General features: G+C 33.7%; 3 protein-coding genes and 1 non-coding gene across 7 annotated transcripts; 2 read left to right on the top strand and 2 right to left on the bottom strand.

The window, feature by feature from the left end:
* Positions 1–26,329: 26,329 nt before the first annotated feature.
* On the top strand, positions 26,330–75,737 carry LOC107887181 (uncharacterized). The gene is made up of 42 exons (XR_005920350.1): positions 26,330–26,531; positions 27,702–27,777; positions 28,913–28,993; positions 29,084–29,164; positions 29,746–29,822; positions 30,071–30,125; positions 30,248–30,296; positions 30,518–30,655; positions 38,057–38,135; positions 38,540–38,618; positions 38,714–38,757; positions 38,906–39,100; positions 40,278–40,353; positions 46,175–46,255; positions 46,321–46,401; positions 46,721–46,797; positions 46,896–46,950; positions 47,039–47,086; positions 47,191–47,328; positions 49,085–49,166; positions 49,268–49,346; positions 56,257–56,303; positions 61,749–61,960; positions 62,852–62,939; positions 63,090–63,209; positions 64,883–65,001; positions 65,155–65,227; positions 65,320–65,439; positions 65,896–65,964; positions 66,076–66,246; positions 66,848–66,895; positions 67,053–67,194; positions 67,389–67,486; positions 68,428–68,572; positions 68,663–68,751; positions 68,838–68,948; positions 72,917–72,991; positions 73,554–73,619; positions 73,750–73,938; positions 74,023–74,133; positions 75,081–75,161; positions 75,280–75,737. It is a non-coding gene; the product is annotated as an uncharacterized protein (transcript).
* Positions 57,144–57,632, top strand: LOC107887183 (uncharacterized). The gene has a single exon (XM_016811348.2). It carries the CDS (start codon positions 57,144–57,146, stop codon positions 57,630–57,632), a length of 489 nt encoding a protein of 162 aa, XP_016666837.1.
* On the bottom strand, positions 75,612–76,559 carry LOC107942438 (60S ribosomal protein L19-1). Its single transcript, XM_016876107.1, has 2 exons — positions 76,432–76,559; positions 75,612–76,240 (listed from the first exon to the last, which is right to left on the bottom strand). The coding sequence occupies exons 1-2, from the start codon at positions 76,541–76,543 to the stop codon at positions 75,759–75,761; spliced, it is 594 nt and encodes a 197-aa protein (XP_016731596.1). The 5' UTR covers positions 76,544–76,559; the 3' UTR covers positions 75,612–75,758.
* A 29,961-nt stretch (positions 76,560–106,520) lies between these two features.
* Positions 106,521–109,820, bottom strand: LOC107887180 (uncharacterized). 4 transcript variants are annotated; one of them, XM_016811344.2, is made up of 5 exons: positions 109,509–109,775; positions 109,200–109,312; positions 107,680–108,134; positions 107,378–107,603; positions 106,521–107,181 (listed from the first exon to the last, which is right to left on the bottom strand). In XM_016811344.2, exons 3-5 carry the CDS (start codon positions 108,118–108,120, stop codon positions 106,673–106,675), a joined length of 1,176 nt encoding a protein of 391 aa, XP_016666833.1. In that variant the 5' UTR covers positions 108,121–108,134; positions 109,200–109,312; positions 109,509–109,775; the 3' UTR covers positions 106,521–106,672. The 4 variants fall into 4 exon arrangements, with proteins under 4 accessions (XP_016666833.1, XP_016666831.1, XP_040952306.1 ...); XM_016811342.2 differs by lacking the exon at positions 109,200–109,312 and having other exon boundaries at positions 109,509–109,820; XM_041096372.1 differs by lacking the exons at positions 109,200–109,312; positions 109,509–109,775 and adding an exon at positions 108,214–109,157.
* Between the last annotated feature and the right edge of the window lie 34,359 nt (positions 109,821–144,179).

Raw genomic sequence — 144,179 nt, 5'->3', positions numbered from 1 at the left:
TGATGCATTGATGATATATTTTGATGATATAAATGTGGTACCAATGAGGGTACATTGGTTAGGCACCTAGGATGATTGTTTTGACATGTTTTGAATGTGTTTGATCGTGTTTTGAATAGGTTAAAGGAATGGTATTTGAGTTGTTTAATGCCCAAGCTTGTAGGAAATGAGAAATTTGTTATTTAAGGCACATTTTAGGTCCACGCAACCAGATACACGGGCGTGTGACTTGGTCGTGTAAGATACACGACTAGCACATGGACATGCGAGGCCATTTTGAAGGGTACACGGCCTGGCACACAAGCGTGTGGCTTGGCCATGTGACCCAAGCCAGTGAGTTACATGGGCATAGACACGGACTGGGACACGACCATGTGTCTCTATTTTGAATGCCAACATAGTCAGACACACGGGTGTGTGACTTGGCCGTGTGAACCCTGCAGTTAAAATTTTTCTAACTTTTTCCTAAAATTTTTAAATGTTCCTGATTTAGTCTCAAATCGTTTCTAAAGTGTTTTCAAGCTCTCAAAGGCTTAATAAGGGACTCTATGCATGTTAATGATGAATCATTTTATGATTTTTGAAATGTTTGAAATGAATGATTAGATTACGATTACTTGGTAAGGCTCTGAAACCCTATTCCGACGACAGATGTGAGTTAGAGGTGTTACACACATAGTATGACTTTGCATCTGCATTTGAGGTGGGATATGGTTACGTGATGGAGGAACTCTATTTCTGGCAGTTTATCTGAGCTATATAATTATGGCGACATATTTGCAATATACTTCTGGCAGCATAGCTGCATATTATCTAAGTGGCATACGACCACATTTTGGTGTGATGGATGGATGGGTTCTAGTAGCCCTATTTGGAATGATTGGTGGTTGGAGCTGGTGTGTAGCGAATGGGGGTAAGATTATTCTGTGTAATTTTTCCATGTTGAGCATGTTATAATTTCTGATATGTCTGTTTCTAACATGTGAATTTATGCATGACTTTGTTTTGTGATTTTGCTTGTGGGCCAAGGCACACACTAAGCTTTATAGCTCACCCTGTTTGCTTATTTTTTTAGGTAAACTACAGGCTTAGGATTTGGCAGGGCTCGGGAGCTTGGATTGATTCTTTCGCATAAAACTAATTAGAAATTCTTAATTTTATGGACTTTTGGATTATTGGACTATTTTGCAGACTTTAATTATAGTTTTGGGATTTACTAAGTTTTTAGTTAGTTATTTTAAAAATTCAGCATGATTTATGATAATCAAATTTAAAAGCTTAATTTTCAAAGTTAAACAAGTCAAATGATTTCTCCGCTACAAAATAAAATAAGAAATTGAGTTTTTTTGTAAAATAAACAAGTTAATAATACATCTTTTACTTTTCTTCATTTAGAACAAATGTTTAATGAAACCCCTATTGCATAACAATATGTTTTTGCAATTAATAAGCGAAAACAAGTTATTTTTTTTAGAATGTGCTTTTACAGAAAAATAGGCAGTAGTTTTTCAAAATCTAACAATCAAATTTTTCAAGAAAGTTAATCTAACCCTCAAGATCTGGTCTTAACATCTAAACTAAGTTTGGGGTATTACAAAATTGATTGGTCATTGTGGATCCGTTAAATGTAGAAAATTAAATATATTTTCTCATAGATTCTTTTATAATAAACTTGTCATGATTTGAATAGAATAAGAATAGGCCTGAGAAAATTATTTAATTGGGAAACTAATTTATTTATTTAAATTAATTTATGATGTTTATTTTGGAAAATATAAAAACATGTATTGCATTAGATTGAATTATAACGTGTTAGGTTAAAATTTCAAAAACACGTTTAATTAGGTTAAAATTTCAAAAAAACACGTTTAATTAGACCCAATACAGGAGAGGCTTGAATCCTTATCATAATACATATGAGAGGAAGCACACCCTATTAGCCCATTTCTCTTTTAGTTCAACTAGGAGATTTTTTTTCTATTAAATAGACTTCTATTAGTTCAACAAAGATTTCACTTCTTCTCCCTATAAACGAATGCAACCGATAAGGCTAAAAAACACAATAAGTTATACACAACTTTTTGTGATATTGTTATTCTGTCCAAAAATAGTTAAAAAAAATTCTAAGAATAAATTCTATTTTTGAATAATAACAATTCTATCGGTTTTTATAAGGGAGAGAGATATTTACTTTCCTACTAAAAGTAAAGAAAATAATTTATGGTTGTTTGTTTGATTTGGAATTGTTCGGGCCCACACTAAAAGTAGCTCATGATATGATCATAGCGAAGAAGGTTGTTCAGTTGAAAGCTAGGAACGTCTAGGATCCGTCTATCCCAAATACAAGTACTATTTTGGGGAAAAATATTACCATAAATATCACAAATTAACTTAATTTTCAAATTTTTTTATATTTCCACTGTGCAAAAAAACCGTTTTTGAATAGGATTTTTTCCAACATGGTCCCCTTATATCCCACTTGTTTTTTGCATATGATCTTATATTGTCCATGGAAGCGTCCATGAAGCAATTAAATGTGATTAAGTTGGTATTAGAGGATTTTTGTATGGCGTAAGGTAGAGTTGTGCATGGGCCAGGCGGCTCAGCCCGGCCCGAAGGCCCGCCCGAAAAATAGAAGGATTTGGGGAAAAATATAGGCCCGAAAAATGGGCTTGGACAAAAAAAGGCCCGTTTAGAAAACGGGCCGGGCCCCTGGTAAGATTTTTTGGCCCGGGCCAGCCCAATTTTAATATTAAATTATTTTTAAATTTTTTATTTTTAATTTTAAGTAACTTTAGTACTTTGACTTTACCCTTTTTGTTGTTTTTAATGTTATTTTGATATTGTAAAACTTTTGTTATTAATATAATTTGGTTCTTAAGTTAGTTCTAATTTGTTTCAATTTTTCAATTTTAATATAATTACTTTTTATTATATTTTTAATTTATGTATTATTTTAAGAATTATTTTAGTCTCATTTTTTATTTGTTTTTTGTTTTAATATTTGTTTTTATGTTTTTAAATGTATTTGATTTATTATATTTTAAATTTTTTTATTTAATAAAAAAAGTAAAAAAAAATTAATATGGCCGGGCCGGGCCGGGTTGGGCTCAGGCCTACCATTTTTTCCCAGGCCGGGCTTGGACAAATTTCTAAGCCCATATTTCGGGCCGGGTGGGGCCTGGGCCTTGAAAATGGGCAGAAATTTTTTTATGGGCCCGGCCCATGCACACCTCTAGCGTAAGGGCATTGCATTAATATTCAAAAGATAGAAATATTTTTCTCTAATAATATGTCGTCTCAAACTCGGCATAACATAAGTGTCGAATTTGGGATTAAATTGGTAGACGACTTTGGTAAATTTTAGGTGTTCCCCTCCTTCATAAGAGAGTGAAAAAGGCCACATTTGGTTAGGAAACTCTCAAGTATAGTTCTAGGGGAAGGAATTGAACCACCTATTTCGACCGGAGAGAACAGGCTATTCAACAGGGAGATTCTAAGTGACAAAATGAAGTAAAGATTATTGAGATGAAAAGCTAAGACCCTATCTTTAGTAGGTCGCATTACTTTTGCCAAGTTGGCGACCATTTCAATTTATGCCATGCAATTAAATTTCATTCCTAAATGGGTGTATCTTTAAATGGGAAAATTTATCTACAACTTTACATGAGGCAATAGATCTGAAAAGAATGCGATAAGTCTTATTCAATTGGATTGAGAAATATGAACATGCAAAATCACTTTTTTATGAAAATTAGGTTTAATTTAATCCTTAAAAAAGATCAGATTTGGATTCTGAGTTCTATGATCAAAATATAAGTGAAAGGGTGCTATCGATTTCTCTCAAGACCTTAAGATGCACTTGACTACCGAAGGGGATTTTTTTTGTTTGGAGTTCGGTCAAATCAGGAATATTTTGGAACTTGGATAATGGTAATATTGTAGACTTTTTGAGGAATTATTTGATACCTAAATGTGGGCCTTTTATAAACCATTGCCAGGCTCATGTACTTTCTGGTGAATTATATAGTTATGCTATTGGAAAAATCCGTTTAGAAAACAATTATTTAGTTATAGAAAAATTTTAATTTTTTTAAATAGAGTCATTGTGATATTTATAATAATAGATCTAAATAAGAATTAACATGTGCTTTAAATATGGATGGGGCTTTTAAAAATGATACGGAAAAGGTGTCGAGTGAAGGACTACTTCAGGATCAAAATAGCACATGGCTAACAGGATTTATAAGAAACATTTGTATTACCACCAGAACCTGAATTTTGGGGCTTCTATGATGACCTAAATATGGCATGGTCAATGGGATATCATTGACTGTTGTGGAGGTGGATAATTTATGTGAAGTCCAAATGCTTAGGGGAAATCTCGAGGCACCACCCACCAATTCGTTGGCTCGAGCAATTCTTGGTTTGCTTAAGTGAGAGTGGAAAAAGTTTTTTGTATCTAATGGGAGGGGAATATGGTAGCGGAAAGGTTGGCTAAAATGACCATGGAGCAAGACATTGGTTTGCAAATACTTCAACAACCACTAGTGGAGCTATTACTTGACAGTAAAAGGATAAAAAGGGTCTAGTCACATTTCCAACATGTATACAATAATTTAAATGTTTCAATTTTCACTTTATTACAAAAAGAAAAACATATCACATCAGCTTGTCACTACAATATTAATGACAATTAGCAATTTAATACCATAACATTATAAATCGATAACATTAATAATCATATAATAATTTTTTTAAATTTCAATGACCAATGCATAATTTAAACCATACATGAAAGACTAAACTTATATTTTGTCCAAAAACTGTTGGGTGATCTAATATTTCTCCTTAAAATTCCAAAATTTTTCCTAATAATGAGATTTCAATACAAAATTTTGAAAGCCTCCTTACTTAAAAATAAACCCCTTCCATGAAATCCTTTATTTTTCCATTTTTAATTTGAGATTTTTCCTAATAATGAGAATTCAATACAAAATTTTGAAAGCCTCTTTACTAAAAAAAAAAAAACCCGTCCATGAAATCCTTTATTTTTCCATTTTTAATTTGCAGGTGAGAACCTTCCTACTTTGTCTTAATTTGATCTTCGTTTCTTTCTCCCATGAATGAAATTTCCAAGTTTGCTTTCTTTTGATGTCAGAGGATCAATTTCAATTGAATTAATTATTATGTCTTAAAGAAGGCCAAAAGGAAAACAAAAAATAAGAAAGAATTAACATGTAAGAAAAAAACATCTAATAACAGTGGAAAATCTTCGTGGTGGAGATTTCTTGAAACTAGCTGTCCTTTTTACTCATATTTTCACATTTTATTGCTATGGCAACCATCTCCAATATGCCCGCACTACATGTTTGGATTAGTTAGGAATTTATTTTTTACTCTCTTTTTTTTCAAAGAAACACACATGATGTACCTACGACAAATGGTTTAGCTTCACAGTTGAAACTTAGAGCATGTTTGGTTGGGTGTATTGGCATAGCCAATACACCCTTAATCAGTGGGCCCCACTTAAGCCTCATTTATTCCCTTGTTTGGTTCATGGTAATGCTATTACGGGTGTAATACATTCCTGACCTAATCGGTGAAATTCACCGATTTGTAATACATCCCCAAAGCTCAATTTAGGTGCTGCTTCGTTTACCCTCCCTGTTATACCCTCCTGATTGGCTTTCCTATTGCGTCTCCTCTTCCTTCCTTCTGCCTTCTGTCGATTTGCTCAACCGATTTGCTCCCTCTGTCTCTCAACCTTTTCTTTTGTTTTACTTTACAACCATTGCTGGAGTTCTTGCAAGAGCGACAACTATACCCAGATGAACAGATCTTGAAAGCAAAGATCGAGCTTTTGAACAAGACAAATATTCCATAAGAGCCTGTACCGCACCGATGATGTCCCTCAGGACATGGTCGATAGGAGAGTCGAGGTTGTTGCTCGTCTCAAAGCTTTGGAAGATGCCGCCTGTAACACCCCTATCCCGTAACCGTCGCCGGAATAGGTAAGGGGCATTACCGGACTTGTAACTCATGTCAGAACAGTAAAATTTTGAATTTTTTTCTTGAAATAAAAATCATTCATTTAAATAAGTACTAAGCACAGCCAGAGATAAAATTTAAACTTCTCTAAGTAAACATTCAAAAGATGCCATTTTCGCATGGCTTATATACATTAACCAAAAATATTCTTCCGCCACTAGTCTATTCTATACATGCCATAAGATAATCCAAAACGTAGCAGTACCAAACAGTGGATAGTGATAGTGTGACTAGTTGCTGATGATCCCCGAGCCTGTAGCTTCCAAATGAGATCTATAAAACAGAGGAAACAGAGTAAACGGAGTAAGCATTACAATGCTTAGTAAGTTTTAAGCAGTGTCAACAGATAACAATCAAATTATAACATAGTTGTTCGTATTTTTATTTCACTCTTCCTTTGGGCATACCATCCCTTTACCGAATATGCACATCTCATCATATACAATAGGCAGATAAACTTTCACATAAAAGTGAGCTCATGTGACATAGATATATCGTATGATTTCACATAACCTCTCACACTGATCCGATGTCAAATAATCATAGGAATAGTCTCATAGATTGCTCTCGTATGCATCACATAACTACCTTATGATTTAGTGCAAATCAAGCTCACATATAAACTTGGAGTACATACCTGTTTAACCTTTCGCATTGAATATATTTATAAGCAATTCTTATTACGAAGTCTTACCCGGACATAATCTCCACACGAAGTTATCGGGTCTTACCCGGACAAAATCCCCACACGTAGTCATCGGGTCTTTAGAGCTCGGATATAGTACGAGCACGAAGCTTACGGACATTAATCAGTGATAATATTCTCACATAAAGCCTGCGGGGTTTTAACCCGGATATAGTACTGACACAAATGCCCTTCGGGACTTATCACATTTATACACTTTCACATCCATCACATCGGCCATTAGGCCTTATCACATATATACACTTTCACATTCATCACATCGGCCATTAGGCCTTATCACATATATACACTTTCACATTCATCACATCGGCCATTAGGCCTTATCACATATATATACACTTTCACATTCATCACATCGGCCATTAGGCCTTATCACATATATATACACTTTCACATTCATCACATCGGCCATTAGGTCTTATCACATATATATACATTCACATCACAATTATCCAAATATACTTCACATATCACATATACTATCATGTATACACTTTGTCTTGGCCGAATCTACATTAATCATTTCCCAATGAATAATTCAATTTCACGCCATACTATCATTTCATATTCGAATACTCATAAACTTACAATTTCACAAATTTTAATATCAAAGATCCATCTAACACTCATGTATCGTTTTACAATATCACGATTTAGAATTCACGTATGGGTTTAATCAATAGCTTATGAGTAACTAAAACAAGTTTTATCCATGTTTACAACAAAATCACATACTCACTACGAGCTGTTTTCCTGAGCAGTAGTCACTAAATTATTTATAACTGGAGCTACAAAACTCCAAATCACTTGCTGTTAATTTTCCCTGAATATAGACTCGTATATCTTCCATCCATAAAATTTTCAGAATTTTAGGTTTGGCCAATCAATACCAGATTTTTCTTAAAGTTTCCCCTGTTTCACTATTTGACTAATCTGACCACTCTTCACTACGAATCAAATTTCTCATTTTACAGAATTCAAAATGTGTTGTATTTGATTTCATTTGAAACTAGAATCATTAAGGAGTCTAAGCATATAAATTTTATCTTATAACCATTTTTGTACAATTTATAATGATTTTCTAAAAACAGAACAGAGGATTACAGTGTCATTCTGCGCTGTCTCACACAACTTTAAGTATCTCATTATCGGAAATTCCTTTGCTTACACGGTTTCTTTTATAAGAAACTAGACTCATTAAGCTTTAATTTCATGTCTCATTCAGCCTCTAATTCAAATCCATAAATTTATGGTGATTTTCTAAATCACGTTACTGCTGCTGTCCTAAGCAGACTATTTCAAATTACCCTTAAATTCCCAAGCTCAAACACTTAAGAACTTACCATTTGAGCTTAGAACATATCATGGCCACATCATATCTTATTAAATCAACTCATTATGTCCTATTATGATTGAATTTACTCAACGTTTAATCACTTAAAACTTACCTCGGATGTTGTTGAACGATTCCGATGGCTATTCGACCACTTTTTCCTTCCCTTTATCGGATTTAGTTCCCCTTTGCTCTTGAGCTTAATTTAACAAATAAATTGATTTAATCATTTGAGCATCGAAAAGAGGAACTCAAGATACTTAGCCCATATATATATACATTAGACATTAAAGTCACATACATATGAAATCATGAATCAACTCAACATATTAACCCACACTTCCTTTTAGCCGATTGTCTAAGCCAAGATAAAAGCATCAATATGCTTGCCTCTAACCGAATACATGCAACACCAATCTTCTTCCTATGGCCGAATATGCATGTCTATGTTGAGGCCGATTATATGCTTAATACTTCCTACAAGTATGGTTACTTGTATTGATTATATATCATCTTGTTTCAAGTTCAAAACTCGGCTAATACGCATATATACACTAGTAATCAAATACTAACATTTTGCACTTCACCTTACTACCATTTCACATCTATTTTATACCATGGCCGAATGCATCAAGACACCATACCATTCAATTTTGGTCATGGGTTACACAAAGAACTTAATGTCTAACTCAAAAATGCCAAAATGAAAATCCAAGAGTCATCAATCACCATCACATGTATCATTACAAAGCTTTACACTTAGCATGCAAATGACATCAACACAAATCCACCTTAGCCGAAACTTAACTCATCTTCATGCCTCATCACCACAACATCAAACATCAACCAAGAAGACAACACCCATGGCCGAATATCATCTCCATCTCATAGCAAAGATTTAAACCATGGGCTAGGTAGAACTCAAACTAACAACTAAAAACATGCATGAATCTCAAGGACAACATCAAACATACCTTAGTCTAGCAAACCACCATAGCCGATTTTCTCAAGCTCTTCCCCTTCCTTTCTTTCCTCTATTCGGCCAAAGATGTTCAAGAATGAACACTTTTTTTTTCTTTCTTCAATTCACGGCAATGGGGGGGGAAACATGGATGAGACAATTTTTTTTTCATCATCATTTACCTTTCCATTATTATTTTATTACCCATACTCCTTATTTTATTTTATTGTTTCCTCCCATGATGCACCAACACAACATGTCTATGACATGTTTTGCCCATCACCCTTTGTCCATCCTAATGTCATGGCCGGCCACTACTAGATGGGGGGAAAATTGACATGCAAGTCCTCCCTTTTGATTACATGCACTATTAGGTCCTTGTAGATTAGCCTATCACATTTCAAAAATGTCACCCATAAGTCCTTTTGACTAAATTCACATGCAAATTTACTAAATCGAAGCCTAAAACTTTCACACCTTCATAATCACATATTTTAGACCATAAATATCACATTCAAATAATTTGGTGACTCGGTTTAGCGGTCCTGAAACCGCTTTTCGACTAGGGTCACTTTAGGGGTGTCACACCGCCGCTCCTCTCGTTACTTTCTTGCAAAACGCTAACGCTGTTCAGGAACTGCGTGCTGATAAACAGTATAATCTCCAGATGCTTAATGACCGCTACCAGGTCTGTTCCCCCCTTTTTCATGAATTTAAGGTTATTTTTATGTTATTTTAACCCCTTCTTGATTTTTAGTGAATAACCCATTCAAGTGTGAAATTGTATTAGTCATAACATTATGTGATTTTTAAGGAAAATATAAAGAATAACCAAATAGATGCATATGCTTTCTTGTGCTAAAATTCTAGCATGCTCTTTGTTGTTACAGTTTTGATTTTGCCTGGGTTTGAATTAATTGAAGTTTTTTTTTTAATTTAACGGTGGATAAAATTATTTTTTTAACAGATTGGTCTAGATCAAATAGAGGCATTATATCAGTATGCAAAATTCCAATTTGAGTGTGGCAACTACTCTGGTGCTGCTGACTATCTGTATCAGTATCGGGCTTTATGTACTAACAGCGAAAGGAGCTTGAGTGCATTGTGGGGGAAGCTTGCTACCGAGATACTGATGCAAAACTGGGATATTGCTCTTGAAGAACTTAATCGTTTGAAAGAAATAATCGATTCCAAGGTTTTGGTTATATCCCCATTGATTATTCGGTTTTTATTTTGACAATTTGCTTTCCGATTATTCGTTGACTCATTTATTGGTCTTTTTGCTGCAGAGCTTCTCATCACCTTTGAACCAAGTTCAGAGTAGAATATGGCTTATGCATTGGAGCCTCTTCATCTTTTTCAACCATGACAATGGAAGAACACAGATCATTGACCTATTTAATCAAGACAAGTATGTCACTTTAACAACTAAACTTAAGGTTTCCATGTTTTGTTACTGATGTTGTTAGTTGCATCATTTGTGTAGTAGTCACATCTGTGCTTATTTGTTCTTTGTGCATTTTCCTGTCTTTTTATGCCATGACTTACTTCTGTTTCAAGATCCTGATATGTTCACATGCTTCGGTTTTGATTGTGTTGGAATGGAACATGTTTAGAAACTTTGTGGATTTCTTTTATCATTTGCATGGTTTTTTTAATATGAAAAGTTAATGCACTGCCTGCCATGTAATTTGCAAAATGTTTGTTCAAAGATTTGAGGCTAAAGTAGGTGATATCTTCGCATTAACAAAGAAAGTATGTGTCCCATAAAGAACTGCAATCAAACCAAAAACAAAGAAAGTAGTGTTAAACCACTAATGAACATGTCTAGAAGTGTGTATATGGTATATGCCCCATGTTTTGAAGTCTTTACTCTTTAGCATGTCTAAGAGAATGTGTATAGTATTTGCATGTTGAATTTTATATAAGCAAATTAAGTGATCAGTTTACTAATGCAGGGAAGAAGTAGATGAGTTGTGCCGAACATTGGAAGAGAAAGAGGACAGTTCATGTACTGCCTCAGATCAGTTTTCTTGTATCACAATATAATGAACTTTGCTAAACAAGTTATGCGTGCAATTTAGTTGGAGAGGTTTTTGTTAGGTCATGTAAGACTTTTGTTGGTTAAACTATTAGAAATTCAAGAGCAAATTGGGTCCTCTAATATAAAAATGAGCAATTTAGTCCTTATATAATTCGTTTTGAAGCAAACAAGTAACTTTTGAATAGTTTTAATATTTTTCTTATCTAAATGCTCGTGGAAAAAATTGAAAATAAACATGTCTAAAAGTTTAATCATAAAAAATCCATCTTTCTACAGAAAATATAACAAAAAAAAGTTAAAATAAACGAAGAAAACAACATTAAAGACCAAAATTGCTGCAAGTCAAATGTAGAAACAAAAATGAAATTGAATACATAATTCATTATTGGGAAACAGAATACATAATTGGGAATATGAAGAAAAACCCTAATTCATTATGTTGTTAAGTAAATTTAATTTGGGTTGCTGATGGTAAAGTAACAATCATAAAATCATTATTCAAAGTCAAGTTCAAATATTTTAATATTTGATAGAAGAAATTGATGAAGTTTGTTGATACAATCATAAGAATATTTAATTTTATTAAATTATATATTTTTGTTAAATTATATTTAATAATAATTATTTTATAGTATTATATATTATGATTTTAGTAAATTCATATAAGAATATTTAATACTAAGAATTTTATTAAATTATATATTTTTGTTAAATTATATTTAATAATAATTATTTTAAATTATATTTTATAATATTATATATTATAATTTTAATAAATTCATATATTTTATCAAATTATATATTACAAAAAAATATATTTAATAATAATTATGTTAAAATATGATTAAATTATTTATTATTTATATTAATAATCTTATTAAAATTTAATAACAATAACAATAATCAGTTACCTAAACAAATTTATGCTAAGGGTATTCTAGTCATTTTAGTTTTTTCCATTATGCTATTACACCTCTATTCCATTCAACCAAACACAAGATTACTATTACGCCTCTATTCCATTACATTCAACCAAACAGTTGATTTGCTATTACACCTCTAATTCAATACACCTCTATTCCATTACACCTCTAATCCAATACACCTCTAATCCAATACAGCGAACCAAACGTGCCCTTAGTTTTTCTTTTCTTATAAACAAAATATGATTCTAATTTTATTCTCAAACTTTAAAATATTATATTTATATTTTTAAATTATTGAAATTATATTAATAAGGTCCTGTCATTATTAAAATAGTTAATTTATCAATTAAATGAGAAGTTAAATCTTATACGTTATAATTTAAAATAAAATATTTATAGAAGAGTAAATATTATAAAACTAGATATTATAAAAATATTGATTTTAAGGTTTTTGAAGTTTTTACTGAAACTTTATTGTTCACATTTTTTTTTCGATTTTACTTTATTTTTAGTTTTAAAATAAATTTTTTTATTTTTTTATTTTTCTTAAAAATTTAAAAAGGAGATAATTTAAAATTATATTGTCTTAAAAATAATATATTATCATTTTCAAATATTAAATATTCAGAATTCTTTTACTTTTGTGCTTTTTTGCATTATTGAGAAAATACCGATTCTAAAAGTAATTTGTAAATTTTATTTTAAAAACGACAATATATTTTTTCACAAGTACAACTTTTCTATATTACCGGCCAAAAAAACAACTTATATATATATATACAAGTAAACGTAAAAAATTTCATATTTTAAAAATATTTTATTTTTTCCTGACTCTCTTTTAGATCAACATTTTTACACGTATGGTTTTTTGCCCTAATCCAATTTTTTTGTTCAAATATTGACAAGAATAGGGTAATATCTTGAATTTTATTGATAGACGTCAATAGTATATATATACAGTAGCATTTACGTAGGAATCTGATTGTCAAAAGATAACATCTCATAATAATATCCTATAATATCTCATTAGGAATCAAATTGCCAAGAGATAATATCTTATAATAATATCCTAACACCTCCTTCGAGTTGGACCATGCAAATCATAAATGTCCAACTTGCTGAGAAGATATTCAAATTGCAATTTACTGAGCGTCTTTGTAAAAATGTTAGCCAACTAAATCGAGACCGAAACATAAGAAGGTGCAATAAACCCATCCTGGATTACATCCCTAATGAAGTAATAATCCACTTCAATATGTTTAGTACGCTTGTGAAATATGGAATTCTCACCCATATGCAGCGCAAATTGACTATCATAAAATAAAGGAATTGCTTTAAGATTATGAACACCTAAGCTCAAAAACAAGGCCTTTAGCCATCTTTAGCCACTTGAGCTCACAAGTGACAGAAGCCATAGATCTATAATCAGCCTCAACAGAAGAACAAGAAACAGTATGTTGTTTCTTAGTTTTCCAAGAAATAGGAGATTGTAGCAAAAAGACAAGTCAAATAGTAAGCGAACACTGAGTTAACGGACAAGCAGCCTAATCCGAATCACATAACCCTTTCAAGTACAAATCATTATCAGGTCACAAAAGAATCCCTTGGCTAGGAGAGCTTTTGAAGTATCAGACAACACATAGAGCCACGTCCTAATGCTCTTGCCTTGGCTCATGCATAAACTAAGATAAGACATGAACTGAGCATGCCAAATCAAGTCTGGTCGTTGCCAAATAAATCAAACAACCCATTAACTGTTTGTACTACTCAGGATCAAACAAAACTTTTCCTGTAGCATGCATTGATTTATTATTTTGCTCTATTGGTGATCATGCGGGTTTTGCTCCCAAAAGACTCACCTCCGAAATAATATCAAGTGCATATTTCCTTTAAAAAAGAAATAACCCCAAAGAAATACAAGCTACCTTTATCCCCAAAAAATATTTCAAAACACCAAGATCCTTTATATGGAAGCAAGAACTAAAACACCCTTTAAAATTTTTCAAAACAGTTGAATCGTTCCCAAAAATAAGTAAATTATCAATATAAACCAGCACATTAATGCGTACAAATCCTTTAGTGTATGTAAAAAGAAAATAATCAGAATATGATTGAAGAAATCCAAACCCTTTCAGTACAGTAACAAGCTTCACAAACCAACACCGAGGAGCCTGTTTCAACCCATACAAAGACTTGCACAAATGGCAAACCATTCCAGGCCTATCAAGAGCAAAACCTAGAGGAAGCTTTATGTAATCATCAAGATCACCATGCAGGAAGGAATTATAGACATCAATCTAATGTAACTCCTAATTTTTGAAGCTGTAATAGCTAAAAAGCCCCAAGCAAACACCTTTCGCCACAAGTGCGAAAGTTTCATTATAATCAATGCCTTCTTCTTGGTGATTACCAAAAACAACAAGACGAGCTTTAAGTCTCTTAATACTTCCATTAGAGTTATATTTAATCTTGTATGCACACTTACTATTCAGTGCTTTCTTTCTAGGAGGAAGTGTTTCCATAAACCAAGTGTCATTATCCTCTAGAGCACAAATCTCTTTTTGCATGCTATCATTCATCCTTCACAGCTTCTTTAAAAGACTGTGGCTCGACCCTTGCAGTAATAGCTGCAAGAAAATTTTGGTGTTTCATAGTAAATTTATCACAATTAACATAATGCGCTATAGGAAATAGAATACCTGAGAAAGGCTCTGAAGCAGGTGAGGTGAGAGATAGACTTTTCTTTATGACGGTATGAGTGACAAAATCCTAAAGCTTCACACAAGGAAATTTCTCCCTATGTCATTGTCCTACTTCATACTCATCATTACCAAAAGCCCCTTATGCCACTATGTCATTGGAAGAAGAAGAAGATATTACAGGTGTTGGAGAACTAGCAAGTGGGGAACTCACAGGCTATGGAGTAGCAAGTGGAGGAACTATCGCAGGTTGTAACACCTCTGATTCACCAAAATATGTATCAAAAATTGTGTCTGCACATCCATATGGAAGAACAACATTGGCAAGCTCAAAGGTTGCAGCATTTCAATCCAAATATGGGAAAATATCCTCAAAAAATTTCACATCACGGGACACAAAGAACTTCTTAAAATCCAGATCATATGAATACTAACCCTTTTTCTAAAAGGGTACCCAACAAAAACACACTTTCAACTTCGACTAACAAACTTATCACTCTTAGAACATTGATTATGAGCAAAACATAAGCAACTAAACACATAAAGATCATCAAACAAATGAATGCTACCAGTCAACATTTCATAGTGTGTTTTATTGTGAATAATAAGTGAATGAGTTTGATTAATGAGATGAGAAGCAACCAACACACTCTCCTAAAAAAGATATAGGTAGATTTCTCTAGAAACGCAAAGCATAAGCTACATTTAAAATGTGTTGATGTTTCCTCTCCACTCTCTGATTTTGTTAAGGATTACCAAAACAAGATGTTTGAAAAATAATGCCATTTGTAAGAAAATAATCCTGAAGAAAATTAAATTTTGTCCTATTATCATTTCTAACACACTTTATTTGTTGGGAAAATTGACGACAACCATAGCAATGAATGACATGAAAACTTTGAAAACCTCAATTTTATTTGCCAATAAATATACTCAAACAGTACAAGAGAAATAATCAACCAATTGTCAAAAAATAATGAGATTCATAAGATGGAGTGTCCTAAAACCACCATAAATCACAATAAACTAACTCAAAAATACAAGTGGCTTTCTGTTCACTAATTGAAAAGTTGTTTCTAGTTTGCTTAGCATGATGAAATATTTCACATGCTTTATTCAGATGATCTCTAGAGTTATTAACATAAGGAAGTAAATTTACTACTTTCTCAAAAGAGTGACCAAATATTCTATGCCAAAGTTCCAAAAAGGACGAGGCTTTAACCCAAACTACTTTAACTGTTGAAACCTGTCAGAAGTGGTAAAGTCTATCTTGTCTCTCACTCGCTCCAATCAACTCCTTCTAATAAAGGTCTTGAAATAGCACATATGTCAATAGAAATTTAGACAAACCAGTTCATATCATCATTCAACTAGGAAAACAAATTAAATTGCAGTTAAATTTAGGAACGTAAAAAATGTATTTTAGGTGAATTTAGTCCGTCAAGTTAACCATTCTTTTTTTGGTAGCCACTATTGTTTGGTCATCAGGGATTATTATGGAACATGCTACAACATCTCTCATATTCGTCAAACACATAAGATCACTTGTAACATGATTTGGACACCATGTATTAATAATCCAATTATTCTTGGACTTACCATTCAATCGAGTAGAAATTGAATGTTTATTACTGAACATTGCCAAAAGACACTGTCATTTTTTAGTACTAAAATAGGAAGTGTCGCCCCTGGTAATGGTGAACAAAGAGAAGACTTGTCGCCAGCCATTTAGAATGATGAAAGAAAAAAAATGTGTATGCCATGATAAGAATAGGGCAATCTCTTGAATTTTATTGATAGACTTCAAAGGTATATATATCTATACAGTAGCAGTTACGTAGGAATCAAATTTCCAAAAGATAATATCCCATAGTAATATCCTATAATATCCCATTAGGAATCAAATTGCTAAAAGATAATATCCTATAATAATATCCTAATAAATATTCTTATAATAGCAAATAAAAAATACTTTTAAAATATGAAAAGTTTAAAGTTAAAATATGTTATAAGTTCTTGTGCTATTTATAAATTTGGAATTTTGTCCCCATATTTTTAATTTTATAAATTTAGTCCCTCCACTTTTCATATTTCATAATTTAGGTCCAATTGTTAACACCATTATTTTTTTTGTTACATTTGCTAGTGTGACATTTTGAAATAAAAAAAATACTCACTTGGTGACCATGTAACTAAAAGAATGACACTATAATGAGCATGAGTTTAACAAAAGAATTTTAACAGTGTTAACAATTGAGCTTGTATTTTTAACTCCGAAAAGTAAAGGGACTAAAATCCTTGAAATAGAAGTTGGGGGATTAAATGCTAAAAGTACGAAGAGTATAGGGACTTAAAGCATATTTTAACAAAAATTTAAATATACTTTAAAAAGTAATACTTTTCAATAATTAAAAAAACTGCAAAACTAATACAATTTCTAAATTTTTAATATTTTAAAAATATAATTTAAAACAATCTCATTTTTAAAATTTTAAGAAAACTAAAAATAAAATATTGTAATTTAATATTTTGCTTTCCTTAATTTTAAATATAAATTTGAAATAAATGGGTCATATCGAGAAAATAAATAAATTTCATTATCCTTTTTTAATTGTTAGTTCAATATTGAATGTGGAGCTAAAAACAAGTCTAGTTTGAAGCATTTTTTTGCTTTGATATACTGATTTATGCTTATCAACCAATCAACAATGTGTTGACATTAGTTGGAGTTCAAATTTAACTATCTCCTTCCCTTTATCTTTGATGAAACAAAATTGATTGTTAGATTCTTCTTCTTCTTCTTCTTTTAGCATAAAAGGCCTAGAAAGCCATTAAATTTATTTAATCAAACACCATCATCAATAAGAAAGCAGTGGTTCTCACAAGTAATCCACATCAAAAGTAAAATTGTATAAGCTATCAAGCTCTAATCAACTTAAGCAATCGGCACTTCTATTATCTAAACATGCTAAATAATGAAAATTCAAAGACAAAAATAAATGTTTAAACTATCGTGCTTCATTTAGGTAGAAGCCTAAAAGAGAAATATCATCCAAATTAGAATAGAGATTAGAAATAAATAGAGCATAATTAGATTTCACAATAATGCAATTCGCTCTACTTACTTAGAATTTTAATAAGACTTTTAATAAGGAAGTTAATTTAAGAAGTCTGAGTCGAAGAACACTCCTAAGACTAAGACTAAAAGTGATATTGTTAAAGAGAAGATTGATATAGAGAAGAAGAAGAGGGACATCCAGTGTCATGAATGCCTTGGCTATGGTCATATTCAAGATGAAAGTTTTAACACTCTTAAGAAGAAAAAGAAGTGTTTATGTGTTATGTGGAGTGATGAAGACACCTCTAGCAATTTTAAATATGAAGATGACCAGGTGAAAAATTATGTTACATTTGCTTCAAGTGTCGTATGTGGCTCAAAGGTTGAAACAGATGATGATCCAAATGGTGATGAAGAGGAAGAATTTCTAAAGACCTACAAAACTATGCTGAGAAAATAGAAATAAGTATATAACTTTAATTCAAAATTGGCTCAAGAGAATTTGCAACTAGAGGAAGAAAACAAAAACTTGATTAAGCAAGTTGAGGCTAAGGAGGCTTTGTTAACCAAAGAGTTGGACAATTTTGTTAACACCAAAAACGAGTTGGCAAAAAAAATTGATGCTTGATAAATTCAATACATGTAGCAAAAAATTAGATGAAATTCTTGCTTCTAGTAGAAGAGATCCAAGAAAGAGTGGACTTGGATTTGTTGATAAAGGAAAAATAATAATGAAGAGTCCTACTGTGTCTGTTAAAGGATCAAGTCAAAGTGAAACAAGAGAATGCTCAACCAAGGTCATTATGATTAAGATAAACAAAAAGGTACACATTCATTCAAGAATAATTTGTTATTATTGTGGTACAACGGAGCACACCAGACCAAGATGTTTTAAAATACTACACATCAAACCATGCTCTCAAGAAAAAGGCTACTTATACCTTGGTTGATGGTTTGAATCCTCACGTGCGCATTTTTCATGATAAATATTCTACTATTCCTACAGGTACATACTTCCTCCACAAATTGAGGCACTATCACTTCACGAACCCATAGGGCTTTTCATGGAATCGAGAGACAAAACCCCAACACAAGACAATACCTTTGATTGTTAAGGGCAGCATCAACTACCCGACAGACGATCTTTGAAAATTCTTCCAATGAAGTAGATACCCCTTAATAAAAACTTGACACATGGCACTATATATTTATATGATATTTTTTTCCACAAGTTTTTAACGACTAAATTGGACTTATTTGAATCATATTAAAAATATAATGACTAAATTGGCTACTTTTAAAGTATAGTGACTAATTTACATTAATCCTTATAATATAGGGAACTTTAAGTACTTCAACCATTTTTCATCAAGTAGGCAACCTTGCAACAACCTCTGTTGTATGATCATTATTGTAGATGCTTTTTGTCCCATGATTGTACGATAAAGTCTATTTCCTTTTCCATTCAAAGTAAATGAAATTTTATATATATTTTTCATTATTTCAATTTCATCTATTCTAAGGTGTTAGCAATAAACAACTAAAGATATTAGTAGGCCCTTTAGTTTTCGATTGGTGCAAATTAAAGGTCCTTTGAATAGCTAGAAAAATAAAGTTGTAAGGATTGTTGAAAATTGATAGGCTGAGTAGGGTTTTGGGCAGGAAAATATTGAAATGGTTGTTGGGGGTCCAAGCATGAGATTGAAAACTCTAGCCGAAGTTATTAAGACAAGCACGGTATTGGTTTCAAGACTCATGGAAATGACACGCCTACTAAAGCCTTCAGATGATAAAAATTTGAGACTGAAAGATCCTTTGGTGGATATGTCACTTGCGATGCAAGGGATTCTACATGGAATATATCAACATTCAGTCACTGTACCTAGGGACGGTGAGGATTCGATGATAGTGGAAGGTTTTGACATTGTGAGAAGCCTTGGTGATGACGGGTCATAGTAATCGAGTATGGCTTTACTGTTTTTTAATCTATTTTTATATGGATACAGAATTATTATTTTGCAATTGATAGGGGACAGGTCATCCTTGTTTTCACAACTTTGTGAAGGAGTATAAAAGACAATTCTCTCATGATTTAATGGTCAGTTTGAGACTCGTATCAGTAGCTCGAGAGCTGATGCTATTATCGAGAAATTAGGTTTTCACAACTCTTTCATAAATGAAGCAGTGGGCTTTGCTAAGGCGATTTTGATTTTATGGAACGAAAATATTGAAGTTGATATTTTAGATATACACCCTCAACTGGTTCATATAAGGATCCATAGTAAATAGGGACATTCAAGTTTCTTATGCTCAGCTACTTATGCCAGTCCGCAACCAGCTAAAAGACACTCCTTTTGGAGTTTTCTGGAGTCACTTGTAGGGTTTATTTTTTAACCTTAGATTCTAGCGGGTAATTTCAATTCAATTTTGGATAATTCAGAACGAGCTGCTAGATTGGGTAATACTAAAGCCGAGTGCGATCTCTTCAAATCATTTATGTTCAAGCATGGGATAACTTTGCTCCAAACAATTGCGTTCGTCACCTACACAGATTGAAGTCAGATCACAGGCCGCTTCTGGTGTCTTTGACGCCTAATATTCAAAATTCCCCTAACAATGCATGATAGCCTTTCTTTTTCTTAGTAAGATGGTTACTACACCCAGAATTTGGAGATCTAATTCGTAATCACTGGAATCAAGGCATTGATATTGTTTTGAATCAGGAAAAACTCCAATCAGTAGTTCAAGATTGGAACAAGAGAGTTTATGGTAACATTTTTGCTCGAAAGAAAGAGTTAACTAAGGAATTCAAATGTGTTTTGAGGATCCTAAAATTGCATGTTGGGAAAAGTATGGTTTGAAAACAGTTTTCTTGCACAGCGAAAAATTAAAATATTGAAAATCGACCTGATTTTTTATATTTATTAAAAAAACCTTAACCAAATTCATACTTGTTTTTTCTACTTAGTAGAAATTTGTTGTTGTTGGCTTTCAACCAAACAATCTTCTCCGCTATTCTCGTACAACGAACTGTTTCGAGTGTGGGTTCGAACCAATTGAATTGAAACACAGAATTAGAAAAAGATCTCTCCTTTAGGGATGAAAACAAAATTCTCTCTTCTTAATAGAAACAGATAGAATTGTTATTCTGAAAAAATATATGTAATAGTTGAGAATAAATTCTCTCTATTTTTCGACAGGATAATAATCTCTTAAATTTATGTTAATAGTTCTACCGGTGTTATCTATTTATAGGAAGAGAAGGTAGAATTCTTATTGAGTTGTAGTGGTTTATTTTAAATGGAAAAACAAAATCCTACTTAAAATAGGATTATGGTAGACGACACTCCCTAGTAATACTAGGGTTGTCGTCTCCTTCATGTCCATAAGGAGTTTTTGGGCCTATCTCATATCATGTCCAATTACGAGTACTTCTAAGCCTTTTTAACCTAGTACTCTGTAATATGATCCAACCCAATTCAGTTTTTCTATTTCTTAAAATAAACTTTAATATATACATATTAAATAATTTTCTCACTCCAATTTTACCTGAATAAAATTTTGACCATTTTACCCTCTATTAAAATTTTGATGATTTTACCCGGTAAAAATTCGAGAAAATCAATTCAATATGTCACAACTCAACAAGTCCACTATGACTGAATGATTTATTTTCATTTTCAGGCTTCAAAACTGTCCAAAAATATAAACTCATTCTTCTATCATTTTTTAAATAATCCTATATAGGATTGCAAATTTTCATTTTTATTTGCATTTTTGGAAACCTACATTCGTTTCCAAATGATTCCATTTCTCTGTTTTGGAGAAAACTATAATCATTCCTAAATGTTTCCCATTTCTTTTTTTTCTATTCATTCTGTTTATTTTTATTCAAACATGCAATTCATTTCTAGTTTCAACAAGCTAGCGGAGGGACTGATTAGACATATGAAGTTGAGGCTCAAATGGTTTATAATTAAATTTTGCTTTTCGCCTATTAATTATAAACTCATTTAGTCACGAAGTCATTCCACTATAGTATTATGACTGAGCTTTCCCCAACGACATACCACTACGAAAGCAATTACTTAGTACTCGTCCAATTACCTTATTAATAGTGTGTTGCCCTCATAGGATATCTTTGATATCTTTGGGATAATATCAGTTCTCCCAATATGATCCCATTTTATCTTATGATAACTATTACATATCCCTTCATGAAAAGTCAATCACTATCAATTAGTGATCAAGTCATCTATCACAAAGACAAATGACTCGTGCCCACAGTTACTTTTCATCAACCATGTAATTCCAATGAGAGGATATCATTTAACCATTTTTTGGGTTATGAATTCCACTATTATGAATGACGCTACATACTAAAGAAGTCGTACACCTAACGCACCAACTCTTGGTTCCTTATTTATTTGAACTTAAGCTTTTACTTACATCAAAGTGTATGAATCACACATACATAGTCCGCTATCCACTTAGGATTTAGGTATGGCACACTATGAACATCATAAGTGAATAAATCCAAAAACAGATTTAGGAAATATTCTGCTTAGGTCCTGTCCAATGTACTGCTAGTGCACTCAGTCACATTTATATCTCTATCTTCTGGAATTCATTCACTCTGATGCCCAAGACAAAGTATCTCCCCAATTGGACTTAATAGACTCCATATTAGTCTTTCAATCAGTTTACTCATTCTTTATTAGACTAAGGACATGTTTCGGTTCGTTTACTAATACAAGTTGTCCTTTTGTACTACGATCCGACCTCGTAATACCGCTTAATATTAGTTAAACAATAGACAAGCAATGAGAAACATTTGCTTCTATTTTGCTTTGCGTGCAAAATCCATTTAAGGACTAATACAAATTATATTAATTTGATTCATGAATAATTTTATTAATCAATCTGTTTGAAAAAATTACAAGTGTACTTAGATGAAAATACTACACTTAGGGTACTAGATCCAACATTTCAATAGAGTCATGTCAAATAGTGCCTTCTTAATTTCCTCATCAATAATCGCCTTGCCCAGAAACTCAATATTACAGGAGTTAAGACGTGGAAAGGAGCTAGGAAGTAGGTCCATCATAGGTTTCAAGATATCACCATATAACTTTTGAAAAAAAATTAATCGCGTCAGATTGAAAGATATTCACATCATAGATCCAAACACTTTCATTATTTCATAGAGTAGTGATTCAGTTATATTTCCTCCTCTGTAAAGTACGACTATAAAAAAACTTAGTGTTCCTGTCCTCCAAGCTAAGCCAGTGACATCTAGCTTTTTGCTTCTATGGAATTTCTTCATGATGTAAAACACTTTCTAACTCCTCCCTCACCTTTATTCTAACTAAAACAAATGATTAGAGTCAAAATGTTCCATCGCCCTTTGAATGCCAGATAGTTGATTTAACAAATGTCTTTTACAAAAATTGTTATAGCCATAAACAAATTTATTCCATTCCTTAATGCCAGAGGTAAATTCAAAAAGTGAAGATATCATACGTCTTTTAAACTACCACTTTTTAAACTACCACTTTTCTTTGAAAAAAATCAGAGAATTTTGTATGTTCAGTTCACCCAACCAAAAAAACCAAAAGGGTGCCCCTTATTTGAACTAATCACCGGCCTTGAGGAAAGGAGAAGAGGCTTATGATCAGAATTAATCTTCAGAAGGTAAGTAACCATGCTATTGGGAAAGGCCTTCACCCAGGGATCATTACTGAGAGCTCGATCAAGCCGTTCAAATATTCCACCTCTATGCCAAGTAAAGTAGGGACCTCTGAAAACCAAATCTTATAGTTTAGCGAAATAAACAAAATCACCAAAGAAATGACATCTCTTCCTACAACATTGTCTATATTTCTTTTCACTTAGGGAATGGATAACATTAAAATAAAAAATAACAAGCTAAGGAACTGGCTCCGAAGGAATAGAGGATTTGAAATCCTCCCATAAAACCTTTTGTTTTTGCCTATCCAAACTTTCATAAACAAATGTGACAAAAATAGACTGAAAAGGTATGTTGTTGAGAACCTAAATAAAAATAAATTAAAGATAGTCTTGGATTACCTCAACCTATAGTTTTGGATTACCTCAACCTGGACCAAGTCCTTCTAACCAACCTAAATGCCTCCAGAAAAACCAATATTTTTCAATCGATAAGAATGCTAGAACCCCAACTTAGCAATAATTTTATCTACTTTAGAACCACTAACCCTTATCTCTAGTAAGCTAACTATATTTGGCTTGTGCTCCATGGTATACTCTCAGAGAATACGAAGAAACTTGTCATTAGCACAGCCCTAACAATTCCAAGAAAAAATGGAAAAATCCATATTCATAATTAAATAAAGAAAATCGAACCTTATTGGCTTGATACCACCATATCTTCCAACTGCTCTTTAGAAACATCATTCGGATCATCTTCTTTAGTTTCTAGTTCCAATTGGGAGTTTATAAGCTCTACCATAGAGTCCATCGTGTCAGATAGTGACTCGTTTACTCCAGTTGCCTTAAAATGACTACTATGGCCCCGTAGTGCCCTATTTAACTTACTTCCTTTTTTGACATAAGTTGCTTTCACACTAGAACCTCACCCCTGAGAGCCAAACTCGCCATTTTTCAAAACTACTGAGGGGCCTTCATTAGTAGAGCACAAGTTATTTGGTTCCAAATTCTCTTTAAAAGAGATAGCCGAATGTATTTCGAGGTCAAGAATGCCTACATGCATTGAACTTACAACTGTACTGGTCCTTCAAAAGTTGGGGTAAAATGTGATATAGTAGTAGAATGAATTCCAACAGAATTATTTATTTCAACTACAGAGCTAAACTTAGCAAAGGAGTAATTGGGTATAGCTTTAAAAATATTGGTTGGTTTGACTTGTTTGAAGCTTGCTTGGGCCACAATAGCCTTGTTCGAAATATTTGAGCCTACCATAGCATTATTGGTAATGATCCAATTTGGAAAGTTGCTGACGTCACTGTATTCCCTTGGTTCATGTTACCCTCTTGCATTGGTTGCCTACATAGGCCTTTAAGGATTTCCCACATCCCCTAAGCCCATACTGTTATTATTGGTAGGTGAGCTAGTTCTTATACCAACTGACTCGACTTGTCTCCCTTGATCCATGCTCCTGCATTGACCAACTTCCTTCCTTAGTGGACTAGTGTCCTACGTTGCTTGCCAGTAGAATCTTCTAGATTCACGACCTCCATAATATCCTTTCTTTTAATACTGATCTCGAAATCTTCTTAATTTTCGAATCAATCTCACCAACCTTTCTATCCAAGGGGACCAAAGCATTAAAACGTGATATCATATTTTCCTCCTCTAGATTTTTAGCTCATTGCTTTTGGGAATCTCTTGTTTTTTGCCTTGATCTTCTCTCAACTAGTATCCAAGGTCTGTATGCCTCCTCCCCTTTTACTGTGCTGGATTTTGTCAACGATGTACCAGATGTTGTTGTTTTTTTCTAGCATGGGACATGACCATGACGGCGTTTGGACACAATTCCTTCACATAGCAGTATAATCCACAAAAATTCATACTCAATAAGTTGGGTTGTGCCATTAATAAAAACTTGATAGGTCAAAGGTTTGTCCAAATTAACATACACCGCCATATGAGCAAATCGACCCTTTGTTCTACTATTAGTGTTATAATCCAATTTAACAACCTTCCCCACCATGTCTTCAATTTCCTCAATTATCCTTCGCTTGTACATGTATCCCGAAAGACTCGATAGTCGAATCCAAGTAATCACAATACTTGGATAAAGTTGCAATGAACTGAAATCTATGGTCCAGGGTTGCATTGTCAAGTATTGCCCATACATGACCCAAGGTCCATGGGATAACACCTTCTCGTAATCCTCTTTGTTTTGAAACTTCGCCAAGAAATAGCCATTCTCGATATCCATCAGTTAAAATGACATGGAAGGCCGCCAGAGGCTATATGTCTTATTTTGGAAAGCAGCATACCTGATGTTCCGCCCCAACAGTTTAAGAACCATCATAGTATCCATATTTTTGACCAGGAGTTGATACACCCTATCCGAAAACTCAATCGAGGGGATCAGTCGACCTCGTGACATCCCCTTCCAAAATTTTGAAATAATCATTATCCTCAAGTCTAGCGGTTCTAGCCGACCTACTTGATCCAATAAGGCCTTTCCCATTAACTTATCTTTCCAAAATAGCATCGGTTCATGTGGCAATTCCACAACCATATCCATGTTAGCTTTTGCATTATTATCCTTAAATCGCACTTTTTTAATGTTTCGATTTTCAATAGAACGTGACTCATTGCCATCAGTGTCATAGAGAGAATTTGCCATTGAAGTTTAGCCTTTTGGCCAAAATGGATTTTTCATTGTAATATTTTAATCTAATAATTATATCATTAAAATATTAATTATATAAAATTATTTTAAATTTACCCGGATATATTAACATTATTAAGATTTAGAACGTGGAATACTCCAAAATAGTAATTTAATAGTTGCTGGGCCCATTTTGATTGCTAGCCAGCTGGTCTAGACTTTCAGGTTTCATGTCAAGTGGTTTTTATTAATTAATGAACAATCACCGAAGCCGAGCAAAGCAAAGCAAAGCGGAGAAAAAGTGTGTTCTGCAATGGCGGGCGTTATAGGATTCGTGGGGTTGGACCAGTTGAGCTTGGACATGGCTGCTTCGCTTCTTCGCGCTGGCTACAAAGTCCAAGCTTTTGAGGTTCCAAATCTTTCACTTTTTCCTTTTCAAGATATTGCCAGTTGACTATTGCTAAACTTAATTGATTTTTTAAATCTCAGTTTGGTTCTTGGTGAAAGCCTATTTGTAATCCAAATCGGAATATTTAGTTAATTCAGTTGCAGTGGCAGCTGTTCCTTAAGACTTCACATTTAAGAACTGGAATGATGTTTTGTTATTTAATCCATTTTGGAATTTTGATACAGATGGGTACTTGAAAATTTTATTGCATATTCAAGTGCTTAAATTCATGCTATACTAATAGTTTCAATAGGCAGAGCTGAAATTTGGCTAACATAAAGCTGCAATGTCAAAATTTTGTATCTTTGACATTCAATTCTAAGCTTCTCGGTACTTTGGGTGAATGTCGTATACGGAAATGCAACGCCACGGGAATATTCAATTTTTTCTAAGTTTCTTAATATGTATGGAGGGTTAGTCGTCCTAACCATCTAATTTAAAGTGTTAGATACCTATACTTCAAGAAAAGTGAAGACTTGGAGCAATAGAATTTGAGTTATTTTGTTTTTTTGCCTTACCGATTATCAAGTCAACTTTTGAGATTCCAAATATCATTGTTCATCTGGACAGTTAAGTTTATTTGACTTTAGTGTGTAGTCCTGTGTGGCTTTCTTTTGATGGTGAAGATTCGATTATTCCTCGATCATGGCTGACAATTCCTTTCATGCTCTTCTATTGTAGTTGTAGGATGATGATACTGAATTGTGAAAAACTACATCTACGAGTTTGCATTTGTAACCCAACCAGCTATATTATAAGCCGGATTTCATGAACTGAAAGTTTCTACTTTCTAGAAATAAGTTATCTACACTTCATCATATTAGCTTCAATGTTGTTAAATATACATGAGGAACCAATTGCAATATTATATTTCTATGAAACATTGCTCAAGGTCAATTGTGGAAGAATTTTACCCAACTTTTAACTGTAACATTTCAGCAATTAGCTACTACTTAAAGATATGCCTTCTTTATCATGAGTTTTGCAAGTACAGTATCTTCCTTTTCATAATTCTCTGCAGTTCATACATTTTTTACATTTTTTATTGCTCAACATCAGAACAACCTTGCGATTTGAAATTGATTTTGAGAGCTTTAATTTCTGTTGCGCTGCAACATTCTATATCTGCAGGTCCAAAATCTTTTGATGAACGAGTTTTTGAAGCTAGGGGGCACTGAATGCTTCAGCCTTAGGGAGGCAGGGAAAGGTAATATAATATTAAGCATTTCTTTTTGCTGTTATTGTTATTATTATGATTATTATTAAGGGTTTGGGGGGGGGATCATACGCAGCTTTTTGTACAAGGAGCTACTTGCATCTACATTTGAGCCAAACTTACAACTTTACAATAATGTTTGTGTTCAACTGTTTCAACCTGCATTTACAACTTTACAGTAAGTTAGTTTTCATTTTTCAATGAGGGAATTTCATGAGCCAAGTAATTGATCTTGATATATTTGAGGTGTAAAAAGAACAAAAATGTGCTTTCTTTTTGAAGAATGATAGACAAATGTATGTTCTCAACTAATTGGGAAATGAAATAATATAAAAAAAAATAATATTGTTTCCTTTGTAATGACTAAAAACTGAGGGTCTTGGGTAAGTAAAAATAATATATAAAATTAATGTTGGAAAGTAATGGCTAACAAGTGAGGGTCTTGGGTGGTGTGCTACTATAGAAGATGAGTTGTTTTATCTCAGAAAATTCTAATACCCAGACAATTCATTTCATAGCGGGTTGGCAATCTTCTAGTGCTAAGATAAGATGATGGCCATTGCCATTTAATTTCTGAGTAGAAAGAGGCCTCTGAATTGTTTATAAATGCTGTGTATTTCTGGCTGATATTCAGCAACAAAATGAAGGGTAAAACTGAAAATTGTACAATTATTATCAGCAAACCCATAGATGGGAGGTTTATAGTCGCATTGTGTCTTACATGCAAGACAGGAACCTTGATTACCATGTGAGGTTGCAATAATTTGTTTACTGACCTTTGCCAACTAAGGCGGTGCCATATCTGTTTCCGGAAATGTTAGAGACTAGAGATCCCAAAACAGTTTTCAGGGAAGACTGCTTGGACCTCTTGATCAGAATGAGCCCCGCCTTGGAGCTTGCTCTGATGTGACTGATACAGGGTGATATCCACTTATTTAGGAGGCATATGCAATTACACAAGGATATTTTGAAAAGACGTATTAGTTTGTGTGTTCCTGTTTTCAATTATTATCAATTTTCTTAAATCTTAAGAAAAAGTAAATAATCCCTCCAATTTTATTTAAACACTATATAATAAGTTGGTGGTCAACCCTCTGATCCTTTTTTCTTTCTTGATCTTATGCAGGTGTTGCTGCTTTAATTGTCTTAATATCTCACGTGGATCAAATAAACGATATAATTTTTGGTCATGATAGTGCTTTGAAAGGTCTTTATGTAGCTTCTTTGTTTTTATGTCAAAAATATTTTTTGCTCACACAGTTATTAGGTAGATTTTACATCTTTATGAATTTTTCAGGATTACAGAAAGATACAGTCATTATTCTTCATTCGACCGTATTGCCATCACACATCCAGAATTTGGAGAAGAATCTCAGAGGTAGTTGTGGTTTTAATATTTGTGGATTGATGTGATAACACATTCATAGGGAATAATATTTTCTGTTCTGCATTTGTTTCTCAAAAACACATGGTTGCCGATACCAGTATGCTGCTTCTTTGCTGTGCTTGATCAGAAACCAATGGAAGTATTCCAACATACATGTTCTAATAACAATGAATCTATGACCTCCAAATGTCTTCTTTTTTTTCCCTTCAATTGTAAAACAATTCCTAGTTATTTCAAGAGGCATAGGTCACCATTAGCTTGTTTTTATTTAGACTAAAATGGCTTGTTTGATCTCTAATTCCTTGAAGGAGAATCACATGATTTAATTTTGATGAAGCCCTTTCTTTCTCTGACATCATCTACTCTTAGAGTTTAAAGGTACTATGGTATGAGGACATTTTAGGATGTTTCACAATCAATTTGGTTTTTAGTTTCTTGTTTATTCAGCCTGAAGTAGTTGATCATCGATTTTAAATATTTCTCTGGTTTTCTCTTAATCTTACTTATTGGTCTATTTTCCCTTCTATCCTAGCTAATAAGCAGTTCTTTTCTTGGCCTTTCATTTCTGATAGAGGATGGACTGACAACTTCAGTAGTAGATGCATATGTCTTTAAGGCAACATCAGAGCTCTTAAATGGAAAAATTATGGTAATATTATATATAAGCCTTTATTTTCTTTCCCTTTTCTGGCTTAGCTCTAAAATTATTGGGCCAATGTCCGGGTTATATTTTGTTTACTTAGTTATCATTTTCTTTTCCCGTGTATCTTTTGGGAATTTGGAAGAAGGATATAGGAAAGGGTATACATCAATCTAGCCTTGGGATCCTATCACATGGGGAATTTTATTCTTGTTCTCTGCTGAAGTTCTAAATAATTTCTTTTAAAATGTTTTTAGGTTATCTCCTCAGGAAGGTCTGATGCCATTTCTAAGGCTTACCCTTTTCTCTCTGGTATTGTTCATTTTGCAAAGTAATTAGCTATAAATGAGTTCTATACCTGTATATTTATGCTCTTAAAATATGTTGATTATACATGTCTCTGAGCTTTTTTTCCTTTTTCTTTTTTATTGCAGCAATGTCTGAAAAGCTTTACACTTTTGAAGGCGAAACTGGAGCTGGAAGGTATTCTTTCATCTTGACCTGCTGTCCAAAGTTCTGCAAATTTTTCTATAAGATCAATGACATCAGTGACATGCTAATTAAGTTCCACAATATTTGACTGTTTCATCAATCTGTCACTTAAAAATGAAATTACTTTTAGAAACAGTAAATACTTTCTGTTGGTCTTCAAATTCCTAAATGTGCCTTTGGCTCCTAAGTTTCTTAGTTCCTGACTGTTTCAGCAAAACTAAATTGGTCACTGAGCTGCTTGAGGGCATTCATCTTATTGCTGCTGTAGAAGCTATATCACTTGGTGTTAAAGCTGGGATCCATCCATGGATAATCTATGACATCATTTCAAATGCTGCTGGAAATTCTTGGTGATTTATGCCTCTATTTACTCTTTATAAATGTTCTAGAATAGTTGATGGCTTATTATGTTTGCTTTGGGTTCTTGATGACTGCTTTCAGATTGAAAAAAGTTAAACCCCATATGGTGCATACCCTATACTAGCATATATCATACATAATATTAGAAATGAAAGATTTCTTATACTTGATTAATTGAGCTAAAATGGTTCCCTTGTTATGCTTAGAGGATATGTAGTAGGTAGGAAACTTTAAGGCTTGCATATAAGGCTTGGAAATGGTTATTGGAGCTATTTGTTTTTGTTGCTGGCTTAGTCTTTCCAGTGGCATGTAATTTACTCTTTTCTATAACTTAGTTGTACTAGAGCTGAAAGATCCTAAGGGAATCGTGACTTGTTCTATGATCTTTATTGTTGAGATAAGTATAGATTTAGGGTGTGCTTGGTGGGGTGAGAAAGTGAAATGATGGATAGAGGGTGTTAAGGTGGAAAGAAAATGGATTTTGAGAATGATTGGTAGGAAAGATTATCATTTTCCGAACCTATTAACAAAAACTGATCACTCCAAATTGGAGAGAAAGATGAAAGAAAATGAGCATTGTGTGGGTCAAGTATGTATAGTTACAAGATTATCCATAATTTTCTTAACTTTTATTTTATAAAAATCTTAACAATAAATGTGTTTTTTTTTCTTTCTAAATTTCCCCTTCATTTCATTTTTCAATCATACCTAGCAATTGGTGGAAAGAAACTTATTTTTTCCTTCCGATTTTCCATCTTTCCTACTAAAAACAGTATATAAGGAAAAATATGTATCTTCCTTTACATTTTTCTACCTTTCTATTATTCTATCCAGTCAACCAAGCAAAGCCTTATTTTTGGTTAGTCTAGTATAATAGAATATGAAGTGATTGCTTTAAGTTTTATATATTAGAGATGAATACTCTAATGTATTGAGGAAAAACTCTCTCAAAGTATGTATTTCTTAGAAATACATACAACTATGTATTTCTTAGAAATACATACAACTATATATACATGAAAATTGAATAAATTTAAGGAGAGAATATCTCTTAATTAGAATATCTAAAAATCAGTTGTAATCTCTAAAAATAATAATTAATGCTATCAAATAATCAAAAAATTCTCAACACTCCCTCTCAAATTGGTGCATAAATGTCTCGCATGCTTAGCTTGCAAAGAAGATTATGATAAGTCTTACAGTTGAGCCATTTAGTAATAATATCTGCCAACTGTTTTTCAGATGCTAGATAAGATAGACTTAAGGCACCATTGGCTACTTTTACCTTGATAAAATGACAATCTATTTCAATGTGCTTGGTTCTATCGTGTTGTACTGCATTTTGAGCTATGCTAATGGCCGTCTTGTTGTCATAGTATAGGTTGATCCATTTTCTTTCAACAACTTTAGGTTTTCCAATACCTTTTGCAGCCATAAAAGCTCGCAAACACCTTAAGCCATGGTCCTATATTCAGCCTCTGCACTTGGTTGAGCTTGTTTCTTACTCCTTCAAGTGACTAAGTTTCCTCCCATAAGAGTACAATAATTGTTGTAGACCTTTTGTCATCAAGAGAGCCAGCCCAATCTGTATCTGTAAATACTTCTCTTGATATGACTATTTTTTGAGAAAATAATATGTTTGCCCGGTGCAGGCTTCAAATAGCACAAAATTCGCAATACAGCTTGGTGAGAATCATGCATAAATTGGCTTATTAAACTAATCACATAGGCTATATCAGGTCGAGTATGAGCGAGATAAATCAAACGCCTGACGAGTCTTGGATATCTCCTTTTATCCACCGTTACGCCGATCCCTGCTTGTAACTTGTGGTTACTCTCAATAGGCGATTCGGCTGGTTAGCAACCTAACATGCCAGTCTCTGTCAGAAGATATAAGACATACTTTCTTTGGGAAATAAAAATTCCCTCTTTCGATCTGGCCACTTCTATTCCGAGGAAATATTGTAATTTCTCCAAGTCTTTGATTTCGAATTCTTGAGCCAATTGTTTCTTAAGTCGGACTATTTTTTCTTGTCATCTCTTGTCATAATTATGTCATCGACATAAACTATAAGGAGAGTAGTCTTACCCTTGTGATGCTTTATAAAGAGGGTATGATCAGCATTACTTTGTCAATAGCCAAACGACATCGTGACCTTACTAAATCTGTCAAACTAAGCTCTGGGAGATTGCTTTAGTCCATATAGGGCCTTTTTTAGTCTACATACCGTTCCTTGAGTATTTTTATCCTCGAATCTTGGAGGAATTTTCATATACACTTCTTCTTCCACGTTTCCATGTGAAAAAGGCATTCTTTACATCAAACTGTTGTAAGTCTCAGTTGAGACTTGCTGTACACGATAAAAGGATCTTAATCGTGTTCAATTTAGCAACTGGAGCAAATGTTTCTTGATAATCCACTCAATATGTCTAAGTCCTTGCGCTACTAATCTGGCTCTGAGTCTTTCAATTGAACCATAAGCCTTATAGTTGATAGTAAACACCCATTTGCAGCCAACCATTTTTTGCCCCTTAGGAGGATTAACCAGTTCCCACGTCTCATTTTTTGCTAAAGCTCTCATTTCCTCAATTATAGCCTTCTTCCATCTTGGACTGGTGATGACTTCTCTCCAATCTTGTGGAACAAACATAGAGAACAAAGATAAAGCAAAAGCTATATAGGATATGGATAAGGAATCATAAGAGACAAAGTCAGAGATAGGATGTAAGTGCAAGTTCTAATACTTTTTTGTTGGGCTATTAATAATTTCAAATCAGTAACAATCGGAGGTAAAGAAGACTCACCTGACAATGAAGAGTCAGGGTATAAAGTAGATTGTATGATGGCATCTTCTTTCTTGCCTTTTCTAGTGTATGTCCTTAAATCAGATCTATCCAACAATCGTCCACTAGTCTTCTCTTGAACCAAAGTCTTTGCTGGAACTAAATTCTCTCTCGAAAGAGTAACAGAATAAGGTACCATCTCTTTATTTTCAATAACATCCCATTGAAGAGAATGGTGTGATGAAGAAAAGTAGGGTTCATCCTCACAAAATGTTACATCCATACTTACATAATACTTTTTAGATGGCGGATGATAACATTTGTAACCCTTCTATGTAGGAGAGTATCCAACAAAAACATATTTGACTGCTTGAGGATCCAGTTTGCTTCCATGTCAAAGATGAATGAAGCAAATACAATCAAAGACCTTCGGTGAAACTGGGTAATTCGTCTTGCCCTGTAAGGTTTCTACGAGACTTTTAAAATTAAGGACCCGAAGAGGCATTCGATTAGCAAGATTCATCGCCTTAATAAGGCTTTGGGAGATTAATAGTGATCATAAGTGATCTAGCCACCTCCAAAAGATGTCAATTTTTTCTTTTGGCAACACCATTCTGAGCACTTGTACTTGAACAACTGGTCTGATGTAAAATCTCATATGATTCCAAATAATCATTAAAGTTATACTCGGTTTTATTATCAGTTCGCAAAATCTTAACCTTAGCATCAAACTAAGTAGTAATCAATTTATGAAAAGAATGAAAACACGAGAAAACATCACTTTTGGACTTTAATAAAAATACCCACGTCATCCGAGTGCAACCGTCAATAAAAGTAGCAAACCAACGATTTCTAGATAAAAAAGTAAGGCAAGTAGGGCCCCAAACATCCTAATGAATAATCTCAAAAGGAACAATACTTCTATTATTACGTAAAGTATAATTGTTTCTTGTATGCTTAGCAAACTTAGGCATCACAAACTAAAGAGTCTAATTGAGTTCTTGAAAATAAATTAGGAAACATCTTGGCTAGAACAATAAATGATAGATGTCCTAACCATTTATGCCACTGAATAATCTCCCGGTTGACATCTTTATTGTCTCCAAATAATGCTTGAGACATATTAGACGATCGGTTTAGAAGATATAAGCCATCACACAATCTACCACTGCCAATCGTAAGGTTAGCTGGGAATTTAGGGACATAGAGGACAGAGGATAAAGTGATATTTGGAGTACAAACAACAAAACCTGTTCTAGAGATGGAGGTAAGAGAGTTATCGTTTAGTCGCACACTATTTTTATATGGACAAGTAGTATAGTTAAATAAGCTTTTGTTTGACCTTTTTCATATGTTTATTCGCATCAAAAGCAATAATCCAAGAAGTAGATGGAGTATTTAAAACAGCACCTAAGTTCGCATGATTAGACTTGGCAATCGAGGTAGAGTCCAATTGAGACAAGATGCGTAGGAAGCACGAACCTTTAGTGTGCCGAGGCTTTCTACAGTACTCACACATCAAGTGATCCTTGACAGACTTACCAGTCGATGGACCATCCTGGTTAGCAATGAGGTCAACTTTCTCTAAAAGTGGATTATAGAGCATACCAACACGATGACTCTCCTCTTGTTGTACATAGGAGTATGTCACATGGAGAGAAGGGAACAGAGTCTTGCCAAGAACTTGAACTTATTGATCATCTCAGTATTCAACCCAGCCAAGAAAAAAAAACTCTTTTTCCACTATCTTCTGAAATTTTTTGGCATCCTTGGCACAATTCGCTTGTAAATGTTGATAATAATCAAGTTCCTGCCACAACCCACTTAATTTAGCAAAATATTGAGAAATCGTTAGCTCCCCTTGTTTTGTACCACGGACCTTATTATGAATCTATAAAATTTGCACATCATTCCCAACACAGGAGTAGGTGAGAGCAGTAGCATTTCAAATCTTTTTCGCAGTATCAAGTAACAAATAGGTTTTGAAAATATGAGGTTGCATAGTATGCCATAACAAGAGAATTCGTTGAATGCCACTGACTTAAAGGTTGAATCAGTTTAGGTTTCGACGATTTGTCGGTGATGTATCCCTGCAAGCCATGAGCCTTGACAAACAACAAGCAAGACCTTGACCAAATAAGGTAATTATGTTTATCAAGCTTCATAGGGCTAATTTGCAACGAGGGATTATCAGTTGGAATCACGAGCTTCTCGTTTATAGATATAATGCTAGAAAAAACAATTAAACCCCAAAAAATTTGCTTGCACAATTAGAATAACAAATCAAAAAAAAAAAACCAAATAGATCCCACAAAAAAAAAAACTTAGCCAAAACACACCACTACTTAGAGTAGAATGACTGAAAGAGAGCAGAGAGCACAGCGACGGCGTTGAAAAAAACATGGTGGCAATAGGTGGAGTCCAAGCACGGGTCTTTTAGTCACCGGGGTCCAGGGTTTTGACGGCGAGTGGATGTCGACTCCAATGGTAAAGGCAGTGAGAGAAAAAAATAGGGCTAGGGTGGAAAGTAACAAATTTGGGTTTCTAGGGTTTTTGGAAAAAAATTAAAATTAGAAAAAGATCCCAAAAAGTCGGATAAGAAATCTGATACCATGATGAAATTAGAGATGAATACTCTAATGTATTGAGGAAAAACTCTCTCAAAATATGTATTTCTTAGAAATATGTATAGTTATATATACATGAAAATTGAATAAATCTAAGGAAAGAATATCTCTTAATTAGAATCTCTAAAAATCACTTGTAATATCTAAAGATACTAATTAATGCTATCAAATAATCAAAAGATTCTCAACAATATATATTTCATAACAAGGTCACAATATCTAATGAAAGTTTAAATTACATTTGCTAGACATTTGTAACTTGACCTCATGCATCCTCAAGAGGAAATATACTCCTTTAATTAATGAATGTATGAATGTTAAGTACAAAATGAAAATTCATGCTTCTTATGTACTAGTAAAACTGCTAGGTTCTCCCAATCATTCTAGCCATTCTCTTTGAACTATGAAAGAAAAACTATTCCAGTTTATTAGGGTTTGATTAATAATTGTAGCATCACATGCACAAAGCCAAGAAGTTACTTTTTGTTTTCTTTGATTAGGGTTGCTTATCATGCTCAGTTGTCCTACTTTAGTTGGAGTAGATGCTTTTATGAAAACAAACGGTCTTTGTAAGAAAAGTAAACCACATGATTGTCCTTTCCTCATGTTACTAGTTCGGTTCCCTTTTCCTTTCTCATTAGTTTTCAAAAAACTAGAGCCAGTGCAGCAATGCCATTCATGATGATTCTTTAAATAATGAACTTGGACGGATTGCTGGAAATATCTTTTGGGATATTTTGCTTTAGTTTTAGTTGAATTTCATGCTTAGACTGAATAAATTATCACGAGTTGGAAAATGACGTTCAAAAAGCTAGACAGGTTTTAAGTTAATGTGTCGGACATGTGGAGTGCACTAAGGTGACGGAACATGTTCGACTACTCCAGATATTTTTCTGATGAAAATTACTCCAATTGCCAAGTGCTGCTGGCTGATAAAGTAGAAGTTATTTAATTTGAATATTGTAATGAAACCCCAAAAGCACCTTAGATGCACAATGAATACAGTGGGATACACGTCCCATTTCTTCTGTCAAATGTCACTATACAGCAGAAATTCACTTTCAAGGATGTTTCATTTATAATTATTACATTGAAATGAAATTAGATTTTCTTTTATATTTTGTTTTATTCTTTTGGGCTCATTCAAGTAGGAATATATTGATGAAAATTCTTAAATAGAGCCAGCAAAGAAATCAACAAGGTTGGACCTACATAACCAAGAATAAATCTGATTAACTCCGCCTAGAGTAAACAAACATAAAGCCTCATACAAATTCACTTAAAAGAATTTATGGTTTTGATGATAGTTATAACCCATATTATTTAGAGTATCTTTTAAAAAAATATTTTTTAACTTCAGAAAGGCACTTGTAGAAAAAGGGATCAACATTTTTTTAGCCACTATTTAGCCTATATTAGGTTGTAATATGGTTCTACTTAAAAGAGGAAAAAAAAATTAGATTTATCTTCAGCACTTCATGTTATATTATTCGTAGCTTTTATGTTCTCGTGTGGTGCATTTGAAACTGTTTCCAAAGGTCTGTTTCCCTGACTACCATCCTCAGCTTGTATTTTATTTTTCACTACCTATTTCCTTGAGTTTAAGTGAATCTATCAATTATCATGCCCCTTTAATATGGGGACAAAAACTCCACATCAAGTCAGTGTATGCTGGCTAGGACATGGTTTTGTACTTAGGATTTACTTATTTTCTTTTGGTAGTATATGTAACTTGAAAATGCTAGGTTTACCATACAAGTTTCTAGAACAATGACGAAATGGATGGTAATTTCTTGGAGCCTTGTCTTAGGTGGTTTATTAGCATACATCTTTTTTATGCTTTCCCTGATGAACGAATTCAAATAAACCATATGCTTGGAAGGTTTAATTGAGTTTTAATCTAACTTTGTTTCCTATTCCCCATTCCCCACCTTGTTTTTTTCCCTGGGGGTGGGTGGGATGTTGTTACCATGTATGCAGGGTTTTCAAGAATTATATCCCACAGCTTCTGAGTGGCAATGTCAAATATAATTTCTTGAATCCTTTTAATCATAAATTGGTAAGTTTAACTACAATGACAAGTATTTCCTTTTTATTGTTTCGTTGAGCTGGCTTATGAAGACTGTACTGCCTTGACTTTTTCGAAGTATTTTCTGCAGACTTATATTTTTTTGCTAATTTTTTAGAATTTAAACTATAGCCTTAAGGTAATACTTCCTACTTAGAAGTAACTAAAATTTGTAACTGTTAGCTATCTGGAAGATGCTACTTTTGTGTGCATCATAATTATAATGGTTAATAACAAGTACCATAATAATCTTTGCTCTGTGTTAGTAAATGTTTAATTTGTAAACTAATATGTCTACTAATATGTTTCTGGATAGGCATATTCCTCTATAGTACATTAGCTTGTTCATGTTTCATTCCAATCTTATTAATCTCTTTTTCCCTCCTAAATTCAAGGGTATTGTTTTGGATATGGCCAAATTGCTTACTTTTCCTCTTCCACTTTTGGCAAGTGCTCATCAACAATTGGCTCTTGGTACTAATCTACTAGATTCTTTTCAATCTAAGTCCATTGGTTTTGGTTCAGAGCAACTTTTATTTCTTAGCTACCTAATATATTTCCTTTTTCAGGGTCTTCACTTGGTCATGGAGATGATAATACCCCATTGGGTCAGGTTGATACTTGTAATTTTATTAATGGAACTTTCAGGCACATAGAACCCAACTTTAAATTAAACATTAAGATTCCTTTGCTTGAAGGGGGAAAGATGGAGATGTTTCTCTAATCTAAAACTTACTTTTCTCTATATGATTGATCAACAGGTTTGGGACCAAGTATTTGGAGTGAATACTGCTGATGCTGCCAATGCTGAACGCTACAACCCAGAGGAACTTGCAACTCAAATCACAGTCAAATCAAAAACTGTGAACCGAGTTGGTTTTATTGGTCTTGGTGCAATGGGATTTGGAATGGCAACTTACCTTGTGAAGTCAAATTTCTGTGTTGTTGGTTATGATGTAAGTGCTAACCACTGCTTGTTTGACAATGTGTTCTTTACTTGATGCCTTGGGTTATTTTCCCGCCTTGTCTTCTTAAGCATCCGACCTGAAACCAGTTGGCAATGGGTTAAGGTGTCCAACGAATATAAAACCACAAGAAACCAAACTTGATAACAACATTTAACATGTCTCAATGTGTTAATTTCTGCGTTGAGCACTTTACATGAAATATGAGTTACAACCATGCTTGATTAGTGAACACCAATATTTGGATGTATTCTAGTTGACAATAAGGAACTTTACAAGTTGAACGAGTGGGGGACGTAAGTCAAATTAGATTTCACTTTCTTTTGTAGAATAAAGTAGTTTTACACTGAGCCTCAGTTGAAGTTTTACATATCATTAGTTGAATGTGTTATTCCACATTGGTTAAGTATTAGATCCTGTGGGTTTATATTAAAGTTGGGCCCCTCTTCCTATTACTAGTTGGTTTTAGGTTTGATGCTATGATGGTAATAAAGCCTAGGGTTTGTTATGTTGGTATTCTTGCCTAATCCCATATGAGGTTGACAACTCCTAGTGAGGTTGTCCATGTGTAGGCCTTGTGAACTACAGTGTGGGGGAGTGTTAAGTGGTGTTATCCCACATATGTTAAGTATTAGGTATTCTATGGTTTATATAAAAGTTGCACCCATCTACCTATTACCATTTGGTTTTAGGTTGGATGCTTAACAAAGTGCAATTTTAAATTCCTAAAGATAAATGGCTCCAACTGAACTTTTACCTTAAATACCTTTTTATGGCTTTCTTGATGGAGTGAGAGGGTCATAACCATCTAGAGTCAATATAAAATGTTTTTATTAACTTAGGAGAATGAAGTTCAAATTATAGGATGTTTTGTTTGTCTTCTAAGCTGCACAGATTTTTGGAAAACTTCATTAGATTTGTTGGTAATTTCATGATTTTACTAGTTGGAAAAGTGATATTCTTCTCATACTGTCTTCTACATTGCCTGAAAATCTGCATGTCACATGCTCACTTTCTGTTTTATGCCTACATATTAAATAAATCCATGGTATCCTTCTTGGAATTTTAGTTAGATGTTATTTGTGATCAAGAGATTAAGTTTAAAGTTTAACTATGAGAAATTAAGTTTAAAGTTTAACTATGTTCCTGAATTTCAATTGGATGGTAGGTGTACAAACCTACACTAACTCGATTTGAAAGAGCTGGCGGCCTGATTGGAAGCTCTCCGGAAGATGTATCTAAAGGTAATTTCTGAACTGTTCAATGACCTGCCAGTCCAAGTTAGTTAAGAAATAACAAACTTTTGAAGCTTTTTATATGATTGAAATTTATTTCATGGTTTTGAGAGAAATTAGCAGTTTACATTTTTGTGGTCCTCTTAAGATTAGACACTTGGAAACATTGGGGAGTCTAACACATGAGCTTACACAAGCTTGTTTCTTAATAGTGCAAGACATAAAGTTCTCATATGCCTTTTGTCTTCCATGACATTCACATTAGTTTTGAAATCAAATCTTTCTTTTCATTATTTTAAAAAAAAATAGGGCATATTATTTAAATTCATCTTTGATTGTTTTTATTCATTACTCTTTTAACTAACTTGTTTGTTGACCAATGGGAATATAATTCTACTAAAGATTGTTGAATAATGAACTATTTTCGAATACACTACAAAATAATTGAACAACTTTGCACCCTTTTATGAAAAAGGATATAAGGACATCGTCAAATGCCTACCTCCGAAGGTGCTCTAGTATTGTAGATGGCTTACTTGCAAGCTAAAATTACCAATTCCATTATAATCTTGATTTGAGCTGTTCAGATTTAACAATTAATGATATCTATCAGAATAGAAGGCTGAAATTTTGTTTCTATAGCTCTCTAGATTTGCTATAGATGGTCATGTAACTTAAAACAGAAGTAACACTTTGTACAAGCAATGCCGTCGGGAAATTGAATTTAGCATGACACTCAAACAAGGATCTCTTTTTTCTAACCTGGAAATTCTTTTACTAAAATAGGAAGCAAGCCATTTGTAAATACTTATGTGTGCTCTGTTATGGTCTTTTTGTGGATGGTAACACTCAAACTCTTTCAAGTTGGAAGAGTATGCCAACATTTGGATATAAAGGAATCAAGGTAGCAAAAATAAGTCTTTTGGAGGCTTAAGTGACTAACTGGCAATAACATGATCCTTGGAGTGCTTATTAACAAGGTGCTGAAATATAATGCAATACAGGGTTATCTTGAAGGGAAACGAAGACTTGAGCCTTTGAAGAAGTGTTGTAGATATTTCAGGTCTAGTACACCATTATGAAAGTTTTCAAGAGAACATTTAATAAAACTGTTCTATTATTATTAACTAAAGAACTGAACTTAAATAAAGAAAAGAGTCCTAATCCAAATTGGGAAAGTAATTCCCTTATTCTAATAAACTACTAAAAGATAACATAAAATATTTCTAGAATATGAATAAAACTTATCTACCTAAATAAATTTAAAAACATACATATTTCAACACCCTCCCTCAAGTTGGTGCATATATATCAATTATGTCCAACTTGCTTACAAGAAAATCAAAATTTGTCTTAGAGAGCCTTTTGGTGAGTATGTCAGCAATTTGTTGTTTTGAAGGAACAACCGGCATGCACACTTGGTCTTCTTCAATCTTCTCCTTGATAAAGTGTCTATCAATCTCAACATGTTTAGTTCTGTCATGCTGGACTGGATTGTGAGCAATACTAATGATAGCTTTGCTATCACAGTACAACTTCATTAGCTAAGTTATTGGTTTCTTCAACTCTTTCATGATTCTTTTTAATCACATTATTTCACAAATTCCTTGAGCCATTGATCTAAACTCAGCCTCTGCACTACTTCTTGCTACAATACTTTGTTTTTTGCTTCGCCAAGTCACAAGGTTTTCCCAAACAAATGTACAGTATCCTGATGTAGATTTTCTATCTGTTATTGAGCCTGCCCAATCTGCATCTGTATAAAGCTTCAATCCCTCTTTGTTTGGATCTATTCAAGAATAAGCCCTTTTCAGGTGAACTCTTCAAGTATCTTAGAATTCAAAACACTGCTTCTTCATGTCCCTCCATTGGAGAGTGCTTAAATTGACTCACTAAGCTCACTGCAAAAGCTATGTCTAGCCTTATATGTGATAAGTAAATTAACTTACCAACTAATCTTTGGTACTGCCCTTTATCAACTAATCGATCTTTTTTATTTCCGAATTTTACATTTGGATCAATTGGTGTGTTAGCTGGGCGGCAATCATTCATCCCAGCCTCTTTTAAAAGATCAATCACTTATTTTTTCTGAGAGACCACAATACCCTTCTTTGATCGAGCAACTTCCATTCCGAGAAAGTATTTCAAAGGACCCAAGTCTTTGATCTCAAACTCCAATGTTAGATGCTCTTTGAGACGCCTTATTTCATCCACGTCATCTCCTGTAAGAATGATATCATCGACATTAACTATAATAATTGCTATTCTACCTCTTTGTGAGTGTGGATAGAACATTGTGTGATTAGCTTACCCTTGCGAATAACCTTATTTTTTTAACAACTTGAGTGAACCGTTCAAACCAAACTCGAGGAGACTGCTTTAGACCATACAAAGATTTCCTAAATTTATGTACTCGAGTTCCAAATTTTTCTTCAAAACCTGGAGGAAGATTCATGTAAACTTCTTCTTCAAGTTTCCCATTTAGGAAAACATTCTTCACATCTAGCTGCTGTAAGGACCAATCAAGATTAACAGTAATTGATAAAAGAACTCTAATAGAATTTAATTTGGCTACTAGAGCAAATGTTTCAAGATAATCTATCCCGTATGTTTAAGTGTACCCTTTAGCCACTAGTCGGGCTTTGTATCTATCTAAAGATCCATCTGATTTGAATTTGGTTGTGAACACCCATTTACAACCCACAGTTTTTTTCCTTACAGGTAATTCCACTATTTCCCATGTACCTATTTTTTTAAAAGCGCACATCTCCTCTAAAATAGCCTCTTTCCACTCAGGAACTTGTAGAGCATCTTTCACATTTTTGAGTATTTTCACAGTATCGAGACACGAAACAAAGGTTGAGAATGTCGAAAAAAAGGCTTTATAGGACACAAAGTTAGACATGGGATATTTGACAACATGTCTAACACCTTTTCTTTTAGTAATTGGAATATCTAAATCAGAAAAATTCATTGGTTGGATTATGAGCTTTACCTGAACTTTTGACAAGATCTTGCGGGTCGGATTCTTGGTGATAAATCTGGTGGATTCCACTTTCTTGATTTCGACTTCTTCTTGAGTAAACAATTAACTCCTTTGTTTGTTCTTTATTCTCATGATTAGACTTTACACCTTCATACTCCTTTTCATTAACAACATTACCATAATTAATTTCTATGTTAATTATAAATTCACTTTCCCCATTATTAGAATCCCTAAGTTGTATATTCCTAGTGTATTCTTGATCAATTATAGAATCTTCCTTACTATAATTCCCTCCTTGAAGATTAGAATCAAAGTAAGATTGTGTTTCAACAAATGTGACATCTATGGTAATAATAATCTTCCTATTAATTGGATCGTAACATTTATAACCCTTTTTATTAGAAACATAGTCAAAAAAGACGTATTTTTTTTGCTCTAGGATCTAGTTTATCTTGGATGTGAAGATGAACAAAAACATTACACTAAAAAACTCGGAGGGATAAATTTTTAATCAATTCAGAGTTAGGAAAATTATCTTTAAAGAGACTGAAAGGAGTTTTATAGTTTAGAGTTTTACTAGGTATTCTATTAATAAAATATTTAGCTGTTAACAAGGCTTCGCCCTAAAGATAATGTGGTACCTGACTAGTGAATATCAAGGCTCTAGTTACTTGCAAAAGATGTTAGTTTTTTCATTCTATAACCCTATTTTGTTGTGGTGTATTTGTACAAGAGCTTTGGTGGACTATATCATGTTTGGTTAAGAAAACACCTAATTGGTCACTAAAAAATTCCCTACCATTGTCACTCCGAAATATTTCTATTCTCACACCAAATTGTGTTTTCACCATAACATAAAAAGACTGAAACACATTTTTAATTTCAAACTTATCTTTTAATAGAAACACCTAACAGATACGAGTATGATCATCAATAAATGTGACAAACCAACATTTTCCTGAAAAACTTCGTGTGGGGCTAATAGTTTTCATTTCCCGTCTCGTGGAAAACCCTTTTCGCTCCGCTTAGCCCTATCTCCCTCTAGGGGTATTTTAGTGACTCTTGAAGGTCCCCAAACATCACTATGAATTAACGAAAAAGGTTTGGAAGCTTTATAATTTTGAGGTGGGAAGAATGACCGATGATGTTTAGCCAATTCACAAAAGTCACAGTGATATGAAGAAGAACTTTTATTTTTAAATAGATCAGGTAACAAATATCTTAAATAGTAAAAATTAGAATATCCAAGCCTATAATGCCAAATCATAACCTTATAAAAACTAGAAATAGAATTTAAATATGAAGTAGTTGTTGGTTGAGTTAGATGGTCGTCATCAAGAAAGTAAATTCCACTAGATTCTTTAGTATTGCCAATCCTCCCTGAGATTATGTCCTGAAATTTACACATAGAGGAGTCAAATACAACATGACAATTCGAGGACTGGGATAATTTACTGACCGATATGAGATTACAAGCTAGATTTGGCACATGTAAAACATCATGTAAAACCAAGGAAGGTGAAATTTTAACAGTGCCTTTCCCTGCTATTGCCTAGAACGACCCATCTGCTACTTTGATTTTTTTGTTTCCTGCACAAGGTGTGTAAGTTAATAAAAGAAAATGACTACTAGTCGTGTGATCACTAGCTCCGGAATCAACGATCCACGTGTTTATTTTATAAGGTCTGGCACTGAAAAAAACAGAAAAATCAATACCTGATTGGGCAAAGGAGGAAGAAGGATTATTGGATGAGTTAGGAAGATAAGAATTCATCCGAAATTATGGTGATTGAAATAGCTTGTGTAGATGCTCTAGTTGTTCCTCAGTGAATGGAGACCCTTTTAGAGAACTTTGGCCCTCATAATTTTCATTAGTTGTTTCAATAGTAAAACTTTCTTCCTCTGTTTGGTTGCTGAATCTCTTATCTCCAATGAAGGTTGTTTTCAAGAGAGCATTTAATAAAATTGTTCTATTATTAATAACTAAAGAACTGAACTTAAATAGAGAAAAGAGTCCTAATCCTAATTGGGAAAATAATTTCTTTATTCTTAATAAACTATTAAAACATAAGGGGAAAATAGTTCCCTTATTCTAATAAACTACTAAAAGATAACATAAAATATTCCTAGAATATGAATAAAATTTATCTACCTAAATAAATTTAAAATATATACATATTTCAACACATTAGTTGTATGAATTAATACAAAAACTTATGGTGTCAGAAAATGAAGTAAGATTATATTCAAGGATGTAAAGAGTAATAAGAGACTAAGAGTAGCAATATTTAGAATTACTTTTTTTGTATTTACACAGTGAGATGAATAGCAAATACCCATATTCGTACACAGAGTAATCAAAGTGGGGAGGTCTGATGCCTTATGATTTAAGCAGGGAGGTTAAGTCCAGATTGCTTTAAAAATATGGGCCTTCAAGTTGTTGAGAATATTATACTGTCTTTGCATTGATGTGCTTGCATTGTTTTAGTCTAGCATGGGGGGCAGATATTTGATCAAGCAATAAATTTGTTCAAGTCATATTTTTTGATAAATTACTATTTTAAAATCTTCCTTAGTCTGATCTACTGTGCTTCCAGACTTCACCTGATTTTTGCTGGTTTCTTATACTTGGGTGATATTAAAAGCATGACTGTATGCAAGGTCAAACTGCTTCTTCTGTGCGCTCCAGTGTTGAATCTCAGTTCTTTTGTGTAAACTGTCAGCTTTAAATCTTTAATGAAACACAAATGTTCCAGAATTGGAGATTGCCAAATGTTATTTTAAAATTCTCATGATTCATTCACTGCCAAGAACATGTTTGTTCTGACATGTCATCTCTAGCAGGTGTTGATGTGCTTGTAGTCATGGTCACAAATGAAGCTCAAGCTGAGAGTGTTTTATTTGGGGATCTGGCTGCAGTTTCAGGTATATTTCTACTTTGATATCTGCAATTTATGAGCTGGGCTGATTTCACTCTCTATATTTTGTAGCCCTTCCATCTGGAGCATCTATAATTCTTTCTTCCACAGTCTCCCCTGCATATGTGATCCAACTTGAACGGCGTTTACAGAGTATGTATTTATTTCATTCAGTTATCTATTTGCAGTAACACAAAGCAAAATTTCTCGATTGTTTTATTATTCAAATTTCAGCTTTCCTCCCATTGTTTGTTTTTCTCCATCTCACTCACTCCAACCCCCTCTCGCTTGTGATTTATCCTCCTCGAGTGCACTTCATGGTTAGGTACTGAGCTTCAGCTCATTGCTCCTGAGCACGGGCTGAGCTTACATGAATCGAATCACTTTGTTCAAAATGTTAAAAGTGCACATCTTTTTCATTTATACTTCTTGTCATGGTTATTCCTATAGTAATTTATTTGTGCATGTGCAGATGAAGGCAAAGATTTGAAATTGGTTGATGCTCCTGTTTCTGGTGGTGTTAAAAGAGCTTCTATGGGAGAACTTACAGTATGCAAACGAGAATTTAACATAAAATTTCGTTTGGAAAGCTCTTGATTTGTCCTTCTGACGTTTGTTCATTTTCTTTTTTCTGTTTCTATTTCTAGATAATGGCTGCAGGTTCAGATGATGCTCTCAAAAGTGCAGGTCTTATCCTCTCAGGTAATTTGCATGTAGTAAAGTTTTAGTTCTCAGGTGAAGGAATACCTGAGCTATGTTGTGACTGATCTTGGTTGTTGACACTGAGCAGCATTAAGTGAGAAGCTCTATGTTATCAAAGGGGTTGTGGAGCAGGAAGGTACTTCTGAGCAATTATTTGTCATGGCATAAAGCATCAGTTTCCCATTTAGTTGTCAAGGAAGCAACTTTTTTATTATTTTTATTTCCTTTCTCAATTTCTAGTGGTGTAAAGATGGTTAATCAATTACTTGCTGGAGTTCATATAGCAGCATCAGCTGAGGCAATGGCTTTTGGGGCCCGATTATGTCTTAGCACAAGAATATTGTTCGATATCATCAGCAATAGTGGGGCAACATCCTGGTAGGTTCATATAACTGAAGTGGAAGTACTTTGTTTTCTTAATTGCTTTGTTTTAAACTTTGCTTGAAATCTGACTACAGGCCTGAGTTTGATTTCTTCTTAATATTCATTTTTATGAGTTCTTAAACTTAGATGTTGCCTACACCATTTGGTCTTCTTCTGTAGAAGTCTGTAGTCCCCTAAAGAAAGCAGAATAACTATTAGAAGCTCGTAGCTGTTCCTGAAGGACTATCATATCAATACATGCTGCAGAGTCTTTAGCACTTATGTTTCCATTTTAAGTTGGTGAAACAGTCACTGAATTGTATATCAAGGTTATTTATATGCTTTATCCAGCCCTAAACTTCATATCAAGGTGACAACCATGAATTGGAATGCTAATGGTTACAAGACTACATTGTCTTGAACAATTAACTAATTTCCCAGCTCTACAACTACTAAAACAGCAACAGCAGACAAATGTCATCCTTTTTGTTGGAGTCATATTTCTTACTCATGCTCCTGTTATGACCATTTCTTGAGAAAGATCATCAAGAGAGAGATCCGCTTAGAGTTTGTTCCAGTCTCTTTACTTTTTTCCTGCCCTCTTTTGACATGAGCATTTTCAATTAAAAGTTATCTACAAACAGTTTTATTTGGAGCTCTTCATCTTACATTTCCATATTTCCTTGCATGGCTTCCCTTATTTTGTCCTAAATTGACATGATCACTGCCACTCTATATCTTTTTCTTTTTTTAAAAAAATTTAATGGAAGAGTTCAAATACTTTTTATTAAGCAGCAATAGAAATAACATCGTTCAGAATAACTTCATGCAAAACATCTGGAGAATTAAAATTGAAAAACAAAGGATCAAAAGTAGCTAAACCCAAACTAGCTAAATTATGAGCTACTAAATTATGATCACTTCCACTTATTGTTGAATGTAGGGTATGTGGCTAAATATGACTTATAACTTAACTGATATGTTTTTGGGAATTATCCATTGATGTGTTGTATTGTATGCTCAAATTTTCTTTCAAGTTGATTGTTGGAATTGATGATCCTAACAAACATACTTTTGGGAAGTATCCTTGCAGTTCAGGTTCATGCTACTCTTTTACTATAATCTAGTTCTGCTCATTCTCATGCTTTATTTCAAAAAATTGTAATGTGAAATTTGTTCTTTTCATAAGCTCTATTTGATTTTACATAATAATGAATAGTGATTGCTACTCACTTGAGGAGAAAAAAAAGGGCAGTTGCCTCTCTCTGGCACTCTTATAGTCTTATGTTCTGCCGTAATAGAATATGGCCTTCATTTTTTTACGTTCATCCTGGAAGTGTAGGTGCAGGTGCTCATCTATTCTTCTCAAGTTTGTCACTTCCCTTCGCATTATCACAAAAGTTTAGTATATCTTTAGTTCTTCTAGGATAAAGAAACATCAATTCTAATTAGATAAGTGTTTAGTATATGGAAAGGTCATGACCCACACTTCTATAGCTGTGTCTTGTGCCTAAATAATTCACGTTGCAAGATTTAGGCCATGGTCATGTTCAAACAAATTGATCCTAGATCCACAGGTTACATGGTTTAGTGTAACATAATCTATGGAAAACTTAATATCTTAGTTCTAGAATTGGAAACTGCATCACTATGAAAAACCTTCGTCTTTAGAGGAACCTTTGCATTACCTTTATCTTAAAATAACTGGTCTCAAGCTTGAGGATATTTTTCATTTTTGATGAGTTCTGATTAGATTATGATTGTATTGCAGGATGTTTGAGAATCGGGTTCCACACATGTTAGACAATGACTATACCCCTTACTCTGCACTTGACATCTTTGTGAAGGATTTGGTCAGATAATTAGTTGTTCTTTTATCTTTTCAATGGAAACAAATATAGCCATACTTATGGTTTTTTTACTTAGCTGTAAGACAAAGTTTAATTGCCTACAGGGTATTGTTGCTCGTGAATGCTCAGCACATAAAATTCCACTCCATATTTCAACTATTGCACTCCAACTCTTTATTGCAGGTGAAGCATAACCTCTCTTATTCTGTGTAGAAATTGTGACTTATTTTTGTCTTTCTCTTTTTACATTTCTGACCCGAGGTGACTTGTTGCATAAATTATACTACCTTTTTATTGCCTGTTCATTTAAAGTTACCTAGTTTACCTGAAGAAAAAGGGGAGACACATCTACTCATGGAAGATAGGGAGTTCCATTTGCATTGATCTTTCTCTTCATGTTCCTTTTTTATTACCCCTGTAATTTGACCAGGATTTGTCTTGCGGCTTGAACTGGGTCAATGTCTCATATCTAACTTAAGTTGAAATGGTAGCAGCTAAAATTTTTACCATCCAAGGATCTTAGTTTTGAATAAGGAGTTGTATACTAGGTATTATGCATTGAGTGAAATTTCAGAAAAATATTGAGGGATAAACAAAGAAATTTGAAAAAGTTCTAACAGAATAAGAAAAAATTAAAGTTGAAGGTATCATGTAAAGATAAGTGTAAAATCTGCAAAATCTTATATGGACAGTATTGAAATTTTTTGAAAATCCATGGGACTCATGGTCCACCTTTCATGGTGAAACTACCTTTCATCTTTTGAGAAAACGGTGTCTATATGTATATACTGAAAGTTTTCAAGAGAGCATTTAATAAAACTGTTGTCTTTTATTAACTAAACAACTGAATTTAAATAGAGAAAAGAGTCATAACCTAATTGATAAAATATTCTAGAATATCTCAAATAATTTATTCTAAGATTTATCTACCTAAATAACTTTAAAATATATCCCAAAATATATGGGTTTCACATATTTCAACATATACCACTAGACCAACTGCACCATTTGCTGCCTATGACAGTTGCATGAGGTAAGAGCTATTCCACTACCTCAGATTATTGAAACACAAGATTTAAAGACTCAGAGGGGGTGAGAAATGGATGCTTCTTGGCTAGGTCAGCATTCACTTCATTCAAAAAAGTATGGAGGAACTATGATGGAAGACCATAGATGGATTTAGAGATTTGAATGTCTAGAATCTAGTCTTTTCTTTGTTTGGCTTTTTTTTAAATGAATTCAAGTGAAATTCAGATAAAGAAGAAGATGACATTGGGCGGCTCTTGTGGGTGCTACCTTTTAGAGTTAGAGATGGGTTTGCATGCATTTTGGGACTATTTTTTTATTCGTGAGGTTGCTTCTTGTGAATCAATGAATGAGACACTTAGAGATGAACTTCTTACCCTCTCTTTGAAGAATTGGTTATTTATTAAATGTCTTAGAATCGCCATGGGTGTGGAGAAGTTGACTGGAAGTTGCATTTTATTAAGACTCTTTGGGGTTTATGGAAGAGTAGGAACAAATGACTTTCAAATGAAATATGATACTGCTGCAAATTTATGTTCAATGGCGAAGAAGTTCGCTAAGTAGGTTATGGATGAAGAAACTTAGAAAAAAATTATTATTCATTCTGCTAATTAGTTTACACCTATAAAGAGAGGAATTCACACAAACAAGGAAAACAATCCCTAAAAAATAGTAACTTCCTAAGAATTAGTGACTGAGATTAGTTTCTATTTACAAGGGAACTCTTAGTAATAAGCTAAGTTTTCTGTCCTTAATCTTAGGAATTCCAACACTCCCCCTCAAGCTGGAGTGTAGATGTTTGTCAAACCCAGCTTGCCAATAAGTTCTTCAAACATGTTTCTGTTCAAACTTTTAGTTAATACGTTTGCAACTTGTTGTCTAGTAGGTAGGTAGGTGATGCACACTTCTCCTGAGTGTATTTTTCTTTTATAAAGTGGCGATCTATTTCCACGTGTTTGGTGCGATCATGATGCACAGGATTATGTGCTATGTTGACAGCTGCCTAGTCGTCACAGTACATCTTCATAGGCCTGGTGTAAGGCACTTTTAGTTCCCCCATAAGTCTTTGTATCCAAACTCCTTCACATATACCATGAGATAGTGCTCGATACTCTGCCTCTGCACTGCTGCGTGCTACAACAGACTGTTTTTTGCTTCTCCACGTCACGAGGTTACCCCAAACATAACTACAATAACCACTTGTAGAGCGTTTATCGTTAACAGAACCTGCCCAGTCTGCATCAGTGTAGACTTCCACATTCTGGTTGGCAGTTTTCTTGAAATGCAGGGCTTTACCAGGAGTCCCTTTTAGATACCTTAATATTCTATATGCAGCTTCCAGGTGCTTCTCCCTCGGGGCATGCATGTACTGATTGATAACACTTACATTGAAGGCTATGTCTGGACGGGTGTGAGATAGGTAGATGAGTCTTTCTACTAGTCGTTGATATCTCCCCCTGTCGATTTCTTCTCCATCCTCATCAGTTTCCAATTTAAGGTTAAATTCCATAGGAGTTTCGGCTGGTTTTGCAGCCCATCAAACCAACTTCTGACAGTAGATCAAGAACATATTTCCTTTGGGAGATGGAAATACCTGTTTGGGACCTTGCTACCTCCATACCAAGAATGTATTTAAGATTCCCCAAGTCTTTAAGCTCGAACTCTGTACCAAGGAATTCTTTCAACCTCACAATTTTGCTTGAGTCATCTCCTGTTAATATTATATCGTCCACATAAACGATGAGGATGCAGCATTTTCCCTTTTCTGAGTGCTTGTAGAACATGGTGTGGTCTGCTTGCCCTTGAATGTAATTTTTGCTGGTCATAGCTTTTGCAAATCGGTTGAACCACGCCCGTGGAGATTGTTTCAGCCCATACAAAGACTTCTTCAACTTACACACTTGGCCCTTACTTTCTTCAAACCCGGGTGGAAAATCCATGTACACTTTCTCACTTAATTCTCCGTTGAGGAAAGCATTTTTTACATCCAATTGAGTCAAGTGCCAATCAAGGTTGGCAGCAAGAGATAGGAGGACTCGAATGGTGTTTAGCTTGGCAACCGGTGCAAACGTCTCGTCGTAGTCAAAACCATAAGTTTGAGTGATGCCCTTAGCCACAAGTCGAGCCTTGTATCGGTCAATACGACCATCGGGTTTAAATTTCATAGTGAAGATCCATTTGCATCCTACTGTTTTTTTTCCCTTAGGTAGATCCGAGACTTCCCATGTTTCATTGTTTTTGAGGGCCTTCATTTCTTCCATCACAGCTTGTCTCCACTCAGTTGATTCAAGAGCCTCTTTTATATTTTTTGGAGTTTTTACAGAATCAACATTAGTTACAAAAGCTTTGTAAGACTTAGATAAATTTTCATAGGATACAAACCGAGAAATAGGGTGTTGAGTGCAGCTCCTTGTGCCCTTTCGAACTGCAATTGGAAGATAGATGGATGGTGACGGAGGTGAGACTTCTGTTCAGAATAGTCCTCGGTTGAGGATGCAATTGGCACTGCTGTATCAATTTCAGAACGATTCCGTCCAGAGTAAACTTGTATTTTGAGAACCTGTTTTTGTTGTTTTCCTTGATCAAGGGGCTGTTGTACTTCGGTGGTGGTATTGTTATTGGGAAGGATCGGGCTAATTTCTTGCTGCACAGGGGAAACAGTCTCTAAATCTGGGATTACCATAGCACCTTGGTTGTTAGGCTTGTTTGTGATAGTAGTTGTAGGATCATGAGGTATAATGAGGAGAGTATGAAGGGTCTCATCTTCATTGTAAGTCTCCCCTAAAGATGAGATGCTGCAAAGTATGGTTCATTTTCAAAGAAGGTAACATCCCGAGAGACAAACATTCGGCGCAAGGTTGGTGAGTAACACTTATAGCCTTTTTGTGTGGGGGAATATCCAATGAAGATGCAGGTGTGGGCTCGAGGATCAAGTTTGGATTGATTTGGTTGATGGTTATGGACAAAAACTTTGCAACCGAATATTTTGGCTGGAAGATTAGGAACACGAAATAGAGGAAAGGACTTTAGAAGGGTATTTAGAGGTGTTTGGAAATTGAGGACCTTTGATGGCATTCGGTTTATGAGATAGCAGGCAGTGAGGACAGCCTCTCTCCACAAGTATTTTGGAACATTCATGGTGAACATTATGGCTCGAGCTACAGCAAGGAGATGTTGATTTTTTCTCTCGGAGATCTTGTTTTGTTGAGGAGTGTCAGGACAAGAGCTTTGGTGTATGATGCCTTGGTCAGAAAGGTATGGGCTTAGGACAGAGTTAAAGTATTCTCTCCCATTGTCAGTGTGGAGAGTATGTATGGTAGAGTTGAACTGGGTTCGAACCATTGAGTGAAAATTTTGGAATACTTTGGGTGTTTCAGATTTTTCTTTGAGGAGATAGACCCAACATACCCTAGTGTGATCATCAATGAATGTTATAAACCATCTAGCCCTTGTAATATTTTTCACTCGGCTGGCTCCCCATAGGTCACTGTGGATTAATGAAAATGGTTGGGCCTGGATATATGGTTTTAATGGGTATGGAACACGGGTATGTTGGGATAATTGGCAAATTTCACACTTCAAGGAATTAATACTTCTATTTCGAAATAACAGCGGAAGATGTTTCTTCAAATACAAAAAGTTTGGATGCCCTAACCTACGGTGCCATAACATAATCGTGTCCTCTTTTGAAGTGGATAGAGCCAATTCTCCTTGTGTGCTGTTTTTATTCCAAACATATAGTCCATCATCAACATTAGCAGTGCCAATCATCCTCCCCGATTTCTGTTCCTGTATCACACAACCAATTGCAGAAAATTCAGCAAGAAGTTTTTCATCCTTAGTAAGTTTACTGATTGAAAGTAAATTGCAGGACAAGTTTGGGACATGTAGGATTTTATCGAGAGAAAAATTCTTTGTTATTTGTACTTCTCCTACTCCAGCCATAGGTGAGTAAGAACCATCAGTTATGCGGATTCGGGACTTGTCATGACAAGGGGTGTAGGTGTGAAACAAAGTGAAGTTACCTGTCATGTGATCGGAGGCACTTGAATCGAGTATCCGAGAGGATTGATTATTTGATTCAAAGGCAATATTGAGGGCAGTACCTTGGGTGGCTAGAGATCCATGAGCAGTGGAAGTACCAAGTATCTTATGGAGAGTCTCAAGTTGGGTTTTGGTTAGGTGAACATCGAGAACATCATCTGCAGCAGTGGAGGATTATCCTTCTGTTTTTTTTAGGATAGCCATGGAGTTTGAAGCACTTTTCCTTTGTATGATCAACACGGTTGCAGTGGTTACACCATGGCCTGGTTGATCTAGAATCATTTCCAGCACGTGGTTTTTGTGGCTGTGGACCTCTGGAGATGAGGTCAGAGGTCTCAGTAGACCGATTGCCAAGAGTTGTCACATGTTTAGGTTCCTCTGAGTCTCCCATCATGACAAGACGGCGCTTTTCTTCTCTTCTAACTTCTGCAAATGCTTCACCAATGGTTGGTAGAGGTGATCTGTCCAGAATTTGGCCACGGACCTCATCTAACTCACGGTTCAGTCCTACTAGAAACTCATAAAGACGTTCATTGTTGAGGTGAGTTATAAACTTGGTGTGTTCCAAGCCTTCACCCCAATCTGCCTCATAGTACATATCCAGTTCCTGCCACAAAATTTTCAAATTGTTGTAGTAGTGAGTTACTTCGAGTGTCCCTTGTTGGATATCCTTTAACTTAAGCTTGATCTCAAATACTTGGGAGGTGTTTCCAAGATCCGAGTAGTTTTCTTTGACTGCATCCCACATATCTTTTGCAGTTTTGAAAAAGAGATAGGTGCGGCTTATATGGCCTTCCATCGAATTAATTAGCCAAGCCATTACAATCGAGTTGTTGAGTTCCTAAGTGGCATAAGTCGGGTCAGCTATGGTTGGTTGTGGAATTTCTCCATTGATGTATCCTAATTTGCCACGACCACGAATCACCATAAGGACCGATTAAGACCATTGGAAGAAGTTCTTCCCATCTAGCCAATGATTGGTGATTATAAGGGAGGAATTAAGTTCACCTTGAGTGATTCCCTGATTGACATTCTGAGTTATTTGTGAAGTCTCAGTTTCAGACAGAGTTTCATTGAAGTCACCCATGGGAGGACTAAACTGGAGGGATTTTTAGGAAGGGAGATTAGAGATGAATGAGCAGGATCGAATGAATCCTAAAGCTCTTGATACCATGAAGAAACTTAGAAAAAGATTATTATTCATTCTGCTAATTAGTTTACACCTATAAAGAGAGGAATTCACACAAACAAGGAAAACAATCCCTAAAAAACATTAACTTCCTAAGAATCAGTGACTGAAATTAGTAATAAGGTAAGTTTTTTGTCCTTAATCTTAGGAATTCCAACAATGGAGGTGGCAGGAGCTGGGATTAATAGTGTGAGAAGAATGCCAAAATGGATCAAGTGGAAACTATTAGAGCAAGGTATGTAATGCTTAATACAGAGAGCGCGATGAAGAGTATTTTCGGTTTAGCTTTGGTGGGGGCTTTGCTATGTGATTGGGAAGGGAATTGGGTTAGGGGTTTTATCTTAATATCGGAATGCCAAACGGCCTATTTGTGGGGACCGAGAAGATTTGATGCTGCTCGAGTTTTGAATATCCAATCTCTTATAGTTGTATCAAATGCTGCTGTGGTGGTTCAAGTCTTTAAGGTTGTCATCTTTGTTTCGTATTAGTACAAGATTGTATGCAAATCATGTAGGCAGGGTGGATTTAAGAAATTCTAAATATCCTACAATAATGTAATAGGTGTGCAAATGAATTAGCTAATTTGGCTTTGAAATTTAATCCGAGAACTCATATTTTAGATAAACCTCCAATTGAAATATGAAAGTTGTTGGAAGAGTGTGTTTGGTGTAGCAACGCTTGGTTAACTTGTTAATTAGATCTTATCTACCAAATATATATTTTATATTGTGATGCAATTTTCCATGTTTGTCTTTGTATGTTGCTCTTTCATTTTAATTCTCTTTTAGAGTTGTCTTCCATACAATTAACACTTATAATGTTACTAATGAGAAGGATCTGCTGCTGGCTGGGGTCGACAAGATGATGCTGGTGTGGTAAAGGTATGCACGTCTAGTATCATTCCATTATTCTCAATTGATAGAAAGCACTATTCAAAGATTACTGTCAGATTTCAGAATATTTGAGTATATCAAATATGATTAAAAATATTCTATCCCTAACTTTAAGGCTGTACAGTATCCCTGCAATTATTCTGTTTTCCTAACATGAAGTTACCTTAGTTAGGCTAACTATGTGTATAAATATGTATGTAATCTCTTGTGGAAAATATAATGGAAAATATCCTGTTTTTTCACATGGTATCAGAGCTTGTTATTTAGCCCGATTTCTGAGATTTTTTAGCCGGTTTCTTTAGCCTGTTTTTTTTTCTGATTCCCAACCAGTCCTCAAGTGTATAGAACTTGTTCAGACACAACATGACTGAAACTGTCAAGACCAGTAACACTGGGGAGGGCTCAGAAATTTCTGTAAACAACTTAAACCCAATGAGTGAGTTTCAGAATATCCAAGTAGCCTACAGGCTAAATGGAAAAAATTATCTGAAATGGTCCCAACTGGTTCGTACCTTCTTGAAAGGAAGAGGAAAGCTGAGTCACTTACTCGGAACTGGACCTAAAGAAGGGGACCCTAAGTTTGATGCTTGGGATGAACAAGACTCTATGGTAATGTCTTGGTTATGGAGCTCTATGATGCCAGAAATCAGTGATACATGCATGCTTCTTAGCACATCCAAAGAAATATGGGAAGCTGTGAAGCAGACTTATTCTAAAGTTTGAGATGCTGCTCAAATCTATGAAATCAAGACTAAGATTTCATCCACCAAGCAAGGAAGTCGATCAATCACGGAGTATTCCAATCTGTTGCAAAGTTTGTGGCAAGAGATGGATCATTACCAGTGCATTCAGATGAAGTGCAGTGAAGATGCAGCACTCCTGAAAAGGTTTGTTGAAAAGGATCGAATTTATGATTTTCTTGCTGGACTGAATGTTGAGTTTGATGCAGTAAGAGTTCAAATACTTGGAAAAGAGGAACTACCATCACTGAATGAAACAATTGTAATTGTTCGTGCTGAGGAAGGAAGAAGAGGAGTTATGGTGGAGAACAATCAAGTGGATAGTTCAGCCTTGGTTACTAATGCAGTAAATGAGAGGAGATTTGGCCTGGAGCAGCCAACTAGTGAAGATAATAGACAGATAGAATGTACAAAGTCTTTTAACAAGGATTCCGTATGGTGCACCTACTGCAAAAAGACTCGTCACACTAAAGACAGATGCTGGAAACTCCATGGGAAGCCACAGACAACAAACAAAAATTTTTCAGAAAAAGGTGGACAATCAAAGGGACAAGGACGAGCAAATACAGCTAGATAGCTAGATGAAAAAAACAATTCTCAAGAATTACCTATTGAATTCAATAAAGAAGAAATTGAGAAGTTAAAAAAATTTGCTGGGATCATTGGAAAAAACTTCTTCAACAGGTACTTGTAGTTTAGCCTTTTCAGGTATATCCTCTCCTCAAAGTTCTAAAGTCTCAAATACAGATACTAAAATTTCAGGACCCACTCCTCACAAAAATTTATTTCATATACACCTTGTTCTAGTAGTAGAAAAATAACAGTAGCTGATGGTTCTGTGATCACAGTGCCCGGTCAAGGTGATATTGTTATAAACAAAAACCTTACTCTTAAAAATGTCCTTCATGTTCCAAAATTATTTACCAATCTTTTATCCATTAAAAAAATTACCAAAGACTCTAACTGTAAAGTGGTTTTCTATCACAATCGGTGTCTTTTTCAGGAACAGAATACGAGGAGGATGATTGGACATGTTAAGGAAATAAATGGCCTATACTATCTTGAAGAATCTAGTGAAGAAGTTAGTGTTCTGAATTCCTCACCTTTATCTCTCATATCCGAGTCTATTAAAACCAATAAAGACCAAATTTGGCTCTATCACCTTTTCCTTGGTCACCCATCATTTAGAGTCCTTAAAATTATGTTTCCTTCACTATTCAAAGGATTAACTGTTGAAAAATTTCATTGTGATATCTGTGAACTTGCAAAACATAAACGTACCTCTTTTCCAGTAAGCAATAAAAGAACATCCACTCCTTTTACTCTTGTTCATAGTGATGTTTGGGGGCCATCCAATATTTCAAATATTTCTGGAGCTCGGTGGTTTGTATCCTTTATTGATGATTGTACTCGTGTGTCTTGGATTTTTCTTTTAAAACAAAAATCTGATGTTAGGTCTGTCTTTCCAATTTTTTACAACATGATCAAAACACAATTTGGGGTCGAAATAAAAAGGTTTAGGTCAGACAATGCTAAGGATTATTTCAATCAATTCCTCTCAACATATTTTTAAGAAAGAGGCATTATACATGAGTCATCTTGTGTTAGTACACCCCAACAAAATGGTGTAGCCGAAAGAAAGAATGGTCACATTTTAGCCATGACAAGAGCCCTATTGTTCCAAAAAAACGTCCCTAAACAATACTGGGGGGAGGCTGTTCTAACTGCTACTTATTTGTTAAATAGATTGCCTACAAAGGTCCTTGAATCTCAAAGTACTATGCAAGTTCTAGCAAAATTTTTTCCTGATTTCAATACCTCCAGTAATCTTATTCCCAAAGTATTTGGCTGTGTCGCCTTTTTCCATGTTCATTCTCAAAATAGAGGGAAATTTGATCCACGGGCTGTCAAGTGTGTCTTTCTTGGATATTCTTCCACTTAAAAGGGGTACAAGTGCTATCATCCAGCCACAAAATTTTTTTTGTAACAGTTGATGCTACTTTTGCTGAACAAGAAAATTTCTTCACTCGTCCTTATCTTCAGGGAGAGATCTTATTCACAGAAGATAAGGACAAAGAATTCTTTCTTCTTGACATTCCAGCTCTTGTCCAGCAACCAAACACTCTCATTCCAGCTCCTGTCCAGCAATCAAACACTCTCACTCAGACCTTGCCTGCTACCCAACCTGCCCAACTTGAAACAATGACCCCTATACAACCTGAAACTAAGCCTAGTACACCCAAATCACCAAGAGGAATTCAAGACACTACTCGTCCGTTACTGGTTTACTCAAGGAAGAAGGCACCAGTGCAAGTTCAATCATCTTCTTCTCCTATACGACCTGAGGTAACTGCTGAACCTACTTTGAATTCTAATACTACAAATTTAGATGATTTTCCCATTGCTATTAGAAAGGGGACTAGAGCTTGTACAAAACATCCCTTGCACCTATTCATGTCTTACAAAAACTTGTCCCATAACCACAAAGCCTTTCTTACTAGCCTAAATTCTATTTCCATTCCTAAAATTGTATTTGAGGCATTAGAAGATGAGAATTGGAGAAATGCCATGAAGGTTGAAATGGAAGCTTTTGAAAAAAATAAGACATGGGACTTAGTGAAATTACCAGAAGGAAAGAAACCGGTGGGATGTCGCTGGGTGTACACAGTGAAATATAAGTCAGATGGTTCTTTGGAGAGGTACAAAGCAAGGTTGGTTGCTAAAGGGTACACTCAAATGTATGGGATAGACTATCTTGAGACATTTGCCCCTGTTGCAAAGATGAACACTGTAAGAGTGTTGCTGTCACTAGCTGCTAACCGAGGCTGGAAATTACAGCAATTTGACATCAAAAATGCCTTTTTACACGGTGACCTTGAGGAGGAAGTCTATATGGATGTTCCTCCAGGATTCGGTCCAGATACAGGACAGACAGTTTGCAGACTAAAAAAGACTTTATATGGACTAAAACAGTCCCCGAGGGCTTGGTTTGGAAGATTTACCAAAGTGATGCTCAAGTTGGGGTATAAACAGAGTCAAGGAGATCATACTCTATTCGTAAAACATTCATCTTCAGGGGGAGTGACTGCTTTAATAGTCTATGTTGATGATATTATTGTGACTGGTGATGATCTAGAAGGAATGGAGAAGTTAAAAAAATGCCTAGTAAAAGAATTCGAAGTCAAAGAGCTAGGTAAGTTAAAATATCTCCTTGGTATTGAAGTGGCACACTCTCGGGAAGGAATATTCATATCTCAGCAAAAATACATAGTTGATTTGTTGACAGAAACAGGCAAGTTGGGCTGTAAACCAGCAGAGACACCCATAGAGGTGAACCACAGACTCGGAGATGTATTAGAAGATACAGCAGTTGATAGAAGGTCATATCAAAAACTTGTGGGGAAGCTTATTTACTTGTCCCATACCAGACCAGATATTGCCTATGCAGTAGGTGTTGTAAGTCAGTTTATGCACAATCCTAAGGAATCACATCTTAGTGCTGTATATCAGATTCTACAGTACTTAAAAGGTACGCCAGGCAAAGGAATCTTATTTAAAAAAGGAGAAAATTTAACCCTTGAAGCCTATACTGATGCAGATTATGCAGGATCTATGGTTGATAGAAGATCAACCTCTGGTTACTGCACTTTCCTAGGAGGCAACCTTGTGACTTGGAGGAGTAAAAAACAAAACGTTGTGGCTAGATCTAGTGCAGAAGCTGAATTTAGGGCAATGGCTCTTGGAGTTTGTGAGTTGTTATGGCTAAAGATTATATTGGAAGACTTGAAGATCAAGTGGGAAGGTCCAATGAAGTTGTATTGCGATAATAAGTCTGCTATCAATATCGCACATAATCCAGTTCAACATGATCGAACAAAGCACGTTGAGGTGGACAGACATTTCATAAAGGAAAAACTGGACAGTGGCTTAATTTGCACTCCATTTGTGTCCACCGATGAACAACTAGCAGATATACTTACCAAAGGATTGTCTGGGAAGTTGTTTCAGAAATTAGTAAGCAAGCTGAGAATGGATGATATCCACTTCCCAGCTTGAGGGGGAGTGTCAGATTTCAGAATATTTGAGTATATCAAATATGATTCTAAAAATATTCTATCCCTAACTTTAAGGCTGTACAGTATCCCTGCAATTATTCTGTTTTCCTAACATAAAGTTACCTTAGTTAGGCTAACTATGTGTATAAATATGTATGTAATCTCTTGTGGAAAATATAATGGAAAATATCCTGTTTTTTCACAATTACTTAATTCAAAGATATAGTTAATATCTAAAGAATATTGAATGTCTAAAGTTCTTTTTACTTGCTCAAATAAGTTGAACTTGGAAGAATGATCTATCAAGAAGAAATACTGACTGCTTTGTATATAACCATCAAGCTTAGTCATGTGTCACTAATTTCTTCTTATTATTTTTGTGAATGGTAAATTACATATATGTCCCCTATAATTTCATGTTCTCGTACATAGCAACTTGTGATTTTTTTTTTTGATAGGTACCTTGTGATTACGTCCTATTGTAGAGGTAGTTTCACACACTATTACAAGTTATACACAACCTATATAATATTTATAGCTTAATTGAATATGAATTATGGTGTTTAAAGTTATCATGTTCACAAATATAATCTGGTTACTTAATTAGCACATTGTAGGTGTAACAACTTTTTCTGTAGGTATATGAAACCCTCACAGGTGTTAAAGTTGAAGGAAAACTTCCAGCTCTTAAGAAAGAAGTTGTCTTGCAAAGTCTTCCACCTGAGTGGCCAGTGGATCCTATAAATGATACACACAAGCTAAACCAGAAAAATTCAAGAACACTGGTTGTTCTTGATGATGATCCAACTGGAACACAAACTGTTCATGATGTTGAGGTATTAACTGAATGGTAAGTGTCATTATTTTAATTGTCTTACTGCTTAGCTATGAAGTATGGATATGCCTCGACCCCTGGTGTATCTGTGTCATGTCTCTTTTGGACATATGCATGCATCTAACATGCTGAGATACTTGTGTAACAGTAAACAAACAGAAGTTTCATTATTTTATTTAGCTGCGGCTGGATACGGATTAGCTTCTGGATTCTAAATAAAACAGGCAGAAAGGGGATAACATTTCTGGTGGCGGCCCCACCTTGGACATATGGCTATGAGAAAATTTGAGTTTAAAAAAAAAGAAATATAAGAAAAGAAAGAGAGACAAGCCTGACCTGAACATTACAATGGCCTTGCTTTTATGGGCACAAAATTTAACTGAGCCATTAGAGCAATAAAATGGAGGCTAGGGGTGGTGGCAGGGGACTGACTGTTTGGTCTATGGTTTGGGAAAGGAGGTACTCGGGTAATGAGTAGCGATAAATCTAACTTATGGATTGTGGGGCATAGAATATATGGGTTGCATTGACTTTTAACCTTGTGGTCCATCACATTTGATCATAACATGTTTAAATCCCAAAAAAGTCAACGTTATGCAGCCAATTTATAAAAATATTTTCCCGGTAGTAATTGAATCATCTTAGTCTGTTGTTATAACATAAAGTCTTTTATACTGATTTTAGTTATATATTCATTTCAAGAGTTTTTATTGTCTACTTGGTTAATATTAATTAACATTTACACACATAAATATTCAACCTGTATACTGTTATTTTTTTGTTTTTTTACCTCTATACTATTATTGATATATTACAGTTATATATATCTATCTTGTCAGCTGTATTATATAACAGTTTTGCCATCTAGAAGGAATTCCTTACTTCACTTATGTTTGCCATCTGCAGGAGTATAGAATCACTTGTTGAACAGTTTAGGAAAAAACCTATATGCTTCTATATTTTGACTAACTCTAGAGCACTAAGCTCTGAGAAGGTAAAGAATTTTTCGTCAAATGTCAAGTTATTTTATCCCTAGATCTCATTTTGCATTACCATGGAAATATTTTTAGTGAAAATTTATTTCAACCAAATCAAATTTCTCTTTACTTTTCTCTTGACCGACTAAAGATTTAACATTTTGCAGGCTACTGTGCTGATCAAAGATATATGCAACAATCTTTGTTCTGCAGCAAAATCAGTTCAGCATATTGATTATACAGTAGTTTTGAGAGGTGATTCAACTCTACGAGGTCATTTTCCAGAGGCAAGTACAATAAATATGAGAATATATTATGAAGAAAAAAATATGTTGCACTAACATGTCTTGCCATATAATGACCCATGGATTAAACAAGCAGTATTGTAGCAGTGTTGTGGTCACTATTTCACAGTAGTGGCAGTGTCTGCTGCCACTAAACACTTAAATAACAGTGAAAAAAATCTAGTAAAAAACGGCCTCTTGTGGTGCTGAAAAAGGCAAAATGGAGAATAATGGTGATAACGAGCTGCTATTTCCACTATCCTGTTTCTTATTCAGTATTCAATCAGATTTTGATGTTCACAAAAACTCACAACTCAACTAATCAAGTAACAGACTCACACAGTTTCTCAGGTAAAAATCAAAGATAAAAATCATCAAATGTAATCAAATAACTTTTTAAATAACCTGCATTTTTTAATTTATGGCTAGTGTTTGTTACTCTCTTCTATGTTTTATAGAAGAAAAAGAGAATCTAAAAGTAATTTGGTTTGGTTGGGCATATCGGATTGGAAGTGAAATTGGGGATTTTTGGGTTGGTGAGCTGAGGGAATTAGGAAGGATTGGTGCTAGGAGGGTTTTGAGGCTGGGTTGGGTCCGTTTTAGTCCTGAATCCTCTTTTTAAATATTATTACTTCATTGGTTCAGTGAAAATTATTTGAGATGAAAATTTTTTATCTGTGAAATTTTATAGATTTTAATAAAGGTGAGTTTATCTGAAAATGTAATTAAATTAAATAGGGATAAATCTCAAAATTATAGATGAACTTTGATTTATTGTGCAATTGTATATATGAACTTTATTTGGTGTAGTTATACATGTGAACTCTGATTGTGGTTCAAATGTGTACTTGAAACTTTAATTTTGATTTAATCATACACATTTAAAGAAATAAATACATCAGTCTATTTTTATATTGGATAAATATAATTATTTACATACGTAATATATAAACATAAAATGATGATATATCAATAATTGTGTTAATAATTTACGAGAATTGAATCAAATCAAAATTTCATGTATAAAATTGCACAAAATCAAAGTTCATGTATACAATTGCACATTAAACCAAAGTTCATGTATAGTTTTCGGATTTATGCCATTTAAATATATATATTGATTTGATTATGTATTAATTTATATTTTATATTTGAATTTAGAAAATATTTGTTTATATGATTATTTTTTGGATAAAGGTCACAAAAATGGGTCATTGTGGTTTTCAAAGTGAATTGGATGGATTTGTTTCTCCTCATTTATCTACCATGTGGCAAAAATTGGAGTATGCATCAATATTTATAGTGGATGAAATTTTAAATTATTTTATTTTTAAGTTTGTAATGTACTAAACATGTATGTTTGAATTTAACATGTTCTTAATTTGTTAATTATTTATTTTCCTAGAAATTTATAGATAAGGATGAAAGCATTTTTAGTATGGAAATATTACTATAATGGAAAAAAAAAGTGAAATTTTTTAATAAAAGCTCATACAACCTCGTACATGACTTGAAAAATCTTTGGCAAATTTGGAAAAAAAATTCACAACTGCGTAATAGCATATGTTTTGTTTGCAACCATGATAAATGCAACACGAAAAAAATGCGAACACAACCGCAATTGAAACCCTTGGTAATGACTTTAGCTGTCTAACATTTCTATCCATGTATTGTAGGAACCAGATGCAGCTGTCTCAATACTAGGTCAGGTGGATGCTTGGATTCTTTGCCCTTTCTTTCTCCAAGGAGGGCGTTATACCATTGATGATATACACTACGTTGCAGATTCTGATCGGTATCGGCTTTAACCCGAATTCAAATTGGTTTCTCTTATTGCTTCCTCCCATCCACTCTCACACAAACCTGCCTGAATATGAAGGAAAAGGAATGACCATAAGAAAATTATGTATTCTGATATCTAGCACTTATTGGATTATATTGGCTACAGGCTTGTTCCTGCAGGAGACACTGAGTTTGCTAAAGATGCTGCCTTTGGCTATAAATCTTCAAACCTTCGAGAGGTCTGATTTTCTTGAAGTACATGCCAATTCATATTTTTTTGTAAAAAATTATCAAATTTGAATTTGCTACTTGCTTTACCTAAATGTGTTAGTGGGTGGAGGAGAAAACAGCAGGACGAATTCCAGCTAGCATTGTTGCATCCATTTCTATCCAACTTTTAAGAAAAGGTGGACCAGATGCTGTTTGTGAGCTTCTTTGCAGTTTGGAGAAGGTACTATATGTGATGTGTGTTTCTATGCATTTGTGCTGCTCTTTATGTACAAGTACATGCCAATGCCAGTATTCATGTAGGGAGAATTTTTTGTTTGCTTGCTTGCTGTCATATATGTTGGACTTGTAAGTTGCTGCAAGGCTATTGTTGACTTATTTACCACTTTTTGTATTTTAAAAGTAAGGCACATTAGTTATTTTATCTTATTTTTTGAAGTAATTGAAATTTTTATGTAACTATCTTTACCTCTATGAGTAGAGGTTTTCATCAATAAATCAATGGAACCGTTTCATAAGCGTCCCTTTACTTCAATGGAATAACCTTCAAAACTTTAATGCATCACAGACCTTTTATATGAAAGATATTTTTGTAATGATACTGCTGGCTGGATTTCTATAGAGAACTACATGATTAGATGCAAAGTATTCACTATATTTTCATTTATGGCTGAAGCAGGGATCGACATGCATTGTAAATGCAGTTAGTGAACGAGACATGGCTGTATTTGCTGCTGGAATGATCCAGGCAAGATACTGCAAATCTTATAGTTTTCAGCATACATAAATATATATATTTTTGGGCATGTTGATAAAGATTTTGAGAGGTTTGGTGTATAAGCTTTAACTCCATTGGCAGGCGGAACTGAAGGGGAAGTCTTTCTTATGCCGTTCCGCGGCCAGCTTTGTTTCTGCCCGCATTGGAATTATCCCCAAAGCTCCAATCCGCCCAAAGGATCTAGGAATAAGTAAAGAGAGGAGCGGTGGACTAATAGTTGTGGGTTCATATGTTCCAAAAACAACAAAACAGGTCCAAGATTGATGAATTTTAAAGTTTATTTTTATTATTAGTTTTAAATTAATTAAAAAAGTTTTTTTGTTATTTCTATTTTGGTTAAAATACAAAGACCACTGTATTTAATCGAATTTATTGTATGTGCCCCCATCCTGTAATTGCAATATTTATGATCAGTTGAGCTCTTAGATGGATGGAAATTTTACACCATCAACTCCTTTTGCCTGGTGGGTGAATTGCATGTGGTATGAATAGTGTAGAATAAATACATCAACATACTATTTTTATAAGCAGGTGCCATATAGTAAATGGTAGCTTACACATGTGCCTATTGAAAAAGAAAACCATCTTTTTACTTTATAACATGCTAAAAAAGATGCCATGTGACTATTTATTCTACATTATCTATGCCTTGTTAACAATTCTGTCTCAGTTGGCAAATGATGGTATAGAAATTTCCGTCCTTACCTCATAAAGACTCAATTGAACGTAGATAATGGATTAGGGGCTCAATCGAATGCACTAGAAAGAATAAGGGCTCATTTAATAGATGAATTATATAGCCTTTAACTTCTAAGTTGATATACTCTTCAGTGTATGTCTTTCTCAATTCCAGGTTGAAGAGCTTCAGACACAACATGGACATATGTTAAAAAGCCTTGAGGTGACCAGAATTCATATATGCATCTTTGTTTTCTACTTTAGGCTTAAGTGGCCTTTTTGACATCCAATTATGTGAAACGGCTACACAGTTTTGCAATGTGCCCACTGTATTAGTGGTTTGCGTTGGGTACTAAGTTTTCCTTCTTTGTTGTCAACAGGTTTCTGTTCATAAAGTTGCTATGAAGTCATCAGAAGAGAGGGAGGAGGAAATTAATAGAACTGCAGAGATGGCTTCTGTTTTTCTTGCAACTCGTAAAGATACTCTGATAATGAGCAGCAGAGAACTCATCACTGGAAAAAGTTTGTTTCTTAATTCTCTTTGAAAATCCTCTCCAACCACTCAAAACCCTCATGCATGAATATGAAATAATCCTTCCTGTTTCTGAAAGACAGATATTAGTGCAATTATTTTGTTTGTACTAAAGGTAATTCTTTTTATTTATTTATTTTTCCTATTCATTGAAATGGAAACTGTTTTACCTTCCTCTTGATAGATGCTTCTGAGAGTTTGGAGATCAATTTCAAAGTGAGCTCTGCACTGGTTGAAGTAGTTAGGCGGATAACTACAAGACCTCGTTACATTCTGGCCAAGGTACTTTAGTTTTATTCCGACCAAGCATTACTTGGTCATATTTTTCGCTACTCCATAGCTGATATATCTGTTGCAAGTTATATACGACCATCATCCAGGAAAGTTATTCATCAAATTTATTTTGATTTTATAGAAAATTTTTGCAGTAATTTCCACCAACTTTCATTCTTTGGAAACTGAAGATGATACAAATGTTTTTATTTGCTCCAAGCTATGTTTCCCTAATATTTTCATTGGAATAATGTTGTCATAGCTGAATTTTCTGGATCTACTAAATTGATAATTATGTGCTCAGTGATTAACCATTTCTTTAAGTTTACAACTAAATTTTTTGGCTAGTATCTTTCATCATAAAGGAACTGGGGTCCCTGCGAGCTTGAGTTGCATTTGTGGGAGATTATTTTATACAAGTTTGGTTCCAAATATAACAAACTTGCAGCATACGTGATGCATAAAGATAAATCAGAAGTGGCAACAGATGATTACTTTGATGTTTCTGTCTTAAGCTCTTTGAAGCATATCTTGAGATTTATTTGTCTTTCTGAATTTTTTATTTCATTTTGTTGTTGTAGATTTTTATTTGAAGTGATATTTAACTTGTTATCATCTGTAGAAGAATTTAACAAAGGTCCCTATATCACTGCAATGAAATGCTTTGGATTTGCATTTTGTATATTCTTCATGTTAATTTATGTTTTTTAACTTGCTGGTTAGCTTTGATTCTGTAATGTTTGCATTTGTTACTTGACATGCAAACAAAGTAGCTCATGATTTGGCTAAGTTAAGTAAAGATAGTGACAGTGATTTGAGATTGATTACCCCAACATGTTACATGAGCAGATTTTGTATGACAGTATGAATGCTGATTGGTAAAAGTTGGTGTGGTTTTTTCAATCAAAAAGTATTGAAGGAATATAATAGTCTATGCCTTTCTGTTTCAGGGTGGAATCACCTCATCAGACCTTGCAACAAAAGCTTTGGAAGCAAAACGTGCCAAAGTAGTCGGACAGGCCCTAGCTGGAATACCTTTGTGGGAGCTAGGGCCTGAAAGTAGACATCCCAGAGTTCCCTATATTGTTTTCCCTGGTAAATTCTGACGGGTTTTGTTCATGTTTTTTGATGAATTCTGCTAAAAGCAAAAAATTGATCCTTACTCTAGTAAATTACCTTTGTTAGGTAATGTTGGTGACAGTAAAGCACTGGCGGAAATAGTGAGATCTTGGGCTCGCCCACTCAGACTTTCATCGACTAAAGAGATCCTTATTGTAAGTATGATTTGTAGATTTTATCTTTTATTGTTCTTATTTATTATTATTCTTCCTCGGATATTGACGATGTTTTCTGCTTAAAGAATGCTGAAAAGGGCGGCTATGCTGTTGGAGCCTTCAATGTCTATAACATGGAAGGAGTTAAGGCTGTAGTATCAGCTGCAGAGCAAGAACGTAGTCCCGCTATTTTACAGGTCAGAAACTGGTTTTTTAAAATTACACAACAAGTATTGACATAAAGAAGACATTGTATCATTTTTCTATTGCACCATACATCGAGTTTCAAACTTAGATTAAGCTATTTGTTGTCCAAAAAGTAAACCATGTGACCTAATGCTTCCTAACATACCATTAACAAAATTAACATTTGACGGCCATTTTTTCACATCTGACAAATTGTAAAGATTTGAGTGTAGGCACTGTTAAACAGGCAGAAAGAATATTGTTGTATGCTAGTCATCTTAGAAGTGAAGAATTTATACATGATACAGAAGATAGAAAAAGGAAAGAAATCAGAAAAAAAAAAATTCCCTACAAATAAGCTCTATGATCCCTACAAATCAACTCTGTGAATCAGCATAAGATTCTGTACAAATTGTTACTAGATACAGAAAGGCAATTAACACTCACCCTCAAGCTGGAGTATAGATGTCTATCATGCAAAGCTTGTCACTCAATATGAGGAAGTCTTCCTTCTTAAGTGCTTTAGTGAACATATCAACAATTTGTTTCAGAACTAGATCTCAATACAACTGTATGTTTTTTACTCTTCTAAGTTACTAGATTCCCACCTACAATGGTACACTTGAAAGTTTTTAAGAAAGCATTTAATAAAACTGTTCTGTCTTTTATTAACTAAACAACTGAATTTAAATAGAGAAAAAGTCATAACCTAATTGGGAAAATAATTCCCTTATCCTAATAAACTAGTAAAAGATAAAATAAAATATTCCTAGAATATCTCAAATGATTTATTCTAAGATTTATCTACCTAAATACGAAAATATATGAGAATAAGTTTCTCTCAAATTCTTGAGTTTGAAATACTCTAATTTCTACGTGCTATCATAGCTACAATTCCAAATTTAGAAATTCAATTTTGAAATTCTTTGCAGATTCCCAAACCCTAAAAATAAAAAATTGGTACTTACCTTTGTGGCCCTATTTTTTTTTTCTTCTCACCGCCACTCTCAAGTGAGCCACAGCTTCATTTCAGCCAAACCCCAGATTTCGATAGCCTACCTCCTTGCACGTGAGCCTCAAGTGCCACCAGAAGCTCTTGCGCCTTCCTTCACACACCAGCACGAGAAGCACACCTCCTTGGAGGTTGTTTCTCTGATCACCACTATCAACTTTGTGGGGGTTATTTCTAGCCTCCCTTGTTGTTGGCTCCATTGGTGCTGGCTTGAGTTTTTTATTTAAGCTATTTTTGGGTTTTGTAAGTCCTTTGTTTGTTTTTTTTTTGAAGAAATAATTTGGTTTTTATTCTTCTCCTATTATCATTTAAAAGGAGAAAAAAGGAAATGGCATATAACAAGAAAATCATTAGCTTCGACAATCCCTCTTTTCAATTCAGTCCTATAAAGCTCGTTGGAAACAAAAATCCTGTAATATCACGATCGTGTTTGTTGTCCATTGTAACAGAAGTAGAAATTGAGAGAAACACTTATGTTATTTACACACGAGAGTATCGTACATATACAAGTTACAAGAGTTTGGTAAAGGAAATAAGTTGAGGTTAATAAAAACTCTTTTTGTCTAATATTATATTCACAACACTCCCCCTCAAGTTGGAGTTAAGATATTGATCATGCCCAACTTGTTACAAATGTAATCTACTCGACTTCGTTCAAAGCTTTTGTGAAGATATCTCCTAGTTGATCTTCAGTTTAAACATAACTAGTAGAAATTAACTTTTGATGAAAAATTTCATGAATAAAATGACAATCAACTTCAATATGTTTTGTTCGTTCGTGAAACACTAGATTGGAGGATATATAAAGAGCTGCTTGATTGTCAGATCACAACTTTGCTGGCAATGTAGTTTCTAAGTCGACTTCACTTAATAATTGATGCGCCCATACAGTTTCACACACAGATTGTGTCATAGTTCTATACTTTGATTCTACACTAGTTCGAGAGATTATAGTCTGTTTCTTTTCCATGAAACTAAGTTTCCTCCAACAGAAATGCAGTATCCTGTTGTAGATCTCCCAGTCAACATTCGATCCTACCCAATTTGCATATGAGAAACACTCGATATTAGTGTCTCTATGATTTTTATATAATAAAACTTGTTCTGGAATCCCCTTCAAATAACAAAGAATTTGCTCCAAGGCTGCCTAGTGTTTTTGCTGCCGAACAGTCTGGCAGCTCATGAGGGCCATGTGCAGGGATTTTTGCTGCCAAATTTCAAGGGTTAGCAGGAAAAGGGGTTGTGCACCTCATAAAACCCCCCTTTAGTGGTACATGAGAATACCTTCAAAATTACTGTTTTTTGATAAATTTGACGAAACTCAAATTATAAAATCAAGCCCTTAACTCTGATACCATGCAATGAAAATAGAAATTGAGAGAAAAACTTATATTATTTGCATATGAGAATATCATATATATATATAAAAGTTACAAGAGTTTGGTCAAGAAAAGAAGTTAATAAAAACTCTAACAAAATAATGTGTAATATTGCAACATTCATCAAAGCTATAGGAATGTTAGGGGTATGTTACTAGTGATACAAGAAAGCTTACAGTGAACAACCCCATTTACAATCAGTGGGACTCAAGAATTCCTTCTGATGGCAGGGTCATCCACTCTATGGAATCACAAATTTCCAAGACACATTTGTTGCTTGATATTGCAACAAAAATATGGGAAGGCAGCCGCTCTTACATACTCACTAGTTAGAAATGATGGTCAAATCTTTGAAATCCGGAACAAGGTTCATACAACTAAGTGGTTGCAGAAAGTAATGGAGGAATTAAAGTTGTTCGGAAAAGGAAAATTATCCTTGTAGTGTGACAACAAGGTTGCCATCGATGTCTTGAGCTTAAGTCATGTGGCTTTTGACAAGCAATTGGTTGATGTGTTCACTAAAAGACTTAGCAACAGAATCTATCATATTTTGGTTTGCAAGTTGAGCATGTGTGATATCTAGGAACCACCTTCAGGGGGAGTGTTAACTAAATTAACATTTAACAGCCATTTTTTCATATCTAACAGATTGTTCAGATTTGATAGAAGATTCTTAGCATGATCCTTAGCTTTGATTTTAGGGATTTATTCATTACTAGTTTCCCTTAGGCATTTACTGTGTATATAAATTCAGTGCATTTTGTTCTTCACAAAATATATGAGAATCAGTTTTTTTTTTTTTCTCTCAAATTCTTCTTAATTTCAAAATACTCTTAAAAGTACAACCCCCTGAACCTGACATTAGATGGCTTATTTATGTCCAGCAACAAACCATTGAGGCCAATCTTAAATGGCATACATGTGTCCAACAGCTAAAATTGGGACCCAGTTTTTGTAATATCCTATGGCATTGGTGTAATTAAATTAAGAGATGCAAATTGCGTTATTGTAGCTGATCATAGGTTAGGGGAAGACCTTAATACTATGTAGCAGACACATGTGTCCGGCCCAACCTAGCCCAGCCTAGCCTGATTTGCCTTCATATAGTCCTGAATTTGCATACACAGCAAGGATACAGAAAATAAGAAACTTGAATACCCTTGTCAGCTTGAGGTTGTAGGGATTTCTTGGGAGGTAGGACAGAAAGGAGGAAGTATGCAAAATTTTAATCTAATGGTCAAGTTTTAACTGCCTTCCAATTTTAGCTTAGTTATCTGCTTAAAATGTTTTCGCCCTTCTTCCTTTCTATCCTTCCTACAAAGAAAAGTTGTAGTGTACTCCTTCACCACCATGTTCCATCAGTCCACCATCTTCAATTTTTTGGAACCTTTTCCATTTTTAATTGTTCTTTTTTCTTTCTTCAATGTGCATTTGATTTGTTTATGCAAGAAATTAGAGCAAGCCCCTTTTTCCTTGAAAAGGAAAAATCGTCTAAACACAAATCATATAACGTGTTTCTGAATTTTGGAATTCTTTTTCTTTAGTTTCAATTCCAGAAAATTTTCTAATATATTAATTTCTTTTCCAGGTTCATCCTGGTGCATTTAAGCAAGGAGGGGTTACATTAGTTGCATGTTGTATATCTGCCGCAGAACAAGCCAGCGTAAGTCTCCTTTGTCTGTTAAACCTTATCCTGGTAATAGTAGTGATGAACATCTAGTTTGGGTTTACTAAGATGTCTCCTTTGTTTTCTTTCAATCACTTGTCATGCTAAAACTGAGTTGATAAAAGCTTTAGAGATTCCCAGCAGACATACAGTAGACGTACAAACTGATGTTTTATTTTTATTTTGAATTTCAACTCTAGCTCTTTGAGCAGGGGGATGCATTGTACCTACCATTGAGTAAAAAGCTCAGGATGAGGATGTTATTTGTTACTTCGTGAAGTAACATACAGTACATCTTCTGGATGTTGTTAGAGCTAATAATGTAATCTTAAGATATTTTTTGTCATCAAAAATCCAAGATTGCTGCTCTACTGGCCATCAATCTTGCGGGGGCGTAATAATATAAACTTAGGACTTCATTAAGTGCCACATAGGACTTAGTACGAAATTATCACCTGGAAGATGAAATTTATTGTAAAAAACATAATTACTCAAGTACTAGTTTTACAAAAACGGGGGGGGGGGGAATTTGAGTTGATGCAGGGTACATGTATTGCAGGTTCCCATCACTGTTCACTTTGACCATGGTACTTCAAAGCAAGAACTATTGGAATCTCTTGAGCTGGTGAGTTGGCTTTTTTTTATATTAAAACCATCATACAATTTTGTTTGTGGAATGGTAATTATCGATATTCCTTGTGTGTTTAAATGGTACTAGTTTTTTATGAAACGGAATTTCTTTTTATCACTGCAAGGGCTTTGATTCAGTAATGGTGGATGGTTCACATCTTCCCTTTAAAGATAATATCTCATACACGAAGCACATATCAAACTTGGCCCACTTGAGGGATATGCTTGTGGAGGCAGAACTTGGAAGATTGTCAGGAACGGAAGATGATTTGACTGTTAAAGATTATGAAGCAAAGCTGACTGATATTAATCAGGTCACTGTGCTCAATCAAATTAAAAATGCTTAACTACTATCATTTTTCTATTGCTCATATCAAAGTTCACCTCATGAATTTTAGGCTGAAGAATTCATAGTTGAGACTGGCATAGATGCCTTGGCAGTATGCATTGGGAATGTACATGGAAAATACCCAGCAAGTGGCCCAAATCTCAAACTTGATTTGCTTAAGGTCAAGTATACCTAATTATCATTTTATACTGTAGCTTTTTTATTAAAGTTTCGATGCTTGTTGGTTCACATTTAACCATTGTGTTGAATTCTCTCTTAGTAGTGGCAGGCTGCATTTACTTGGGAGTATTTATCTTGTTCTATGCTAAATTCTGGTTAAGGATAGATGCCATGTTAAATGTTTTGACTAAATTACAGAATGTTAAAGAAAACATGATGCGTGCTTACAGTAAAATTCAATTTGATAAAAATTTCATCATATTTCGAGTTTGTGAAAAAGTCAATTAAACCTTCTCTCCTACATAATTTTAAATAAAATTCTCTCTATATTTCTCTCTCTTAGATGAAACTAAAACCATAATTTTCTTTTTATTTTATTTACTTTCTTTTTCAATTAACTATAATGACGCGTTATATTGGGATTAAGGCTTGCTGTTTGGTTTATAATGCCATATTTTTTAGTTAACCTTTTCAGCTTGATCATTTTTCTCATTCCATGCCAAAAATCATGTTTTGACTTGTTAAATATCTTGTAATGGATATCTTAAAAGGTTCCCGAAGTGTTCAATCTTGACCAAGTGCTCCAAAATTAAAAATATTATTGGCATAACTACACTAGTAAAATGTTAGTGGTAAATTTGGAATATTCACATAAATAGATTGGTAAATTTGGACCTTACCCCTCTGTTTAATGTCTACTTTTATTTCCTACAGAGGTTTGATTGAAATACGATCCCATGTTAATGCCTTGTATTGCAGTTAGATGCTTATAGAATATTATCCATTAATGTTAAGTAAATCTGCCTTTAACATCTTGTTAAACTAACTGTTTATTGTTTGTTTAATTACTAGTTCTTGATTTTCCAGTATTTTAGCATAATATCATTTTAATGAACCCATCCTACATAAATACTTGGTAGCGTAGATAAACCTTTCCTCGTTGTTCAGGATCTATATGCCCTAAGTTTGAAGAAAAGAGTATTTCTTGTGCTGCATGGAGCCTCTGGTTTGTCCAAGGAACTTGTGAAGGTACCATCTACCATCTCTGTGGGTTATTAATATATAATGTGATAGTTGGAAGTATGTGCTTATGTTTTGCATTAGATATCATAAAAGCTTAAAGCGAAATTGAAATTACCTTGGACAGGGTTGCATAGAGCGTGGTGTGAGGAAGTTCAATGTGAACACGGAGGTACGAAAAGCTTACATGGAATCCTTGAGCAGCCCCAAGGGAGATCTTGTACATGTAATGGCTTCTACTATAGAGGCCATGAAAGCTGTGGTTGCTGAAAAGATGCATCTATTTGGTTCTGCTGGAAAAGCCTGATGGTTTGGGGTAATCATTGATCCTACAAAAATAGAAGCTAAGGTTACTTGTTCTTTTCCCAATTTATAAGATATTATGATCCTTTAGTGCATTAAAAACATTATGGTTCATTTCCTTTTGGAAAGGCTTAAACCAATAAGAAAAAAACTTGATTGAATTAGCAAGAATTGGGTTTGTATATCGTCTTATTTTGTAACCTTGTGTTCTTCATTCGTGTTGGTTTCTAATACAAAATTCCGAAATCCTACTTATAAATGTAATAAGCATTATTACATCAACTTTATTTTATACATACACTTTCAAACTAAATAAGCATTATTCAACACATCAATAACTTCCACAGGTGGACTCGAACATTGTTTCCTCCGTGGAACCCTAGTCTCCTTGCTACCTAATTTACCCATGGCTTTAATAGCTATAACCTGATCAAAATGAACCTTCTGATCTTTCTCACTCTTAGCTTTATTATGAAGGGCCTCAAGAAGTGCACGTTTATGCTTAAAAACGCTTCCCTTGGCTTTCATATAAAATTCATGGTACAGGTGCTTATCAATTTTCTTCATTTCCCTGTACTTTCGAAGTAGTCGCCTTAGGACTCGAGCTCTTCTCATCCACGAAAGCTTGGATGGTAGCCTTGCTTCCTTTGTTCCCTTTCTCTTCCCATATCCTTTTCTCCTAGGATTCCCAACATCCTTACCTTTCTTGTATCTCCATCCCGATCGACTTATGTTAGGCTTTTTTATAATAAGGTTATCCTTGACAAGCTTTCTTATGTCCATCCCTGCACCAACATTATTCCATGCGCCATTAATAAAAAATTATGGACTGTGGGTGAGTTGTTAAGATTAGCTCCCGAAAACGATCTAGTTAGTAGAATGTATCATAATTGATTTTAGCCTATAATGTTAATAAAATAGAATACATACACGCACTCATATAAATAGGAAATAAAGTGGGGATAGGGAGACATACTGGAATTTGCCATGGAGATAAGAATGGCCTCGCAGGGGTCGAGCCATACTTTATTCTTTCCACAGTTAAGAAGGCTAGCAGCCAGTCGCTTTTGTACCTTAAATGACACCATTGCTATTGCTGTATCTACACTCAACTTCTATTTCTTCCCATTTATATATATATAGATATATATACAAGTAACCGAGGCAGAAATATTTGACAATTGACTTTCTCCACTGTGCTTTTGGTTTTCTTTCGTGGGCTGCAAGTGTACTCCATGTTGCTTGTTTGACTTCTATCACCGTTTCAACAAGTCACTTCCTTCCTTTTCTTGGGGACAAAGTTTGTTATCTAAGAAGCGTAACTTAATCACCAGAATAATATTACATTCCACAAATATACTTCTACCATTTTACTTGGGATTCATTGGCTTTTCGGAAATAATTTTAGGTTATACATATGTATATTTATATATATATACACACTAGAAGTTAAATTATGATAAAAGTAATTTTGATATAATTAATGAGTATATTTTTAAAAGTAAAACATGTATATCGATAAGTGTTAGGTGTAATGGTAAAATACATTGCACTTTTTAAGGAGAATATATGTTTGAACCTTAGAGATGACAATGTTAGGAGGGACAATTACAAACTTTGAATATGAATAATAAAATGAATATAAAGAATATAAAAATTAAGTAAAAACACATATTCATCTTTATTTTTATATATTTTTTGTAATTATTTCATTTTTTTAGGTATTTTTTGTTGAGTTGCTATTGGTAAAGTGTTTTATATATATATATATATATATTCTATGGGCAAGCTTAATAATACTATTAGATAAATGATAAATGCTACAATATCATTGGAAATACAAATCATGTTTTGTATATATTAGTTTTTTTATAAGTGCATGTGTTTATAAAAGGTTATTATTAGTTAAGACTAAATTATAATATGATAGGGATAAACTTTGGTGGAAGATAAATTGTTAAAATATCATTGTTGGTGTGTGGGATAAAAATAAATTTATGAGAAATTGGTAAGGCTTTAAGGTGTGTATCAAGACTATTTTCTTCAATGTTCTATTCGCTCTACCTATATTTTGGTGTACAAAAGAGTTATTGAAAAATGAACTCCGATGATACAATGAAGTCCAATGACTATCTATATTTTAAACTGACAGAAATAATCCACTAAGCATTGAACGGAGCATAACAATGATATCAATTGTTATAAAAAGAAATTGCAGTATTTCTTTATGGAACAATTTAGGAATATAAAAGATGGTGGGAAAATAGAAAGAAACTTTTAATGTATTTTTTTGTGTGTCAAACAAATGAAATTTGGCTCCTATTTATAAGAGTTCTCATGTTTTTACTCGTGGAGTCAACTGCTCTGATAGCCAAGATTAGTTATATCTCTAATTGGAATTGTATTACGGACCTTTTAGATTATCTACTGAAGTAAATTTTCTTTCTCATAATGTAAACGTTTTTACAATGCCACTTATAATCAGTTCGAACTTAGACAATCAATAAGCAAATATTTGTTTGTCACAATTTTGCTATGTATGTAAAACATGAAAGAAAAAAATACAAAAGATATAATAATGAATTGTGAAATTAACTTTATTCATTTATTCATCGTTCAAATACATAGAAAAAAGTCATATCTTTACTACAATATGGGCACATTTTTCAACTCTTTCCCCTTATCATTACAGACACCTAATACTTTTTACATTGGGATGATATTATATACATATATATATATACACATATATATGTGTATATATATATATTATTTTATAGTGCTATTAGTCACATCACGATGATGTACTTTAAAAATACAAAAGATGTAATAATGAATTGTGAAATTAACTTTATTCATTTATTCATCGTTCAAATACGTAGAAAAAAGTCATATCTTTACTACAATATGGGCACATTTTTCAACTCTTGCCCCTTATCATTACAGACACCTAATACTTTTTACATTGGGATGATATTATATACATATATATATGTATATATATACATATATATATTATTTTATAGTGCTATTAGTCACATCACGATGATGTATTTTGTCTCATTAAACTGAAAACTTGACATTATACCAAGCGTTGAGTTGAGATTCTATCATGGGTAACTCAAATATTATAGGTTTGTACCTCATCCCTAAATTCCTAAATTTTCAACATAAATATGTTAATTGTCTATACCACATGGTGAAACTTTATATTTATTTGTGTCTTGAAAATTTACAAGATCAACATCCCCACCATGTTCAATTACTCATTTTTTCGCAAAAGAATGCTATCAAGGATATCCTTTCCACTATTGTCAAGTTACAGTGATCACTTTATCTTTTCTTTTCATGAAAATATCATATTTAGCTAATTTATTATTTCTTGATGTAACACCCCTTACCTAGAATGAACTGATACATTCCAAGTAAGAGACGCCACATTTGGACACTAAAGTTAGCTTAACTCAAGCTTCAATTTCAACACTTCACTTTAACATAAATATACTCATTTGAAGTTATTTAAGTCATTTCTAAGCTTACTTTAAAGTTTGAATACAAACAGGGGTCGTTCGTGGCTTAAATAGGACAAAACAGAGTAAACAGGGTCAATATTGCGATATTGGGAAGTGGTTGTCACAAAATTGAGTTGATGTTACGACACTGGGCTTCGGAAGTTGAGACACCTAAAACAGTTTGCTTTAGTGACTTCAATGTCGTGACACCGAAGATAGATTACTTGGAACATGTTTGAATAATCTAAAATCGAGTTTAAACTATTAATAATCATCTCATATATTTTCTAAACAATTTTAGTACTCAAAATATGTCAAATTAACATTCAAAATTTTCATATAACTCATAAGTATATACTAAAGTAAAAAATGTTAAGACATGGAAGACCACAGTTTTAGAACCACTAAGTTACTTATAACCAAATTTTATATGATTCAAATTCTATGTACATGCCACTATGTTACTCATAAGTGTGTGTAAATAATGACCCAATATCTTTTTATATAAGGAGAGTTTAGAGAGTTTAACTATAATTAAACTTAATCAGTTTAATATTAGATTAATATAATATTTATCAAGATAAATATTAGATTAAATTTAATGTTAAATCTTATTAATAGAATATTTATCTACAAGATAAACATTAAATTAAACTTAATATTACGATAATCATTTTAATATTAAATTAATAAAATATTATTAAGATAAGTATTTAATTTAGTTTAATATTACATCTATTAAAATAATATTTTTTTTGAAATAATTAATTTGAAATCAAATTTCCTAGTAGAGTCCTAGTAGGAGTGTAATTTTTTCATTGCTCAAACATCAAAGACTCACCGTCGTTGACCATTTTTCAGCCACCGGAATGTCGCAATCGCAGTTGCCAACACCCTGAGCTGGTTTGGTTTCTGTTGGTTCGGTCCAGGCCAATGATAGCTCGACCGGTCTAGTCCAACCACCGGTTGCACCGTCAGCCAAGCTTCACATACCAGATTCAATTCGACCAATTTTTGGATCTTGGTCTCAATTTTGGGCTCCCAGGATAAATTTACGATCTCAAGTCCAATTTTCAAATTCAATTACCCATTGAGCCAATTGTTTGACTTGAAAATTAATTTTAAAAAATACCATATTAATTTTAATTAATTTGGTTAATTTAATTTTACTTGATCAAAATTAATTTTAAAAAATATTATATTAATTTTAATTAATTTGGTTAATTTAATTTTACTTGATCAAAATTAATTTTCCCAATAATCACTTAGATTTTCTAAATTAGATTTTCAAGAAATTTTTGTAATCAAATTATCTAGTTGAAAAATCCTTACGACTGTTCAATTTAATTCCACATCGAATAAATGAACTCAATTAAATAATGCCCAAAGTCATAGAATTTTCTTGTAACTCAAAAGCAGTCCGACCGAGCTTTTTTGAGCTAGCGGAGGGACCAATACAATTAGGCTCTAGTAATTGCAATTATGTCCAGATGCATCGTTCTGATAATTCGCAATTACTTAATCATGAGTCAGTCTACAAGAAGTACCATTATTGAAAACTTTTTATTTTTTACCCTTTATGAAAGCAATTCATCTAACTGTTTTGTCCAATGACCTCATCATGTATGTGTTACTGTCATATGATATTCTTGATTCTTGTTAAATCTGTTTACTTAATACAATCTTATTTTATCTCATTGTCACCATTGTGTCTTCTTAATGATTAATATGATCATTGTTAACAAATGACTGTGATAAATTGCTCGTTTGAGAACAAGCAACTCGTGACCATGTTCCATATTATCAATCCATACAATGCCAATGAGAGGATATTGTTAACTTTTTAATTGAGTTATGCATTCCACTATTGCTAGTAAAGACATGTCATACACAAGTCATGTACCCAACATACTGGCTATCGGGTCAATCATGTAACGCCCCCACGCCCGAGACCGTCGCCGGAGTCGAGTATGAGGTGTTACTAAGCTTAATTTAACATTTTTAGAACTTTGGATTATTTGTTTCTACATTCACAGCTTTTAAGCTACTTGCGTCACAGTCACAAGAAAAATCATATCTCAAGTTACGAAACTCAAAATCAAGATCCATAAATTTTCCCTGAATCTAGACTCATATACCTATCTACTAATTTTTTTATAAAATTTTTGGTTGGGCCAATTAGTACAGTTTATTAGTTAAAGTTACCCCTGTTTCAGGACTTGACTGGTCTGACCTCTGTTTACTACGAACCACTTTTCTCTCTGAAAAAAATTCATATGACTATGAGGTTTGTTTCTCATAAAACTAGACTCAATAAGGATTCTGAGGATATAAAATACACCACCTAAATATATCTTTACAATTTATGGTGAATTTCTAAAGTAGGAACAGGGGATTCAGAAACTGCTATGACCCTGTTTCACTAAAATTCAAATATCTTTTAACATATAATTCCTTTACCTGTTTCATTTGTTTCATGTGAAACTAGACATAATAAGATTCAATTTGATATGTAGTCCATCACCAAATTCAATTGCTATGATTTTTAGTAAATTTTCAAACTTGAGTCAGTGTTGCTGCAGTATTCTGTTTATGGCAAATTTCATCCCTCTTATGAGTTTTTATGCACTAAGTATCTTAATAATTTTCCTTAACATCAAACATAATCTAAACTTACCATTTTCATAATTTATCATTATCAAATATTTTCTCAACCATTCTGTCACCATATCATAAAATCATTTACACAAAATAAGTATATTGCTATACATGCCATACTTAAATTTACAAGCCATTTACCAAAAATCTTCCTGATAGTGTGACTGAGCCTTCGACCTATCCCGACTCCTGAACTGGCTTGTCCAAAACTACAATGAGTAAGAAGGAGGGAGCAAGCATAAATGCTTAGTAAGTTCATATGTAAATAATAAATAACATAACAAACAATCAAACTAATCAACATTAGCATATATCATCAACACACTTATCACATTTTTTAATCATTTTTCATCATCTTATTACCTTATCGTGGTTGTAATCAACACTCAACCCGATGGTTAAATACATACCTGTCCAAAATATCCATTTCTCATCACTTACCAATACGTCTCTTTTCATCTCGAGTATTCCTCCATTTGAGTAAAACTTTACCCGTTGAACACATCGGAATATAATTCGGATACATGGATAATTTGCATATAAGTGCCACATATTCAATCAAGCAATCATGTAACCCGCCCATAAGCGAACTCGGACTCAACTCAATGAGCTCGGGCGTTCGCATCCATAAGTGAACTCGGACTCAACTCAACGAGTTCGGATGCCTAGTTACATCTCACGAACTCGGACTCAACTCAACGAGTTCGGACATTCGCATCCATAAGTGAACTCGGACTCAACTCAACGAGTTCGGATGCTCAACCATCCTAGTGACATGTCACTTGTATCCTAATCTATTCCTAAGGTTCAAACGGGATTTTTCTCGAACACTTATCCTTGCCGTCATCCGTAGAATGCCGAAATCAATACTCGGTAACAATTATATTTAACAAGTAGCTCACATAATTTACATATTATTTGAAATTAACCACAAAGCATACATTTCATAATGAAATTCAGCATAACACATAATTAATATCAATAACTTAAAAATAACAATTATGCTACATTATTTACACATGAACTTACCTTGGTACCAAAATACAAAGATTTTGCAATTTAGTCCACAATCTTTTCTTTTCCTCGATTGAGGTCGATTCCACGTCTTTCTTGATCTAAAATAACACATTTAGCTCATTTAATACTCACATTATCAAATTAATTCTTAACTCAAATTTTGGAAAAATTACAATTTTGCCCCTAAACTTTTGCATATTTACATTTTTGCCCCTAGGCTCGGGATTAAATATTATTCCTTATTCTTATGTTTTACAACATGCTGATCACTTTTCTCTTCTATGGCAACATCAAATTTTCACTCTAACATGTACTTGTGACTATTAGGTATTTTTACCGATTAAGCCCTTTTACTCGTTTTTGCTTAAAATCGAGTAGTACAAGTTGTCTAACATAATTTAAAACCCCATATTCTATCATAAAACATCAAAATACACAAATTTCACCTATGGGTATTTTTCCAAATATAAACCCTAGGTTGAATTATTGCTAACATAAGCTTAATCGAGCTACTGGGATTCCAAAAACGTAAAGAACATTAAAAACGGGGCTTGGAATCACTTACTATGGAGCTTGGAAGCTTGAAACAAACCCTAGCTATGGAGAACCCTTGAAATTTCGGCCTAATGAAGAAGATGGGCAAAAATTGGCTTTAAATTTTGTTTTTAATTCATTTTAATAACTAAATGACCAAAATACCCTTACTACTAAACTTTCCAAAAATTCCTTCCATGTCCTAATTTTGTCCATGAACTTAAAATTGGTCAAATTTCTATTTAAGACCTCCTCATTAATATTCCAAAACAATTTCATACTAAAAACTTCTAGAATGCAAGTTTTGCAACTTATTCGATTTAGTCCCTACTTTCAATTTAAGCACTTTAGGCATAGAATTTAATCACGAAATTTTCACACAATCATGCAATCATATCATAATCATCAAAATAATTATAAAATAATTATTTCTATCTCGGATTTGTGGTCACGAAACCACTATTCCGATTAGGCCCTAATTCGGGATATTACAACTCTCCCCCCCTTTAAGGATTTTCGTCCTCGAAAATCTTACCTGTAAACAGATGTGGGTATTGATTTCTCATAGTTTCTTCGGATTCCCATGTAGCTTCTTCTACTCCATGCCTTTCCCACAACACCTTCACAAGTGCAACATTTTTATTCCTTAGTTGTTTGACCTCTCGAGCTAAAATCTTAATCGGGTCTTCTTCGTAGGTCATATCTGGTTGTAGTTCAATTTCTATCGGTGAAACTACATGTGAAGGATCTGAACGATACCGACGTAACATAGATACGTGGAACACATCATGAATCTTCTCTAATTCAGGTGGTAATGCTAGCCGATATGCTACCGGTCCAACTTTTTCAATTACTTCATACGGCCCAATAAAACGCGGACTTAATTTGCCCTTCCGTCCAAATCTAAGGACTTTCTTCCACGGAGACACCTTTAAAAATACTTTATCACCAACTTGAAATTCAATGTCCTTTCGTTTTAGATCTGCATAAGATTTTTGTCTATCTGAAGCAGCTTTCAAACAATCTCGAATTACTTTCACTTTTTCTTCAGTTTCTTTTATTAGATCAACTCCATAAATCTGATTTTCCTTGAGTTCAGTCCAATACAATGGCGTTCGACACTTACGACCATATAATGCTTCATAAGGTGCCATTTTCAAGCTCGTCTGATAACTATTGTTGTAAGCAAATTCTACCAGCGGCAAATATCTTTCCCAACTTCATTGAAATTCCAATACACAACATCTAAGCATATCTTCAAGAATCTGAATTACTCTCTCTGATTGTCCATCAGTTTGTGGATGAAAAGCAGTACTAAAATTTAACTTTGTACCTAACGCGTCTTGCAACTTTTGCCAAAACCGCGAGGTAAACCTTGGATCTCTATCTGAAATAATCGACAATGGTATTCTGTGTAATCTAACAATTTCTCTAATATACAGTTCAGCCAACTTGTTAAGAGAATAATCCGTACGTACCGGGATAAAATGAGCCGACTTAGTTAATTTGTCAACTATTACCCAGATGGCATCTTTCTTTCCTGGAGTCAATGGCAATCCTGAAACAAAATCCATAGTAATCCGATCCCATTTCCATTCAGGAACCATAACAGGCTGAAGTAATCCCGAAGGCACTTGGTGTTCAGCTTTCACCTGTTGACAAATTAAGCATTTGGACACAAACTCTGATATATCTCTTTCCATTCCATTCCACCAATACATTTTCTTCAAGTCATTATACATTTTCGTACTACCCGGATGAATCGAGAAATAACCACTATGTGCTTCCTGTAGGATCTTTTGAATCAATTCCTCATTCTTCGGTACACAAATCCGATCTTTAAACATTAAGCACCCATCAGAACCAATTTTGAAATCTGACTCTGTATCAACTTCACACTGTTTTCTCTTGGCTTGCAAATCTTGATCATCTTTCTGAGCTTCAGAAATCCCTTGCAAAAACATTAGTTTTGCTCTTAACTCTGCTAGAATCGAACCATCATCTGAAATTTTCAACTGAGTGTTCATAACTCTCAAAGCAAACAACAACTTTCTGCTCAAAGCATCAGCAACCACATTCGCTTTTCCCGGATGATAATCAATAACAAGCTCGTAATCTTTCAATAATTCCAACCATCTTCGCTGTCTTAAATTCAAGTCTTTTTGTGACATCAAGTACTTAAGACTTTTATGGTCGGTATATACCTGGCACTTTTCACCATACAAATAATGTCGCCAAATTTTCAAAGCAAACACCACCGCAGCCAATTCCAAATCGTGAGTAGGATAATTCCTCTCATGAGGTTTTAACTGCCTCGAAGCATATGCCACCACTTTTCCTTCTTGCATGAGCACACACCCCAAACCATTTAGAGAAGCATCACTATACACCACAAATTCTTTACCTGATTCGGGCTGTACTAACACTGGTACCTCTGTTAATAACTTTTTCAATTCTTCAAAACTCTGTTGACATTCTTCCGTCCATTCAAATTTAACATCCTTTCGGAGTAATCTAGTTCTAGGAGCAGCAATTATAGAAAATCCATTTACAAACCGCCGATAATACCCAGCTAGCCCCAAGAAACTTCTAACTTCGGTTATGTTTTTCGGTGGTTTCCAATCAACAATGGCTGAAATTTTACTAGGATCAACCCGTATACCATCACCTGAAACAATATGACCCAAAAATCGAAGCCAAAATTCACTTTTACTAAACTTAGCATACAGCTGCTTATTTCTCAAAGTTTGCAAAACTATCCTCAAATGCTCAGCATGCTCTGTATCATCTTTTGAATAAATTAAAATATCATCTATAAACACCACAACAAATTTGTCCAAGTATGGCCGAAATATGCGATTCATTAAATCCATAAACACAGCAGGAGCATTTGTCAATCCGAATGGCATAACTAAAAATTCATAATGACCATACCTTGTTCTAAAAGCAGTTTTAGGCACATCCGACTCTTTTACCCGCAGTTGGTAATACCCAAATCTCAAGTCAATCTTTGAAAACCATGTCGCTCCTTTTAGCTGATCAAACAAATCATCAATTCTTGGCAACAGATACTTGTTTTTGATTGTCACCTTGTTTAACTACCGATAATCAACACACAACCTCATAGAACCATCCTTCTTTTTCACAAATAACACGGGAGCACCCCAAGGTGAAAAACTCGGTCTCACAAAACCTTTATCAGTCAACTCTTGCAACTGTGACTTCAATTCCTTCAACTCTGCTGGTGCCATTCTATACGGAGCAATCGAAATCGGAGCTGTTCTCGGTATCAAATCAGTACCAAATTCTACTTCCCTGACTGGAGGCAAACCCGGCAATTCTTCTAGAAATACGTCCGCAAATTCACACACAACCGGCACTGATTCAACTTTCTTTTCAACTTCTTTTGTATTAATTACATACGTCAAATAAGCTTCATAACCCTTTCTCAGATATCTTTGAGCCGACATTAAAGAAATCACACTAGGTAATGCCTCTGATTTATCTGATTCAACCCGCAGAGTTTCACCATTTCCACACTTTAATTCTATAATATTTTCTTTGCAATTTATTTTAGCATCATGCAATGTCAACCAATCCATACCCAAAATAACATCAAACTCATCAAACGGCAACAACATCAAGTCGGCCGGAAAGTAATGATCCCGAATCATTAAAGGACATTTCTTACATACTTTATCGACAGTCACACATTTGCCTAACGGATTCGACACTCTAATCATAAATTCTGTGTTCTCAACAGGTATATTCATACTAGACACCAATTTCATGCACACATATGAATGAGTAGAACCGGGATCAATCAAAGCAATAACATTAACATTATAGAGGGAAAATGTACCGGTAATCACATCAGGTGAGGAAGCATCTTCACGCGCTTTAATAGCATAAGTTCTAGCCGGAGCCCTTCCTTCAGGTCTAACTGGTGCATCCCTGGCTTCATTCTTACTGCTTGCTTCGCTCCTAGCTTTTCTTGGATATCTTCCTCTCGAATCCGCCCCACTTGTTTTTGTATTCTGAAATTTTTCTTTTTCAGCTCTCTCTGGGCAGTCTCTAATAAAATGATCCGAAGAACCACATCGAAAACATTCATTTGCTCTACACGGACCAAAATGATTTCTACCACACCGCTGGCACTCAGGTTTAACAAATCTCGAGTTCCCTACACTGGCTGCCGAAGTAGTCTGGGATTTAGGACCCACATTTTGCTTCTTATAATTCCCATATGATTGCCCAGCTGAAGCTTGGGAACGAGGATTCATATTCCTTAACTTTCCAGGTTGCTGTGAAAATGAACCACTCATCGGTCTTTTCTTCCAATTTCTAGTCTCAGCCTCTACCTTTTTCTTTTCTTTAAGTAATTCTTCGGCCTTACAAGCTCGATCAACCAATACTACCATTTCTTTTAATTCAAGAATTCCAACAAATACCTTGATGTCTTCGTTGAGCCCGTCTTCAAATCGTCGGCACATCTTAGCCTCTGTAGGAACATACTCTCTGGCATACTTACTTAATCGAACAAACTCTTTTTCATATTCTGTAACCGTCATATTACCTTACTTCAGCTCAAGAAATTCTTTACGCTTCTGATCAATAAATCTTTCACTAATATATTTCTTCCGAAACTCTTCTTGAAAGAATTCCCAAGTTATTTTCTCTTTCGGTACCACCGAAATCAAAGTCTTCCACCAATTATAAGTTGAATCCCTCAACAAAGATATAGCGCATTTCAAACATTCTTCAGGTGTACAAGATAATTCGTCAAATACCCGGATTGAATTTTCAAGCCAGAACTCTGCTCTCTCGGCATCATCATCAATATTTGCTTTAAATTCTTCGGCCCCTTGCTTGCAAATTCTATCAACTGGAGTTCTGTGAAATTTCATCAGATCCATACCTTGAGGCATTGGGGGTACAGGTTGAGGAATTGGGGGAGGTAGGGGAGGTTGTACATTTGGGTTCGCACGAACGAACTCAGTGTACCATGCACTCATCATTTGGAGAAAGGCTTCCCGACCCCTTTCTCCTCCTCCCTGACCAACAGTAGGAGGTGGATTTTCAGTCGGCGCTGCTCCTTCAGCCAGGGCTAGCGCATTACTCTCTACTTCATCTGCCACAGCTGGATCGGGATCCATTTACTATAAAAAAATCATTTAAAAAGGTCAGAAGTCGTCACACTATCACAATTTATACATATGGCATGTATAGCAAAATCCGTACATACAACACGTAGTCCGAGAACCGACTAAACCTGCTCTGATACCACTAAATGTAACGCCCCCATGCCCGAGACCATCGCCGGAGTCGAGTATGAGGTGTTACTAAGCTTAATTTAACATTTTTAGAACTTTGGATTATTTGTTTCTACATTCACAGCTTTTAAGCTACTTGCGTCACAGTCACAAGAAAAATCATATGTCGAGTTACAAAACTCGAAATCAAAATCCATAAATTTTCCCTGAATCTAGACTCATATACCTATCTACTAATTTTTTTATAAAATTTTTGGTTGGGCCAATTAGTACAGTTTATTAGTTAAAGTTACCCCTGTTTCAGGACTTGACTGGTCTGACCTCTGTTTACTACGAACCACTTTTCTCTCTGAAAAAAAATTCATATGACTATGAGGTTTGTTTCTCATAAAACTAGACTCAATAAGGATTCTGAGGATATAAAATACACCACCTAAATATATCTTTACAATTTATGGTGAATTTCTAAAGTAGGAATAGGGGATTCAGAAACTGCTATGACCCTATTTCACAAAAATTAAAATATCTTTTAACATATAATTCCTTTACCTGTTTCATTTGTTTCATGTGAAACTAGACATAATAATCTTCAATTTGATATGTAGTCCATCACCAAATTCAATTGCTATGATTTTTAGTAAATTTTCAAACTTACGTTAGTGTTGCTGCAGTATTCTGTTTATGGCAAATTTCATCCCTCTTATGAGTTTTTATGCACTAAGTATCTTAATAATTTTCCTTAACATCAAACATAATCTAAACTTACCATTTTCATAATTTATCATTATCAAATATTTTCTCAACCATTTTGTCACCATATCATAAAATCATTTACACAAAATAAGTATATTGCTATACATGCCATACTTAAATTTACAAGCCATTTACCAAAAATCTTCCTGATAGTGTGACTGAGCCTTCGACCTATCCCGACTCCTGAACTGGCTTGTCCAAAACTACAATGAGTAAGAAGGAGGGAGTAAGCATAAATGCTTAGTAAGTTCATATGTAAATAATAAATAACATAACAAACAATCAAACTAATCAACATTAGCATATATCATCAACACACTTAACACATTTTTTAATCATTTTTTATCATCTTATTACCTTATCGTGGTTGTAATCAACACTCAACCCGATGGTTAAATACATACCTGTCCAAAATATCCATTTCTCATCACTTACCAATACGTCTCTTTTCATCTCGAGTATTCCTCCATTTGAGTAAAACTTTACCCGTTGAACACATCGGAATATAATTCGGATACATGGATAATTTGCATATAAGTGCCACATATTCAATCAAGCAATCATGTAACCCGCCCATAAGCGAACTCGGACTCAACTCAATGAGCTCGGGCGTTCGCATCCATAAGTGAACTCGGACTCAACTCAACGAGTTCGGATGCCTAGTTACATCTCACGAACTCGGACTCAACTCAACGAGTTCGGACATTCGCATCCATAAGTGAACTCGGACTCAACTCAACGAGTTCGGATGCTCAACCATTCTAGTGACATGTCACTTGTATCCTAATCTATTCCTAAGGTTCAAACGGGATTTTTCTCGAACACTTATCCTTGCCGTCATCCGTAGAATGCCGAAATCAATACTCGGTAACAATTATATTTAACAAGTAGCTCACATAATTTACATATTATTTGAAATTAACCACAAAGCATACATTTCATAATGAAATTCAGCATAACACATAATTAATATCAATAACTTAAAAATAACAATTGTGCTACATTATTTACACATGAACTTACCTTGGTACCAAAATACAAAGATTTTGCAATTTAGTCCACAATCTTTTCTTTTCCTCGATTGAGGTCGATTCCACGTCTTTCTTGATCTAAAATAACACATTTAGCTCATTTAATACTCACATTATCAAATTAATTCTTAACTCAAATTTTGGAAAAATTACAATTTTGCCCCTAAACTTTTGCATATTTACATTTTTGCCCCTAGGCTCGGGATTAAACTTTATTCCTTATTCTTATTTTTTACAACATGCTGATCACTTTTCTCTTCTATGGCAACATCAAATTCTCACTCTAACATGTACTTGTGACTATTAGGTATTTTTACCGATTAAGCCCTTTTACTCGTTTTTGCTTAAAATCGAGTAGTACAAGTTGTCTAACATAATTTAAAACCCCATATTCTATCATAAAACATCAAAATACACAAATTTCACCTATGGGTATTTTTCCAAATATAAACCCTAGGTTGAATTATTGCTAACATAAGCTTAATCGAGCTACTGGGATTCCAAAAACGTAAAGAACATTAAAAACGGGGCTTGGAATCACTTACTATGGAGCTTGGAAGCTTGAAACAAACCCTAGCTATGGAGAACCCTTGAAATTTCGGCCTAATGAAGAAGATGGACAAAAATTGGCTTTTAATTTTGTTTTTAATTCATTTTAATAACTAAATGACCAAAATACCCTTACTACTAAACTTTTCAAAAATTCCTTCCATGTCCTAATTTTGTCCATGAACTTAAAATTGGTCAAATTTCTATTTAAGACCTCCTCATTAATATTCCAAAACAATTTCATACTAAAAACTTCTAGAATGCAAGTTTTGCAACTTATTCGATTTAGTCCCTACTTTCAATTTAAGCACTTTAGGCATAGAATTTCATCACGAAATTTTCACACAATCATGCAATCATATCATAATCATCAAAATAATTATAAAATAATTATTTCTATCTCAGATTTGTGGTCACGAAACCACTATTCCGATTAGGCTCTAATTCGGGATATTTCAAATCATCTTTAGAGCATAAGGCTCTATATATCAAAGTACCTGAATTACATGCGTATGGTCAATGACTAACTCAGGATTTAGGTAAATCACACCATGAATGTAACAAGTGAATTAATTCACAAACGGATTCAAAATTAATTCATATTGGGTTTAGTTTAATGTATCTTTATACCAATTAATACATCTGTATCTCTACCATTGGAGTCAACTGCTCCGATAGCCAAGACTAGTCATCTCCATAATTGGAATTGTAGACGACATAATAATCATTCTTAGTATTTGAATCAAATGCTCACTTTGATTCTTTTATGAGATTACGGGCTCATTTAGATTATCTACTGAATTAACTTGTCTTTCTCGCAATATAAACGTTCTTACAGTGTCACTTATCATCAGTTTGAACTTAGATAATCAATGAGGTAATATTTGCTTGTCACAATTTCGCTATGCATGCAAAATATGAAAGAAAGAAATACAAAAGGTATAACAGTGAAATGTAAAATTTATTTATTCATCGTTCAAATACATAGAAAAAATTACATGTTTACTACAATATGGGCACATTTCTCAACATAGGTTCCCTAATGAAAGAATGTGAAATCAGATTTTGATCCAATGCTAAATATCAAAAGATATGCTTATCTTGAGTATATGGACTAAATTGAATAAAATACAAAATATGTTTGGCTTTGTAATTAAATATGAAATGGATGGAATTTGATATTTTGTATTTGTTTAATTATCATACGTAGCTAAAGACGACGACGGGTCATCGAAAGGGAAAGAGAAAAGAAAGGTAAAAGTTGCTGATGAGTAATCGCGATATCAGTTTGTATTTTTTGATTCAAGAGTAATTTTATTGTTTGCATGTTCATTTTAATTGCATGATTGAGTATCAATGTGAGTATATAATGGTCCTATGAATTGATTTCTTGTGATTGATATTGAATATCAAGATAGTAGACTAAATTGAATAGAATGGAAAGTAGCATGATTCAATAGAAATATGTTATGTAAAATGAAAATGGTTTGAAATATGCTAAGTTGTATTGGTTTTATATGTGAATTGATAATGGTGATATGCAAATTGATTATATAATGTAATCGGACCATTGATTACCCTATTAGTTGTTCAGACAGAGTCGAATATAATTGACATACCATAGGGTCAAGTATAATGATTTGAAACCATCATTATTGAGCAACTAGGGGTGATAGTATATACATATGTTAATAGTCATCATTGTCGAGCAATCCTAGATGATAGAATAATTGGATTGTGACAACCATTGTTGTTGGGCAACCTAGGGTGATAGTATGTACATGTTTAAGAGTCATCATTGTCAGGCAACCTGGGATGACAGAGTATTAGATTTGTGTATTGGTTCTAAGTCAATGTCTGGTTAATAGGGTTATAAAAATATGAATTGAAAACATGATAAATGAGAAGAATGTGATTGAATCAATAATCTTATTTTATATATATGTGATATGTGGAAAACGATAACATGTGAAAAACCATGTGAATCGGTTTAAATAAGCATTAGGGGTCGAATCAAAGTTGAAGAAGGTAGTAGAATGAGAAAGAGAATTGGATATTAAAATAAATGATAGAATAGCATTGAAGAAAATAATATTAAATATCATATCGATACATAAATGTATATGTATGTAATTTATTTAGATATGTTGCACCTTTGTTAATAGAATGGATGATATAAATGTTAGTTTAATTATCAAATGAAATGGTGTGTGAGAATGATATTCTTATATTGAATAAGAAAATTGATTTGGTTGAATTGTGGCATATCTGGATTGAATTCTTATATTGAATATGCTCATTCTGTGACTTGAATCACGGAAGTATCACTAAGCTTTATTGCTCAGTGTACGATTTGTTTATTTTGTGTGCAAGTTTAGGTCAATCTCGAAGCCCCGAGATGTGATTCAACATCTAGCCAACAATCATCAACTCAACAATGTTTGTATAATCCATTTCACTTTAATATATGGCATGTACCTAGGGTTGAGTCGGTTTTGTATATATATGGATAAGTTGATATTTAAGTAAAAATGGTTAACTTGATATGGTCAAATGGTATTGTAAATATCATGTTTGAGATGGTTGAAATTGAAATGAACTTAATATGAATATGTTATTGTGACACCCCTAAATTGACCCTAGTCGGAAAGCGATTTCGGGACCGCTAAACTGAGTCACCAAATTATTTGAATATGATATTTATTGTCTAAAATATGTGAATATGAATGTGTGAAAGTTTTAAGCTTCGATTTAGTCGACTGCATGTGAATTCGGCTAATAGGACTTATGTGTGACACTTTTGAAATGTGATAGGTTAATCTATAGGATCTATTAGTGCATGTAATAAAAGGGTGGACTTGCATGTCAATTTCCCCCTTAATTTAGTAGTGGCCGGCCATGACAAGGAAGGAGGACAAAATGTTATGGGCAAAACATGTCATAAACATGTTATGTTAGGAAAAATAAAATAAGGAGTATGGGTAATAAAATAATAATGCAAAGGGAGGAGTGATGAAAAAAAAAATTGTCTCATCCATGTTCCCCCCCTCCATTGCCGTGAATTGAAGGAAGAAAACAAAAGAAAAAAAAATGTTCATCTTCTTCTCCTACCTCTCTCAAGCCGAAACTAACCAAGAAATGGAAGAAAGCACACCTAAGGCATTCGGCCATCTTGTGTGGGGGGAATTAAGGTATGATATCATGTGATTCTTTTGGAATTTTTGTGAAGTTGAGTTTGTTTTGGTGCTCATAACATGACCCATGTGTTAATTTTTGAGTTTGTGTTGCAAGAAACATTTGGTTATGTCCTTATATGTCAAATTGATGATAAATTTTTGATATTTGGTGAATGAATATGGGTTTCGGTCATGGTAGATAACAAAGAATGTGGTTGTTGTTCTTGTTAATTTGGATGAATTTTTGGTGGATAGGTGCTTGAATCAAACAAATGATCATGTGTGTACACTAGGTGCTAGTTGAGAAGAATCGGTCACTATATTGGAGGCCATTGCCGAATATGAGTTTAGTTATTGAGTTGATGGAATAAAAGAATGCTTAAAGATGTGTCACAACAAATTATATGTTAAGCTAAGGTTGTTAAATTATCAATCTTTCTTCCTAGCCGAATATGTGTTTATAAAGTTGAGTTGTTAAATAGATTTTGAAGTTAGCCCATGCATTTATTTTTGAATTTAAGAAGAATGATACATTCGACTATGCTTTGATGTGCTTGGATTGTTGTTCATTGAGTAAATGATTGAGGAATGGTTAGAAGAATTTGAATGCTAAACTAGTTGATTTGTTTGATGATATATATATATGTATTCGGCAATGGGATAAAATGTGTATTAAGGTAAGTTTCATGGTGATTATGCTTGTGATGTTGGGTTAATATTCGGCATTGAGTAATGTGGGGTAAGGTGATTAATTGGCTATGAAATTAGCTAAATTGAATAGGTATGTTTAATAATATGCTTAGTATAATGTATGATCTTATAACTCGGTTTGGTATTGAGATAAAGGTTAGATGTATGATTGGATTTTGGTATGTGTTAAATTGGTCAATCAAAGATTAAATGATATGTGATTGCCAAATGTGATTGTTAAGTGAATAATATTAGTTAAGTACTTAAGCAAATCTATTGTTTTACTTAAGCTTAAGAGCAAAGAGGATCAAAGTCGGATAGGGGAAAAGAGAAAGTAAACGAATAGCCGTGGACATCTAATCGTCGACCACTTCCGAGGTAAGTTTTAAGTGATTAAGCGTTGAGTAAATTCAATCATAATAGGACATGATGAGTTGATTTAATAAGATATGATGTGGCCATGATATGTCTTAAACTCAAATGGTAAGTTCATAAGTGTTTGGACTTGGAAATTTAAGAGCAAATTGTAATAATTTGCTTGGACAGCAGCAGTAATGTGACTTTAGAAAATCACTATAAATTGTTGGTGTGGAATTATAGGCTGAATAAAATATGTAATCAAAGCTTAGTTGGTCTAGTTTCTTATAAAAGAGACCGTGGAAGCAAAGAAATTTCCTATAAAGAGATATTTAAAGTTGTGTGAGACGGTGTCAGAATGACTCCGAAATCCCCTGTTCGGTTTTTAGAAAATAATTATAAATTGTACAAAAATGGTTATAAGATAAAATTTATATGCTTAGACTCCTTAATGAGTCTAGTTTCAAATGAAATCAAATACAACACATTTTGAATTCTGTAAAATGAGAAATTTGATTCGTAGTGAAGAGTGGTCAGATTAGTCAAACAGTGAAACAGGGGAAACTTTAAGAAAAATATGGTATTGATTGGCCAAACCTAAAATTCTGGAAATTTTATGGATGGAAGATATACGAGTCTATATTCAGGAAAAATTAACGGAAAGTGATTTGGAGTTTTGTAGCTCCAGTTATAAATAATTTAGTGACTATTGCTCAGGAAAAACAGCTTGTGCTGAATTTGAGATTATGTTGTAAACCTTGATAAACTTGTTTTAGTTGCTCATAAGCTATTGATTAAACCCATACGTGAATTCTAAATTGTGATATTGGAAAATGATAGATGTAGATTCAGCCAAGACAGTGTGTATACGTGAAAGTATATGTGGTATGTGAAGTATATTTGGATAATTGTGATGTGAATACATGAAAATTTATATTTTGATTTAGGATTTTATGTGATGGATGTGAACATGCGTATGTGTGATAAGGCCGAATGGCCACTGTGATGGATGTGAACATGCGTATGTGTGATAAGGCCGAATGGCCAATGTGATGAATGTGAACCCGTATATATATGTGTGATAAGGCCGAATGGCCAATGTGATGAATGTGAACATGCGTATGTGTGATAAGGCCGAATGGCCAATGTGATGAATGTGAACCTGTATATATATATGCGTGATAAGGCCGAATGGCCAATGTGATGAATGTGAACATGCGTATGTGTGATAAGGCCGAATGGCCAATGTGATGAATGTGAACATGCGTTTGTGTGATAAGGCCGAATGGCCAATGTGATGAATGTGAACATGCATATATGAGATAAGGCCGAATGGCCAATGTGATGAATGTGAACATGAATATATGTGGTAAGGCCGAATGGCTAATGCGAAACGTGTATGAGATGGATATGTGGTAAAGCCAAATGGCTAATGTGAGATATGTACGAGATGTGTATATATATATTGTGGCCAAATGACAAACGGTGAAAGGTGTGTATTATTAGATTTTTGGATGAGGCAAATGAATTACAAATATGACAGTCGATGTGAATGTTGTAACATGTGATTAAATGTACATGAAACTTGGAAATATGTCCGGGTAAGACCCGATGACTACGTGTGGAGATTATGTCCGGGTAAGACCCGATGACTATGTGTGGAGATTATGTCCGGGTAAGACCCGATGACTACGTGTGGAGATTATGTCCGGGTAAGACCCGATGACTACGTGTGGAGATTATGTCCGGGTAAGACCCGATAACTTCATATGGAGATTTCGTCTGAGCTAAAGGTCTCGCCGATAATCCGAGTAGAGGTTAGAGCTATAAGACTTCGTAATAAGAATTGCATATAAATATATTCAATGCGAAAGGTTAAACAGGTATGTACTCCAAGTTTATATGTGAGCTTGATTTGAACTAAATCATAAGGTAGTTATGTGATGCATATGAGAGCAATCTATGAGACTATTCCTATGATTATGTGACTTCGGATCAGTGTGAGCGGATATGTGAAATCATACAATATATCTATGTCACATGAGCTCACTTTTATGTGAAAGTTTATCTGCCTATTGTATATGATGAGATGTGCATATTCAGTAAAGGGATGGTATGCCCGAAGGAAGAGTGAAATAAAAATATGAACAACTATGTTATAATTTGATTGTTATCTGTTGTCACTGCTTAAAACTTACTAAGCATTGTAATGCTTACTCCGTTTACTTTGTTTTCTCTATTTTATAGATCTCATTGCGAAGCTACAGGCTCGGGGATCGTCAGCAACTAGTCACACTATCACTATCCACTGCTTGTTATTGTTATGTTTAGAATTATTTTATGGCATGTATAGAATAAACTAGTGGCGGAAGAATATTTTTGGTTAATGTATATAAGCCATGCGAAAATGGCATCTTTTGAATGTTTACTTAGAGAAGTTTAAATTTTATCCCTGGCTGTGCTTAGTACTTATTTAAATGAATGATCTTTATTTCAAGAAAAATTTCAAAATTTTACTGTTCTGACATGAGTTACAAGTCCGGTAATGCCCCTTACCTATTCCGGCGACAGTTACGGGATAGGGGTGTTACAGTTATGTTAAATAAAATGCATTTGTTTCGAATGGTTAAAAATGTAGTAATTGTTATAGGTATTAAAGTATTGAATGACATTCTGTGTAATGTATATAAATAAGTGTATTTAATGTTTAGAATTGAGCATATGAATGTGACATATTTGGTTAAATGATTTAATGGAAGAATTGGTTATGTATTTAGGTGAATTGAATAGGTAGAAAATGGACCCCTTTTTGGAATCAGGCAATCAAGTCGCGATTTCGGGTTCTTGATGTTGTGACAAGAAATCGTCAATGAGTTGCATCGCAACGAGGAATCCTTGAAGTCACAACATAAACTCGATAATTTATAAATTTTACAGTTTGGTCCTATTTCAACCTCGGGTTAGCATAAGAGCTTTTGTAAGCTCGTATAAGACCCGGAAATGAGAGTTTCATATATTCAAAAGGATTAATATAAATATTCACATGTGTTCATGGTTATATTGAATTGTATTTGATCATATTTTATTCGGTAACATATGTGGCATCCCGTAACTTGGACTCGGTGATTAGGTTGGGTATGGGGTTTTACATGATTTTTGTAACAGCCCATTTTTCAGTGAAATCGGAACAGTTGTTTCGGGACCACAAATCCAATCCAAAAATAAAATTTATTTTTATTTTATTATATGGTCCGTAATATGTTAGGAATGTCATGTGAAAATTCTGATAATAAAATTTTATCAATTTAGTGCTTAATGATGAGATGGAGTAAATCGCATAAAATGCAAAAGTTGAATTCTAGTAGCTAGAAGGATTAAATAGCTATGGAATTCAAAGCTTGAGGTCTTTATATGGTAATTAGACCATAAAATAAAAGTATATAGATATTTTGGTGACTCATCCATGGAAATTTTAAAAAAGGGCAAGGACTAAATTGGAATTTGAAATAATTTAATTAATTGAAAAGATGATAAAAGAAAATATCATCTTATTTACTCATCCTCTTCCCAAAAAATACATGGAAATCCTAGGAGAGAGAGAAGAAACTTTCATGGCTTAATTGGGTAAGTTTTCTTGTCTCGTTTTTAGTGATTTTGATATTTTTGAAACCGGGATAGCTTAATCTATCTATTTGAGGGATCAATTTGAAAAGTTATCAAAGTATGGAAGTTAGGTCATAGATGTATATGTTGAAAATTTGAAATTTATGGTAGAAAATGAAAGGTTGTTGATAGATAAACAACTTTTACAAAGTGATTTTTTATGAAAACATGATTTAGAGACTAAAATGTAAAGTTGTGAAAATTGATGAAAAATTCTAAAATTTATAGAAAATATGTGCTGTAAATTTTATGTTTAAATTTTGGTTAGGCTTGAAATAGGGAGTAAATTGCATGAATTTCATTTTCCAAGCCTAGAGACAAAATTAAAATTTATAAAAAAGTTAGGGGCAAAATGATAATTTTGCCTAGGACGTAAATTGAGTCCAAATGAATATGAAATGTGTGAAATTGATGATTAAAGTTATTTATATAGATCCAGACAACACAAATTCGAGGTTAGATCGACGAAAAGAAAAGGTTTCGGATTCGTAGATTTTATACGCGAACCAGTGTCGAGGTAAGTTCGTGTAACTTAATCAAGCATGTAAATATGTTAATTTGAATGTTATGATTATATGCAATATGAATTATATTTATGTGAATATTATAAACGTGTGAAATGATAACATGTTTGGAAATGTCAGAAAAAGGGTAAAGTCTCGTTTGAATATTGAATTCCGATGAATATATGTGCTTTCCCGAAATGAATGAGGTCCTGCATTTGTTGCTGACGGGATTTAGCTCGGACGAGTAATCCTATTGACCTCATTATGGAAAGGATTTAGCCTGGACGGGTAATCCTGATATAATCCCTCTCAAGCATATGTTACAATTAGGGTTTAGCCTGGACTGGTAATCCTAATTGATCTCTTCTGAGTATACGTTACATAATGGATTTAGCCTGGACTAGTAATCCTGTAATACGATATGTGGCTCGAGAGTGTGGTCATTGCTTTAGTACCCTATGGGTGCTTTTGAATAAGAATTGACGGGTTATTGAATCGTACACCTTGAGTGTACTGCTTGAATATCCATCGGAGTTTCAATGATTCAACGAACAAAACTCTTAGCATGATGAGAGAATTACGAGATGAAAGGATAATGTCTTGAAAGAATATTGCATGATGAGCTCATCTATGATTACTTGATGTATACAAAAGTTTTGTGACTAACATGTTTGATTGAATGCATGTGTTTAGGCAATTTTTTCAAGTTGATGGAAAACATGACTTTGTATGCTTAGATTTAATAAAGGGGATTGGTAAGTTTAGTTTCCATTATATGAACTTACTAAGCATATAATGCTCGAAAGCTCACGAAGGTTGGAGGTCATTGGAGTATCATCACACTATCCATTAGCTCATTTTGGGTATATATAGTAAAATCATTTTGGTATTATGGCATGTATAGGCTAACTTGGCCATAGATGGCTTAAATATATGGCTTGTAATCTAGCCATTGGAATGGCTGGTAATGGTTGCTTTTTATATACTTGTAATGTCACACTATGGTAGCTATATACATGTTAAATGGTTGTTCAAATTATGTTTATCATATGGAATATATCAAGGTAAGATTATAAACATGTATGCATGTAATGCCATGTTGAATGATAGAGTTTGCTCAATTTGAATGCTTGAAATGGTTGGTATTTGGATGTGAGTTTAAGTGCAGGTCATTAGTGTGATTTTGGGTGAGAAATGAAGCTAGGAATGGCTTTATTTTATCCACATGGGCGTGTGTCTAGATGTTATGTGACACATGGCCTGGTACATAGGCGTGTGGTTAGGCTGTGTGTCTCCTGCACCTTAAATTTAAGAAACAGAATGCTCAGAATTGAGCACACGGGCAGAGACACAGACATGTATCTCAACCGTGTGTGCTGCACGACCTAGAACACGGGCGTGCGTCTTGGCCGTGTGAAACTTGCACCTAATTTTGAAAGAATTTAATTAACCACACGGCCTAGCACACGGGCGTGTGGCATGGCTGTGTGCACAAGTCAAAGAGTTACATAGGTACGAACACAACTTGCAGCACGGACGTGTCCCAAGGTCACACGGGCGTGTCCCTTGGACCATACGGGCATGTGAGCCCTGTAACTTAGAAAATTTTTGAAATGTCGCGAAAAATTCTTAGAGTTTCTGATTAAGTCCTAACTTGATCCTAATGCTCGTATTGGGCCTCGAGGGTCCATTTAAAGGACGATATGAATAATCTCGGTTAATGAATAGTAATTTAAGTGAATTATCTGAAAATGTTCTGAAAGTTTTGGTAATGATTCGTAACCTATTCCGACGACGGATACGGGTTAAGGGGTGTTACAATAATCACATTATATATTCTACTAGAAGATTTCATACCAGAACAGTGATCTTATTATAAGTCAATGCTTTCCACTATTCTACATTGACTAGAAAAATTAACCATGCATATGCATATGACTTATATCATTTCTAGTCAAAACCACTTCTAGTCCAAACTTATAACATAGATTAAAAAATGTGTAATCATATATAAAAATGTATTTAGCTTATGGTTATTTAACAGAAACAACAATCAAAATAATTTATATTATATGATCATCTACAAACTTTCATTTTTAGCAATGAAAATAATGTTTCATTAATATCATCCAAATGCTAGTTACTAATATCATGATTTAAATAAACAAATTAATTCATATATCAAATTAAATATATATCATAAAAACGAAAGAATATTTTTGTACTAAAAAATTCACTCACAAATTGGATGGAATGAATTAAATTTCAATTCTCCAAACTTATTGTTTATTTAGAATGCACTAATAGGTGCATAAGTGACTTTTTAAAATGACATCACTTTTCAAGTTGAACTTTTTGGTTTTAAGAGATCATTCCAACCCAACCTGTTAAAAGTAACTGTTGGATTCAATAACATAAATTTTTAGCTTAGGAAGGTTTTCTTGAATGGTCATAATACTTTTATTGGATAGAAGCCTTTTAAACTAATGTTTGAAATGTTGGATCTGATACTTTGAATGTAGTATATTTGTTTGTAAACTTGTAATTTTTTTCAAACAAATTGGTTAATAAAACAATTCGTGGATTACATTAATATACTTTTTATAATTTTCATCATGTGATTTTTGCTTGCAAAGCAAAATAGGAGCAAATATTGGCTCACTGATTGTCTAATATTTAAACTAATACTAAGCCGTATTATGTGGTCGGATCATAATTCAGAAAGATAAATTATATTAGTATACAAACCTAAGCATGTCATTAACTTAATCGAAAATGAGCAAACCAATTGAAAGACTAATATGTTGCCAATTAAGTTCAATTGGGGAGATACCTTATCTAAGGAGTCAAAGCAGATGCCTCTCAGAAGATAGAGACATAGATGTGACTGGCTGCACTGACAATACATCAGACTGGACCTAAGAAGAATAGATCCTGAATCCTTTTATGGAGTTATTCACTTGTGATGATCAAAGTGTGACATAACTTGATCTTGAGTGGATAATAGACTATGTATGCGTAACTCGTATACTTTTGATGTAAGTAGAAGCCTGAGTTCAAATAGATAATAATCAAAAGTTGGTGCATTGGGTATACTACTTCTGCAGTTTGTAGCATCATTCACAACAATAGAGTTCATAGCTCGAGATATAGGTAAATGATATCCTTTCATTGGTATTACATGGTTGATGAAAAGTAAATATGACTATAGGTTGTTAGTCTTTGTGATAAATGACTTAATTATTATTTGATAGTAATTGACTTTTCATGAAGGAAGATATAATGATTACCATGAGATAAAATAGGATTATATTGGAGAGAAAATGGAAGTGAGAGAAGGAGAAATAAAACAGCGAGCTTAATGATCGCATATGGGGGAAATGGGAACAACACTATGTGTTACAATATTCTTAGTGCTTGAACCATTTTGCGCCAATATTTTCTTTGAATTCATACCATCCTAAGCCTAAGAATGTTACAAGCATAAAAGCACTATGCAACCTTAACATCTCTGTTTATAAAACCAAAACTTGCAAAACTTAGTGAGAAATGAATAAGTTAAATTCCTTCTTGTATATATACATTATATCTACATATCTTATTTTGATGGAATTATATGAATAAACTATTTTTCTATGATTGCCTCTATATCTATTTACTCTGTAACTTTGTGAACTAGGTTGATTTGATATCAAATTTGTGAATTTATGATTCATCATTTTTAGGTTGTATAATAGAAGAATCGATCATACTGTACATATCCATCAATTGATTCTCAAGTTTCACTAGTGATTAAAAGTCCTCTAATTCGCATGTGTAATGTCTTAGTTGTTTGCTTAAAGACAAACAAAGACTTAAGTATGAGAGATTTTGATCTGTCGTAATTTGATACGTCAAATTACACTCACTAGAACATTTAATGAGTTTGTTCTCAAACAATTTACAAGTCTTTTCTATGCCTTTCGTTAATTTTAACTTTTAATAGTTATGATTGTTTTATTTAGTTTTAGCCCTTTTAAGGTCAAATTGGCAAAATAGTGTCGTTAGGAGTCTAATGGTGTGTTTGAATTTGTTTAGGAAGACGAAAATGGCCAAACCTTGAGGAGAACTACACCTGTCAAGGGTGTCATTGATGCTAGGATGTCGCGAAACAGCCTCCATTACTTCAGGGGTGCAAGACTTTAACAAAGAATCAACCTAGAGCAGACTATTGAGAGTGTTGCGACACTAAGGGTGATTGTGTCTTAACATTGAGCCCAAAGTTACGACACCAAGCCTCCAAGGTCGTGATACCACTATTGATTGTTGAAGTGAAGAAGTCATGGCCACTACCGAGGATGTCAAGACACCAACCGATCAAATATCGCAACATCAAGAACTCCTAGAGTCAAGAGTGTGTCACTGTCGTGGGTGTCACAACATTGAAGCTTGGATGTTGCGACACAACTGCTTAATAGGGTGAAAAATACTGTAGGGGTAGTTTTATGTCCAATACCAACACAAGTCAACCCGTACTCTTTTAGGACATTTTCGTCAATTTTAAGGTTGATATTTTTGCTGTACAAAAGATACTTTGGCTATCAAACTTAAAAGAACCACCTTTTTATCATCTTTTTAGCTTAGTATTTATTCTTTTCTCCATTTTTTTTAGGTTTTAGTCTTTACCTTTCTCATCTTGATAGTTTTAGCTGGTAGTTTTCTTAGTTTTTACTCTAGATTTCATTTCCTTGCACTTAGATACAAAAACCTTGCTTTGTATTTTGATTTTCATTTAAATCCTTTAATATATTTCATCTTTATCAACTTTTAAAAGTATTTAAATCCTAACTTTGGTTGTGCTTTCTTCTCCATTATAGCTGCTTTTATCTTCTATAAAAGCTTCATCGAGAGTCCCAAAGATTTTCTAGCCTTCCTTTTTTTATGTTTCCTTTAATGAATTTTTTAGCATATATTTGACTAATGTTTGTGTATTGATGATGAGTGGTAACTAAATTATGATGGTTGGTTGATGAAAGTGTTGCATGTTTAGTTTTTGGGTGAATGACTAAATTGTAAAAATTGGACCAAGTTGAATAGGCTTCAAAACCTAGAATTGATGCCTTTAAGTGGACAATTAGATAGGTGAGACTGAAAGGAGAGCCTATTGACAACCAATTCTATCATCTTGATTTAGTTCAGTGAGATTGAGAGATGAATCAAACTAAAGTGTCTAATTTGGTAAAATGGCGACCGAAAGGTAAAATTGAACCAATTAGGAGTTTGAACCATTTAAATACCTAATCCAAGAATTATCTAGCAACATGGAACTCAACCGACAACTTTACCGCTTTGAATTGATATTTTACACTTTTGTCTATTTTTCAATTTAGTCCCTCTGATTATTGGATAGCTTAATTAATCATTGATGATGAATTGTCGTACTATAATATCTAGCGAGTAACTAGCTACACTTCATAATTGCATATGCTTTCCTTATTAGTCACCTTATCGCCCAAGCTTTCTTGTGTTTGATCCTCGAAATACTTCGTGTTCCATTGTAAAACAAAAATTTACAACTAACCTGTCACACTTGCAGTCAAACTGCTTTATTCTTGATAGTTTGTGTTGATATTCTTGCCTCATCATGGACATGCTGAGGCGCGGTCAATAATATTTGATCTCACTAAGGTTTAAGGATGACTAACTGCAAATTGGCATGTTTAGATCACATTGCATATAATTTTCATGCTATACATCCATACTTGATCTATATCACTTGGTTGCATTAATATAGGTGATAAAAAATGGATTTAGTTATGATATATGTAACATAAGTAACATTTGTTCTATGTTATCATAATTAATGGATGAGATTGTTTGGATTACCTTTTGGATATAATAGTTAAGTTTTTAGCTCGTAAAGTTATATAATGACATGTAATTATAAGGAAATTAGTGTGTATGTATATATATATGTGTGTGTGTGGTCTAAATGGAAGATTATTGGATGATATGGACATCACACACATACACACATAATAAAAAAAATTATATGTTATTATTTATTATTATAAAATGTTAGCACAAATGAAAGTGATTTAATTTGGTTAAGATTCATTGGGCTTTTAGTTATTAAATAACATATGAGCTAAATATGTGAGATACTCTAGTAACTAATTTCTAATTAATAATGCTCTGTTTAAAAATTCAAATTAATGTGAAAAAGTTATATATAAGGTTATGATCCCAAATTACACCTTCCTAACATTTCTGATATTTCATCTTTAGAAAAGAGAAAGACATATTCTTTACAATACTTGTATTAATTTGGAAGATTAAGCCTAAAAGACTTGAAGGTTTCAAGATATCAATAAATTCAAATATGCTTTACATTTAGCTTTTGTTTTTGATGATTTGACATGACATATCCTAATTTATTAAGTTTTATATTAAAGTTTTACAGTTTCAACAATAAAAGCAACATATTGTCTCGATAAAATATTAATTTGATGTCAATTTGGAATCCTCACTAAAAGGTTTATACTCGTTACAAAGTCTATCTAATGTCCAGAGCTAGACCATTATGGTGGCCTAGGGGCACCTTGCAAAAAAATCTGAGAAATTTTTAGAAACTTTTAATTAGGCTCCCAAAATTTTTGAAAAAATTCACTTTAAGTCTTTAGAAAATTTTAACAAAGCCCTTTAAATTTTTGAAAATTTTCATTATACCTTTTATTTTTTAAAATTTTAAGTAAGCTCTCTTAAAACTTTTGAAAGTTCTCACTTATCTCACTTATCTCACAAAAAATTTAATTAAATCCCCAAAATTAAAAAAAAATTCTCACTTACTAACCTCCCAAAACTTAATCCCAAAATCTATAATTCCCAAAACTGATAGGAAGGTAGGGAATTATTTTGAAAAGTATATCTTATTAAATTTAAAAAAAATTATAATCTTATTAAAATCAAGACTGAATTGAGATAATTTATAAATATTAATTTTTTTTATAATTATAACGAAATTGATAAAATGTCTAATCGTTTAAAGCTACAAAATTATCACGACTTCACGCACTTAACAAAAGAAAAACCAAAACACCATAATTAATTGGACCATAGTTGAGTCACCACAACTTGTTAGGTATAATGTTTCAATATTTCGGGAAGGTGATAAACGTTCTCATTCCAAGCAAGAGGGAGAAAATATGGTTTGGTGATACATAGAATCATACCTCTAAATTCAGATGTGATCTGATGCCGACTTTCAATGCATCACCCATCAAAGACAAACATTAATCAGCTCTTAAGAACTGTGTCACAATCACTGTACACCCATAGTTTTTAAGTATTATCCAACAATGTAGACATCATCAAAAGATAGTATGACTGCTTTCTTTTGTATAAACCAAGGGCCAATGTACATCCAAAAGGGGAAAAAAAATTATCCTATATGGTCGGTCATTGTTAAGAAAATGTTTCAGGCCTAGCCTAACTCTAAAGCCACAATGAATCAATCAATCTACACGACTGCTAAATCACGGATATAGTCTTCCCACATTTCGGTCGCAATTGAATCCCTTAACTGTGAACTAAGTTCTGGTTGCTCTGCTTCAAATGCAACTTCCAGACCATGGGTATCAACAGGCATTATTGCTTGTTCCACCTCTTGTGGAGCCAATGATTCTTGTATCTGTAAGGCAGTCTGTGGTTCATACATTTTAAAAAGCATGTCATCTGGTTTCTCCCTACGGATGTAATTATGCAATGCACATGCGGCTACTACCAATTTCACTTGTGTTTGCAATGGGTAGGGAGGAGCCGACATCAAAATAGGGAACCTTTCCTTCAAGGCCCCAAAAATACGATCAGTAGCATTTCGCAGCAAGAAGTGTCGTTGATTAAATAGCTCCTTGGCATCTTGGCGATGATAACCACTGGGAAATTCATTTGAGTTATAAGAGACACCAAGATACGGGGCAATAAAGCCTGGCATATTTGCATACTTGTTATCCACAAGGTAGTATCTTCCTGCATCAATTAAATTTTTCATCCAACAAGAAGTTTAACGCTACATATGTTGTCCGTATATATGTTAAGATCCCATCCCTTAAAAGTATACTTAGATTAATTATTCAAACACTATGCAAATATGTCAATCTATTCAGCAACCCAAAAAAAAAAAAAAAAGAATTAGTAAGCGTTTATCTGGTGAATATGTAAATACCTTCAGGGACTTGCAACTTATTGCGCCTAGTAAGTGCTGAATTTAGAACTCTCAAATCTGATGCTGAACCTTCCCAGCCAGCTAGAACATAATGGAATTTAAGATCAAATGAACAAGCTGCCAGAACATTTTGAGAAAGTAAACCATTCTTATTTCGGAAAGGTCCTTGCTCATCTACACCAACCATCACTGGAACGTGTATGCCATCAACTGCTCCAACACAGTCCTAGGAAATGTTGTTGAAAATGAGATAACTGTAACCCAAATATAGATATTAGCAGAACTACATCATTTAGGGGTACCTTAAAATATGGATAAAATCGAGGATCCTGCGAGATTTCTGGAGGAACATCAGATTCCGGAGGCTGAAAGAATTCTAATGAAATTGCCATAATTGCATTCAGAACATTATTGAAATGGCGACTGATGGTTTCACCAGAGTATCTAAATAACTCCTGAACAGCCCGAGTCCGTAGGTTATGGCCAATTATGAACAAGAAAATAGCTAATTGCTCCTCAATCTTGATACGATTTGTATGCCGAAGTAAGCCTTTGCCTTGCAGAATATCACATAATTTGTAAAACACTGGCTTATCCATGCGAAAATTTTCCAAACACCGCTCACTCTGTCCATTAAGGACCTCATCTACAAACTTTGTACCATTCAATGCAAAATTATGGCCCAGTTCTTTCGGCACAAAATTTCCATAGATTCCATCCTTTTCATCATCAGAGCTCTCCATGAGAAAACCAGCCACTGCACTTAAGAAGGCAGATCAATCATCACCATAAAAAAAAAGATGTAACAATTTTAATGCAACAAGGAGCTAACCTACCCTACCCAAGCACAAAAGTACACCAGTTAAACGCAACAGGTTAGAAGTTAATCAATGCAAACACCCTCTAAAGCCCTCATGCTACTATTTTTGGCTGAAAGCACCTGATCAAACGATAAAGTTCATGGAATTATAGCTGCAAAAATCTTTAGTAGACAACATGAAGAATCCTCAGAATCTCTATCCAGGACATACAAAGAATTTATAGACCAGATCACCACCTAAAAAATGAAATATTCTAGTTCCCATCGATTAGTAAACTCCACATTCAATATCATTAGTTAGTTTGGTGCCTTACTAACAAAGAAATAATGAAGCTAAATATTACGCCTCACAAAATAGTAATGGGCAACTACTCCGGAATCCATCTCACCACAACTGAAATGAAGTAGTAAATAGTGTAACTAGAGATATATCCTATAAAATCACCACTAAAATAAAGATCAGAGTAAGAAATACTAATGAGGTAGTGAACGCAAGAAATAAGTAAAAATATCATGAAATTTGATATTTCGAGGCTTCAGTTGCAGTGATAAAACAATGGGTGCTCTGAAATCCAACGCCATCATAGACTTTGCTATAAGGTCCTTATTTTCTCATTTTTCAATTCACGTCAATCAGGGTAGGAACACAATAACAACAATAAACCAAAGCAAGACATTCTAGCGTAATGCTATATTTTTCTTAAGAAGAAAGTATGACTATTATTGTGTTCAAAACAGCTGCTTTCTCTCTAAAGCCATCCCTGAAATTGTTCAAAAAATGGAATAATCATTCTTTGTTTAGCCACAGCTATTCATCAACTGAAATCATAGCACAACTTTTTCCCCAAGTTTCTCAAAATGTCAGACAAAAAACCATAAAAAGAACATAATAAAAGCTGATGAAAAGGATCATAAATAAACAATGAAGGCTTTTGTTATAATGAAAAAAGAAATTCAAACAAAAAAAATCCAAGAAATGCGATTCAATGCATAGATTCAAACCCTAATATCCAAGAAATGCGATTCAATGTATCCTTTTGAAATCCAATCAGCCACATTGGAGGGCGATTCCCTCCACAACAATCTCAAACTGATAAATAAACAAATATAGCTCCCTGGCAGAGACATAATAACAACAAAACAAACAACAAATATTTCAGATATAACAAACAATGATATGTGGAGAAGGTGTAGATAGATTATAGTGGAGTAACAGCTTTTTTCTAAGAATAATAATATCAAAATGTAAGGAAAGAAGGAATAAATGGAGGAATGTTGCATTTTGGTAGAGAAAGAAGAAAAAAGCAATACCGGAGAAAAGCGGGGTTTGAAGGAGGAGTGCAAAGGGTGATTTAATTTACATGAAATTGAAGGGAGAAATCGGGAGAGGAGTGTGATAGTAGTAATAGGAGCAGCAGGGCAGCAAGAGAAAAAGGCAGCAATTTTGCAGAGTCTCTCCACTGTCTCCTCCACTACTGGGAGGCTTTTCTTCTCGCTTCACTTCAGGAGCAGGGTTTAATATATATTACTATTCAAACATGTGCGTGCTGTCTTTCGGCTACAATGTTCAGCTCGGCCCATTTTCATTATGCCCCTTCCCTTCTCTTCTCTTCTAAACAACCCAACCCACCCTTATTTCATCCCATCAATTCATAAATATATATATTCTTCTACGCGCCGATCATCATCTATTGTTATATTTCCTCCATGGATGTTTTCCTGCTATTGTCCTGATCAACATTTTGTATTAAATGAAAAAGGTTTTTAATGTCATTAATTCAACGATTGAACTTCCAATTCCATTGATTATGTTTTTCTTTTTTTTTTTGAAGTATGGCGGCCAACATTTTGTATTAAATGAAAAAGTTTTTAACGTCATTAATTCAGCGATTGAACTTCCAATTCTATCGATCATGTTTTATATTTTAAATATGGGTACAGTTTGTAATCTCGCTGGATAAAAATTTGGATTTGAATACTCCATGTAAGAGGAAGACTTAATTTAATATTACTTCTTAAAAGTATTTTTGAACTCAAAAGTAAAAATAATATTTTTTGGTGTATTACGTCGTTTGGTTTGGTGTATTAGTAAAACGCACCTAATCCGTTACCTTCCTAATCGGTGAAAACCATCGATTTCTATTCCCCCTTTTGCCCAGATTAGCTACCGATTCAGCATCACCTCCCTGATTTACCCTCCCCCGATCCCCTTTGTTTCTCTTCTGTTCCTTCATCCGATTTCCTTCCTTGTTTCTTTGCTTTTCTTTTCTTCCGATTTGCTCCCACTCCATTACGCCTCTTTTCTGCCAAATTGCTCCCTCCTTTTCTTTTCTTTTCTTTTTCTCTCTGCCACTCTTTCGATTCCCTTCTCAACCAGTCGACCTTTTTTTTTCTTGTTCTCTCTGTCACTCCGATTGCTCTCAGTTGGTGGGTCTTCAGGTTTCTGCAACTGAAAGGTAAAGGAATGGAATCACTGTAATACGCTTCAACTCTCTTTTTTCTTTTCTTTTCTTTTCTTTTCTAACTCTCTTTTTCTCTCTGTAATTAGTGTAACAAAGGAATCTATGCCTTAGTTTTATGAATGTTTTCTTGCATGGAAGTTAGGGTCCCAACTATTTAATTTAATTTTATAAGTTGATATTGGTGCAAATATGTATAATCGAATGAGAGTGGTAGTGAAAAGCTGTATAAAATTGGTGTGATCTTTTGAACTCTGATGAAGTATGAGTTGAAATATAACAGTGGGTTTTCTTCTTCAATAAAAAAATTGGAAGAATATATAAAATATACTTTTTACTGATTCAATTTGATTTTTAATAGGTTAATTTAAAATCCGGTTCTTACATGATCACCAAACTAAATGAGCAACTGATTGGACCAACCCAGTGAATCAGTCCAGTCCCATTTTTTTAATTTCATGGTTTGATGCAAAACAACAGAGGTAAAGTATAAAACAGTAGCAATAAGTAAATGTGAAAAAAGAAGTCAAAATAGTGGGAAACATTCCCATAACTCAGCGCTCATTCTCTGGTGAAATACTATCAAGCAAACTGTTGATCCAATGAAATAAAGAAGATCTGAAAGGGTAATAAAGAAGATCAAGCAAACATGTTCTTAGTATCAATGGCTGCCTTGTAGTGTCTTTAGCTTTTTTCTGCATGTTAGCAGATTCGAATCACTGCCTTGTTAGTGCAGTGACTTCTTCATCGATTATTGCACTGTTAACCTAATTGGTTTCCCCTTTTCTGATTACAGGTTGTTCTTCATATATCTCTGCCCCGATCAAGTCAGTACAAGTTAGTTTCCAAGATTGCATGTTTCTATTGCTGTTTATTTCAAATTTCTGTTTATTTCCCTTTGAGTCATCGTATGACATTGAAGTAATAGAGATGTTTATCTTCATCTGTTGTGCATGTATATGATTGAAACTTTATTTGTTATCTCGGTCTCTGTTGTCATTGATTCCGTTTATTATGTTCTTCATCATTTAGCACAGGAAGATACAGTGGTGGGAATAATTTCATCGATTTTTGCTATTGTCTGATTAAATCTTGATTAAGGATGATCTTGACAGTGCTATATGAAAGAAATATTATAAAGCATTATTATTCTATATTACCTTTAATCTATAAGAAACGATAAGAAAGCATACAATTTATTGAATCATGATTTTTATGCTGGATGAATAGACTATGTGATGATAAAATTTGCATGTAGAGAGAGATAGAGAGCCAGTGATGATGACAACACTCCCCTTCAATCCCTTTGCTCTTGTACTACAATTGTATTTTGAGGTCATTTTAAGTTGCTTACGAAATTCTTCAAGTTTGTATCCATTGATTTGAGTGATAAATAAAATGGCGACTTGATTTTTATATCAAATGTGTTTTATCTTAATTTCATCATTAAGTATTTTCTCATGAGTATAGTGATAGTGCATGTTTACATTCTACATTCGTGTATCAATGCATCAAAAGCTAGATTAGGGTCTAGTTGTATTACCAATTGGTTGTTGCAATACAACTTAACTGCATAGTAACATGCTGCTTTAGACATTTCAATTATACTATACTTACCATATGTACATCTCGTGCTTCTGTTGCCATTGCCCTGTATTCGGCCTTTGTGCTTGATCGTGGCACAATAGGTTGTCTCTTGCCATAAAAAGAGATGATAGTGGACCCCAAATAATGTGTGTGACCATGGTTTTCTATTCAAATTCAGCCTGTTTGACTGGAAATATGAAATTGCTTGCTTCATATTTGAAGAATTTATAGGCGATTGCAATTTTGGTTGGTTTGTTCTGGAAATTGTTTTGATAGTCTGCTGGACAATGTTATTGATTTGTATTGATTTGTTAGTGACTAGAAGATGAAACTGGAAATTGTTGCATTTGTTTTGATATTGGTCTTGATTTGTTCTGAAATTGTTTTGATTGTCTGCTGGAAATTGGTATGATTGGCTGCTGGAAATTGTTTTGATTGTCTGCTGGAAATTGTGTTGATTTGTTTATGTTAGTCAGTAGAATATGAAAACAATTTGCACAATATGTTCTTGATTTCTTTCTCAGTTGAAAATGAAAATGGATATGCTAGTGACGATAACGAGTTACTTGCAGGACATGTTCATTGTTTGTTTTCTAAGATACATGAGATACACGTGATAAAACCGTTTGGTTGATAATTCACTATTAATAATAATTGATAGTAAATTGAGTTAAGTGAATTAAGATAATAATAATTATTATCATCTTAAAAAAAATTGGATTTTTCTGATTTGCAAAAATGGAGATTAAATCAAAACATGTGATTGATGATATGTTTTCATTTACACCAATTAAAATCGGTCGAATTTCGGTGCTAAAAATTTATAAACTGATTATAAACTGCTTGTGTCGAACATCGAGGAGTTTATTTCGATTTAAACTTATAACTATTTGAATTCAACTCAAGTATATTTTTATTTATCTTCGAGAATGTTGAAGTTTTACTAAAAGTATTATAAAGGTCCTTTCTAATATGAGGTATGAGTAAATTGGTTGTTTTTTTTAAATTTCTTTGAACAGTTTTTAAAAAGTGCAAAAGAAGACCTATATTTCCATATGAAAATAAAATATTTGAAGTCCATTAACATATATTAGTAAAGTTGTAATTTATTAGAACGTTAATGTCGGATATTTTGGTTAAGATTTTCAAATAATCGAAAGAATATTATAAATTTGAAATTAAATGGGATCATGATGTACATGCATTTAATTCTATATAAATAAGATGTGATTGATATAATTCAACTATGAATATTGAATGCCAGTGAATGAAAATCAACAAAATAGATAGGGCCTTTTATGTTTGTTGCTTTACAAAATAAACAAGTTTTGATACCTTAATTACCATACCAAAATCTGTAACTTTGTTGCAACGATATCATTTAGTAGAAAATTGGTTTGCTTCGTGTGTTCTAAATTTGTATTGTTTATTTTTATTTTTATTTTTTTAAATTATATAGTTTAATTAAAATATATTTAATAATAATTATGTTAATTTATATTTTACAGTATCATATATTATGATTTGAGTAAATTAATATAAGAATATTAATTATTAAGAATTTTTTTAAATTATATAGTTTAATTAAAATATATTTAATAATAATTATGTTAATTTATATTTACAGTATCATATATTATGATTTGAGTAAATTAATATAAGAATATTAATTATTAAGAATTTTTTTAAATTATATAGTTTAATTAAAATATATTTAATAATAATTATGTTAATTTATATTTTACAGTATCATATATTATGATTTGAGTAAATTAATATAAGAATATTAATTATTAAGAATTTCATTAAATTATATAGTTTAATTAAAATATATTTAATAATAATTATGTTAATTTATATTTTACAATATCATATATTATGATTTGAGTAAATTAATATAAGAATATTAATTATTAAGAATTTTTTTAAATTATATAGTTTAATTAAAATATATTTAATAATAATTATGTTAATTTATATTTTACAGTATCATATATTATGATTTGAGTAAATTAATATAAGAATATTAATTATTAAGAATTTTATTAAATTATATATTTTAATTAAAATATATTTAATAATAATTATGTTAATTTATATTTTACAGTATCATATATTATGATTTGAGTAAATTAATATAAGAATATTAATTATTAAGAATTTTATTAAATTATATATTTTAATTAAAATATATTTAATAATAATTATGTTAATTTATATTTTACAGTATCATATATTATGATTTCAGTAAATTAATATAAGAATATTAATTATTAAGAATTTCATTAAATTATATATTTTAATTAAAATATATTTAATAATAATTATGTTAATTTATATTTTACAGTATCATATATTATGATTTCAGTAAATTAATATAAGAATATTAATTATTAAGAATTTTATTAAATTATATATTTTAATTAAAATATATTTAATAATAATTATGTTTAAATATGATTAAATTATTTATTATTGATAATAAAAATCTTATTATAATTTAAATAACAATAACAATAATCATTTACCAAAACAAATTTATGCTAAGGGTATTCTAGTCATTTTAGTTTTTTCTATTATGCTATTACACCTCTATTCCATTCAACCAAACACAAGATTACTATTACGCCTCTATTCCATTACATTCAACCAAACAGTGGATTAGCTATTACACCTCTAATCCAATACACCTCTAATCCCAATACACCTCTAATCCAATACGCCTCTAATCCAATACAGCGAACCAAACGTGCCCTTAATTTTGACAAGAACACTTTAGGAATAGGGATAATTTTAACTATTATAAAGTATTTTATATAATATTTATATTGGATATATAATTATTTTTCTATTAAAATTTATTTTAAATATATAATATTATATATTTAAACTTTTATTGGTTATATTTTAATATTTAAAATATAATTTATATATTCAAATTAAATTTTATAAATAATTAATATTAATTGTTTAAAAAATATTTAAAATTTATATTCCATATATTAAATATTAACAACAAATTAGAATAAATCATTTTTTATATTTTTACTAAAACATCATAATATTAATTAATTTGAACATTATTTAAATGTATATTTGTTACTTTATAATAATATGCCTAAAATGAATATTATCTATCAATCATGTCTAAACTCAGTTAAGAAATTATTAAAAAATTATTTTATTTACATTGTAAGTTATATGTTATGTGAATATTTTTGACCTTTTATATTTTTATAAATAAAAGAAAAATTTGTTTATAATGAGGTTTAAACCAAAGACTATATATATATATTACAATTTGAACTAAAGCAATTTTTTATTCTTTAAAAAGTAGATTTGTAATATAAAATTGTTATATATTTGTATATCTATACTATTAATAAAATCCATAACTGAGTTAGTGCCACGGGTGAATCGGAAATCAATTCAGTTAAGAAATTAAAAAAATGTCATTTCATTATTAAAATAAGTCATATTGTTCAAGGGTATTTTAATCTTTTCATTTTAACAAAAATATATATATACACGTGATAATATTTAAACCCATACCAATTGGAGTAATAAAACCTTAAATTTATCACTTAACCAAAACTTTATTTTGATATTTTTATACATTCTTTTAATATATACACTTTATTATCTCCATCAGTTGTATATATTAGTAATGTTATTAATTGAGTTGGTGTCATAAGTCAATTCGATCTTAACTTACAATTGATGACAAAACCATGATAAACAATTGCAATGCATCTATTACGGTTTATATGATGTATTTATGTGTTTAAATTTCATTTTATTCATAATTTAATCTATTTTTTTTTATTTTAACATCTTATATATTTCATGTGCTATTATGAATAATTAGTTTCAAACTATATGTTTTATTGTTTATTGAATGTTATTTTCAAACAAACATCTGTGTTCTAAATCTTTTGTTTCTACACGCATACGTGTGTGGTAGGATTTTTAGTATTAATAATGTTATTAATTGAGTTTGTGCCACAAATTAAGTTAACACCAACATAGAATTGATAACAATACTATGATAAATAATTGTATTCATTTAGTATTTTTAATTTGATGTATTTGTGTTTAAGTTTCATTTTACTCACAATTTAATTTATTTTTTTTATTTTAATATCATACACATTTCATGTGTTTTTATTAATTAATTCCAAATTATACATTTCATTTTTTATTTATGTCATTTTTAAAAACACCTCTATATTCGAAGTACATGATTTCCATAAGAATACGCGTGTGATAAAAATTTTAGCATGTATTAACAACTAATAATAAAATATTAAATGCATTTTCCACATAAGATTTGGGTAGCCAAAAAAATATAAAAAATAATCAATCTTAAATACTATTACAAATTATTAATTAGAATAAAATAAATTGATTAAATAAAAAAATAAGGTAAATTACACTCATGGTCACTTCAATTTCTTTTTATCAATTTAGTCACTCTAAATAAGATAATTATACAAATTAATCACTACCGTTAAAATTTATGTTTTCTTTTAACGGATTGTTGATGTAGCACATTAGTACATTGAGTGACTAACACATAGCATTTCTTTTATTGACTTTTAACTAAAGCTTAAGGACTCCCTAGAATTAGACTAAAACTCCCCCCCTAAACTTTATAGAAAGGCTCCTAAGCTTTAGTCAAAAGTCAACAAAAAGGCCACATGTCGATCATTCAATGGGCCAATGTGCCACATTAGCAATCCATTAAAAAAAGGGAAATTTTAACTATAGTGACTAATTTGCACAATTATCTTTTTTAAAGTGACTAAATTGAAGAAAAATATATTTGAAGTGACTAAAATAGGATAAACCCTCTTTTAGAGTGACCGTACCAAATCTACTGGTGAGAAAAATTCGATTCAACTCAAAAAATTTGAATCGAATTAATCGAGTTAATCGAATCAACTCGAATTTTGGGTTCGAATCGTGTTGAATTTTCAAATTCGAATAACTCAAATAATTCGAATAAACCAAATATCAAACCCTTCTACTTCCCTCCCTCAAACCCTTTTACTTCTCCCCAAACCCCCAAAACTTTTTTTCCTTTTACTTTTTCCCCAAAATTTTTACTTCCCCTAAACTTAATTTTTTTTTCGAATTTATATACTATTTATATTATTGAATTAAATTTCACATTTTGTATTATTTATATTATCGAATTCTGTAATCATGCTGAATCTTTCTCAATTTCTATTAAAATTGAATTATTGATGATGTCATAAAATATTAGTGTTAAAATTTTCTGTTGGTATCAATTTCACATTTTATCTTTAAAATAACTTTTATCAAAAAATCATATTTTTTAAATTTAATATATTTTTTAATTTCAAAATACATGGTGACAAGAATCGGAAGATAATTAAAAAAATTAAGCAAGCAAATAAGCTAACCCATATATAAAAGATTAATAAATAAATTATGAGGGGTTGAAAGTTAATAACAAATTTGATTGTGGTGGGTGACAATGGTTACAAGGACTCAAAGTCATTTTTAAAAAAAAGTTTAACTCAAACAAATATATTTGATTTGATTCTATTCAAAGTCCATCTCACTCGACTTGATTTGAGAATATTTTAAATTGAGTTAGGATGATAAAATAGGATTTATCAATTCGATTAAATCAATCTTTTTTATTTGATTTGATTTGATTTGATTTGATTGGACGCTCACACCTAACCGAATCTTATATACCTTATTTAAAACTGATGTTTCTAAAAAAAAGTTGGAAACAATCCTACGTGAAGAGTTTAATCTTTTAGCATGATTGCCTTAAAATTTAACCGCGTGTTATTTAATGAATCTAATATATAATGTTTAATGTATTTTTAATTTTAAAATAATAAATATTTTATTTTTATTATTTGCATTATTTATTTTAATGAAAATTATATTAAAGATAATAAAATATTAATTTTCATTAACTTTTTAAATTATAGATATTTAAATATTAACCCTTTAAGGAATAATATTTGATACATTACCAGTGGAGGTTTTAAACTCCACAAACAAGATTAGGAATTGACAAGTGTTTATAAAAAAAATAAGTATTTTTGTTAAAAAAAAAGACACATCTTTAGGATTTGAATGCCTAGGACAAACTTAACTTCTCCCAAGTCTTTCATGCTAAATTGTTAGGTTAACCACAGTTTAACCGATGACAATGTCCCTACATCATTCTCAATGAGTAGAATGTCATCGACATATAGGATGAGAAAGACCACATTTCCATCCCCTAAAAGTTTATAAACATAAGGTTCATCTACGTTTTGATAAAATCCAAAAGTGTTGATCGCTTGATCAAATCTTTGATTCCATGAGTGTAATGCTTACTTATGTCCATATATGGATCTAAGTAGTTTGCAAACTTTATACTCCTTTCCTTTAGTTATATATCTGATAGGTTGCATCATATAGTTGCTTTCTTCAAGATAGCCATTTAAAAATGTTGTATTGACATCCATTTGTCAGATATCATAATTGAGAGCCATCGTAATGGATAAAAAGATGTTGATTGACTTGAGCATGGCAACTGGAGAGAAGGTTTCTTTGTAATCGATACCTTCTTTCTGAGTATAACCTTTTGCTACAAGTCTGACCTTATAAGTTTCCACTTTTTCATCTACATTTCTTTTCCTTTTGTAGATCCACTTACATCCTATAGGTTTTCTCCCTTCCGGTAAGTCTATAAGTTCCCAAACTGAGTTAGAGTTCACCACAATTCATACAGAATTTTCAATGCTACCTTAGTTGGCACATCATTTAGAATATAACAAGTTATTTGTACCGCATATCTTGAAAAAGAGATTGACAACTTTAAATAACTTAACATCAAACGTACCATGGGTAACAACATTCAATTCCTTCTCTCTGCCATACTGTTCTATTGTCGAGTGCCTAGTGCAGTTAATTGGGATAGAATCTCATTCTCTATGAGGTACCCTAAGAACTGATCTGATAAATATTCCCCACCTTGATCAGACTGAAGTGTCTTTATGGGTAAACCTAGTTGTTTCTTTACTTTCGCATGAAACTCTTTGAATTTATCAAAGGTTTCACTCTTACGGTGCATTAGGTACACATACCTATAAATGGAATAATCATCAACAAAGGTTACATAATATTCGTAACCACTTCTTTCACTAACGCTCATAGGGCCATATACATCAGTGTACACAAGTTCTAAGGGTCGTAAGACCCTCGTTCCTTTTGCATTAAAAGATTGCTTGGTCATATTACCTTCCAAGTAAGATTCATATTGTGGAAGATCGATTTCTTTAAGCGAACTTAAGATGTCTTCTTTCACAAGTTTAGTGATTTTTTCTTGGCTAATATGACCAAGTTTCAAATGTCAAGGATACGCCTCATTATAGTGAGAAGTTTTAAGTTTTTATTCTATATTTCTGTCTCAAGTTGTGTATGTATACATGGTTTGATAAAATAGAGATTTTTTGACATCCACCAATTATAGATAAGTTACAGTTTCCAAATATTGCAATTACATTATTAAAACTCTCGGTCAAGCTGTCTTTATATAAACATGCAACTAAAATTAAGTTTCTTTTGAAACTTGGTACATAGAAAATGTCTTTCAAAATAATCTGCCTAAAATGATCAAAGTAAATATGTACATCTCCCATTACTTCAACTGCCACATTTGTCCTATTTCTGGTCCGTAATGATAGATTCTTATCTCTAAGATCTTTCGTCTCCTCAATCCCTTGTAGAGAAACACAAACATGATTAATAGCTCCCGAATCAATTACTTAGTGGTCTATTCAATCCTCCACTAAATAAGATTCTATCATAAAGAGTTCCATACCTTTGCCTTTGGCGGCTAGGTATTCCTTCCACTCTCTACAATTTTCGTTGAAGTGCCATTTCTTATCGTTGAAGAAGCATTTAAACTTAGATAAGTCTTTAGGCTTTCTAGTTCTCTTCTTTTCCACTTATGGTGGCCTAAAGACCTTAGTCTTGCCTTTCTTAGTACGTTTTCCCTTCCCTTTTGAGGAAGAAGTGACAACTATATTTAATTTTTCTCTTCGAATTGACTAATCATCATTCATCATCAACTTATAGGATTATAACTCTTTCATGAGTTGTGCCAGTGTCAGATTTTTGTTGCCAATGTTATATGCGACCTAGAAGCCAGTAAAGTCCTTAGACAAAGTGTTGAACTCGATATCAATTTGAGTGTTCTGATTCAAATTAGTCTCATTCTTTGTGGCCCTAAAAAAGTATCCCATAAGAGTTATTATATGGTCTTTAACCAGAATACCGGGATTTTGATGGACATTCATTAAGCTAGCTATAGCAGACTATCAAGCTAAGGCGGTTTGTCCTTTGAACATGTCTTCTAGCTTATCTAGAGTCGCTTTGACAGCCTTATAGCTCTCTAGTTTCTCATAAGAGGTGTTGGTCACACTTGTCAATATATAGCAACAAGCTACCTCATCAAACTCTTTCCAACGTTTTCTAGCCTCAACTTGAGTGGCCGGAGGGCAGTTATTAACAAGAATTGTTTTAAGTTTCTCACAGCTTATGAAAATTATCAACTTCATTTTCCATTCCTTATAGTTATATTTGTTCAATTTGTTTCTAGTGAGTACGTTCAATAAGGGAGTTGATGTCATTTTTGAACATTCATATATTAATATCTTTGTATTAAGTAAATGTTTGAAAATATTTTCCAACATTACGATATGCATTAAGATGATGCATGTGTCTTATTAACCTTGAAAACATTTGTAAGCCGTTGCAACGATAATTTCTACACCCATTGAATCAAGCCTTCATAGGGTGATCATGATCAACTAGTAAGAACATGGATTTACATCCAATTAGTACATGAACCTACTTCCTTAAGCATTCATACATACTAATATTTGTGTAACGTTTGGCCACCATTCTAACTTAAGTAGAGCTCTGTGCGGAGTTACTTAACTAGAAACTCTTGAATGTATAACTATTAACTCAACACCTATTGCATCTTGCACCTCAAATTAGTAATCGTTGGACAATCTCATCTAGTAGCATGCTATGACTAGTTGTCCTTTAAAGATAGAACTTCTTGAAATATCATATGATAGTACCTACCATGAAGGTTGGTCCAACTATTATACAATCACAAGAGAGTTCTATTTACTTTTAAGAAATCTCCTCAGTGAGATCCACATGGCAATCTTACTGTAGGGTAGTTAAATTGACATGCCATCGCAAGAGACCATTGATGAAGGTCGTAGGTCTTATTTAGGGACCTTTTTACACTCAATATTTAAAAAAACATGCAAGGTTTTTAATGTCCAGTTTCAATGATGAATGATCAATTTATGTATGACAAGTACATGTGGCATTCTCCCCTAATTTTTATGGCATGCTTATTTCATATATGGATGAACATACATTCACAATCATATAATTATCATCATGCTTATCTCATAAAATTAAAAGTATAAAATTAAATGACTCTGACTAGCCAAAGTTTCCATGATTTCATCATAGAAAAATAAAAATTGAAAAATACAAAATGCACCCTAAAACATACTTTGGGTCTATAACTTTTCCACTATGGACTTTTGTTTGCGGTACTGGTTCACATTTCCATTGTCGCTGTCTTTCTATTGCCATTTTCGTGTCACTACCGTCGGACCCTGTCGACCACTACCGACCATGCTGGCCACTCTCTTCAAACCGCCGTCTGCCACCTCTCGATTTGGTTGGGTTGGGTCTACATCATCTTGATCAGTTTGGATATGACTCGATTTTTTAGGTTTTGTTGGGAAAAATTAGGTTTCAAAATTCCTATGTTCGTTTTCGGCTCACATATTTTATTTTAAAAAATTAAAAAAATAAAACCTTGCATGGAGATGATAGTCCATGATCTAAATTATACATGCCTGAGATAATAAAAAATTACATTTAAATTTCTAGGAATCATAATTTTGCCAAAATTACTTTATTATCTATAATAATAAAATAGCATCATACATTCATTTGCATACATTCCTCTAAACATGCATACGATTACGAGAATGTCACATCTTATCAAATATAATCATACATGAAGTAGTGAGAGAGTTTCAGTCTCGATTTACACTATAAACATAGCATAATTATATCTCTGATACCAATTGTTGGAAAAAGTCTGAGTTGTAAACGGTTTTCTTGCATAGCGGAAAATAAATTTTTTGAAAACCAACCCGATTTGTGATATTTATAGTAATAAACCTTAGACCAAAATCATACATGTGTTTTCGGATAGACAAATCCTTGTCATTCCTGACTTTCAACCAAACAATCTGCTCTACTATTCTCATACCACGAATTGCCTCAAGTGTGGGCTCGATCAAATTGAATCAAACATAGAAACTAGAAATAATTTTCTTTTCTTTTTGGTTGAAAACAAAAATTCTATTCTCAAATAGAAATCGACAGAATCATTATTTTGGAAAATATATTTAACTCTTAGAGAATAAAAGTCTCTCTATCTTTCGGTAGAATAACGATCTCTAAAAGCTGTGTAAATAGCCCTACCAATGCCATCTATTTATAGGGAGAGAAGGTAGAACCCTTGTTGAATTAGAGAAGTTTATTTCAACTAGAAAAATGAAATCCTAGTTCAACTAGGATATAGGGGGCGAAAACCCTAGTTAATTATACTAGGGTTTGTCATCCCCCCTTATTACATAAAGGGCTTTTGGGCTTCTTCCATATTAGGTCCAATTACAAGTACTTCTCGGGCTTTTAACCAAATACTTTATAATCTGATCCAACCCAATTTTGTTTTTCTATTTCCAAAAATAAACTTCAATATTTATATTAAATAATTTTCTCATCCTAATTTTACCACCAATAAAATTATGACTATTTTATTCCCGATTTTACCCCGATAAACTTGTTTACTATGATCGTATGGTTTATTTTAATTTTTGGGCTTTAAAATAGTCTTCCAATCATTTTTGAGAATTCCATGTTCATTTCTAAATGAATTGATTTCTCATTTTCATTTTGAGAAAACCACAGTCATTTCCAAATGATTTTATTTTCTCCATTTTCATTTTCATTTTGGAGAACCATAATCATTTCTTGAATGTTTTCCATTTTTCCATTTCTATTCATTCAGTTTATTTTGATTCAACAGGCAATTCATTTCTGGTTTCAACGAGCTAGCAAAGGGACTGATTAGACATATGCAATGAAGGCCTTAATGATTTATAATTAAGTTCTAGCTTTTCGCCCATTAATTATTGTTTAATCATGAAGTCATTCCACTATAGTGACCTAGCTCTCCCTAACAACATGCCATTACGAAAGCAACTCGATTAGTGCTCATCTAATGACCTTGTCATGTGTGTTACCCTTATAGGATATCCACAATCTCTTTGAGATAATCTGTTCTCCCAATATGATTCTATTTTATCTCTTGATAACCATTATATCTTCCTTCATGAAAAGTCAATTACTATCAAATAGTAATCAAGTTAGTCGTTACAAAGACGAATGACCCGTGGCCACTTTTACTTTTCATCAACCATGTAATGCTAATGAGAGGATATCATTTACCCATGTCTCGGGCTATGAATTCTACTATTGTGAATGATGCTACATACTCCAGAATTTGTACACCCCATGCACCAATTTTCAGTTCCTTATCTATTCAAACTTAGGCTTTTAGTTACAGCAAAGTGTATGAGTCACGCATACATAGTTCGTCATCTCCTCAAGATTTAGGTATGTCACGCTATGAACGTCACAAGTGAATAAATCCATAAATGGATTCAAGATCTTCATGGGTCTGTCTGATGTATTGTTTGTCCAGTCAGTCACATCTCTGTCTCTATCTTCTGGGAGTCATCCAATCCTATACCCGAGATAAAACATCTCCATATTTGGACTTGATAGATGACATATTAGTCTTTCAATCGGTTTGCTCATTTTCGTTTAGACTAATAACATGTTTAGGTTTGTCTACTAATACAAGTTGTCTTTCTATATTACGATCCAACCACGTAACATCGCTTAGTATTAATTTAAACGTTAGATAACCAATGAGCAACTGTAACACCACTAACCCGTATCCGTCACCAGATTAGGGTTACGAGCCATTACCGAACTAAACACAGTTCAACAAAGTTATAAATCACTTTTCAGGCATCAAATTATACTTATACTTTTTTTAAATTTAACATTTCCAAACTCATACAACTATAATCTATTTATTCATTTAAACCAGATACGCATATTTGATTCCCAATATCAACTAAATTCAAACATGCATGCTAATAATAGCTCATGCATAACCCATACTCTTATTTCATACTAACCAAGACTTCCATTACAAATCATGCTTCGTAATTTAATTACATCATTACTCATAATCTATACAAGTTTCGGATCAAGCTTTCATACATCAAAAGCAAATTTCACATGTTTCATATTAAACCATAACTAGCCAAATTATTCTACTTAAAAGACATACTTATGTGAGAAAATAGTCATATCACCAAATAGTCAATTATAGCTTTTGCACTTTTAAAATTCATGCACATTTTACTATATCCTCATGAATTATTCTCGAACTCAAATAAAAAGTCAAGACAAAGAGCCATCGATTCAATCATCAAATAGCCTCAACATTCGTTCCAAGTTCCCCATTCATTATTCAACTATTTATACTATTTCTTGACCGAATACAAACAACAATATATCACTTTATAATTATTCATATACCCAACAAAACATATTTATTACAATCATTATTTTCTAATAAGTAACTGAATCCAATTAGCCATTTTACTACTATGGTTTGCCATTAACACTTATACACATAACCAAAAGAGGAATCAAACATTAAACTATCCAACTCGACATTTATATACTGAGCCACAAACAAATATGCCATATGCATATGTACTTAATTTATCTTTCATTAGTCCATTATGTATGCATATCATTTGCCAATTCCAAGCAAATTTACTAGATAAATTATACATCAACTTATAAGTCAATAATGTGTCACACCAAATAGCCAATTTCATGAGATATAACAAAGTCATCACATAGCTTATAAAACATGTACCACACTCGAAAACCCATCCATCGACAACATTGTTATCCAAGCCGAATCACAAGACCATTCTATCACACAAAATATACCTTAAATCATACATTCAAAATAAGCTAATACAAGACCAAAAATCACCAACATTAGCATCATTAACAAACCATTTTCGCATGGCTATATATAAATACACAAATTTCAAAACCAGTATAACAAAACCAGCCTATACATGCCACATAACCAAAACTCAAAACATTTATTTACTGAAGCGAAAACTGGATAGTGTGATGTGATCTCCTATAACTTCCAACCCGAGCAAGTCTCCGAAACTCTATAAGAAAAAATAAGGAAAAATACACAAAGTAAGCTTTGAAAGCTTAGTAAGCCATAAGCAAATAATTCATCACAATAACATATATAATTCAATTCGAATAGGCCAAATTTAGTTAATTACATACACATATAAAACCACTTTTCTCATATAATCCATATTGCCACATTAAACAACTTCACTTACCTTATTTATAAATGATCATATAAACCATGCTTTTAAACTCAACCATTTCAATTTCATTTATCAATTCAAAAATTTAAAATAACTACCATACATCAAAGTCAATTTACACATGCTTTATAAATCTACTATTCGAACCATATATACTCCTCATTCATATATATCACATTTGGTGATACGAAACACATAACCAACAAATCAAAACATGCTTATTTAGCTCTTTCACATATACATAACATATTTAATAATTTAACCTTATCAATAATATTTATCTAATCATATTTCAAAACAAACTAGCATACTTCAAAACCATGTTTCATGTTTCATAAATCCCATGTTTGAAACATAGAATCACTATCTCATTGCATTTGAACTTTGAATATAATTAAGCTTTTTTCATTACAATTTCATATAACGAGCATATGTATCACAACATTCATTTGTATACATTCAATTAATTCATTGTTATGTATTTCACATAGCGTCATTTGAAACATGCTCACCTTTCATTCTTGAGTATCATATACACTTCGTACGTACTATTCCTATACTATTCCTATGGTTCATACGGGTTTTCGGACATCGTAATTCAATCAATTCCAGATCGAAACAAGTCATCTCATGCCCAGTTTAATTCGGCATTATGTATATAAATACAATTCAATTCTGAAATATTTAAACCATACGCATTTGAATTCGAGAACATTTGTTTACTTATGAACTTACCTCATACGGACACGAACGGTCTGGAACGACTATTCGTAACTTTCAACTTCTCCCGATCCAAATCCGATTTCCTCTTTTCTTGATCTAAATAAATTCAAATTTAACTTATTTAATCATGTACTTATTCAATTTTCTTCCAAATCACATAAATGAGCATTTTGCACTTTAGCCCCTAACGTTTCACATTTTTATAATTTAGTCCCTAATTTAAAACAACACCAAATATTCAAAATTTCATTATGCCCATGTTAGGTTGAATTCTCCCTAGGTCCCTAGCAACCCATTAATTTCATTTATTTCACATTTTGACTTCTAAAATTACATTTCACTACTCAGTCCTTAATAAGCATTTTTATAAAAAAAAAACATCACTTAATAAAACATGATAATCTAACATCAAATATTTATTTTTCATCATCAAACCATAAAAATCTCAAGCTACCAACAATGGCAAATCACAAAATCCACAAACAATTCAAAAAATTCAAGCATAGGCTAGCTAGTATTTGAAGCAACGATATCAAAAACGTAAAAATTATCAAAAACGAGTAAATTACATACCTCAATTTGAACTTCAAAGTGCGGAACCCTTAACAACATCCATGGCTTTCTTTTTTTAACATTCGGGCATTAAAAGATGAACATGCATGGCCATTTCATGTGTTATTTTATTTATTACCTATTAATATGCAATTTACAATTTTATCCATCCTTTATACAAAATAAAATCATTCATTTTAAACCCATAATCGTCCATCCCATTTTTCAATGGCCAATTTCCATTTTAAGGACTTTAAAATTAAGAAACCATAGCAAATAAGTACTTTAACAAACAGAAACCTTTTTTTTTACATTTTTCGCGATTAAGTCCTTTTTTCAAATTAGACAACTAATCGATAAAATTAATTCACGAAAGTTTTACACATATAAAATAATATGCTGTAAAAACAACAAAAATAATTAAAATAATTTTACGGACTCGAATTTGTGGTTCGAAAACCACCGTTTCGACTAGGTTCTAAACCGGGCTGTTGCAGCAACATTTACTTTTATTTTACTTTGTGTGCAAAAACCTTGCTAGGACAATATACAAAGTATTATTGTAATTAATGAATAATTTAATTAACCAATCTATTCGAAAAATTACAAGTGTACTAATACAAAAATACTACACTTAGGACACCGGATTTAACATGAACTTATTTTGATTTAGAAAATGATAAAGAAAGATTTGATTAAGTATATTCTGCATGATACTTTGATGATTAAATATTTGATTATAGAATTCTTGATTATTAAATATGCCTAAAACTTGAAATTTTGATTAAAATTTTATAAGAATTTATTTATATTAAGTCGAACCACTAAATTATAATATTGATTTTCATTGGTAAAGAAACTTGTATAAAGTTTAACATCCATGCAATTTTACTGAGTAGTAATTGACATTACTTTTGATTATTTGAATTTGCTGAGATTTATGTTTTTTATTTTAAAAATATTTTTATGAATCTTTAGCCATATAAAAATCTTATGTAGATTAGAGCTTGAATTCTTTAATTTACTAGTTGATATATATATATTGGAATTTTATTATATTTGTAACAACTCATTTTCAGTGGTACTGGAAATGATGATTTTGGAACCTTGATTTCTAATGATCGAGTCAGTAAATATTAATTATTAATATTTACGAGTCTATTATAAAAATTATATTAAATTTTGGTCTGGTAATTTGTTGGATTGATTGGTCAATTAGAGTATAAGACTAAATCGTAAAAATTGTAAACATTTATCGATGTCAATTTTTATTTGTTATAAGGGTTAATTTAAATTAAGATAAGGATCAAAGTAGTAATTTGACCTTCTTAAAAAGATAGTGTACGGTTTAGGGTGTTTGGTTAATACAAATTATATTAATAAGTTAATATTATAATTATATAATATAATAATTATGGTAATAAAACAAAAGAAAGGAAATAAACATAAGATATTCCTTTCAATCTTCATGATACGAAGGCGCGCGCGGACCAAGATCGAGTTGCCAAGTCACAAGAAACTCCTACGAAAACCCTAAACAATTAGATCTGAAACGAAACAGAAAATTAAAAGATTAGATTTTTGAATTTTCAGATCTGAAATAAAATCCCCAAATCAGCAAAGAATCAAATTGAGAATAGAAATAAGTGTTAGGGTTCTTGAAACCCTCAAGGAGATTGTGATTCTGCCCAATTGAACACCAAGATAGTTTTCCCCAAATTTCGACAATCTAATTTCACCCAAAAAGAGTATGGAAAAACCCTAGAAATTGGGGATTTTTGGGCTGATTCCTTAATATAGAAAAAGGCTGAAAACACAATAAGAACAGAAAATAGATTAGATAATGATTCAGCACAAGTAGAAATAAAGAAAGAATTGACAGTAAGAAATTAAAAGATAAGTCCTAAGAAGCCTTGAAATCTCGAAAGATCTCACAACTCCCTTCAAACGGCTTTAATCTCCCCTCCAAAGAATATCAATGGCAAGAAGAAGGTTGAAGATGGCTCCCACAATAAAAAAGATTGTTAAAACAACTTCTAAAGAAAACTCAAGAGAAAATCCTTGAAGAACTCAAAGAGAATTTTCACTCAAATCAAATCTGAAATTTTCAATGTAATTGTAATGTAATGTAGGGTGGCTGGCCAAGCCATATAAATAAGCCTTTCAAATGTTTTCCTAATTTAATTAGAACACTAAAACTAAAACAAAAAAAAACTCCTAATTATTTTAATATGGAAATTCGGCCAAGGGTCTTTTATTTGGGACTCTTGGACTGAATATAAAAATTTAAACTAAGTAAAATAAATAAATAAATAAATAAAAATAAAACTTTACAACTTGGGCCACTTTGACAATTTGGCTTGATTTTCAACTAAGTATGGGTGGATTTCTTGATTGGGCTGGGAATTTGCTTATTGGGCCTCGCCTTCAAGAATTTGGGCTTTTGTGACTCGTATCACTTCATCTTCATCTTCATCAGAAAACAAGGGGAAGAAATAGGATTCTTCACATCAACTTTAAGTACTTTGATTCTAAGGTAATTTCGAGTCTGTTTCTTGTAATTTTTATGTTTTTAAAATTTCGAGAGCTTGATTTAGCTAGCTTAGGGACTATTTGATGAAATTATTAAAGTTTTGGAAGGTTACCATTGATGATTTTTGAAGTTTCTAGTGATAAATGGTTGCATGTTAAGCTTAGATGCTAAGTAGGACTAAATTGTAAGTGAATTTTTGTTAGTTTTATGTTTAGGGACTAAATCATAATTATGATAAATTTAGCATGAGTTCCTAAAATTTTCAGTTCTTGAAGGTTATAAGAGGATATAATTGAAAACAATTTGAAAAATGGGGCTTAAATATAAAAAAATGTAAGTTTTGGTTTTAGGGACTAAATTGAATAAAAGGTAAAAGTTTAGGGAAATTTGTAAAATTTTATTAAAGGGTCATATGCATATGTTTTGACATTTGAAGGTATTTAGAGTTGATAATTGAATTAAATTATCATATAGGTCAAGAAACAGAACAAACAGGTCGATAAACATGAGAAAGGAAAAACTACAGAATAGTCATTGGTGTTGTGTTTGTTGTTGTTTTGGTTAGGTAAGTTTGTATTGTAACAACCCATTTTCAGTTAAATCAGAACAGTGGTTTCAGGACCACAAATACGAAATTGAAAATTTTATTTTATTATTATTTTATTTTGCCTACAACATGATAGTAGTACCGTATAAAAATTTTGTTAAGAAATTTTACCATTTACTTGCTCAATTTGATAAAAAGGACTAATTCACGTAAAGTGAAAAAGTTGAGTTCTAGTAGCTAAAGGTATTAAATATCTGTAACGCCCCCCAAAAATTATATTTTTGATTCTGTTAAAATGTGACACAAGTGTGTATCTGCTTCAGTGGTTAAGTGTTCTGGGTGTGTGTGAGAAGTCCCAAGTTCAAGCTCTAGCTTGGGCAAATTTTGGTATTTTTCTGAATGAAGCCTTAACTTGGTTCAATAGGCTTATAATTGATTATTTGTAAAATGCTAACAGAATGGGCCCGCTGGTATGGTGGTTTAGAGGAGTGTTGGTATGCTTGAGGTTTGGTGTTTGAATCTCTACGTGTGCAAAGGGGATAATTCTTACTACCAGTTTTGGCAGGAGTTTGAGTTAGTATGGATTCTGAGTAATTGGGTGTAGTAGGGAGTCAGGTGGAGAGATCTTAGGAATGAATTAGGGGATGTTGGGGATCATCCATAAATCTGATTTTTATTTTTATTTGATATTTCGAAATTCCCAAAAAGTTTCCCTCTTTCTTCTTTTCTTTTCATCTTTTCTGAGTTTGAGTTAGTATGGATTCTCTACGTGTTCAAAGGGGATAATCCTCTGCCGAAATTCTGCTCCTTTTTTTCATCTTTTCTTCTTAGTTTCATTTTCTTCCCCATCTCATCTTTTTCTTTTCGTTTCCCCTGCCATTAACTCGTTTAGTTTTGTACAACGTCGGTGTGCTTGGTAAGTGTTGGGTTTTGCTTAAGCATTGATGTTTTTGGATGAAGGATTGTTTTGTTGTTTTCATTAGGTGAAAGTCAGTAACCTGTTGGTGCACCACAGCGATTAGAGTATTGGGAATTTCAGTTCATTAACGATAAGTGCGTGTTAGCACTAACTGATTCGGTGAGTTTTTCATAGTGTTATAATCCCAATTCAAGTTTCGTATATCTCTAAAATCAGAATTGGATTATCGATTTTTAGGTTTTGGAGTGCTTAGAGTTGGTATAGCTTTAAACAAAACCAGGTGTGTAACTGATTGCACAGAAAACAAGGTTTCGATCGAAGTTAAAAACCTCACTGTCGACGCCACACGGGCATGTGGTCGCTCGTGTGGTAGGCCGTATGATAAAACATAGGCGTGTGATCGACAAGCCAGGCCGTGCCCACCAGAAATGATCGTATGATGGCCAGATGGGCCGTGTGTGACATACAGGCTCAACCAATTTGGGCCACACTGGCGTATGGGAATCTGGGACAGGCCGTGTGATCCACACGGCCAAGGCCAATTTGGGCCGTGATGGCCACATGGGCGTGTGGGTCCACACAGGCCAGCCACATGGGCGTGTGAGCCCATTTTACTAAAATGTTTGCTAAGGTTGCACGGGTCACCCGAGTCGACTGTGAACCTATTGTAGGGTCGATAAGCACTACTTAGACCCCTATTTGACTAAAATGAATGTATAACTATCATGTATATATTTGCATGTTATCAAGCATAATGATATTTAATGAATTGATATTGCATGCACTGTTGCCATTATATAGCATGTCATTACTGTATGTTGTATTGCATTGGGATGGGGGTTGGTATTGTTTGGCGGAAGTTTACTGAAAGGCCTCAGCCAATTTACTGGCAGCTCAGCTGGAAATCACTGTTTAGTGCCGTATTCAGTACTTTTTGTAGTGTAGGAATGGATGGGTTTATTATATCCCCACATGGAGTGTAGTGTTGGACGGAGATGGTGTGTAGAGGCTAGCTGGGTAGGATCTTGTGACTGTATATCTGTTACTGTACTGATTACTGATTCTGTAATGGGCCAAAGCCCTAATGCATGACCGCTTCTGTACTGAAAGAGCTTAAGCCCAGGCTGTGACTGCATATTGTCTGCTTGTTCTATATAGGGATGACACATTGAGTTTTTGTAAACTTACCCTTTTGTTTAAATATGCGCAAGTAATCCCTAGACTTGATGGCTCAGTACAGTGGAGGACTCTATGCTGGCCACACATATTATAAACCATTTGACTTCAATTTTGGTATTTAATTCTTAAGTATTTTCTGGGTTAATTTTAGATGTAAATTGCGGAATTTCTAGGGCTTTATTTAGATTGGGTCTTTTATTTTTATGGATTTACAATTGCTAGATGTTTCAAAACTCGGTTTTCAAAAAGGCAATGTTATCTCTAGACACACGATTTACACAAAACAACTTTTAAAAGCTTCCGCAATGAAATGTATTAAAGCAATTGACTAAATAAGTAACAATTTTGGAAACAACAAGAGTAGATAAATGAAAATTAATTTATCGTAACAACTTGACATTGCCTGATTCGGCCATAACGTCTAGGCCGAGTTTGGGGTGTTACATTTTGTGGTGTTAGAGCCAAGTTGCAAAACTCGGTTATGGATGTGGGTTTTTAAAATGTGACTTTCGAAGAATTGATTTTTAAATGTTTCTACTGAAAGTGTGGTCTATTGAGTCTCCGACGCCGATCTAGTAAGTTTTTCGAAACTATTTTCAATAGTATATCCTGAAACTGCTATAGGTAGTACTGAGACTACTATAGATAGACTGTACTGAAACCACTGAAAATAGTGTATACTGAGACTATAGTAAAATTGACAGGCATTGATTGACACTGCGATGTACGAAATAAACTTTACACTTCTGATACTATTTTCATAAAATATCTGTTAATAAACACTTAACTGTAAACTGATGCATAAAACTATTAATATAGATAAAACGTAATTAGACATGAGCATCAGAGGTACTTGCAGACGGGGTACAAGAGGCGGTGGTAGAGGCTGTAGAGGTGCTTGAGCTGGGTCTTCGTTATCTGGCAATTTGCCTAATTTGGACACTAGTGAGATACCGGCTTCACCTGTGACTGAGACTGGGTCTTATGATCGAGCGGCTGAGGACGACGCACTGTTCTAGGCCATGTTGAGGATTTTAGAGAGGGTTGTTGGGCCCAATACTGGAGTTGAAGGCCGCAGGTCGGTTACGGAACAACTCCGGTCTAACAGAGCTGAGCTTTTCAGGAGTATTACTGGAGTTGCCCCTAATGTGGCTGAGTACCGGATAGAGGCCACAGAGAGGATTATGGACGATCTGGACTGCACTTTCGAGCAGAAATTAAAGGGTGCTGTATCGCTGCTACGTGATGAGGCATATCAGTGGTGGCTCAATGTTAAAGAGGGTACTTAGCTCGATCGACTGACCTGGGAGTTCTTTGAGATTGCTTTCTAGGGGGCGCCAGTTATGTGGATGCCCGACGTCGAGAGTTCCTGAATCTAACTCAGGGAGATAGATCGGCGGCCTAGTATGAGGTTGGATTTATGAGATTGAGCCGTTATGCACGAAGAATGGTGACGATGGAGTACGAGTGATGTGTTCGCTTCGAGGATGGCCTCAGGGATAATCTGAGGGTTCTGATAACTCCGCAGAGGGAGCGAGACTTTGTTGCACTAGTTGATAAGGTGAAGATCACTGAGGAAGTGAAGCGCGCTAAGTGCTAGAACCGAGAGAAAAGTAGGAGCAAGAGGGATTCAGAGCCCTTATGTTTTGTTCAGAGGCCTAAGAAAAAGGCCAGAGTTGATGGGCAGATCAGAGTTGGGGCTGTTATGGCTGCTACTGGACTGCCGCCGTGTACTGACTGTGGTAGACGCCATCAAGGCGAGTGTTGGAAAAGAACTGGGGCTGGTTTGAGATGCGGTTCATTAGAACACTGTATTAGGGAGTATCCACGGAGGTCCAATCAGATGCAAGCTCTTGGTACTGGGACTGTACCACCGAGAGCAGTTCAGCAGCCACTGAGAGGTCGTGGTTAGGACAGAGGTGGTAATGGGTTAGGCCGTGGTCAGAGAGCATCGGGTAGAGGTGTGGTCATACTGAGGCGAGGCAGCCAGCTCTAGTTTATGCTGCACGTCACCGAGAGGATGGAGATGCTCTGGACGTTATCACGGGTACATTATTTATTTATAATGTACCTTATACTGCATTGATAGATATATGATCCACTCACTCCTATATAGCTTGTACTGTGTCTGAGAACTTGGATATCTTGGTTTAGAGAACTGTAAATGAGGTGACTGTACTGAGTCTGCTGGGACAATTAGTAAGGGTAAATAAGTTGTTTAGAGATGTTCCTTTAGAGGTTCAACGGGCTATTTTTCTGGCTGATCTGATGGAACTGCCTTTTGGAGAGTTTAATTTGATACTGGGAATGGACTAGTTGGTTAAACACTGAGTGAGCTTAGATTGTGCCACAAAAAGGGTTGTACTGAGAACTGACGAGGATAGCGAGGTAGTCGTAACTGGGGAACATCAGAACTACTTGTCAAATGTTATTTCTACATTGAGGGCAGAAAAGTTGGTTCGTAAGGGATGTGAAGCGTATCTGGCCTACATCAGTGTCTCAGATTCTGGGGATTTTTCGGTTAAGGATATCAGAATGGTTAAGGACTTTTCAAACGTTTTTCTTAAAGAGCTACTTGGGTTATCTCCGAATCGTGAAGTAGAGTTTAGGATTGAGCATATTTCTGGTACAGCTCTAGTGTCCATTGCTGCCTACAGAATGACACCGAAAGAGCTTGTAGAGCATAAGACTCAATTTCAAGAGCTACCAGATCTTGGGTTCATTCATCCTAGTGTGTCTTCGTGGGGAGCACCAATACTGTTCGTGAAAAAGATGGATGGATCCATGCATATGTGTATTGATTATCGACAATTGACCAATTCCGAGGGGCTGCGATTTTTATCAAGATTGATCTCCGATCAGGATATCATTAGTTGAGGGTTAAGGAGACTGTTGTGCACAAGAAAACATTTAGGACTTGATATCGTCATTACAAGTTTTTAGTAATGCCATTTGGACTAACAAATGCTCCAGCAACTTTCATGGATCTGATGAACTGAGTGTTCTAGCGCTATCTGGATCAGTTCGTAATAGTATTTATTAACGACATACTGGTGTATTCGAGGACTGAAGATGAGCATGATGAACACCTTCAAGTGGTTCTACGAGTTCTACGAGAGAAACAACTGTACATGAAGTTCAGTAAATGTGAGTTCTGGTTACGTAAAGTAGGGTTTCTGGGACATGTAGTTTCTATTGAGGGGATTAGAGTCGATCATCGAAAGATTAAGGCTGTCTTGGATTGGAAGTAGCCTAAGACTATATCTGAGATCCATAGTGTTCTGGGACTAGTAGGGTATTATCGACGTTTTGTAGAAGGGTTTTCACTGATTGCGGTACCTTTGATTAAGCTGCTACGCAAGGGTGTGCCATTTAACTAGGCTAATGCGCAGAAAAAGAGCTTTGAGAAGCTCAAAATTTTACGGGCTGAGGCCCCTATTTTGGTACAGCCAGAGTCTAAAAAAGAGTTTACTGTCTACAGTGATGCATCACATGTCGGTTTAAGATGTGTGTTGATGCAAGAGGGTAATGTGGTAGTGTATGAATCTCATCAACTTAAGACTCATGAGGCAAATTATTTGTCGCATGACCTAGAGTTGGCCGCAGTGGTGTTCGCATTGAAAATATGGAGGCATTACCTATATGGTGAGAAGTGTATCATCTACACATATCACAAGAGCCTCAAGTATCTCCTCATTCAGAGGGAGCTAAATCTTAAGCAGCGTAAATGGATTGAGCTGCTTAAGGACTACGACTGTATGATTGAATACCACCCTGGTAAGGCCAATGTGGTGGCCGACGCATTGAGTCGTAAGGTTATGAATGATTTGAGGGCGATGTTTGCTCGCCTAAGTTTATTTGATGATGGTAGTCTGCTGGTCGAACTTCAGGTTAAACCAATATGAGTAGAGCAGATTTAGGGTAAACAGAATGAGGATGAGTCTTTGAGTCTTCGCTTCTGTTAGGTTGAGAGTGGGAATACTATAGATTTTGGATTGAATTGCAAAGGAGTACTTTGTTTCCGTAGGAGAATCTGTGTATCGAAAGACACTGAATTAAGGCAGTTGATACTGAGAGAGGCGCATAGTAGCCCCTATGCTATGCATCTTGGTGGAAATAAGATGTACCGAGACCTGCATGAGTTATACTGGTGGCTAGGACTTAAATAAGAGGTTACTGATTTTGTGGGTAAATGTCTGACTTCCCAACAAGTTAAGGCTAAGCATCAGTTACCTTTAGGGTTGTTGCAGCCAATGAAGATTCCATTATGGGAACGAGTGACTATGGACTTCGTTAGTGGGTTACCCCTCACACCCACTAAGAAGGATTCGATATAAGTCATCATGGATTGATTAACCAAGTCCGCTCATTTCATACCAGTTTGTATTGACTATTCGCTACAAAAGCTGGCTAAACTCTAAGTGTCTGAGATAGTGAGACTGCATGGGGTACCAGTTTCGATCATATCAGATAGGTATCCTCGCTTCACGTCTCGGTTCTGGAAAAAGATACATGAGGCTCTAGGTTCAAAGTTAGACTTCAGTACTGCTTTCCATTCTTAGACGGATGGTCAATCTGAAAGGGTGATTCAAATACTAGAGGACATGTTATGGAGCTGTGTGATTGACTTCCAAGGAAGTTGGGAGGAGCATTTGCCGTTGGTAGAATTTGTTTACAATAATACTTACCATTCTAGTATATAGATGGCACCTTACGAGGTACTTTATGGTCGTAAGTGTTGCACTCTTTTATGCTGGACTGAGTTGGGTGAGTGACTAGTTCTGGGTCCTGAACTGATTTCTAATATCGAGGATAAAATTAGGTTGATTCGAGATAGATTTTTGATAGACAGAAGTCTTATGCGGACTTGAAGTGACGCAAGATTGAGTACTCTGTGGGAGACTATGTTTTTCTTAGAGTTTCGCCATGGAAAAAGGTACTGAGATTTGGTCGCAAGGGCAAGTTGAGCCCTAGATTTATTGGACCATATCGCATACTGAAACGGGTGGGACTGGTTGCCTACCAATTAGAGCTACCTCCAGAGTTGGATCGGATTCACGATGTGTTCCATGTCTCAATATTGAGGCACTACTGCTATGATCCCACGCACATCGTTCCTATTGAAGAGATTGAGGTTAGGCCAGATCTGACCTTTTAGGAGGAACCAATTTAGATTCTGGATCGCGACGTTAAGTTTCTGAGGAGGAAACCTATTCCACTGGTTAAAGTTGTATGGTTAATCTTAGTGCGAAGGAAGCTACGTGGGAGCCTGAGGATGCAACGCGTTAGCAGTATCCTCGTTTGTTCGGATCAGGTAAATTTCGAGGCAAAAATTTTCTTTTAGGAGGTAGAGTTGTAACTCTTCAAAAAAAATTATATTTTTCATTTTGTTAAAATGTAACACAAGTATGTATATGCTTTAGTGGTTAAGTGTTCTGGGTGTGTGTGACAAGTCCCAAGTTCAAGCTCTAGCTTGGGAAAATTTTGATATTTTCCTGAATAAAGACTTAACTAGGTTCAATAGGCTTATAATTGATTGTTTGTAAAATGCTAACAGAATGGTCTTTCTAGTCTGATGGTTTGGAGGAGTGTTAGTATGCTTGAGGTCTGGTGTTCGAATCCCTACGTGTGCAAAGGGGATAATTCTTGCTATCAGTTTTGGCAGGAGTTTGAGTTAGTATGGATTCTGAGTAGTTGGGAGTAATGGGGAGTCAAGTGGAGAGATCTTATGAGTGAATTAAAGGATGTTGGGGATCATCCAAAAATCTGATTTTTATTTTTATTTGGTATTTCGAAATTCCCAAAATTTTTCCCTCTTTCTTCCAACGTCAATTTCGCTACTCCCCTGCCAAAATTTTGCTTTTTTTTCCTCTATTTATCTTTGTTTCGTTTTCTCCCCCATCTCATCTTCTCCCCTATCTCGTCTTTTCTTTTCGTTTCCCTTGCCATTAACTCATTCTGTTTTGTACGACGTCGGTGTGCTCGGTAAGTGTTTGGTTTTACTTAAGCATTGATGTTTTTGGACTAAGTGTTGATGAAGGATTTTTTGTTGTTTTCATTAGGCAAAGGTAAGTAACCTATTGGTGCCCCACAGCGATTAGAGCATTGGGAATTTCGGTTCATTGATGATAAGGGCGTGTTAGCACTAACTGATTCGGTGAGTTTTTTGTAGTGTTATAATCCCGATTCAAGTTTTGTATATCTCTAAAATCAAAATTGGATTATTGATTTTTAGGTTTTAGAGCGCTCGGAGTTGGTATATCTTCAAATGAAACTAGGTGTGTAATTGTTTGCACAGAAAACGAGGTTTTTACGAAAGCCGAAAACCTCAATGTTGACGCTACACAGGCATGTGGTTGCCTGTGTGGTAGGCCGTGCGATAGAACACGGGCGTGCGATCGACGAGCCAGGTCGTGCACACTAGACATGACAGTGTGATGGCCAGATAGGCCGTGTGTGACACATGGGCTCATCCAATTTGGAGCCGTGTGGGCCACACAGGTATGTGGGCCCACACGGGTAAACCACATTGGCATGTGAGAATCTAGGCCAAGCCATGTGATCTACACGGCCAAGGCCAATTTGAGCCGCGTGGGCCCACACGGGTTAGCCACATGGGCATGTGAGCCTATTTTACTAAAATTTTTGCTAAGGTTGCACGGGTCACCCAAGTCGACTGTGAACCTATTGTAGGGTCGGTAAGCACTACTTAGACCCCTATTTGACTGAAATAACTGTATGACTATCATGTATATATTTGCATGTTATCGAGCATGATGATATTTAATGAATATATATTGCATGCACTATTGCCATGATATAGCATGTCATTACTGTATGTTGCATTGCATTGGGATGGGGGTTCGTATTGTTTGGAGGAACTGTATTGAAAGGCCTCGGCCTAATTTACTGGCAGCTCAGTTGGAAATCACTATTTAGTGCCGTATTCGGTACTTTTTAGAGTGTAAGAATGGATAGGTTGATTATATCCCCACATGGAGTGTAGGGTTGGACGGAGATGGTGTGTAGAGGCTGGCTGGGTAGGATCTTGTGACTGTATATCTGTTACTGTACTGATTACTGATTCTGTAATGGGCCAAGGCCCTAATACATGTCCGCTTCTGTACTGAAAGTGTAACAGCCCAAAATTGACCCTAGTCGGGAAGTGGTTTCGGGACCGCTAAACCGAGTCGCCGAAATGTTTGAATGTGATATTTATTGTCTAGAATATGTATATATGCATGTGTGAAAATTTCATGGTTGAATTTTGTAAATTGTAAGTGAAATTTTATTAAATAGGACTTATGTGAGAAAATTTAGAAATGTGCTAGGCTAATGTAAGGTGGCCCATTTATGCATGTTGCAAATAGTTGTACTTGCATGTCAAATACCCCTTTTATTTTAAGTGGTGGCCGGCCATGATGGTCATATATATATAATATGTATTAAATCTTAATTAAATGGCCATTATTTTATGCAAAAGAAGGGAAATAGATTAAAGAATGAATAAAAAGAAAAGTAATGAAGACAAAGCTTCATCTTTGTCTTCTTGGCCGGATTGAAAGAAAGAATTGGGGCAAAAACATTCGGTCACTTGAAGCTTGAGAAGGGGGGGAATGGGTGAAGAAAACTAAGTGTTCATCTTTGTTTCTTCTAAGGCGAACGTGAAGGAAGGAATAGGGGCAAAGAACTTTCGGCCATTTGAATGCTTAATAAGGTTAGTATATTGTGTTAAAGTTGTGAAATTTTAGCTTGTTTTAGGTTAATTATCATGGTTCTTACTTAGACCATGCAAAATTTTTAACTTTGATGGATGGATGGAGCATTCGGCTATGGCTATTAAAGAAGGAAATTTGATTACTTCCTTTAAGTTTTGATGAAGAATGTGTTGAGGAAAGAAATTGATCTTGCTAAAAATATAAATTCTAAATGCTCATATATGTAATACCCAAATAAAAATGCTTGATGTCTTGAACAAATATTGTTTCGATGGGTGGAATGAGTAATGTCATGTATAGGTTTCGGCTATGGATTTTCATGTTTAATATTTTTATGTTGGTGTTCAAATTGAAAATGGATGTTAGTTGTGCTATAACACTTGCTTAATGATGAAAGGATCATGAGCTTAGGGCTTGAGAGGCATTCGGCTTTGGAGTAAAAATAATAGAAATGGTGTTTAGTCAATGCAAGTGTCCATACTTGTAGAATGTATTGAGTGTTGCAATCGGCCTTAACATAGACATGTGTGTGTTCGGCCACATAAATGAGCACCTAAGTTGATGTGTATGTTCGGCCAAAGGTAAGCATGTTGATGGCTTTATCTTGACTTAGAAGGTTCGGCTAAAGGGAAAATTAGCTAATATGTCGAATTCGATTCGTGAATTCGTACATATGTGACCCTAATGTCTAATGTGTATATGGACTAAGTACCTTGAGGTTCTCTTTTGATGTTCGAGTGAATTGTATTGATCATTTGATGTGATTAAAAATGCATATGACCATTGTGTATTTGAGCTAAAAGGTGGCCATATGACCCATCAAACTCCTTGTCATATTCGGCCATAAGCTAGCAAAATGAGACTTTAATGAGTCAAATTTGTTTGATTTAGCTCAAGGAGTTAAAGGAGGTGAATCGAGCAAAGGCAAAGAAAAGGTCATCGAGTAGCCGAGTTGGAACCGTCTTACCCAACACGAGGTAAGTCATTAAGCATGTAGTTGGTATTATTTCAAATGGTCATAATGTTTATGTATTGATGCTGAATGGAATGAATAAATATACATATATATATGCATGTACGTATGTGATGATGAAATTGTTGAATGAAAAGAAAAGAGGTAAGATGTACTGAGTTGTTGATCTCGGCACTAAACGTGCGGGTATAACCATTTATGACCATGAGATTGGCGCTAAGTGCGCGGGATTAAATTGTACAGCACTAAGTGTGCGATTTGACTATGTTGCACTAAGTGTGCGAAATGAATATGATGCACTAAGTGTGCGAATTGACCATGCGGCACTAAGTGTGCGAGTTTGACTATGTAGCACTAAGTGTGCGACTTGATTACGTAGCACTAAGTGTGCGAGTTGATTATATAGCACTGAGTGTGCGGACTCAATATACATTCGTGAATCATTATGGACACTATGTGTGCGACACTATTGAGTCGATCGCGGACAGCGGATCGGGTAAGTGTCTTGAGTACATGGCTAATAGGTGCTATGCTTATACTTGGTGTTGAGCTCGGTAAGTTTGAACCTATGTGACAAATATACTTGGAGTCACGTACATAAAATTTATCGTAGGATGGGTGAAAGGCCGTTTAGTCGTTTGATTGTAACGAAAATAAATTGATTTATGAAAATGCTTCAATGTCCTATTGATGAGTATATGGAATGTGAATGCATGAATTGATATGAAATTGAATCGATAGGTGGGAGGAACTATGGTATGGTTCGGTATGGATGGAGTAAATTGTCTCGTTCCATTTTGTTTCCTCTTGTGATAATGCTATTGATGGATGGTAGTACATTGCTTATGACTTACTGAGTTATAAACTCACTCGGTGTTTCCTTGTCACCCATTATAGGTTGCTTGGACTCATCTATTTTTGCGGGGTCAGGTCGTCATCGAAGTCATCACACCGGATAGCAAGTTTTGGTACTTTCTTCTTAGTTGGCTTAGAAGAACATTTTGGCATGTATAAGCTATTACGTTGTGTTTGAACTTTGGCATGTAAACTTTAAGCCATGCGAAAATGGCACGAATGTTCGATTGAGTTGGATCAAGGGTAGGCATGAAATGGACCTAGTTACTTTCGTAACAGATGCTGGCAGCAGCAGTGTCATGAGATTGAAAAAATCACTAAAAATAGTAGGAGTGGAATTAATTGATGAATAAATTATGTAATCGAAGCTCGATGAGTCTGTTTTCATGAGGAAGTAACGAAAAGATCATATGGGCAGTATATTAAGAGATAATCAGATTTTTGTTGGACAGGGCCAGAACGGTTTCTGGATTCCCTGCTCCGACTTTGGAAATTCAATATAAATTAACCAGAGATAATTAGGGGTCGTACCATATATGTACAGATTCCTCTCTGAGTCTAGTTTTCATAGAAACCAACGGCATCAGTATTGAAGCCCCGTGCAGGGAGATATCCAGGTCGTAATGGGAAAAGGTCAGTGTAGTCGACCCCTGCAACATGGGAGACTTTGACTAATAAACTGTACTAATTGGCCCAACCAAAAATTCTAGAAAAAAATAAATAGATGGGCAAATGAGTCTAGTTTCTGGGAAAAATTACAAAACTGATTTTCAAGTTACGAAACTCAAGATATGATTTTTAAAACGACTAGTACACAGATTGGGCAGTGTCTGGAAAATAAATTTTATAAGGGGTTAAAGTCAGTTAACACCTCGTGTTCGACTCCGGTGTCGGTTTCGGGTTCGGGGTGTTACAGAAAGGGCTTAAGCCCAGGCTGTGACTGCATATTGTCTGCTTGTTCTATATAGGGATGACACACTGAGTTTTTGTAAACTTACCCTTTTGTTTAAATGTGTGCAGGTAATCCCCAGACTTGATGGCTCAGTGCAGCGGAGGACTCTATGGTGGCCACACATATTATAAACCATTTGACTTCAATTTTGGTATTTAATTCTTAGGTATTTTCTGGGTTAATTTTAGATGTAAATTGCAGAATTTCTGGGGCTTTATTTAAATTGGTTCTTTTATTTTTATGAATTTAAGACTGCTAGACATTTCAAAACTCAATTTTCAAAAAGGCAAAGTTATCTCTGAACACAAGATTTACACAAAACGACGTTTAAAAGCTTTCGCAATGAAATGTGTTAAAGCGGTTGACTAAATAAGTAACGATTTTGGAAACAACAAGAGTAGATAAATGAAAATTACTTTATCGTAACAACTTAGTTTCAAACGCTATCATGTGACATTGCCAGATTCGACCATAATGCCTAGGCTGGGTTTGGGGTTTTACAATATCTATAGAACCTTAAAGTAAGAGTCCTTATATGGTAATTAGACCAGTAATGAAGATAGTGGAATGTGATGGCTTGGCATTTGTCAAATTTATAATGTTTTTAAAGGTTAATTATGTAATTTGGTAATTAAATGATAAGTTAAATAAAATAAAAATAAGTCTTCATCTTTAAACTTTGTCTTCAACTGAAAATTAGAGAGAAAAGAAGCCATTGTTGAGCAAGGGTTCGACCATTCTTGTTTCCTTGATTGGTAAGTGATTTTTGACCCATTTTTATTGATTTCTATGTTCTCGGGATCGTTGCAGCTGAATCTAGCTAGCCCTTGGACTAATTTGTGAAACTGTTAAACTATTAGGGTTTTACCATTAATGAATATACATGAGTTTTGAGGTTTGATGATGGAAAAGAGATAGTTGTTGATAGACAAACAACTTTTGTTAAGTGATTTTTGATGAAATTGTCAAATACGGATGAAATTGAAAAATGGAAATTTTACATGGTGAAATTGTGAAATAATTAAAATGTAGGGCTTGCTAGGGACCTAATTGATTTGACTATAATGGGTTGTGGTAAAATTTCATAAACTTCCATTTTTATAAGCTACGGATTAAATTGCAAATAAATTAAAAGTAAAGTTGTAAAATGGTAATTTTTCCAAAATATGAATTTGGGTTAAATTGAATAAAAAACATATTAATTTAAGCAAAATTTATCTGTATAGATCAAGGCAGACCTTGTAGGCTTTAGATTGGGGCAAAGAGAAAGTCTCAGATTAATTGCCTATGTATCTACGTATACTCGTCGAAGTAAGTTTGTGTGACTAAATTGTGATTATATGTTTTATTTTGAAATGTGCATGAATTGTAAAGTTTCTACATG

The sequence above is a fragment of the Gossypium hirsutum genome, chromosome A03, assembly GCF_007990345.1.
Source record: "Gossypium hirsutum isolate 1008001.06 chromosome A03, Gossypium_hirsutum_v2.1, whole genome shotgun sequence".
NCBI lineage: Eukaryota > Viridiplantae > Streptophyta > Magnoliopsida > Malvales > Malvaceae > Gossypium > Gossypium hirsutum.
This window is presented reverse-complemented; position numbering and strand designations above follow the sequence as displayed.

Excerpts from the sequence above, each read along its gene's own strand:
- LOC107887183 (XM_016811348.2), top strand. The coding sequence starts at position 57,144 with ATGGATCATTACCAGTGCATTCAGATGAAGTGCAGTGAAGATGCAGCA.
- LOC107942438 (XM_016876107.1), bottom strand. The coding sequence starts at position 76,543 with ATGGTGTCATTTAAGGTACAAAAGCGACTGGCTGCTAGCCTTCTTAAC. Across the intron at positions 76,241-76,431 it reads TATCTCCATGGCAAATTCCA|GGATGGACATAAGAAAGCTT; the intron begins GTATGTCTCCCT and ends ATGTTGGTGCAG.
- LOC107887180 (XM_016811342.2), bottom strand. The coding sequence starts at position 108,120 with ATGGAGAGCTCTGATGATGAAAAGGATGGAATCTATGGAAATTTTGTG. Across the intron at positions 107,604-107,679 it reads GATTTTATCCATATTTTAAG|GACTGTGTTGGAGCAGTTGA; the intron begins GTACCCCTAAAT and ends AACATTTCCTAG. Across the intron at positions 107,182-107,377 it reads TAAGTTGCAAGTCCCTGAAG|GAAGATACTACCTTGTGGAT; the intron begins GTATTTACATAT and ends TAATTGATGCAG.